The sequence below is a fragment of the Folsomia candida genome, unplaced genomic scaffold (genome assembly GCF_002217175.1).
Source record: "Folsomia candida strain VU population unplaced genomic scaffold, ASM221717v1 Fcan01_Sc004, whole genome shotgun sequence".
Classification (NCBI taxonomy): Eukaryota; Metazoa; Arthropoda; class Collembola; order Entomobryomorpha; family Isotomidae; genus Folsomia; species Folsomia candida.
Genome location: NW_019091196.1, coordinates 5238410 through 5355689, shown reverse-complemented (window position 1 = coordinate 5355689; position 117280 = coordinate 5238410). Strand labels below are relative to the sequence as shown.

The 117280-nt window shown below is 35.4% G+C and overlaps 7 protein-coding genes and 3 long non-coding RNA genes across 16 annotated transcripts; 2 read left to right on the top strand and 8 right to left on the bottom strand.

Moving 5' to 3' along the window:
- The first annotated feature begins 7187 nt into the window (after positions 1 to 7187).
- Positions 7188 to 13556, top strand: LOC110848745 (E3 ubiquitin-protein ligase TRIM33). Its single transcript, XM_022096040.2, has 13 exons — positions 7188 to 7487; positions 7709 to 7920; positions 8305 to 8564; positions 8857 to 8970; positions 9476 to 9700; positions 9772 to 9890; positions 9958 to 11527; positions 11827 to 11901; positions 11975 to 12165; positions 12271 to 12391; positions 12455 to 12683; positions 12744 to 12881; positions 12951 to 13556. Exons 1-13 carry the CDS (start codon positions 7334 to 7336, stop codon positions 13083 to 13085), a joined length of 3543 nt encoding a protein of 1180 aa, XP_021951732.1. The 5' UTR covers positions 7188 to 7333; the 3' UTR covers positions 13086 to 13556.
- An 11294-nt stretch (positions 13557 to 24850) lies between these two features.
- LOC118435265 lies at positions 24851 to 27933 on the bottom strand. Its single transcript, XM_035850992.1, has 5 exons — positions 27916 to 27933; positions 27830 to 27866; positions 27595 to 27713; positions 26731 to 26961; positions 24851 to 26457 (listed from the first exon to the last, which is right to left on the bottom strand). Exons 1-5 carry the CDS (start codon positions 27931 to 27933, stop codon positions 25990 to 25992), a joined length of 873 nt encoding a protein of 290 aa, XP_035706885.1. The 3' UTR covers positions 24851 to 25989.
- Positions 27934 to 33386: 5453 nt separating this feature from the next.
- On the bottom strand, positions 33387 to 35191 carry LOC118435165. The gene is made up of 5 exons (XR_004834548.1): positions 34616 to 35191; positions 34334 to 34535; positions 33834 to 34266; positions 33599 to 33758; positions 33387 to 33519 (listed from the first exon to the last, which is right to left on the bottom strand). It is a non-coding gene; the product is annotated as an uncharacterized LOC118435165 (long non-coding RNA).
- A 1332-nt stretch (positions 35192 to 36523) lies between these two features.
- Positions 36524 to 56266, bottom strand: LOC110849528 (nucleosome-remodeling factor subunit NURF301). Of its 5 annotated transcripts, none has more exons than XM_035850671.1 (28): positions 56110 to 56266; positions 55809 to 55889; positions 53627 to 54029; positions 53446 to 53558; positions 52725 to 53379; positions 52269 to 52407; positions 52068 to 52189; positions 51609 to 51826; positions 50236 to 50537; positions 49440 to 49859; positions 48622 to 49095; positions 46957 to 48336; positions 46337 to 46696; positions 45900 to 46062; positions 45783 to 45803; positions 44943 to 45404; positions 44369 to 44648; positions 43011 to 44197; positions 42324 to 42883; positions 41640 to 41894; positions 41326 to 41578; positions 40573 to 41073; positions 40062 to 40258; positions 39845 to 39994; positions 38715 to 38801; positions 38313 to 38644; positions 37952 to 38232; positions 36524 to 37590 (listed from the first exon to the last, which is right to left on the bottom strand). In XM_035850671.1, the coding sequence occupies exons 3-28, from the start codon at positions 54013 to 54015 to the stop codon at positions 37391 to 37393; spliced, it is 9501 nt and encodes a 3166-aa protein (XP_035706564.1). In that variant the 5' UTR covers positions 54016 to 54029; positions 55809 to 55889; positions 56110 to 56266; the 3' UTR covers positions 36524 to 37390. The 5 variants fall into 5 exon arrangements, with proteins under 5 accessions (XP_035706564.1, XP_035706565.1, XP_035706567.1 ...); XM_035850672.1 differs by having other exon boundaries at positions 38313 to 38641; XM_035850674.1 differs by having other exon boundaries at positions 38715 to 38798.
- Positions 56267 to 60018: 3752 nt separating this feature from the next.
- Positions 60019 to 62735, bottom strand: LOC110849253. The gene is made up of 3 exons (XM_035851628.1): positions 62409 to 62735; positions 61404 to 61577; positions 60019 to 60595 (listed from the first exon to the last, which is right to left on the bottom strand). Exons 1-3 carry the CDS (start codon positions 62718 to 62720, stop codon positions 60452 to 60454), a joined length of 630 nt encoding a protein of 209 aa, XP_035707521.1. The 5' UTR covers positions 62721 to 62735; the 3' UTR covers positions 60019 to 60451.
- A 4-nt stretch (positions 62736 to 62739) lies between these two features.
- On the top strand, positions 62740 to 66777 carry LOC110849405. Its single transcript, XR_002547811.2, has 3 exons — positions 62740 to 62838; positions 66179 to 66300; positions 66410 to 66777. It is a non-coding gene; the product is annotated as an uncharacterized LOC110849405 (long non-coding RNA).
- Positions 66778 to 68858: 2081 nt separating this feature from the next.
- Positions 68859 to 70207, bottom strand: LOC110849433. The gene is made up of 3 exons (XR_002547816.2): positions 70112 to 70207; positions 69725 to 69813; positions 68859 to 69218 (listed from the first exon to the last, which is right to left on the bottom strand). It is a non-coding gene; the product is annotated as an uncharacterized LOC110849433 (long non-coding RNA).
- Positions 70208 to 72840: 2633 nt separating this feature from the next.
- LOC110848605 (putative SEC14-like protein 6) lies at positions 72841 to 82463 on the bottom strand. Of its 3 annotated transcripts, XM_035851121.1 has the most exons (6): positions 82324 to 82463; positions 82193 to 82247; positions 77865 to 78376; positions 74398 to 74591; positions 74007 to 74165; positions 72841 to 73661 (listed from the first exon to the last, which is right to left on the bottom strand). In XM_035851121.1, exons 3-6 carry the CDS (start codon positions 78362 to 78364, stop codon positions 73225 to 73227), a joined length of 1290 nt encoding a protein of 429 aa, XP_035707014.1. In that variant the 5' UTR covers positions 78365 to 78376; positions 82193 to 82247; positions 82324 to 82463; the 3' UTR covers positions 72841 to 73224. The 3 variants fall into 3 exon arrangements, with proteins under 3 accessions (XP_035707014.1, XP_021951546.1, XP_021951545.1); XM_022095854.2 differs by having other exon boundaries at positions 82193 to 82463; XM_022095853.2 differs by lacking the exons at positions 82193 to 82247; positions 82324 to 82463 and adding an exon at positions 81860 to 82181.
- Positions 82464 to 90629: 8166 nt separating this feature from the next.
- Positions 90630 to 98524, bottom strand: LOC110848976 (SEC14-like protein 3). The gene is made up of 5 exons (XM_022096350.2): positions 98378 to 98524; positions 96137 to 96648; positions 95027 to 95220; positions 91587 to 91745; positions 90630 to 91298 (listed from the first exon to the last, which is right to left on the bottom strand). Exons 2-5 carry the CDS (start codon positions 96634 to 96636, stop codon positions 90868 to 90870), a joined length of 1284 nt encoding a protein of 427 aa, XP_021952042.2. The 5' UTR covers positions 96637 to 96648; positions 98378 to 98524; the 3' UTR covers positions 90630 to 90867.
- A 6370-nt stretch (positions 98525 to 104894) lies between these two features.
- LOC110848975 lies at positions 104895 to 105572 on the bottom strand. The gene has a single exon (XM_022096349.1). The coding sequence runs from the start codon at positions 105570 to 105572 to the stop codon at positions 104895 to 104897; it is 678 nt and encodes a 225-aa protein (XP_021952041.1).
- Positions 105573 to 117280: the final 11708 nt, after the last annotated feature.

Here is a 117280-nt window from a genome sequence, read left to right as displayed (position 1 = left end):
TCGCAACAAAACCCATCCATCGCTTTCTTTGACCTCGTCATAAAAAATTTGCGCTTTGGGAACAAAATATTGTTATGTGAAAAATTCACCAGTATACACGTGGACCAGACGTATTTATTTATGAAAAAGTAAGCAAATATGTATGTACAAGCAATCTAGCTGGTAATCAATTTGTAAGTACATATTTCCCACTCCGAAACAAGAACAGGCAAGAATTTGCAACCAGTAATTTAAACGTACGAAAAATTAATGACACTATTTTGCAAAATATACATCGTCCAAATTGTTATTTGCTTCCCATCATTTCGTTCTAAATTTCAATCTCAACCGAGACATAAAGCAAGGCTGTTGTTAATTCATACATACATATTCATCCATTTTACTAGGATGTTTGTAACCCCATAAATTGTGCACATTTCCTTCGTAATCTCGACAAAAGGTGAATAAGTTTGCAGAAATTATGCAGAGATTTGCACAGTTTACATGATCGGAGTGAACCGAATTAGAATTTTCTAAAACTCCCGAGTAATCCGGTAACATCTAAAATGTTTATTTTTGCTTAAAAATAAATTATTTATTCTGTAAAAGATGTCAAAATGTGTCAAATTTTAAATTTTCTGTAGTCTTTCCAAATTTTCTAAAATGTCCGAGCTTTTTTGTACTGAATTACCAATAGACTAATTTCTGCTTGTAAAAGTATAAAACTAATTAATTGCTCACAATGTTAGCCCTTTAAATATTTCCAAATTTTAAAACTTTAGAATTTTTTTATTTATTAAATTTCATAAACATCCATCCATTAAATTTCCGCATATAAAAAAATATTCAGAAACTTATTTATTCCTCCCAAATTACTCCCCTCCCCCAATTTCAGCCTTCGCCATTATGATTTCTGACGCCACGCTGGTCTATTTCGACAAGTATTTTCCCCTCTTGTTCCGCTTTGGGTTGACGCCCTTCCGTTGGGACGCGATCCGACGTACTTTTCGCTATTCGGTACGAAAAGGGGCCCGATTAAACGTGCCGGCCTGGTGGGTGGGGCAGGTCCTGCTAGGAGTTAAGGAGATATTCCTCTTTTATCAGTTATTCTGGGTTCTCATCCCCGCCAAAGAGTTGTCCCCCATGGTCATGCAGTGGGTCTTCATCGTCACTAATTGGGCCGCGTGGTGGGCAAACGTCCTCTTATGGAAGTATCGTCACCAATTTTGCCCCCTTTTTGAGGGCTGTGCTCAATTCAGTCGGAATTCTCAAGGTTAGTTCATATCCGAATTTAACAAGGTCACGGCGTAAATTTTGGTGAAAAGGTGGTTAATCCACGTAGAATTTCCCGATATTTTTATTTTTTCGTAAACCTGCTAACTTTACAAATCTCCGTTTCCGCGATAAGTTTTTTTTGCATATTGCATGGAGATCAAATTCGACAAAAAAAAACCTCCTAAAATATGAAAAAGATAAAGAACTCGAAAGCAACGATACCTAATGTTTCCATTTTGAATCTTAAAACAAGTTAAGGACCTGAACCTGTGTATAAGATTTTTTGATTAGAGACTAATTGTAAGTCAATGCAATTTTGATTGTTGTCTACCACGAAGATGTTCATCTACAAATTGAACGCTTTAAAATCCTAATTCCTATATTTTGACTTTGGCGTTGAGCTATAAAATTTATTTTTATTGAAACGATGATAATGCATAATGTAAAACCGGTAAATTTTGTAAACTTACAAACTTTTACAAAATTTACAAACAATTCGAAGGAGAAGTAGCTGTTACAAATTTTTGTAAACTTATGTACTCAGATTGAGCGAGTCTTTTTAGTTTGAAAAGTTGGTTGAAACTTGGTTGGTACAAACTTACGGATTTTACAAAGTTACCAATGATTACGTGAACTGGGTCATTATTTTCAGCCGAGTATCTCCCCCTTGTAAAATCCCCCTACCCCACCGATGACGACGGTCTCCTCGCCAACATCAAGATGGGACTCTTCATGATCGGTCTCTTCCCCTGTTGTGTCTTCTCCTTAAGCATGAATTACCCCCAAATGTCAATCTTCTTCTCGACTTGCTTAACTTCCCCCACGCCCACCAACGTCTTCCTCTTCTCCCTTCTGGAAGCCTACATCGGTGCCTACGCCTGGGCCGCGAACATTCTCGTCATCACTTTCGTCCCCAACTTGGCCCAACTTCTAGCTTTTTGGGTGGCGCAAATAGGTGTAAGTAACAATTTAAAAGAATTAAGGATAAGAAAAGTTTTTTGCAGGTATTTTGACCTGCAAGAAATGCATGCAAGGCGCAAAAAACTAGGGGTCGCAATGTTTCGGTTTGTTTCAAAATTTTCGGTTTTTTCTTGCAAACCGAAACAAAACATTCAAACCGGTTGTTTTTTGAATGGTTTGTTTTGTTTTGTTTATTCAAAATAAACAAACCGAAACAAAAAATGTGTTATCCTCGAAAATATTGGTTTTGCAAGTTATGTGCACAAAGTTACTTATTTTATTTTGGAATAAAAGTACATTTAAAAAACAGCATTCTTTAGCTAAACTATAATAACCTTAAAATGAGAGCATTATGCAAATTTAAAAATTTAAAAATTTAATGCAGATCTGTAATCATCGCCAACGTCGCCGCCGCGACACCCTGCTCGCCACGTATCGCCAACTTCAACTGCTCGAACTCAATTTCAACGAGGTCTTTTCGACCCAAACTTTTAACATATTTTTCCCCGCATTCTTCAACCAAACGGCCGTAAATTATGGGACGATTCGCCTCTACGAGTCGTTGTCCTTCACGGCGTGGGCGTTCTGTCCGTACCTCAGCTTTTCCGGGGCGGCTAACTTATTCATGGTGCAGAACGTGTTGGCCTCCCCGTACGAGGCGTCGGTCGCCACGTTGGCGAAAATTTGTTGGAAGGATGCCGACGACGTCGACGACCGTGTGGCGAAACGGGTGGCGAAATCGTGCCCCCCGATTAGATTGAGGTACGCGAGTTATAAGCTTTTCACGAAAGAGACGGCGCCAGAATATTTGGATTCAGTGATTGATAGTACGGTGACGTTGCTCTTGTGGAAATAGGCGATAAGGTGGTTATCATCACATCATGCGTTTGGTTGGAAAATATAATAAGTCTTATCAGCTGGAGGTATCGATTGATTTTTCATGGAAAATTATTAACTTTTCTGACATCACTGTGTTGTCGTATGCATATTTATCTAAGCATTTTGATAAGTGATGTGTCTTTATTAGTTGGCCATTTGCAGTGCAAATTAACAATCCTGCTTGCCGAAAGCTGGCTGATTATCCATAATAATTCCTACGTATCGAGTGGTTCTTATCGGTAAATATCTAATGATTTTCATCCAAGTTTGCCAGATAAGTTATCTCAAATGTTAAACTTGCTTATCATTAGAGCGTGATTAACAATTTGAAATAGTCAAGTTGTGACATCTTGTTAGTTTGAGCAGGAAAGCCGAGTTTAAATACCTTCAACGAATCAATGCAAAAAAACACTTCTGGCGTTTTACTCTGTCATAATTTTTTAAGTTTTCAGTTTTTCAATAAATTTTCTTGAAGTGTAAACCATAACTAAATTCCGAACATCAATCGTAACAAATTCATTATTGGATGAAACTACTTATATCATTTGTATAATATTTACAATACAAATACAAAATAAATCAAAATTTTTATGTGTTTTAACTAGCCCGGAAAAATAAGTTTACACACTTTTAGTATCTAATTAATTTGTAACATTTTCGCACTTACTTACATACAGAGTCTTGGGATTAACGAAAGTGGGATTAATGATTAGGATTACGGATTGATTTTAAAAAATTCGGGATTGAGGATTGAGATTAGGGATTAAATTAACTCGGGATTAAAATTAATTCGGGATTAAATCTCTCAAGTCATTCAATGGGATTAGGGATTAGGATTAATTTAGTCCGATTTTAATCCCGGAATGGGATTAAAGTCGTATTTATCGTCGATCACATTTATATCTAGTTAATGTTTCTGATGTCTTAATTAAATTGTTTTATAAGTCTTAACAGTGCGATTGAATTTGAATAACCTAATGACCATATAAATAATGACCTAAAGTGTGAGTTGTCGCTTAAGTGACTTAAGTCCAGTCTCCATTTGATTAACATTCAAGTGTGAATGAGTGGGCATTACCACTGGCCACTCTAGGTTATTATTATACGGCCACAAGAATATGAAGTGTACAGATGAGTGACATAAAATAAGTTTACTTAGTCATCAGTGAACTAAAATCAACTTTAACAGATGAAGTCTTATCAAATGTTTTTAAATACATGAACTATTTGTTGGCATGCATTTAAAGCCTCTCCAATTAAATGGGAAGTACCCTCCAAATATTTTAAAAGTACCCTTCATGGATACCTGCCTCTTAAAGTTATTTTTGAATTAGGATTTCGGTGGCAAACTACCTCTTAAAATAATGTACATATCTACAAGCCATAATTTTATCATTTTATGTAAAAAGCGTATTATTTATATACGATTAAAGTTAAGGCTTCCATAAAAGCATGCATTTTTGAAAGGCACATGGTACTCAAAACTGTTGTGAACTTAACAGGTCCTCCACGCTTACGCTTGGTACAGGTTTTGGGTGCAGGACAATATCGAAAAATTCTTTTATAATTGCCAGACGAATCTTTATACAGTACCAATTCTTAAAAAAAACTGGTACACGTACAATGGTACACCGATTTTTTCTCATCAGCGCAATAAAATCGAACTAACTATAGAGTCGCGATTTTCAAAAATTGTCTTAAAAAGGTGAAATTTGGCGCAGTGAAATTAGCGATTAATACCTAATCGCTTCCCACGAAAGAATATGAAGTTACAAGTGAGCAAAGTGCAACCAGTGACACTATAGGGTCACTATGTACCGTTTTTAAAAGTTATTATTTTTATCTTAAATTTAATATGGAGGGTAAAAACCACTCATGGATAGCACATACAGCCTTGTAATTTAGCCACAAACGTGCATTTTTTGATAGACTTCAATAGGTTTTTTTTTACATATGTCAGCGGTTTTTCCAAAAAGATATATTCTTTTAGAGAAATTAAGAAATTCGCAATACATAAATAATTCCATTCATTTATGAGATTTCCATGCGCACTTATATCATTGTTAACAACAAACACTTGGTTTAAATAAAAATCAGGAAGATTCCATTCATTAATGTAATATGAAACCAAAGCATGTGGAAAGCTTGTTATTTGTAAGTGTGAAATATTAAGCTATTTTTCACATTTTTGCAGTCAAACAGAATAATTTTTAAGCTATTCAAAACGAATTAAAAAAATGTTTTTCATAAATACATCTGTTGGGGATCTGAGTAAACATTTTACATGAAGAGTTAGGGTTTTTAAGAACATATTCAACCGGACTCTGGTAGTAAAACCCATCACTGATACGAAATTTACACAGATTTGTGATATGCAAAATGAGAGGCTACTTCCATTTAAGGGGAGGGAAAATTTAGAGCATTAAGAGGTTGCTTTCCATTTAGGTAACTTCTTAAATATTCGGAGGGTAATTCCCATTGTTTTGGAGAGACATTAAATTACTTCCCTATTTGTTTAATAATATCGAATTTTTGTTTGTGAAATACAACGATGGAATTTCGATAGTTATGGCCCATAACTTATGGGAAACATATTTTTAATTGAAACAAAAGGAGAACTGGCAAAGTCTCTGAGAATTTTCAGCAGGTGGAGCTGATTTAATCCCATTTTAATCCCAAACTTGGATTAAGATTAATCAATGCGCTCCGGGATTAGGATTAGGGATTAATTATTTTTTCAAAAAACTTTTTGGGATTGAGGATTAGGGATTAAAAGTCAAAACTTGCGGATTGAGGATTGGGATTAAGGATTAATTAATCCCCAATCCCAATCTCAATCCTCAATCCGTAATCCCGGATTAACCAGACTCTGCTTACATAACATTAGTAAACAATTTATGAATCACTAACTTGCAACAAAAATGGCTAAAATATGACAAATTTACATGAAAAAATGCAAAAATTTTGTATATTTACCTGGCTTTAAATGTGACTAATGAAATTCATTTTACCGACAATCCATAATTAACTAACTAATTCATTAATTACTACATAATCCATCACATCTTACTTTTCATGACTAAAGTAATAAATCCATATATTTCTAACTTATCAAGTCCAACCGTTATATTTAATTTGATGCATGTTTCGTATCGCCCATCCATCCATTTCCTTTATAAATTATGCACCCGACCCACCACTTTACAAAGTTTGCACATTTCCTTCTTCACCTCCAATCCAAATCCACGCAAATCCAAACAAATAACACGACACGAACATTATTAAACTGTAAAGGGAAACAATTTCACTACGACCGACAACACAAAATTATCCGCTTTCACTTATTGATGCCTATGTAAAGCATAAAATTTCATGCGCATTAAAAATTCACCTCTTCGATCAATACGTAATAATAATCAATCGTTTCTTCTCTCGTCATCGGGAGTATCGATCATGAATTTTAAACCTGTAGAATAATTTTACAAACTAAACTTGTCTGGAATGTTGTGAGTTTATTTGTTAAGAATTTGCAATTTTTTATGGCAATGTATTAACTTTCAAATTTACATCAATTTTGAAATTCAGTCCTCTTAATATTTCATTTCGCACGAAAAATGAAGTTTAATTATTTCCCTTTACAAACATGAATTAATACCCGGAGGGGAATTATGAAATTATACATGATCGATATTTTCATGAATATTAAATTTCTAACCATTCAAAATTAACATCAATTTCAAAATTCAGTTAATTTTCTTTATACTTCATTTCCCACGAAAAATGATAGTTTAACTATGTTCGGGGGATTAATAATACCCCGGGGGTAATAATGAAATTGAAATTATATAAGTTCGAAATATTCATGGCATAACTTTCCAATTTTCCATGAATTTCTTGCATGACTTCACACCAAAAATTACCCATTTTTACACCTCCAAGTTAATTATTACCCCCTTCCCAACATAAATTATTACCATTGGGGTAATTATGCAAATTAATGGAGTCTCCCTCCATTTTATTTTTCTTACATAAAATCGTCCACCATTTTTAATTTCTCGTCATTTCCATCAAGCCACGACTTGAGGAGCGGGAAACTCGAAAAGCGCAACTTTTCACGAGCAAGCAGCAGCAAAATCGACTTTTTCCTTTTCCGCCTTCCTCTCAAGCTCAATTAAAATTTAATTAATTTTTTAACCATACCCAGTTAAAAGTAATAATTAGTTGGTTCCACTACACCACAATGTGGCCTCCATGGGCGAAATGTCTCGTCTGTTGGGAAGAAGAGCATGAAAATCATGTTGAATATTACGGAAAACGGGAACTTATCGTGCTTCCGTGTTTCCACGTCGTTTGCTCGCTTGACTGTTTTGATTCCGTATTTAGCGAAAATGGAGGTGAGTTAAATGTTTGTTTATCATAATTAAATAGTTTAAATAATTAGGTAACAAAATGTTAATTGTAATTAAGTAAAGTTTGCAAAAATATGGGACAATTTGTTTTCAAATTTTGTAGTGGATAAACTGTACGTCACATTATGTGACTCACATAATAATAACTTATGAGTTAATTAATTAATTTAATTAAATATGACATTTTTTTAAATTTGTAATTTCAGAAACGCAGTCATGCCCCATTTGTTCTCGAGTCATTCCGATCAACAAGGAGACGAAGTCCATCCTGGTCAAACCTATCGACTTCATGGTGGGGGAGGAAGTAGCGCCAATTAGGCGACCAGGGGTCAGAATTTGTAATTTGTGCATTAGAGAAGGCGAAGCGGTCGCATCCTGTCCGGAGTGTGACAGATTATTGTGTGAAGACTGTTTCGAGGTGGGTAATTAGTTAATTAATTGAGTAATGATTACGTAATGCAATTAATAGACCTAGCTTGAAATAAGGCAATTTGCAAGGCACATTTTAGAAAATATTTAGCTTCAAAATAATGTAATTTTTGTTCGGAAGTTTACGTTCGTGATTTGATAAGTGTCAATTATGCTAATTACATATGTACACATATATGTTAACGTTAACCTTGACTTTTAACCATCTCTACTTAATTAATTGACAATTAGTTCATTAAATTATTTATAGTACGAGACTTTTGCCCCATTTTGGAAAACATTTCAAAATTACACCATTTTTGTTCTGATATCGATTTCTGTTTCAGAAATGTAAAAATTATGCTACATAACATTAATTAATTCTCTCTTACAGCATCACCCCTTTTCCGTCCAAACCAGCCACCACAACGCGAAGGAATTTCCTCCTGGAAAAAATTCGCCACGACGACGAACTCAAACAGAACACAAGTGCCCTTTGCATCCCTCAAATTGTTACGCCGCGTTCTGCGTGACCTGTGACATTCCCGTGTGCCACGAGTGCCGCGGTGAGCACCTTAGTTGCCACGTATGCTCATTAAAGGACGCTTTGGCAATCATGGCGAAAAATGTGGAGGGAATTGGCGAGGAAATTGAGTAAGAAATTGATTCACGAAAAGCTGCAAACTGTGCAATTTAACAAAGTTTACAAAAACTTGGGAATATTCTTGATTGAGATTGGCTCAAATTAATTCTTATAATTTCATTAATTTGTAAATTTAAGGATGATTATCATCTCTGTAAAGTTACAAAGTTTACAAATCATTTAAAAAATTCTTCACAAATGATACTCAAAAATTGCCCAGTTTACAAGCATGCGTAAATTCAACTTTTAAAAATTACTAAATTTAAATTATATTTTACTAACTCCTATTTTTTTACTATCCAGTAAAGAGCTCGTGAACCTGCAGCAACGTCAATCCGAAGCCCAAACTAAAATCACTCATTTGCTCAAAGCTGAAAGGGATCATTTAACGAAAGAAGTTCAATGCATGATGACCGTGTAAGTTTCAGTCCCTTCTAACTTGCGCCATAGTTAAACTATGTATATCGTTAGCGCAAATAAATTATTCGTGAAAATTAACGTTGACATAGGTGACTCATCGCCTGTGACGTCACAGATGTAAAAATCTGCACATTTTTACTCATTTCTCGGCTATTGTATTTTTAAATTCCATCGGGTCATTTTGTAGAGCAGGTCAGTACCAATTTATTAAAAATATGCACTCTAGATTTTGACAAGTTTTGAAGGAGAACCAAAAAGAGTGAAGGCCTTCAGAAAAATTGGTTCTCCTCCTTCAAAACTTGTCAAAATCTAGAGTGCATATTTTTAATAAATTGGTACTGACCTGCTCTACAAAATGACCCGATGGAATTTAAAAATACATTCCCATAGCCGAGAAATGAGTAAAAATGTGCAGATTTTTACATCTGTTACGTCACAGGCGATGAGTCACCTATGTCAACGTTAAACCATAATTTAAAATTTTTCAACTATACTTTTGCAGAATATTATCAAAATTGTTCGCGCGAGAGCACCAGCTTCGCTCAGACATTCGCGTCATTACTGAAGAGTCGTCGCGCGTCCTACGTCTCAAAGAGGTGGAGTGCAGTCGAAATAGTCAGAGCGGGTTTCAGTACGCTCGACTCATCAGGTCCCTGTTGGAGAGGGCGAGTGAGGCAGAAGTCGACGGTTCCCTTGGGGTGGATGAGGGCTGGTTGGTCGCCTACAGGTCGGTTATTTATTTCTTGATGAATTTTTCTAGATGTATAGTAACATTTCTTACCCTTTGGATTTTTGCAGATTCGCCAAAAAATGTCACTCTGACCAATTAAAAGTCTTATCGAAATTTAATCGTGCCTATTTCGAAATGGAGAATCATCTCAAAGTGGACAAAGCTGCATACATAACGATGGAAAATGGTAATCAATCAGAAAAGAAGTTCTTCAATTTTTTATTATCAACTTACTTAACTTTTTCTCCCCCCAGAAACAAAAAAACTCTGTAAAATAACTTACTCCCACGCCCCCAACGTGAAGCGACCCGGCGTTCCACCGTACGCTCACCTCCTCCAAAAAATGGGTGTAAGTGAACGGAAGAAAATAATACAGTGTATGGAAACCCAGTTCGAAATCTCGCCCACTCCTCCTGCTCCGCTTCCCCCAGTCCCGAAAATTAGAAGACTCGCTCCCGGAATGGCACGTCCCGCACCGCCACTACGCCACCAAGTTCCTAGCACGTCTGTCGCCGCCGCTGCTGCCTCATACCGTCCACAACAATATCGCCATACTAACGGGGTCATCTCAAACCAACCCCCACCACCCCTTCTTCAAGCGAGTACTGGGATGAAACTAAAACCAAAAGTGCGACCTCAAATGGCGACACGATTCACCTCCACGAGAACACCATCTCCACCCACGCTCCGACCACAAGGAATCATTCGAACCTATCCGGCTCGCCCAGGTCCTCCCGGACTTCGCCTTCTTGTCCCAAGACCACCAAGACCTCAGTTGAATCACACCCCCAGATTTCCCTCTCCACCACAACCACCACAAATACAGCGAATCCTTCCACTACCACAATACCCACAGAAAGGAGTAATTCCACCACTACCGCACACCCCACCAAAACAAAGGCCCGTCCTTCCCCCTCCCTTAAAGAAAGAGATGGTCACCCCTCCACGCCCCGTGAGCACGAGGAAACCGCGAAACTGCGCCGTCAAACGGACCGGGGGTGGATTATGTCCAAAACCAAATGTCGAACCGCTCGGAGCCTTTGAAGGCAGCCAGTTAGAAATCGAACAAGTCATCATGGACGATGAAGACGATGACGACCCACTTTCCGTCAATGATGAAATGATGCAGAGAAGCATGGAAATAGAGGATAACGATGAAGACGGGGAAGAAACGCATGATTTAGTCGTGGATACCATCGAGGGAAGGAGACAATTGAAAGAATTACTTGATTCCGCGAATGGGCGGGCTAATCACAAGGTTTCCGAAATGGGACCCTTCGATGAAGACGAAGTAGAACAAGATATCGAATTCGATACGGGCGGAGGGCAAGATCCCCTCGAAGGCGCGTCATCCTCCGTGGCACGCTCGCCAACCCCTCAACCACCACCACGAGTAGCACCGCTTGGTCGACAAGGGCCCATAATTCCGATCCCGTTCCCGCTAAAGAGAGAATTCCCATCGCCACCGCATATACGTCAGCAACAAGCCGCCGCCACGACGACACTGTCGCCACGGTCGGAGGCATCCTCCCCGCCACCACCACCACTCCCACCGACCGAGTTGGAGCACACTTTAGGCGAGTTGGCGAAAGAGTATCAGAACGAGGAGGGTGTCGACGAGGAAGAGAATGGCGACGAGATGGAGGTCGACGAGAGCGAATTGCCGTGGAGATCACCACCCGTCCCCGTTAACTCAACAACGACGACACCATCACCTCTAAAGAAGGCAAAACAAACCAGGAAGGAACAACTAGTCGTGAATGAGTTTCTCGCCGACGATGTAATTTCCTTTGAGAATGATCTCATTCAAGATAAGCTTGCTAGGTGAGTGCGTGGATTACTGTAAATTATATGGGAAATGGAATTTGTATTCTCGTTTTTTACTCCGAAAAATCCTGTTGTCCTGAAAATTGTTTTTTTTCTTTTTTCTGGAAAAAACTTTTCCCAATGTTTATGGAGCCATTTTTTAGATCAGTTTTGACGGAGGCTTTCTTTAGAAAAGAGGGAATCTAGTTTTTCACATATTTAGACCCGATGGGAATCTCACCAACACTTAATTTCAATTGTTTAAGTTTTCCCACTATTTTCTCCAAAAAAACTTTACAATTTCTCAACTCTTTCAGTCGCGCTGCTCAAAAGAAGAAACGGAACAGGAAAACACTTCCGGTTACGTCGCCCGCATCATCGTCAGACACAACGTAATTAATTACAATTATTTTATTAATTTGTGTAGGGGAAAATTAAAAAGTTTTCATTATACCCTTCTTCCAGACCTCGTCCACCCGGAAAGCGAGAAATAAAACGTAAAACGTTCGATCCTAACATGTTCACCACGCCGGAGGCGGTGAAACGTATCCGTAGCAAAGTTTCCAGCGGGGAAGAAAAGAAACAACAACTAAAACCGAGAAAAAAGCGAGAGCGAAAAAAGTCACCGATTAAAAAGCCACAGAAAACGTCTCTCGGTGAGTTTGTCTTACCTCGAATAACTTGCGCCTTATGGTTGAACTGTAACATTGGCACAAGTTAGCGAAAAAATCTCAACTAATCACTACTACTAACGTTTACAGATCCCCTCAAAACCACCGAGGATTCAGACCACGACGACTACTGCGGAATTTGTCGCGATGGTGGCGACAATTTACTGTGCTGTGACCTATGTCCCAAAATTTTTCATCCCATCTGTCACATGTAATAACTTATTTATTTCCATAATTTTAGTAAATTTATTTACTTATCATGTATTTGTTACAGTCCGTCTCTGTCTGGCATTCCTGATGGAGATTTTCACTGCAACTTTTGCAAAGGACGTGTAGAGGCCTGTGACCCCTCGAAACAACCGGAGAAACATATTCGCAACGCGGAAGCCGGTGGGATTCATGCTGACGAGAAAGAATTCTATAAAGCGTGCAAATTCCTCTCAGATATTTTCGTTTGGGAGAATGTCTTCGATTTTCGACTAATCGTCGATGGCGTTAAAGCGGTAAGAATTTATAGAGTCAAATTTTGCGCAATGTTTCTTTACAATGTTTTCCTATTTTAGGAACCGCAAGACGAACAATCGCCCTTGTTCCTTGTTCGAAAACGGCTGGCAAACAATGAGCCTGAAAAATTTGAAACTGCTGAAGAAATGTTGAAAGAGTTGGAGCGAATTTTCATATCTTACGAGGATGTTTTAATGGTGTGATTGATTATCGAATAATTTCCGTCTTAAACTTAATTAAATTTGTACATTTTTGTATTTCTCCAGGCTCGCCGGTCAAATTCGGAAACTTTTCTTCGCCTTAGGAACTTTGATGGAAAATTCAACGAACTTCTGGCCGAGTACTACCCAGATTTTCAGAGGAAATCGGTACCACCACCGCCACCATCAATCCCTCAATAATCACAAATATGCTTTCAAAATAATCAGTTTAAAAATCAGATACAAAAAAAGTTACATAATTTTCTACCTACAATATACATAAATTCTTTAAATATTTCGAGGTTTCACGACCCCATTGAACGTAATTTGCGTAACTGTCGTAAAAATATTTAGCCTCTTGTCACTTTCTTACTAGTAGAAATTAAAAATCTGTAAAGTTTCCTGCAAAATTTTAGCTTGTAAATTGGTAGGTTTTGTCGGATAATGTTATTTTTCCAAGGTTAATGCACAATTTGTAATTGGTCGAGTTCGTAAATTTTTTGTGACATTACGCTGCTTGCGACCAAATGGTCGTCGTTGAAATCATCACTTGTTTGACTTGATGATTAAAAATATTATTTTTAAATACACATTTTTGTACTAAAATAAACTTTTGGTTTTTGACGAGAATAAAATATTGAGCATGTTGCTGTCATTTTCGGTTGCACAAAATTTGGAAAAGGTATTAATTTTTTTAGTTTTTTAAAATTCTTTTAGACCAAAATATCATATTTTGAAAGTTAAAAAATCGTGATTTCTTCATTTCCTCGATTTAAGTATTTTTTGTCAATTAACTTAAATCATAATTGTTTCAAGTCACTCGCCATAATTATTTTTTATGCATTTTACATCCTGACATTGACGGACGCAATAATAATTCGAGTATTTTTATTACTGATTCGACCCTTATAAAAGAAAACTGTCCCAGAATTTCCAGTTTCATTAAGAAACTAACTCGTTACCATTTGCTCTTATTTTTTCAAAATTTCCTGGAAATCTCACTAAAATATGAAATCCATTCTCCCCATCGTACTTATCTTGTCGCTGGTATAATTCAAATTTTCATTCAAATTTCCTTACTTAAAATTTCAAATTTTTAATTTCATTTCGAAGTTTTTTCTTATCTAAATTTTTCAATCGTTCCAGACCGCTTTATTCCTCGTGCATGAAACCGACGCGCAATTCTGGATAAGACCTTATCCACCACCTTATCCGCGACCGTATCCATACCCAGGCGGACCCTGGTTCCCACCACCTGGCCCTTACCCACGCCCACCTCACTGCATGGGCGTCATGTGTGCCATGTGCGCTGGACCCACGTTTCCTGGCGAGTGTTGCCCTCGATGTGGCTTTTGGTGACTTTTCCTGCCCCCGAGATTAACGCCAACTTGGTAAACGTTGTAAAATTAATTTGTTCAAGTGAAACATAAATTTCTGTAAAAACTTTCAAATTCCTTGAAAATAAACTTTTCGTAATTTTTTATCAATTTCGTTTAAATTTTGTGCTTGTCTGTTTTTTGTGGCTCTCACTGTGTTGCCCTCATTTGGTGACCTTTAGTATTACCCCCAACTTAAGATTAGTAAACTTTGTAAAATTAACTGACTCAAGTGAAAATAAATTTCTGGCTGGAAAAAGAACTCATAATTTTCTGTTTTTTTTCTTAAATTTTATATTCTTGTGATTGCCTTGTCTGTTCTCTTTTTTTGTGGCTCTCATTTGTCCTGGGACCTTGGCTATAAAAATATTCTCAATGACAAGGACAATTAAAATAAGGACACGGACCAAATAAAAAATAAGGACTTATTTAACTCCTTATATTGATGCATTTATATATCCTTGCTGCTCAATTTCTTTTAATAACGTTGCATTTATGAAAATTTGCGCAAAATCCAATGGAATATTTATGTAGTTCGGGAATTTTACTAGTTTTTATATATCTCAAATTTTTCTCAATGCAGCAGAAAATTAGGCAATTTCAGAATCCATGCAAATTATTCCTTGCATCGGCAAAAATCATGCACATTGTACAAAAATTATACGATTCTTTGTCCTTCTCGACCAAATTATTGCATAATTGTTCCGAAATTTTTAAACTATTAAACACCACGCAGGTTATGTCACATAATCAATTTTATTAGTAATTTGAACCTTTATAAATTAAAAGGCCTCGTTAATCGTATCTTCACTAGAATCCCAACCGTCAACATTTTCCCTTGTTTCCTGGAAATTTAAAATTATGAGGGCCATCATCCTCATTCTTTCTCTGGTATGTGATTTACATCAAAATTCTGTAAAAAATTTTGCAATTTTAATTTTAATAACTCCTCAAAATTTCAGGCCACCCTATTTTTCACCGTACCCGAAACTGACGCCCACAGCGTTCGACCGCGCAAATGCGCACACGTCGCTTGTCCCATGTGTATCGGATACACGCCGCCGGGCGAATGCTGTCCGCGCTGCGGCTGCCACAACGTCGCTTGTCCGATGTGCGTGGGGTGGACGCCTCCCGGACGATGCTGCCCAATCTGCGGACATCCGCATCCTGAACCACCATTTTATATGGACTGATTTCAGGACCACACTGATTTTTGACCCCTTATGAAACTCAACTAACCAAAAAAAAGTACCAAATAAGTATAATTAATAAAATAAGTATCCATTTTAGTCCACCAATTTTGGCACAACTTTTGTAATCTTGAAAAAAATGGAAATTTAGGAGTAGGGGTTCCAGTCCCGGGATTTTTCGGGATTTTATTCCCGGGAATTCCCGGGAAACGGGATCCCGAAATCCCGGGATTTGAAGAATTGAAATCCCGGGATTTCGGGATTTTTCAATTTGTCATTCAGGATTGAAAATTCCTTATATTTGACTTTTAGTGGCGGTTTTACATAATTTTCGGTTATATTATTGGTAAGAAAAAGTTTCGATGAGCATAACCTGTCAAAATTCAATCTCAACTCCAAGATTAAAGCTTTAAACAAAATGGGAAGCCACATTTCTTTACATGTCGCAGCATATGTATATCTAAATCTTATAGTTCGCAAGTAAAATTTGCAATACAAAATGAAACCTAAAATTTTTTAATTTCGATGTCAGATTTAAATTTGAAGGAAGAAATAAACCTTACCCTCGGTATAATTATCGAATCTGAAATCAGTTATGCTCAAAAAAGCTAACATGTTAGAAATATATAATTTCGAATTTTACTCGATCAATCTAAGGCTGAATGAACGAGGTAGTTCATATATTTGAACATGAAATTTTTGAATTGTCCAATTGTAGTTTTTTTATAATAGTACCCAAATAATAAACGTAAATTTATGCATTTCAGGTCAGGTTAAAATGCTAGCAAATCGTTGATTAATTATTATGGAAGTTTTCTGGAGTGAAATTTTCAAAATTTTTCTTATCACCTCTCTAAAGAGGGGAGCATCACCACCTGCCCTTCACAGATCTCGATGCCCTTTGGATATGTGGTAGGGTCCCATGAGTGTACTAAAACCCTGAAGTGGTTTGACTCCATGGCCACATTTGCGCCCACCACACCCACTCAAAGGTGTAAAAAACACGAAAAAAGCCCTGTTTTCACGTACTTCAACTGTCACCAAAAATACAATTTTGCTCGGATTTTCATAAAATGTACATTTTTGTGATCCCAGATACTTGTATGATCATATCCAGTAGATATTTTTTCGAATAATTCATCAGCTCGAAAATTTCAAAAAAGTTGAGATTGCTACTGGATATGATCAAACAAGTATCTGGGATCACAAAAATGTAAATTTTATCAAAATCTGAACAAAATTGGATTTTTGGTGAATTTTTGAAGTTGGTAACTTTTGTGGTTTTTATCCTTTTGAGTGGGTGTGGCGGGCGCACATGTGGCCATGGAGTCAAACCACTTCAGGGTTTTAGTACACTCATGGGACACTACCACATATCCAAAGCACATCAAGATCTGAGGGGGGCAGGTGGTGAAGCTCCCCTCCTAAGACAAAGGGCGGAAAATTAGACTATCACATTGCACCGAAATTTTACATTTACAAGCTGACACACCACCATATAATTGCTAATTTGCACTACCTTGATTTTGAGAAGGCCGTATGTAATAATAATACTTATTGATGCACGGTTCTCGAAAAACCATAAGTATGTATGTGCATAAGTAAATATTATAAATATGCTTGTATTCTGTACTTTTTAAAGTTATGTACCTTTTTGTATAGCTAAATTTAACTAATTTCAAGCTATGAGGTAATTTTTGAATTTCGGGAAAAAATCCCGGGATTTAGTACGGCATAAACCGGGATTCCCCATTCCCGGGATTTAAAAAATTGTCCGGGATTGCAATCCCTATTTAGGAGCACAAATTTTGAAGATCTTAATTTTTTGCTTGTTTAGAAAGTTATTTTCATATATGTAAATGCATCCAATTGTTTTTTGATCCATTATGAAAGTCAACTAAGCAAGAAGATAAGTATGCATGTACACATTTTAATTCACCAATTCTGGAAAAACTTTTGTAGTCTTTTTTAAAAAAAAATTGCAAATTTACGCGTTTTATGAGTCAAAAATTTTGAAAATTTTGATTTTTTTCTCGGTTTAAAAAATTGTTTTACATAAATGCATTCAAATTATTCATCGGGAAGTGGGAATAATTTCAGTATAATGCACAAAGTTTAATTACGAGAATTGGCGTGAATTGATTCCTAGTCGACTAATTGAGAGAAAAAAGAAGTGAAACAACCTTAGTATAAATTTTTTCAATCTACGCAATCAAAATTTATTGAAATGGCATCGAAATCTAGCATTTTAGATATTAAGTAGGTTCAGCTAATTTATGCGAAAACTTTGTCGGCGAGCTTGACGATTATTAATTTCTGGAAAAATTCAAGATTCCTGGAAAGTGTTTTTTTCATAATTCTCAATTTCTCTTAAATTTTGTCCTTGATTTCTTCTGTATTTTTTTGTTGCTCTCATTTGATAACATTCCCATTTTAACTTGGTAAACTTCGTGATGCAAGAAAGGGTAAGAAAAGCTTGCGTTATAAATTCCTGAAAAATAAATTCTTCATAATTCTCAATTTAAACAAATTGTGTTCTTGTGCTTGTCATTTCGTCTGTTTTTTGTACGTTTCGTTTGTCCTGGGACATTCTCATTAACAAGAACAATAAGTAAGGACACAGACCAAATAAAAAAAACAAGGACTTATTACTTGTCGTAACGTATTTCAAATCCTTGTTACTCCAAAATTGTGACACATTTTATGCCCATTTTTCATACATTTATCTTCACATGCTGCACAAATTCTTTTAAGGACAATGAATCATGGAGTGCATTTATTTATGAAAATGTGCACAAAATACAATGGAATCTTATTTAATTCGGGAGTGTTACCAGTAAATTCATGTACATTGTGCAAAATTTATACGGTTCTTTGTCCCCGAGTTATTACTTGTCCCGTAATTTTTAAACACGACGATGGTTATGTCACACACTCAAGTTTAATAATAATTGGGACCTTTATAAATCAAAAGGTTTCGTTAATCGTATCTTCACTAGAATCGTAACCATCAACTTTTTTGTTTGTTTCCTGGAAATTTAAAAATTATGAAGGCCATCATCCTCATTATTTCCCTGGTATGAAATAACTCTACTTAACTTGTTGTGACTCGATTATTCGCATTGTAAAAATCAACACATTTTTAGTCATTTCTCTGCCCTGGGGATTTATTTTAAAATTCTGCACGACCAATTTGAAGTCAATAAGTTTATTAATAGAATGACGGTTAGTTTTTACGCCGGTTTTGATGAGGTCCAATTTTTCTTTAGACTTCATAAACTTGAGGTCTCCTCCTTCAAAAAAGTGTAAAAATCTAGGGTGTACACTTTATAAAAAGATGCACTGACTTATTCTACAAATTTGTCGTCCAGAATTTTTATATAAATCCCCAGATATGATTTAAAATATGCTGATTTTGACCATTTTGGCTAAGAGTCATCGAGTCCTACGTTAACAACTTTATCAAAATCGTGGCAAAAACTTGTGCCGATTTCTAAAAACCCTTCAAAATTTCAGGCCACCGTATTTTTCACCGTACCCGAAGCTGACGCCCATCGCGTGATACGCAGGCGTCAATTGTCCCCACTGCATCGGACCAATCTTCCCGGGCGAATGCTGTCCTCGATGCGGCTGTCAGAACGCCATTTGTCCCATGTGCGTCGGGTGGACGCCGCCGGGACGATGCTGCCCAATCTGCGGATCGAAGGCACCTACTTGGGATTGATGGATTGCAGGACACACTGATTTTTGGCCCATATGAAATTCAACTAGAGAGATAACAAAAAAAATTTATAGTCTTATCCAAAAAAAATTTGGAAATTTTCGAGTTGATGAATTGTTATGTATATATGATTATACATAAATAAGTGGTACACAGTGAGAGGAGACAGAGGAGAGTATTTATTAGTGGAGAGTTAAAGATGGAGTGATGTACAGATTCAGAACTAATTACATATACATATCTACGTAGGCATACATATACCTAACAGAATTAAAAATTTTTAAAATCTTTATTTTTCTGGGTTTAAAAAATTGTTTTTACATATGTAAATGCATTCAGATGATGTTTAATTCCTTATGAAACTCAACCAGCCAAGAAAATAAGGATAAATGTATGTACCTATACATTTTTAGTTCACTAATTCCAAAAAAAAAACTTTTGTAGTCTTGTTTCAAAAAATTTTGAAATTTATGAATTTATGAATTAAAAATTTTTAAATTCTTTTTTTTTAATTTATTTTTGTGTGCATAAATGCATCCAAATTATTCGTCGGGAAGTGGGAATAATTAGATAATTTCAACAATTGGCGTGAATTGATTTTTAGCCGGGTATTTGTCGTACGGAAAACCGTGGGCACCTTACAAGCTTTCACAACCTATAAAATCAAAATTTATCAAAATGACATGGAAATTTAGCATTTTATGTATTCCATGCAAAGACTTTGCCCATCTGTCAGCATGGTAAACCAATTTTACAAAACTTGCAAACTCGTATAAAGCAAGAATTCACCTGAATCTGGTGAACTGGGTAATTTTATTAACAAAAATTCACGAAATGGAAAATTATTAGAGATTATTGTAAAAGTTTGTAAACTTTGAAATTTCAAAAAGTTTAATTACAATTGGGGTGGATTGCTTTATTTTATTTTTATTTTTTAAGTACTGGTAAACTAATTTGTATTATTTTTTGAATATGTTTGAAACAATTCTAGTTATTTTTTTAACAAATCTTGACTTTACGTTTTTATGTAGATTTAGTTTTTTCCATTTTGCTAAATAATGTTATTTTTTGAAATTTATCTTGTTGCTTGTGTATAAATTTTCAACTTTTTGAGTTTCCTGACATCGTCATCTTATAAGTATTAAGTGAATCCGATAATAATTTAAAATCATAATCGGCATCTGATAAAGAAATTTTCTGCGCAAAAACCGTTTTGAAATTTTGTTACAAAAATCTACCTGCTTTTAACTGAAACAAATTAAACCCTTTGGATCAAAAACAAATCTGAAATAATCTGAATTATAATTTGAGGTTGAAAAATTCCGGAGAACATTAAAGTCGGCGTGAATAACGAACAAATTAAATTACAAGATTTTTAAAAACAATAAGCATTTTATTTATTTAAAAAATGTAAATGTATTTGCAAAAATTAAAATTCAAAAACAGCATCATTTTCACGAATATCAAAAATGGGATGTTTTCAAAAATCACATTTTTTAGATTTTTAATAATTTCAAATCTTTCAATGTATTTTGCTAATAAATAACAAATTTACTCTTCGTCAATTTTTAAAATTTTGAACCTAATAAATAACTCGAATAATGAACTTTTACACCAACAAAGGTTAATCTGGATTCCAAATTTACCACAGTAGCGGAAATGAATTTCAAAAAGTGTAACGTAAATCGACAAATATTTGAAATTTATATTTCCATTAATTTCGTATATATTTTTTCGTACCAATTTTTCCAGATGGACATGCGGCGTCAATTGCTTTTAGTCGTCATTCAAGGAGAGAAAATACAGACACCTTAACATAAATTTTTACTGCCTACACGATAAAAATTATTAAAATGACATCTAAATCTAGCATTTTATTTATTTTAAGAATTTCATGTAAACAAGGGATTGTTGTAATTTTTTTGATAGAGAAGTGGTTAAGATTCCTTCTCTATCTTTACATTTTGACTAGACAAATATCCAAGTAAAACAAATTCATGCATGTAATTGTAATTAAACTTTGTGAACTTATAAAGTTTAACACAATTTCGTCGGGCTCTAGTGAACTATGTAATTTTGTAAAATTCTTTCATGAAGTAGAAAATTTTGAGAAATTATTTTTAAAACTTTATAGTTTCACAAAGTCTACTTACAATTGGCGTGAATTGCTTATAGACGGGACTTGGAAAGAAATTAAGTGTACCTTAAAATAAATTTTCACCACCTGTACGATCAAAATTTATCAAAATGGCATCGAACGTAGCATTTTTTTCAAAAATTACTTCAGAATTTTAAGAAAATAAATGTATGACAAGTTATTGTTATTTAAAAAAATTTTGAACTTTGTAACTTCACAAAGTTTAATTATAATTGAATGCGGAAATTGCTTTTACTCGACTTTTTTCAATTCCAAACGTATATGCGTTTAAAGACCTAAAAACCTCAATACAAATGTTCCTGCTATCTACACGATCAAAAATTTATCAAAATGATATCAAATTTTAGCCTTCTATTTATTTAATGAATTTCAAGTAAATACATTTATGAGTTATTAACGAGTTATCAAATTTTTTAAACTTCGTAATTTCACAAAGTTCAAATACAATTGAATACGTGAATTTTTCTAGTCGAATATTTGTCATACGCCTATCAAAAACCTAAATAAAATTTTTTGCTATATACGTAGTCAAAATTTATCAAAATAACATCGAAATTTAGCATTTTGTTTATTTAAGGTTCCCATGGATGACGTGTTGGCGCGTAATCTCACTCTGCCCCTACCCAATGTATTCAAATGTTCAAATGCAATTTCTAAAATCGAATTAACTCCATGAGTTTTGAGATAAATGCAACTTTTGATATTTTAATCTAAAGCTAATTTTTGGTACTACAAACAAGTCGATTTGAAAAAAATTGGAAACTTCATTTTCGAGAAAATTTATTGTGAAAAATTGGCAAACGAACGAAGAGTGAGATTACGCGGCAACGCGTCATCCATGGGAACCTTAAAGAATTTCAAGTAAACAAATGTGTGACAAGTGTTTTGCAAAATCAAAACATTAAAAAAACTCGCAATTCATGATTTGATTGATTGATAAAAAATTTCGCTAAAATCGTAGCATAAATTGGAAAAAATGTAGCAAAAATCGACGAATATGTAAGTATTTAGAATTTATTTTTCATTAATTTCTTTGTTTCATGATTTATTGCATTGTAAAAAATAGCAAAAGTATAATAAATTGACAGATACATATTTTGAATTAATTAATTCACATATATATTTAATTAATTAATTTCTATATTAAATTCTTACCCTCTTAATTTCCACCGTCAAATAAAAATAAATTTTGCACAATTCCTCGCACTTCGACCCAATTTTGGAGTTGATATTTACACATTCAAAATTTGACGTTGTATTTCGTATATAAATAAATACAAAATATTATGCTAAATTTTGTACTTTGTTTAAATACGAAATTTATTAGTGTTGCATCAATTTATGGTTTACTTCATAAATTCAAACCCAGACAAAGTTGTCGCGGAGCGGATAGCAATAAATGAATAAATTAAGAATTGGTTTATTAAACGATTTATTTTATGAATGAATGTAATTTCTGATTGTGGTGTGCCGATAGTGTTTGGTGTGTTTTGTGAATGTATGTGGTTTCTGATGGTGGGGTGCTAGTAGTGCTTAATATGGAATTGAGAATTATTTGATGTATCCGCGGAATTGGCAATCAGCGGATAGCAATTGGTGTGTAATTAGGAATTTTTAAGTCGGTAAATAACTTGTATAGATGTATAGATGTATAAATGTATAGATGCAGTTTATGGTTATGTATGAACATGTGTGAAAAAGGTATGTTTACTCGATGCTTCTGAGTAGCGGACGCCACCTCTCCGGCCTATGCGGAACGAGTGTAGTCGAGGAGAGGGGTATAAAAGGAGCTGAGCAGTCGCCGCGCGATCATCTACACGTAGTACTTCGTCGAGTAAGCATCTCTTGTAGCTCCTAGTTTGTACCCGCGGATATAGTTTCAACGGACAACTAGTAATTTAGCAGTACTTTAGCAATATTTGTATATTTGTTTTGTATTACTTTACTATTTTTCAACGGATTAAATATTTACTAAAAGTTTCCATTTGTCCACTGATTATCCATTTAACGGGATTGTTTCAACGGATTGACATAATCGGAGGATAGCTCAACGGATTGTCATCGCGTTAGTTTTAACGGTTTCATTGGATAGGGATTTGGAGCTTGAAGGTATCAAATTATTAGTCGGGGAATTAGTGGAAAGGCATCTCAAATTACAAAATCCGAAAAGCAGAAAAGTGCGGACGTAAAGTTTAGACAAGTCAGCTATCACGAAAGAAAGGTTAGCTGCGTCCGCCACACAAAGTCGTGAAATTCATGTGACTTTGAGAACAAGTAGATATTTCAAGTTTAAAAGTGCCTTGAAAAACCTACAAATTTCGCATTTTTTTCTGAAATTTTATAAAGTTTGCAAGGATAATTCGCGTTAATTGGTGTAAATAAATTTTCAGCGGTTTCTCCTTACTATTCATGACAATTACACGTTATTATTTATCACAGAAGAAATTAGCTTCTTTACATCTAAATATAAATTAACATCACACATAACAAAATTTATCCATATGGCATTAAAATTTAACATTTTATACATTTCAAAAATTTCATGCTAAAATAAAATATTAGACAAAATTATAACTCGAAATTTCATAACGTCATGTTTCCAAAAATTAGTCTCATTAATCTTAATAATCACGACTTGAATGCATTTTGTTTAAATAAGGAAGCTGCAGCTAATAATTTGTGTAATTAATTTGCACAAATCTGTTTAGAAATTAATTCCTCAAAAAATGTTATTTCAATTTTGGGTTTGCGATTTTGAAATAATTTCAAATTCAGAACCACACAAAACCATGAGATTCATGCGATTTCAATAACAAGTATTTCAAACGTGGCTTGAAAAACCTAGTTAATGGTTTTTTATTCTCACTCAAAAAATCTTGACCACCCCGACCACGCCACGTTTTGGCTGCCGTTGACCACACGACATTGCTTCTTCGAACATGCCGACAAACGAACAAAACCCCGTCGGACGTTCTTTTTCGGATGTGTCTCAATGTGTGCAGAGATGGAAAAATGCCCAAAATTCCGGACAGTTGGGGTTGGGACAAGCAGTGGTTATCTTCTTGATTATCATCCACTTTGAGCGAAATGTTTAAAACTTTTATCTGCCGAAATTCCAACCGTTCCCCGGAAGAATTCGCCCTATGAAAAATATCTCCCCAAATAACATCCTCCCAACCTTCGGGTTTCTCTTTACTTTATTTTATTTTATACTAAATTACATAAGCAACATGTTCACGTATGCATATTATTGGGGAAAGGAGTCGACTATTTGGTAAGACTTGTATATTATGTATAAAGTATAATTGCAAGCATTCATAATTTTTTAGTGACAAGAACAATTAGCAAATGATTTTAATATGCTTCGCTACATCATATTTGAAATTTGATAGTTATTGTGTATTTGTATCTATTTATATGATAGTGAATGAAATGGGGCGCTGATGCTGGAAATATTAAAATTCTATATCATTCACTGGAGAAGAAATTTATTAAATACTTTTTATCGCACTTCTTAAGTCTCATCTAAGCTTTCCTTTTTTGGGTTTCTTTTATTTAATAGTTTTATTCGCAATTGAAAGTAATTTATTAAGTAGTGTAAGCTGCATATTGCGATCGTTTTGTTCGTACGTCCGTCTCTGGGCAGGATATCTCCAGAACGAATCTCGGTCGAGTTCGATAATAGGGTTAATGGGACCGCTCCCCACAGCGCTAGAGGCTGTGGTCCAAAATTAAGCTTAACCTTAATTTTCATATTGGGTGTCATTTTAAAGGACATTTCACCCCGAATTCAACACCGGCAATATTTTTGGCCTTATGACCGTGAGGACGAGGTCAAACATCAAAACTACATATGTTGGGAAAGGCAATTATATAATTATAGTTCCGACATATGTGACCGTTGACCTCCTCTACACGATTCCTGGGGTGTTGCATGTCAAACTGGTCTTGTATTCATGTTCAAAATCCGTTACGAATAATTAACAATTATCGAACCGACGGACAGAAGCACATAACGATCTTATAAATGGGTACCCTTTTATTATTCGTAATTATCACATTGCTGAGTGGTGGGCCTTAGCAACTAAACTTGGTGGTGGTGGGAGAGGCAATATTTTGACCACCATCAAAATTTTCTCAGTTTTAAACTGATTTTCGGGATTTTAATTTTGTATTTTTATAAAAAATATGTATCAACTTTCTGCTCATTTACATTTAGCATGAAGGCCTTCATTTTTTTCTAATCTCAATAAAACACATTTTCGATGGTGTTTTTCCTGCATATCTCAGGAACAGGGCACTATTCCAGCCTCCTGGTCGACAGTTCAATTCTAATTTGCCATAATTGACTCTGGACACTAATTTCATTAAAATCGGATGGAAATTGACCTAGATCTGAAAAAATTAAGCTTTTCAGAACCGTAGTGATTGCTTACTTAGATGATTTTTTTGCTGCAGTAACTATAGCCTCATCTAAGAAAAAGATTGAATATTTTCTCATTGAAGAAAAAAATCAAAACTCTAACCTCCATAAAATCTCCATTTTTTAAAAAACGTACGGACATGAACACATTTCAAAATCACCATTTGAAGAAGGGAAAGTTGAGACACAAAAATTTGTGTCTCAAAAAACACGCATACAATGGAACGTTATTTATTTTCAGTACCAGACAAAACCATGAGATTCATGCGACTTCAATAATAAGTACCTCAAACGTGGCTCAAAAAACCTCGTTAATGGTTTTTTATTCTCATTCACAAATTCTTGACCACCCCGACCACGCCACGTTTTGGCTGCCGTTGACCACACGACATTACTTCGAACATGCCTACAAACGAACAAAACCCCGTCGGACGTTCTCTTTCGGATGTGTCGTAGCGTGTGCAGAGATGGAAAAACGGCCAAAATTCTGGACAGTTCGGGTTGGGACAAGCAGTGGTTATCTTCTTGCTTATCATCCACTTTGAGCGAAATATTTAAAACTTTTATCTGCCGAAATTCCAACCGTTCCCCGGAAGAATTCGCCCTCGGAAAAATATACCCCCAAATTTCGGGTTTCTCAAAGGAAGTAAATACTCCGAGGGTGGAGAGCGAAGGAAAAGTTCGGTGGAAAGCTTGAGGTCCACCCTGAACAAAAAAAAACAAATATAATTTATGTCATGTTAAAATTGTGAAGTTTAACGAGGAAATTCACGCGGTAATTGGTAAAATGCGCAAGTTTTGTCAAATAATTTTACAAACTAAGGAGAAGATCTGAATAAGTTTATAAAAAATTTGCAACCTAATTTACCTTCGAAATAGTACTAAAACCTTGTAAAAGTTTGCAAAATTTACGGATTTTCCAATATTGCTAATCACTGCACTGCGCGTGAATTATCTCACAAGTAAAAAAAAACTAACTAGAAAGATGACGCCAAATTTGGAGAATTCCTTCCAAATTTCCACATCCAATTTTGTCAGGAGGGGAAAGCGCAGGGAGTTGAATGCGTCCCAATTTTCTAAAAAACCGTAGTCCAAAGTGCTGAGCGTGGGCGCATGCCGCCTCAAAATTAGGCGTAATTTGTCCCCATTTATATAGGCGTTTAAGTCGAGATGAGCCAGTGACCTTGGGAGGGAAGCCAGATTGCGTATCTGAAACAATGTTTCGGAAACGATAAGTAACCACTTGAAATAATGGTTAATGGTAAGAAAGTGTTTTTGCAGGTATTTTGAGCCAAAATTTTTAACCTTCAAGAAAAGAAATACAATGCGCAAGAAACTACCCTACGCTCCCCGCCATACTTCATTCGGCGCGTCGCCAGATGGCGCATATTTCAGATTCTTGCACCTTAATTTCTTGCATTTCTTTCTTTGTAGTGCAAGAAATGTAGCAAACCCGAACACTGGGTCACTAACGGCACGAACATAGCTACTCGGAGCTATTGATTGGAAAATGGTTAAGCGTGATGGAATTTCTGCCCGCCCAAAACACGTGCCCACTTGATTAACATTGCGAGCGGGCTGAAACTTAAATCAAATCCATCACGCTTAAATATTTTCCAATCAATATTTTGCCTAGCAAAAAAATTCAAGGGGCGAGAAACTACTTCCCTCCGCTATAAATAGTTCATACGGCGGATGGCTAGATGGCGCATATTTCTTGCACCTATCCTTTCTTGCATTTCTTACTTTGCACCTTACTTTATTTTCAAAATTCTTTATTCTTTCAAAATTCACTTTGCACTGCAAGAAATGTGGCAAACCCACAAGAAACGAAACACTGACCTCAGGATACGTTACCCCGTCGTCGCGTGGTCCCCATCCTACCCTTATTCCATTCAATTTAGGGAATGGGTTGGGTTCATAATTTTTGAAATTCCAGTCATCCACATGTTTTTTACGACCTCATCTTGAGGCCGCAGATCTTGATATGCACATCCTTCGAAATCCAAGAGTTGTATGTTAGAAGTGGAACAGGTTTTCATAAAATGGGTGACCGCATCCATTGATAAGCCATGACCACCAGCAGTGATATGATCATCATCCTCATCTGGCTCCTAATAAAGTGGATTGCAGAAAATATTTTTGTTAAGGGTGCACTCATACCTGTTCACTTTCATTCATTTGAGTGATTATGAATGAAAATGAATTTCCTGTGATTTGAATGAAAATGACTGAAGGATTCCGTCATTTCAGATGAATGACTGTGAATGAAAGGATTCCTCACTCATTTCATTTTTTTCACCCTATGTTTAATACATGGGACGAAGTAAGAAATGAATTTGAACGAATATGACTGAATGTGAATGACAATCTTCATTCAGAAATCGGGATGATTGACTTTTGAATGAATACTAAATTTTTGAACAGGTATGAGCGAACTGCATGTCGTGGGTTTTGAATTTAAATTTGTGTGTCTCAACTTTCCTTTTTGTAATGTGTTCAAATGGCGATTTTAAAACCTGTTTATTTTCATACAATTTTCTAAAAATGAAGATTTTATTTCATAAAACTATATGTATTTTTTCTGATCATTTTTTATCTATTTCATTTCTATTTTTTTATGAAGAAAAAAAATCACAATTCCACCCTCCTACCTTCCCAAATCTAAAAATTATCGATTTTTAGATGCAATCAAATCTGCACTTAAAGAACTCAAACACGCAAACAAATAAATTCAAAACCCGTATGTAATGGAACGTTAAACTAATTTTACCAATTAATTAATCTAAATCATCCGTGCAAATGGTCTGTGCTAACTTTTTACATTTTGGACGTTCAATACATCCAAATAGTAACTGGGGCATATGCTACACTTTCTTGGTTATTGAATCTTTCGATAATCCTATGTGCAATCTCCCGTTAATTTCAACATTTTTACAGCATGGTTTACAAAATTTCTGAATTTCTCATTAGAAAACATAGGATAAGCTTAATTTCTCATGTAAAAAGTTTTTCCAAAATTTCGTGGTAAGGGAGCGTCCATAAATCACGTGATCGATTAGAGGGGGGGAGGGGGTCTGAAATTTGTCACCAATTATCACGGGGGGGGGGGGGTAGATGGGATGGTCAGATGTCACGTGACATGAGTAAAGTTTTTTTCAACTTTTGTATATGCCAAGAAATGCGATGAGAGTTATATATAGACTAGTTATTTGCACTAAATAAATATATATATATATCTATAAATAGTTATTTACACTTATATTAACTTACCTTATATTTATGTGTGTAATGTAGCTCTACTTTGATTAATGATTTAAAAAAGATTGTTATTCAGGACAGAGCATCATCTCCTGTCACGTGACCGGTGGGGGGAGGGGGTAGCGAAATTATCACCACCGGTCACCAAGGGGGGGGGAGGGGGTCAAAATTGTCCAAAAATCGATCACGTGATTTATGGACGCTCCCTAATGGTAATGATAATTTCCTGGTACACCAAAATGATCAAAATTAATGGGAGTTTACATATCTGTGCGCTGGTTTGCAAAAAAAAGTGTTTAATAAACTTGCAACATTTTGTCGCATTTTCCAATGTTGGACGCTTTTGAACAACCTTTTGACACTTGTGGCATGTCAAATTGACCGTCAGATTGACACGCGACAAATAGCCCCAGTCGTATTGACCCCATCATATTACAAGTATTATGAAAATTGTGTGACAGAGTCTGTTTGCGTCGGGGTCAAGTTCATGTTTCACCATTTTGGACGCTTTTGAACGGTATCCAGTCCAAAAATAGTTTTTGGCGTGTAAACCGGAACACTGCCACCCGATAAATAATTCTTATTTCTTATTACTACTCACCGCAAATATACGTAGTCCAAGTGTGACCAGGGATGGTGGAAGGAAACCCGTCGGCATTGAGTTATCGGGGGGTGTGGTTATCAATGGAAAACCGAGAAGCCCCTCATCCCCAACGTCGATAATGTCCAGGTAGAACTTTTCTAGGCGTGGGAAAGCGGTTAAGAACTGGACCACGCATTTCGCATCTGTCTCATTCAGTAAGGTCAATTCAAGTCGTAATTCTTTCACGCAACGTCCAATTCGGGTCAATAATTCAAAAACTCGAGAGTCCGAGGATGTGTCTGGCGAGGTTCGCGATTAGAATTTAAAACATCGTTTAAAGTTGCCCAAATTTTTTGGAAGTTTTCATCCTCAAATTCATACGCTTCAAATTCGGAAATCAAGGAATAGTAGACCCACGCAGGGGACTGGAAGGAGAGGAAAAGAATGGGGTGGAAGTCGTCCCTTTGGTTGAGCAAGCGGTGCAAATCTTCCCATTTTTCTGTCTCGAACGGAGGCTCTAAACGGATGATGATGTCGAAATTTCGAAATTTTTTGATAGCTTCGATCTCCCAACTTTTGCACACAAGTCGGACAGCTTTTAAGGAGGTGAGGTCCAAATATTGGAAAATTCCGGACAGAATCTGCAGAAATTAAAATGCTTTTCTCAAATGATGGACAAATTGAAAAGGATTTAACAAATCAAAAATCGTATAAAAATCGCCAAAATCAGCACATTTTTAATAATTTCTTGGCCCTAGAAATGTATTTTAAAATTCTGGACTACAAATTTCTCGATCAAGTCGGTGCCAATTAAAAAATATACACTGCAGATTTTAACACTTTTTGAAGGAGGAGATCTCAAGTTTGCAGAAAAAGTGTACCTCATTTTTATGCTTAATGATCAAGTCCTATTTAATAAATTACATATGTAAATGTGTTCACTAACCAAATGATTTTCTAAAGCCGTAGCGCAGGAGGAGGAGGGAGAGATATTTTCTAACGAATTAATGGTAGCCATTTCAAGGTTATTTAATAAATTATTATTTAGACCACACTTTGAATTAAATGAGAGCAAAAATTTAGCAAAAATTAACGCTCGTCACATTTTATTTACAGAAGAGAAGCCAAAGAGAAAGCAGATGAGTACATAAATTCGATCGATAAATTCATGCGTGCGTCGTTGCGTGGATGAAAACTTGGTCTTATGAACAGAGAACAACTAGTACTTTTTAAGTTGTAGTTTGAATTTGTTTGTACTTTGTATTTTGCAAGTATTTAGAATTTTTTGTACAATAATAAATAATTTTAGGAATTTCAAATTTTGCGAGATATTCACGTTGTTAGAAAGAAATTTTAATCTAGAGATATTTGGTTGGCGATCTAATCTTATAGAATGTCGTAAATTTAAGCATAGGGCGGATATGTATTAATGTATTTAATCTCATTGTTCGAAAAATACGTAAAAATTTCGGATATTTTTTCAAAAATATTTGAAAAAGTAGGTGCAAAAAAATCGATCCATAAATTCATGCGTGCGTCGTTACGTGCATGAAAAGTGGAGGACATAACTATTTAAATATTTATTTTCACCTTTTCAATTTTATGGCAATGTACGATCAAATTTTTGAGAAAAAATTGTGTATTAGTAAAACAAATTTTATGACAACGAATGATAAAATTTTTGAGAAATTCGTATCGTTAATAAAAAAATTAACATTTTTGCATTAATAAAACAAATCACAGATTATTTATTATTCTTCCGGTGTAATTCGTCGGAATTAAATGTATGGAAATTTAATGTATGGAAATGTTTGGCAAGCCATCGCCTATATTTTGTAACATTTTTTCAAAGAAATTTAGTGAAATTTAGAAATTTAGAAATTTAGTTTATTTAATCTTTTTAAAAATAATAAAATAAGAGAATTTTGAAATTTTTAGGTACATGAATTTTTCTTATATCTGTATTAGAGACTTGAAAACTTCTAGATTTATGTTATGATTTAATGCCAGTTGAGAAATTTGAAATATTTCATATTGGTTAAAGCAAATTCTACAAATAGATGAACTCCTTGCCTACGCAAAGTAATTCAGAAATACTTTATGAAAGCGATTGTCCAGTAATATTTCCATTTTCAAACGTTAGAAATGTGATGATAAGTTTCATTTGTCAATTAAAAAATGAATTTTTGTTTGTAAATAGATGCAATTTTGTGGATAAAAAAATTCAAATTTATGTTATGAATTGACGGCAAATGGGATTTTTTAAATAGTTGATGTGAAAAATATAATAATTTAGGTTTTGAGGTAGAGTTAGCGTGGATACGTATATTGGTATTTTTAAATTTTCCATTTTATGACGACCGATAGTCAAAATTTTGTGAGTGTGTTCCATAATAATTCAAAATTTCGAAATATTTTTTTTGCATATTGTTGCATATTTCTAGGTTTTCAGAAATATAAATATTATTTAAAAATTACTTGAGTCTTATTTATATATTTTTTAATAGGTATGTAAATATTTTAATATTTTTACTAATTGAGGCGAAAATCATGTCAAATTTTGATATATTCGGTAAAATGATTGCCATTCATTTCATTTAATAAAAAATTTATTCTTTTTGCTCAACATTTGTCCTCGAATTTATATTTGTCCGCATTTTAGCGAGGACAATTAAGCCAAATTCAAGGCAAGGAGTCACAAGAGTGCATTCCCGATCTACAATTTTCGTTAAATCCACGCAAAAATAACTGAGTTGCAGAATTGCAACTGATGGCCGTTTTTCGAACGTGGTTTTCAACAACTAACACATCAAGAAAACCACAGTGGTTTTCACGTTATTTTAACGTGGAAAGTAACAATAAAATAACCGTGGCATTTGCAACAAATCCACAGTAATGTTTACGTCAAAACCACCGTGGCATTCACGGTAATTTATGCAAAATATTAACGGTAGGTTTTTCGCAGTTCATTGGCAATAAAATCGCAATTTATAAACAATTTATATTGTATTATTTATATTAACAATTTATTAAAGGAACAACAATTAATTTGTCATCCAATGACATCAACCAACATTTTGCTTCAACTTGGCTCACATTTACTCTAAAACTCTTTGATATTTTTGAAACCTGATGTATGCCTAAAATAGAACTAGAGCTAGGATATTTTTACAAGTCTTCAAGTTTTTTGAATGTCTTACATACTATGACGTCACTATCTTTAATGTATTCTGATACAACAACAATAAACCCAGATTTTAACTTATAACAATTGTCATTACGGGTTAATTTAAACGAGGTAGAAGTTGTAGACACAGGTTGAGACAAAAGAACATTTTCTTTCTCAATTATCCTATTCACACATTGCTCTATATCTGGGTTAAAATAGCTAACCATCATCAAATGCTTTTTTCGTAAAATAATTTGCCGTCGGCCTGAGAAGAGTTCTGTGATCGGAAGGTAGAAAACTAAATATTTTATATTCCTTCAGAAGTTTGAGTAAATCTTGCACTGCTAACCCAGTTATATTATGTGAAATTGCCCAATTTCTTAAATTTTCTCTTATCTTATCAATACTTTCTCCTTCCTGACTGCAGTCCGAGGTTACACGACTAATTAAACTTATATCACTATCGCTAACATCAATTGATTCAGTCCCTGAGCTATAATTATTATTATTAATCGGCCGAGAATTTTTGACAAAACACTGTACTATTACTATGTTGTGTAGACGACGTTAGTTCTTCATGTAATTCTGCAATATTTTCACGTACTTTTTTTGAAACTATTCTTCTTATATTTCTAGCTGAAAATCCGGGTTGACACGCCAGGACGATATTATACTTTTATAAAACGGAAGAAATCTTTTGCTGCTTTTTCAATTATGTTGTCCGTTGCAGCAGGATAATTTTTTCTCACACTTTCTATTTAATCAAAGAGTACATAATTACTTGTTGTAACTATTGTGTTACAAGAAAATCAAATAAATATGAAATAACGAACCAATTACAGCCGAGAAAATTCCCAAAGGTTTTAAAGCAATTTTTCCTCCCTTTCCAGTGTAATTTATTTGTCGAGCAAGTTCAGGGCTGACTAATTTTTTAAACGCCTTTTTCGTATTTTTCTCAACAGTATCGCCTCCTTTTATTCTTAGGTATTCAATCTGGAAGATCAGAATTATTCAGAATTGGTACAAAATTATGAAATTGAATAATTAATCAAAAAGTCCAAATCTGACCAATAAATCTCGATTTGTGTCGGCAAGTTTCAGCCAATTTTCAGTCTGTTCAAGGTGTTCTCTCGTCTCCAGATGATGATGTGGAATAGATGAAAAATCAGCTTCAACTTCTCCGTCGTTCGATATTCGGATATTATGTAGGGTTGCTCTTATCTCTAGAATTTCTGCGTTTTGGCGCTCAAGAATTTTGATAATTCTTGTATTATAACCTGCAACAAAAATTACATTATTTTAGTATTAAATGATATAACATGATAAAAACTGTAAAAACTAAGCAAAGATTTGCCTTCAATTAATTTCTTTAAATCATTTATATCTGCTGAAGTGGCCAAAAGCACGCCAATGTCTTCTCCTTCCAAGTTGACTACTTCTGGTAGATTTATTGAAGGAATGTTGTCGTTAATTTGAGTTGATAGTTGTACTTCAGTGCTTCCTAAGAGGATTCAAGTGAATGAAAACTTATTTTTGTTAAGCATTTATTAATAAACAAATTATTTTACCTTCATCGTTCATGGGAGGAGGTAAAACTAGAATGGAATTCTCTTCCTCATCCTCGCTGCTGCTTGATGACACGTTCGGGTGCGACAATTCTCGATTATGTTTCTGCTTTCGGCCTTCCAAATGATTCTCTGACGCACTCTTAAGATTGGAAGTGTCCTCCGCTATCTTAACCTTCTCACAAGCTACATACTTTCCAAGTATCTGCAATCGAGATTATTTTTATTTAAATTACATAATCAATTACATTACTTTAATAATTGAACTAAATCGATGATATTCACCATATTTTCCAAGGATTTTCTGATACGTCTGTCTTCTCCAGGATGGGAGGGGATGTACATTTCCCTTTTTACTGAAACTTTTCAGTTTAGAAGCTGGTGGCCACAACACGAACTTTTCCTCCTCTTCCAGCCAAATCGTGGGAGCTATTTCTACAAATTTTTCGCCGTTACAGTCAATCTGTATAATACAAAATTTATTGACTGGGAGGGATGACATTTTGGAAATAAAATTAATTGAACTGACTTTGTGAGAGAGAAAGATGGAGTGGAGGCAAAACTTTGGATTCCGCGCATTCTCTTTGTTAGCATTCCAGGTTAAATCTGCGTTGTTTTTTCGTGCCATGTTTTGGTGAATACCACGGTTGTTATTTGGTTGAAATCCACGCAACTTTTCTCGTTGAAATTTTCATGAAAAGTTGCGTGAATTTTACTGTTATTTTTATGTAGCAGAATGCTTTGAAGAGTTAACAGTAATTTTTCATACTGTGGAATCACGTTAAAATAACAAATATTTTGCCACCGTTATTTGTTTCAAGTTGCTACCATTTTGCTACCACTTTGCAACAAAAATTGTAGATCGGGTTGTACTTTAATTGCTGTGTTCTTTTTGACGTAAAATTTACACAAACGTCAAAAAGTTACCAGCTTCACTAAGCATTGCGAGTAGTTTAACAGCGTCCAAATCTGTCCTTAATATTTCCTAAAAAATCTAAAAATTCGAACATCATGAAACCTCACATTCTCGCATCGATAATCCTCTCTCTGGTAATTTATTGTAATTCAATATTGTAATTTGCCCAAAAATTGAAAAAAATTTCAAGCAATTTTGATTAACAAAAGTTTGATTTCTTATCTGATTTCTTCATAATTTACTATTTTAATTTCTTCCTTTAAAAATTCCAGGCTCTAAAATTCCAAACAATTTTGTTTTTTACCCCTCAAAATCTAAAACTTCAATTTTTCATCACTCAAAATTTCAATTTCCTTCCCCTAAAAATTACAGGTTTCAAAATTCCTACCAATTCTTACCCCTCAAAATTTAAAACTTTAATATCTTCCCCGTTAAAATGTTGATTTCTTTCCCTTAAAATTTTGATTTTTTCCCCTAAAAATTCCAGGCTGCCACATTATTTTTCACCGCACCGCAAGAAGCTGACGCCCAGTACATTCCACCCGAATGTAACAACGTCAAGTGTCCCCGTTGCCTCGTACCAAGTTTGCCAGGCGAATGTTGCCCCCGATGTGGCTGCGAAGGTGCCATTTGTCCCATGTGTATCGGACCCATACCCCCGGGACGATGTTGCCCTCTCTGCAGCGTGGGGCCGGCCAAATAAGAACCACGGATATGTATTTAAGAAAAATTGCGGAAATATGGATTTAAAATTTACGAAAAATATGAATAAGATAATTATGAAATGTATATGTACAAAAAGAAAAATGAATAATTTTCCCAAAATTTTCAGCCAAATCATTCACAAAAAGCCAAGATTAGCAAAGGGCGGATATGTATATGTTTACGAAAAATTACGGAAATATGAATTTAATATTTACGAAAAAAACGCCCAAATATTTACGAAATATGTACAAAAAACACAAAAATATACAAATAAAATTTATATTTTTGAATTGAATGCCTTAGATTTTTTGTAGTCCAATTTCTTGGATTAAAAATTTCGTCTCGTCATTGCGATATTTGAAAAATATATGATAGTTCATTACTTTTGAAAAAATGTTGACAAATTTCCGTATTTTTCAAGTAAATAATAGCAGAAATATTTATATTCCGGAAAACCTAGAAATGTGTAAAAATATTTTGAAATTATTGTGATCTATGCGAATTAGGCAACACACTCAAAAAGTTTGACCATCGGTCGTCATCAAATGAAAAATAAATACAAATTCGTCCTCTGACCTTTAAATACTTACTGATTTCTCGTTTTATTATTTCGTCCATAGTAAATTCTTCTGTTATAGTTTCTCTTTGTAAAAACTCTTCACTTACATATAGCTAATTAGCATAATTAGTTATGAATATAATTAGCTTAAACACTCAATTTGCTTGCATCCTTAAACTCGACAAGTCACCGAAAAGTAAAAGTTAACAAATTATCAAGTCATAACACATAATATATCAAAAAATCAATACTATTTGGCCAAAGAAAATTTAAAGATGCGTTTTTACCGTCTAACTTGCGCCATAGTTAAGCTAATAACATTGGCGCAAGTTAGTTGGGACAAAACGCACCCTTAACAAGAAAAAAAGATGTCACATTTTCAATTTTTATACAATAATTATTTATTTATTTATTAGATTATTATTAACTTTAGAATATTTATTAATTTGCTTATCAATTTATGGATCAGGGTGTCTTATTTCTTATCCAATTTTCATACTTATCTTGACTAATTTAAACCTCTTGATTAACTTAACAAGGTATAAATCTAAATATTTTTAGTGGTGATCATCATCAGACCGGAAAATCAAACTCATTCATAGCACAAAAATCACCATGTCTGCCTATTTTATAGTTTGTACCACATTTCTTTCTCACCAGTTTAATTATACACACATTTTATTTATAATCCATTATATATTTTAACCATTTTTAAAATTTTACACATGAAAATTCATTTCACTTCAGAGAGAACAAAATTGGAAATATTTGGGTATAAATGAAATAAGAAATCTCTGTAAAACAGGGAGCAACACGAAATAATGGTAAAAAAGATATCCATGTGTCGCTGTAAATATGAAGTAAATTAAGATAACACTAGCTATTGCTTATCCAACACGCTTCTCAAATTTCCCATCTTCTGAGAACAAAATTTCTCCAGGACATGTCCAGCTTTGTAGATTTGAGATTCGGGTGGATTGAAGAAACGATAATTGTCGACTATTTTTGCCAAATCGGCGACAAAGTCGAGAAGTTTGGTGTACATTTTTTCCTCAACGCGTAACGCGATTGTTTTGAGATCTGGGAATTTAAGGAATAAAACAAAATTATTATTAGAAAGACATAAAGTTGCAAACTGTGTAAATTTTAGAAAATTTAGAAACGTTTCTAATGAAAATTCTGTATTTATAACAAAGACAATTCACGCGAATATTTGTAAACTGCAGTTTTTTAAGAGGCAAAATATTTTGTAACTTTTACAAAATTTCGCGATCGGTGGAAACTTGCAATAAACTTTACATCGATTTCTCTTCAATCTTTTTGTGTGGAAACCAGTACAATTTTACTGAGTTTACAAACATTGCAGTGAATTTCGTCCTTAATTTTTGCAAAATTTGCAAACTTTACACCGTTATCTTGAACATTTAAATAATTTACTTACCCATCGGTTCTTTGATAACTTTATAATAATTTGGAACGTCCGCCGCGTTGACTGGATTCATGAAAGGATATGACGATTTATGGCTTTGGATTTGTCTCAGAGTTTTAGAAATCTCGACGTAATGCTCGTTCGAGAGGGATTTGGCATTGATGGCATTAATCTTCATGCCGGGTTGGCACGTGGGACAGTAATAGGCGGGAATAGAGTCCCCCTCAGTGGGCAAGATCCCTACACAACGGCCGTGAAACCATTCATCACACTTTTCACAGGCGATGCAGAACCTAAAATCAAACATTTTTTAAAATGTGTATTTTAAAAATATTTTTTCAAAATTTTGAAATTTTCCTCCCAAAAAACTTACTGTGTCTCCACATAAGGTTGTCGACAGAGGCACATGCTCTTATTATCCGACCCACTTGAAGACGATGGTTTACACGCCACGCAGATAAATTCGGGCACGTTTTTCCCCTCCTCCTCCGGAATTCCGATGCAGTCCCCGTGATACCAAGAGGAACAGATGTCGCAACAAATGTAAAATCGGGTCTTATCGTAGGGCGTTTTGCAAATGCAGTGCACCTTGTTCCCACCACTTTTGGGACGCTGTTTAACGACAGAATTCTTTCCAGGAGATGAATTTCGCTTCTTACGTTTTGCACCACCTCCGTGAGATTTGGAACCGCTTGCTTTACGCTTCTTCGTAAAAGGGAGATATATTTTTAGAAATTTCTCTTAAATTTGAGTAAAATGCACGATTTTTAGTTACCTTTCCTTGTCCTGGTCTAGCATTCTGTTCTGGATTCGTATCTACATCGTCGGATAAAAGCCCCTTATCGTCCTGCGAGATCTCCTTCTGTCCCAAAGTGACATATTAGTTAGTCATTCTTTCCACAGGTAAATTTATACAATGACAATGTTTCAAACCGTGTAAATTTTGCAAGCTCACATCAATCTTATTTCGATTCGTATCGCATTTAGCAAAAATTAAAAAATACCAAAATTTTCTAACAAAAATCATACGGTTTTCCATCAAAAAGTTTTTAAAAATCTCTCAAATTTCGTAAAACTTCGTTATTTCGCATCGCTAGTTTGTAAAATCAAAAACCTACAGTGCAGACTCCATATAGCCCGAGTCAGGGACATAGTCCCTGACTCAATAAGTCAGAGTCCGCTTCTAAATTTTTGTCCGAATTGACCGACATAAAGCTGTATATAATCCAGAAGTGGTTTTTAGCCTCCATACCAAATTTCAGATGAAAATAACAACTTTTAAAAACGGTATGGGTCCCCCAGGGTCATTTTGGTTGCACTTTGCAAACTTTTAACTTCATATTATTTCATGAGAAGCCATTAAGTATCACCGTATTGAATTTCATCTTTTTAAACCACTTTCTAAAAATCGGTATGGGTCACCCCATAGAGTCACTCCAGATAAAAATTTTTCCAATCTGAAGTCATATTCTTGCATTAGGTGCCATTAGCAACCACTGTACCAAATTTGAACTTTCTACGACAATTTTGAAATTTTGATGCATAATACCCCACCCACTCCGATGACCCCCACCGGTCAACCACTGGACCGATTTCGCCCATCTTCGAACTCGTTTCCTAACTTTGTCCAATATGCATATGGTGAAAAATTCAAGTCAATCGGTTCAACCGTTTTGGCTCTATCGTGCCGGACAGACAGACGGACGGACATGACGGTTCCATAAGCCCTGACTCGGGCTAAAAATACAATTTGCTAGGCGAATTTACAAACAAAAATCATGTTATTGGTTTTGTATCAACAATCTGATAAATTATGTTGATCAGCTCAGTTTCCGAAGGTTGTCGTGCCGCAAAACTTACACAGTTTACAAACCCCGATCTCTATCTCTTCCACTAATTCCTTACCCGAACATCCATTGCTAAATCACGCTCTAAAAGAACTCTCTTCTTGGATATGTCCTTCTTCAACAGGTCGGTCTGCTTGTGCATGAGATTGATTTGTTTGGGTGACGCCATCGGTGACATGTTAATCCGCTTCTTTGGTGGGGACATGATCTACACAAGGAGACAATTAAGTAATTACAATCAACAACTAATTAACTTAGTAATTAAATTAACGCACCATCGTCGACTCGGAATTTTGCATGATCGATTTCGTCTTCACGGGACTCTTTCTTCGACTAGATCCACTCTTCGGTTTATTATTTGGCGAGGTCGGGGTGTTCGTTGTGGAGGCGATTTCATGTTCTTGTACGTGTGGTGGAGACGAGAAAAACGTCATGGACGAGGCTGAACTACTTTCCAGTTGTTTATGTCCGGCTAACAAAAAAATATAAAATAATTAGCATCATCTATTTACGCACAAATAACCCAATTAAAACTTCAATTACAATTAAAATCAGCACTATGATTAAGCAAGAATCATGATATTTTTCATATTCGAGACAAGATTGTGACATCATTTTAATTTCCCACCCCAAAATTTGGCAAACTTGCCCTCTCCCAGTTTGCAAAATTTGTTCATCTTTCATGCAAATTTACGATAGATTTTGCACCCCAATCTTCCCTTGTAAACTTGTAAATTTACAAAGATTACAAATACCCCGATCAATAAATTTTCTAAAAACACTCACCCTGCCCACTTCCCATCAAATCCTGCGACAAGACAAATCTTGGAACTTCTGCGTCATTATTTTCACTAACTTCGATCTCATTAACGACCCCGTCATCGATCACGACGTCACCCTCGATCGGTTGCGGGATACCTTGCTCTTCTTCTGTTGGAATATGAGCAACTTCCGGAGGCGGAACTGGTTTCTTTGGAGAAGCTTTCCTCCTCGGAGGTGATGCTGCTGGTTTTACCGGTGATGACGAAATGACGTGATCATGATGATTCTCTGTCTCCACTTTGTGCAAGATATTTTTCAACATGTCCTCCTTCGACGGGGTGGGGAGAGAAGTTGGTGGTGAGGAGGAACTCGCCACCATCACGGATTGTGTCTTCTTCATTGGAGAAGACTTTGCTGGCAAGATGACGGGCGCATCAGCGTTCGAAGCCACCGCGGCGATTGCTGCCTCAATGTTGGCAGAATTTGGGGGTGATTTTATCAGCGCGGATGGACTTGAAGGTAAACCTGGGGTAAAACAAATCAAACTTTGTGAAAATTATTTACAAAATAAGTAAACTTTCAAAAACTCCACATACAAAATACCACAAAAACTGAATTTCTGAACCCAAAATTATTATAAAAATCAAATTATTTCCAAATTCCATCCAACCAATGAAAACTAGGTCTTTTTTTAACTCAAAATTGTTTTGAAAAGACAAGGTTTCGTAAAATATTACTTTTTTAAATACAAAATTTAAAGTTTTTCAAAAATTTCACCTTTCATCGGCGACGCCGAAGTAACCGGGCTCTTAACTGGCGACGTTTTTACAGGAGACGCACCCCTCACGGGGGACGAGGCTCCAGCCCCCTTCACCAAACCCGAGGCCGCCTTAGCAGGCAAAGATGGCGGAACCTTCACAATTTTCTGAGGCGTCCCAGCAATATTTGGAGGATGTGGTTGGAGAATGATTTTCAACTCGGTGGCAGGATCCGTCATACCCAAAAACTTTTCTCTCAGGGCGGGATGCTCCTACAAAAATAAGGTGGATTAATTCCTAAATAATTAATTAATCCGTTTTTTTCTTTCGCACCTGCATCTGCTTCACAATCTGTGCATTTAAACTCGCCAATTGCGACTGAGTCAGATCGCCGGGTTTAAAACCACTCACGATAACGCGAGGTCCTTCTTCTGTCTCGATAAATTGTGCCGCTATTTTAGGTTGCTGCGACGCAGCTGGTGTTTGCGGTGTCGATGGTGGTGTTTGCATTGTTGACGAAGGTGTAGTTGGCGTTGTTTTCACCGCGGTCGGAGGCGAATTTGTGGACAAAACGGGACTTGTCACCATCTAGGCGAATACAAAACAAGCATTTTTAAATTCGTTTTTATTTCGGGAAACAAATTAAATTTGGACTTTATTTACAAAATTAAGGGGTAAAAAATTGGAAAAATTTAATAAAACAAATGTAAGAAATTGGGGAAATTTAACAAATTTTTTAAGAAAGTAAATAAAGTTTTGTACATAATAATCTAATCTTTTAGGAACTTGAACCATTATTTTAAATTTTAGGAGAAAAATCTTTAGGGGAAAAATTGGGAAAAATTGATTAAACAGTAACAAAATTCAGTCGAAATTTAAATTAACAAAATTATAAAAGAGTCAAGTTAAGTCAAAATTAACATTTTTAAAATGTCAAAATAAGTCAATAACAAAATAGCACAAACATCTACACCCAAAATTTCAAAATTCCGATCCCCCAAACCAACAAAATCCCACCTGTTGGGGCGCCGCTAATCTTTGCTGCTGTTGCACAATCGCTGGCGCAATGTATCTCGTACTCGGCGTGACTAATGGCGTCGTTACGCTGGAAATCGTCTTCACCGCGGCCGCATTTCCTTGTGGGAACAGAGTCGGCACGATTTTTGGGTTCTTCGACGGCGACACGATAGAAATCGGTAGTCCCGGCGTTTTCGTCACTGTAGTCGATCCAGCAACACCGAGACCAACGCTCGACGTGGATCCCAACATTGGTGACTGCTGATTTTGTTGTTGTTGCTGCTGCTGCAATTGCAATTGTTGGATCGTCGCGGACGAAATGTTTACCGTTCCGGTGTTGGGATCCACCCGGATCAAATTTTTATTCGCTGCGAGCAACTGCTGGATTTGTGCCGCCGTCGGGATCGGTTGTCCAGGAACGGTTTGAATCGTGAGAGGAGTTCCAGATTTTATCGGGGATTTCATAACCTTCTTTACAATTACGTTTTGTCCTCCGAGGGTGGCAATTTGATGGCCAGACGCCAGATTTTGGACGCCTTGAAGGACAAGTTGACCTTGACCTGAGGAGAAGAAGGCAACATTTTAAATTTTGCCACAATTGTTACAAGTCACCTATCACTTTTACAATTATTCAAAGAACTTTTAGTTAATTTTCAAGTAACCCAACCCCCCTCGATAATTACTCACCCGATGCCGCAATCTGTTGCAAACTCTGCCCCGCGATCGTCCCTGCTGCACCACCCCCACTGATAATCTGTATCTGTTGTTGACCCCCTTGACCCTGAACAATCTGCTGTTGCTGCTGCTGCCCTCCTCCCACAATGACCTGCTGTTGTTGTTGCTGCTGCTGTGGCTGCTGAGGTTTCAACCCTTGCTGTCCCGGCTGCGTGGGCACAACCTGCGTCGTCATCACGGTCCCACTCGGCTTCTTCATCTGCATCTGAAGAATCTGTTGTAACTGCTGCGTCGTCAAATTGGCCCCACCCGTCACGACGATGGTCTTATTACCATCCTGAATCACAATCTTCCCTCCAGCCTGATACGTCATGAGAGCCGTCGTCCCTTGCGGCGTGGTGATCTGTTGACTCGGCGGCAGTGGAGAGTTCGACGATGAACTGACCAGCATCTGTGAGGGTGACGCTGACGTTGGCGTGGTTGCTGTCGCCGGCGCCTGTGCAACACTGATCGGACTGCTCTTTATCGCCACAACGTTCCCTCCTCCCACCACATTTGGACTGGAAGAAGAAACCACGACGGCTGGCCCGGGTTGGATTACGATTTGCTGATTGATCACTTGACCTCCACGGGTCAGTACGATTTGACCTTGCGCATTCAACGTCCCTGTGACTTGCTGACTTGCAGAAGAAACTGGTGCCGGCGTGGGGGCAATGGCCGTGGGGAATTTTGGATTTACTTTACGAACGTTCCCTTTACCAGCGGCGGAGTAGGTTTGGACCAGTTGTCCGGACGCGGTCAGTGCGAGCGGAGATTGGGTTGATGTCGCTGATGGATTTTGCTGTTGTGAGATAAACTTGACCGCGGAAGGGGATGAAGAGAGAACGGTTCGCATCGTGGGGGAGGAAATGTTGATGAGTGGAGTGGTTTGGGAGGAGGAGACGGTGCTTTGTTGAATAGCGAGCTGGTTTCCGGCAGCGGCCACTTGTTGGAGTTGTGTGCCGACTCCTTGAGATTGAATGAGGATGGTTTGTCCTTGAGGTTGGGGGGAGATGACGTGTTGTTGTGGGGTTTGTTGGCCGGCTTGTTGGACTGTTTTGTTGACTGGTGTGGAGGTCAGACCGATTTTACCGTCGGCTGTTTGATACACGGCTTGGCCGGGGAGGAGACCACGAACTTGCAATTTTCCATCGGAAGTTCTGGAATATTTGGGAGAATAATTAATTAGCAAAGCTCTTCAGGAACAATTTTTTTATTAATTAGTTTAGTACACGATTGTGTGCAAAATTTGTAACAATTTTAAACGAAATTTCCAAACTCTGTTCAAAATTTTTTGAAAGTTCAACAAATAATTTAACCATAACCCTCACCTAAACACGGTAATTTTCTGCGGCGTGGGGACCGTCGTTGTTGGAGATTGGGCCGCCTGCTGAACAACCTTCGGAATGGCCACCGTACTCCCGACAACGCCTGCAATCTTGCTTCGGTTAAGGATTGCGACTGCAGCGGCGGTCGATCCTGCGCCCGGCGTGGTAGCCACGTCTCCTGCTCCAGGTCCAGAAACATTTAATACCTTCGGAGCCACTATCGTCACCTTCTTCGCGGAGGAGGGGGCTGCACCCCCGTAAGAACGCGGATTTGCGGGCAGACCTGAAACAAAATAATGAATAAATTTTAAGTGTTCAAAAACTTGTAGCAAGAAATTAAACATTTTCAAACTAGATTCAAAATTTTACAAAAAAACAACAATTTCAAGAAATTATCAGTCCCAGCATATGTAAAACCAATCTACAATTTAAAAATTTAAATTCTGCCCTAAAAAATCAGATTACAAAATTCTCTCTTTAAAAACCGTCAAATTCCTCGATTTTTTTAACTTTAAATGAAATTTCCTGTCTTCACAAACAATAAATTCATTTCAATTTTTAAACTAATTTTCCCCACCTGCCGCCGCCTGTTGTTGCTGTAATTGCTGCGATGCTGTCGGTGTGGGCTGTTTATTTACCGCAGTATTATTATTCTTGGGATGGTTGTCCCGCTTCGAAAGGTGGACGGCTCGTTGCATCTTTTCCTCAGTTTCTAATTTCTCCCGCATCAGTTCAGCCGTCTTAGCGGGTGAGATGGTCTTGTCGCCTTTCGTACCGTCGGAGGACGGTGAAGGGTCAAACTTTTCGGGCTGTTTGATACTCACGCCACTCTTGGAGCGGGTCGAGCCCAAGGGAGTGCCTGGCTTGGAGGAAGAGGAAGCTGGATCCGATTTTCTATCGAGCTTATCATGGTACACTTTTATCTCCCAGAGTTCCAACTGGTCCTCATCCACCCAGGATTCCGTCACGACGGGGTCTGATCCTTGCAGAGATTCGGCCAGTTTACGCTTCCGAAGTCCTGATCGGGACGGGGTTATTTCTGGAAAGGAAAAAAATAGACAAAATTTGTAATCACTTCATAAAATATATGTAGGCTTTTAAAAAGAAAATGCTCCTTATTTAAAGTACAAAATGTAAATAATTCATTCCAAACTTTGTAACTGTGTAAATTTTTGTTTACGGTAATGTTACTCTGACTTCAAACAAACTTTCAAAAGTTTATACCACAACAAAATTTCAAGCTGATTTAGTTTAACGTAATAAAACATGGAAAACTAATGCATGTCAAATTTTAAAACCTTCCAAAAAAAAGTTCTCAAAATCTAAATTTCAACCAGTAAACAATTTAAGTTACACAGTTTACAAACTTGGCTTTAAAATATGCGAATTTCACAACACCAATCTTCACGTCGCTAACCTGACGAATCTCTGCTTTTGGCTGCACAAGAATTCAAGTAAAACACACACACAGTTACATACAATATAATTTCTTGGTCGTCTTGAAGTTAAATAAAAATATTTGTTAATTTCTCACCTCGAATCGTTTTCGGGGCATCGATTGGCTCCACAGTTTTCTTTCTGAGGTACTGAACCCGCTCTGAGAAGCGCCCCTTGACCCGGTGAGACAAGATTTCCGACGTGATGATTTCCATATCGGTTGTGGTTTGGTTCTTCCCATCGTAATTCGGAGCTTTCATCTACAATAATAAATTTGTAAAAATAATTAGTTACATCAGATATTTATTTTTGTAAACTTTATAATGCACAAATCTGGTACACAAAATATGATATACCGATTTATCGAAGTGCATTTAACTTCTAAAACTTTGTAATTTTTAACCTGAATTTCTATCTTAAAATTGAGTAAAGTGAATTTACGGAATTACCAAGTTTATAAAAAAATCTCTCAAAAACCACCCATTAAAATTATCACGTTTACAAAAAAATCCACCATCTCACACTCATTCTCACCTGAATGTCATCCCATTTCACGGACGCCCACAAAATCCTCAACTGCAACGCAGCCGCCGCCAACGTATTTGAATGAACGGCTTTAAACTGCCAGCCCGTTTTGAACAGGGGACGACCACATGGATACGGCCACGCCCAGGAACCCGTCTTTGGCGCGGGGGCGAATCCACTCGGTGTAAAGGTCCGGCCTGCAGTGCGGCTCAATTTTCTCAACTCGTGCCACGGCAGGACAAAGATGGAGGGGTCGAGTGGCGTCGAGACGGAACAGAATTTCGATGTGGTGGGATATGTTATTTGATTTCGTCGCCTATTCAACTCATTCGGCAACTTTTTCAGTAAAATTTTGCAACTCGAGTCGGTCTGCGAGATTTAAAAAAGTCAAAATTTATACAATTTAATTTGTTAAAAATAGTAAAAAATATTAAAAATTACATAATTGTCATAAAACAATTTGCAAAATTCATTTAAATGATTTAAAAATTGTGAAAACTCAATTAAAAGTTTTTACTATTCAAAATTTGACACCGCATTTTTAGCTTGTTTAAAAAACAACACGAAAATCAACTCAAAATTTTCAAAAAATCAAACCACCAGTTTTTCCAAAAAATCTTCTTCCTCACCTGCGTAAACATTTTCTTCCCTTTGACCTCCTCCACTAACGCGACTAACTTTGCCTTCTCATTAATTCTCGCCCTCTCCTCTTTCCTTCGGTTGGAGTCTTGCACGAAAAACTTGAGTCGACACATCGGCGAGTAACACTTGAACTCGTAGTCTCGAACCTTGTTCTCCGTCTGCGTTGCGAATGCCGCCGCCGCCGTTTGACACATGTGCGAGTAACACTTGAACCGATAAATCCCTGCCAAAGGGAAAGAATCGTCCAGAATTTCGTCCCCTTTTTCATCCACCGTTGGTTCTTCGACTTTATTCGGCTCGTCTACAATTTGTCCCCCGGCGTCCACAATTTGCTGAACTTTTTCCAACTTTTCCTTCCCATACGTTTCCAGGAGGTAATCCTCTTCCAATTTTTGCAGAGATATTCGTCTCGCCAAGAGAGAGTCGAGGATGGCAGATTTATGGGCCAATTTCGGATACAGGATTCTATTCGCGACCACCATCCCGAGAGAAACGTTGATCAAATCGGTACGGAATTTACGGTTGGAGGCTGCAAGAGCGTCGGAGGAGGCTGACGTGGAAGGAGATGACGGTGTCGTGGAGGTCAATCGTGGCGCTGGTGGGACTTCGTCCTCTTTCTCCTCTTTGATTTCTACCTTCTCCACGGCGGAGAGTGGCTCCATTTCTGACGACAGGTTAGTTTCCGCCGGAGCAGCTGTAGGAGCATCAACAGGTTCATCTTTTGGGATCAAGGTGCCACATTCGTCCTGATCGTGTGGTTTATCTTCAATTTTTGGATCAATTTCCATCCCTGTTTCGGTCGCAGGAGGAGTCACGTCGTCAGATTGTGGAGGAGGTGGTGGTGACGCTACTACGACTTCGTCACATTTCTTCTCCTCGGGTGTCGACTCGGATTCTTTGTCAGGTTGTGGATCCTTGATTTCTTGACTTTCTGTAGTCGCCTCCTCCTTTTCTTCTTCTTTCACTTCCGGTTTGACTTCCTCCTCTTCCTTCACGGGGGATTCGTCCACCTCCATCTTTTCAACTTTTTCCTCTTTACTCTCCTCACCACCGGCCGTAATTGCGAGCGGTGGTGGGGGTGGTGCTTCTGTCTGTGCTGGTGGAGGAACCACTTTCGAAGGCGTTGTGGCCGGTGTTGATTTCTGGGAAAGGGTTCGTTTCGCCATCAGTTTATCAAACGTGGTGGGATCGATCAGGATCGTTTTCACTTTTCCAGAGTCGTTCTTCACTTGTATCACGTGTTTATAAGGGCCAGATAAGAGACCGAGTTTTCTACAATCTTGCGGCTTACAACGCCTCCCGGTCGACATCCAAATCCATCCCCAGCGACCGTGGATTCGATATTCTTCTCCTTTCTGTTTATAAACCTGGAAATGAAAAGGAAAAGTTTTAGAAATATTTTCAAAAGTAAATTTCAGCTTTCAGATTTTTAAGAAAAATATCAGATTCGATTGCGATAGATACTCTCACACCAAAATGTCAAGATCAAAAGGGTTAGCATCACTTATCAGTTGATAAACAACAGGGTTTCGAAAAATGTGCCGTTTTATTCCCAAAATTACGAAACGAAAAAATCTTTAACGCTCCCCAAATTTTTATCCCGCAGCCCAAATTTCGAAACCCCTAAAATCTGCCCGTCTCCTTTCACCCACCTGATGCTTCGCCGGTATAGAATACTTGACCCACTGCGGCAACAATCTTAATCGATCTTCCTCATCGTCTCGGTCCTTTTTGTCGCGCTTTTCCGCCTTTTTCCTCTCCTCACGCTCTAGCGCGGAGGTGCGGATTAACTTGTGATGAGCGAGCGACTCGGTCCACACCGGGTTGTAGATGCACGATCGCAAACACGCGGCCAGCGTGATGGTCGCCTTTGCAAAGTCTTTCGCCCCAGTGCATCCAGCCACCGCGGAAACCCAAGATTTCCTCATGATACCCCAATTCGTGTGCATGAGCGTTATTGGGACGGCGCTTTCGAGATGGACGAGCGTCGCGCGGAGGGTGGACACCATATTCGTACGCAGCCCGACGGAGGAGGAAAATGAGTTCCATTTCACTTCAGAGGCAGCCGTGAGGGAAAATTTGTGAGACATGTGACGCTTCTTGATGCTCTCTTCGCCGTGTTGAAACTGGAATGAGAAAGAAAACAAATTATATTAAATTAAAACGGTTCAAGTTTCTGGAAAAACGGGATAAGTTAAAGTTTCCATTAAAAACGGACACACTTTCATGAAAAATTATACAAATAATAGAAAAAATTCCCCTCAAACAGTAAAAATACACTTAAATTTCCACTAAAAAATAACACATTTTAGTGAAAGTGTGACAAATACAAAAATCAACACTACAAAAATTAGTAAAATTCCCCTAAAACTGCAAAATAAATTTCCACAAGCTTACAAATCATCTAAAAAGAGCTAATCAAAATTTGAAATTGAACCAATCTCAAATTGTCACCCATTTTCAAACTCACCTTGCTCAAAGCGAGGTTATCCGTGTTATAAATATTCACATAATTTCGATAGTTTCCCTCCTGTCCTAATTTATAGAGGCCGGTCGCCTTGAGTCGTGTCATCCTTTCTTCCGTGTCCCAATCGAGGAGAAGAGCTTTAGATTTTCGTCGACTCACGGGAGCGGCGACTTCTTCTTTTTTAACTTCAACGGATTTTGTGGTCGTATCCGTCATTTTGGGGATGAAGAGATCGTCAGGACCATTTTCAGTAGTGTCCATTTTCTCATCTGTTTGTACTTCCGGTTCCAACTTTGGTATAGTAACGTCTTCAGAAGAATCTATTAGCTGCGTTTCAGCATTGGCGATTTGGGACGCTGATAACAGGTCAGGTTTCGTCATGGTGTCGTCCAGGTCATTTTTATCCTCGTTGCAGTGATTCATCTAAAGAGGGAAAATTCAGAAATTTAATATACACACATTATTTTAAACGCAAGGAACCTTTTACTGTACAGAATTTTGAAGTTGAGGCAATTCAAACTTGTGAAAAAATTTGATTAATGTCGAAATTCAAGAAATTTGGTATCAGTTCAATTCTTGGAATGTTTTCAAAATGTGACAAACATAAATATGTGAAAGGAGTAGTCAGAAATTTCATGTTTTCTTTCTAGTTTTAAATCTTTCTACATAAATTTCGCATTTCTTTTACATATTTTTTTGCAAAATCTAGCCCATCCAAGTTACTCACAAAATATTAAATTTAGTCCTCAGAAACTTAAAATTTGTGCAATTCTCCTACAAAATTTCTCATTTTTATTACCTTTCCCGTCTCCCCACTCGAGTCATCGCCCGACCCTGACGACCCCCCTTTCGGCGTCCCATCCTCATTCCATTCGGCAGGATTATAGTCAACAAACTTGTTTTGATTCCTTCTCAGTAATCGTTCCTCCCGAATTCTCTTCTTTTCCAGCTCTTCCTTTTGCTTGACTTCTTCCTCCTCGGCGGCAGCGGCCTCTTCTTCCTGTTTCGCGGCTTCCAACGCCCGTTCCGCCTCTTTTGCCTGGTTCTCTAGTTCACGAATATGTGCCAATTCGCGATCTTCGTGAATCTTTTTCAAAAAAGCTGGAAAAATACGACCTTCTATTATTCATCTGAGAAATAATACTCATAATTAAAAAAAAATATTATTTTTGCAAACAGATAGTTTTTAATTTCCGTAAATAATCTCTATAAAGCTGGAGTTTTTTGGGGGCTAGTATATTACGATAAAGTATTTATTATCAATAGCAAATATTTGACCTAAACTTTTCTCAAACTTATAAACATGTGCAGATAGTGAAGAAGTCGAGCGTTCTCTGGGCCAGTGTAGTGTTTTATTGTGAAATAAACCTACAGTGCAGACTCCATATAGCCCGAGTCACCCACTCCGATGACCACATCGGTCAACCACTTGACCGATTTCGCCCATCTTCGAACTCGTTTCCTAACTTTGTCCAATATGCATATGGTAAAAATTTCAAGTCAATCGGTTCAGCCTTTTTGGCTCTATCGTGCCGGACAGACAGACAGACAGACGGACGGACATGATGGTTCCATAAGCCCTGACTCGGGCTAAAAATTGCTTTGGTAAATAAGCAATGATAAGTAAAATAATTTGTATATGTCAAATTATCAGTATCTACTCTGCATTAATTTGGGCGCTAGCGTACGTGTCAGCATTGCATATCTTGGGCCGCATTGGAAATGATTGTCCAAGAAAAATGGTACAAGGATCGCGAAATTCGAAGTGTTATATTGGGGGCTTAGCAACTATCTTATGCCTTTTAATGTGGCAGGCAACTGGTTAAATCAGCACTATAATTATGCAAGAATCATTACATTTTCATATTCGAGACAAGATTAAAACATCATTTTTATCGGTCAATTTTAAACTCATGGCTAGATCTTATTTCGCATAGGAAGACAAATTTATGAAAAAAACGTTAACGACATTACTATACCAAAGTTCTGAACTCTCACAAACACAGCAAAAAATTGGGGATAACTCTCAAAATTTTTGAAAACTTGCCAAATGCTGTAAAACTCTGCCTTGTAAAGTATACGCTTTTTCGTCTTATTTCCAAATTAATCAAAATTCATGCCAAATAAAACCTCGCCATGAGTCAGGATTGATTTGCGTAATCCGTTTCTCACCATTCTCCGCTTCAATGTACGTCTTTCGGTGAAGGAGAGAGTTGGATTGTTCCGTAATTTGCTCCGTGACTTCCATCTGACGAACAATTTCGTCCTTGCAGTTTCGAATATTTTCAACAAGCTCGGCCTCGTAGCCCTCCTCGTCCAAGCGGTACAAGAGCTCTTCTACTTGCAGCGGGGTCGAATAGTACCAGACAGACGAGCCGTCCTCACTTTCACTAAAAAAATTAAAACCAAAAAAAGTTAGTAATTGAGATAAACACGAAATATCAAAATTTTTAATGGCAAAAAAACCGGCTAAAATCAAACAAGAACTAGTCACACAACTTTTGTAAACTGTGTAAATATTGTAACATTACCATTATTATTACAATATTACAATATTGTAACATTACCAAGTTTTCAGAGTCTAAAAAATTTACAGTTTACAAACGCTGGTCTGAAACTTAAGTAACTTACGCTAAAATACGTCGAACCAAAAACCAATATTTCCTTCCGTGACGATCATTTCCTAATTTCTCGTGGCGAATGAGCAGCCCAGCTTTCTCTAGCTCTGAAGCGCAGTCAGATATACCGGACATCTAAAGAAACAATTAAAACACAATTAATTTATTCGTCCCCACCGCCTAAAAGTAATTAAATAATTAATTAAACGCGTACATTATTCTTTTTACAGACAGGACATTGCCAGTCATCTGGAATGGAGTCGTCCCCTTTGTACGGGGGAGTCATACAGTATAAGTGGTACACCGCCGGGCACGTTTCACACATGACGACCTCGCCCATCTTATTGCACGATCTAAGGCAAGGAAAAGTATGAAAGTTAGCAAATATTTAGGAAAATGTACATCAATTTTTGGGTATTTTTGCAAATTGTAAATTCAATTCACAATTTTTTAAAATATAATTTTGTCTTCTAAACTCCTTGAAATAATGAAAAATATTATGGTATTTTTTAAAAAATAGTAAAAATATGGTCATGTTTTTGAAATAATGTCTGAAATATTTACAAAATACTGAGATTTATGTAAATCTAGCAACATTTAAAAAATATTTTGAAATTAAAGAGAAAATCAGACAAAAACTAATCACTTAAAATCTTGCAAATTTTCTCACCTGCAATAATCATCATGCCTAATATTCTCACTAACTAGAACATCCCTGACTAAACTGGTCGCTAGGAATTGATCCACCATCCAACTCAAAATCTTAATCCGAATCTCCGCCCCGCCGAAGGGATACTCTCCCCCCGATCCGGACCCCATCTCGGCCAAGACTTCTCCCCAATTAGGATCTGATTCGATATAAGCGCGCAAACATTCCGGCCACGTCAAGTTATCGATAAAATAGAGGACCGCTTGGATCGAATCCTTCACCTCGGCGGGACCAAACATCGTCGCATTTGCCTCCTCTTCACGTAATATCGTTTTTAACAGTTGGATATGAATTTCCGTGAGGAGCGGGGACGTCTCCTCGTTGCCCAGGGCGGCGCAAAAGTCTTCAAATCGGAACGGAGAGAGGCGCACGAGTTGGTGGAAGCGACGAAGGGGTTCATATATCGCGACGGCCTTCATAACCAAATCCCTGGCGAGGAGCAAGTCATCGGACGACTTGGGCAGGTCAAGTTCCTCAATTACGGCGTCCGCCTCCATCCACAAGGGGACAGGGGGCGAGGGGACGCGGGAAGGTGGGGTCGTCGCTACTGCCGTGTCAGAGGAGGACGTCCCTTTAGAAAATTTTATCGAGTAGTCGGAATCCGAGTCGGCTTCGTCTAATTAAAAAAATCATAATTAAGATCAAACTTCATTTTGACCCGTCACATCCTAAATTAACTAACCATTGCCCAGTTCTGACGTGGACTCTGACCCCGAACCAGCCTCGTCCAATTCGGAATCATTCTGATCAGAGAAATCGGATCCGTAATGGTAATCTTGTGAATTATACGCCCCCCTGAGATCAAAGTCACCAATTAAATTTATTTAACTAACTCCTCAATTAATTAATTAGCTATTCCTCACCTCTTCTTCTTATTACTCGACGCACCACCACCCCCGCCGCCACTACTTCCACCCGTACTCCGGCGCGACTCTACCCTCGTCGCGACACACTCGGGGCGTGAACTTTTCCCACTTTTACTTCCCCCATTTCCTGACAGGGGTGTCGACCCATTGTCATGATTACTATGTCTTCCGCCAGCACTGCTGCGACCGCGACCTCGTCCCCGCCCACTTCGACTGGTCGGTGTGCTCCCCGCTTCAGACGACCGTCCGGCGAGATAGGTCGGTTTCTTGTATGGATTTGAGTTATTATTATTTTGATTGGATGTCGAACTCGTCGATGGTGTCGTGGTCGTTGTGGGGGTTGAATTATATAACGAATTCCGCGTCGACCTTCGCGGACGATCCATTTTTTTTAGTTTGCCTGGAAGATGTAATTGCAAATTTTGTATATACACGTAACAACCATTTGCCAACTTTGGGTCAGACTTTTTCCGTCCGGGGCCCATTTTAATTGATTAATTATTAGCACAAACAATTAACTATTTATAATTTAACTTTAGTTGATAAGTTATTAATTATTTATTTATTTTGTGCTGCTGCCTGGGCAAGCAGACAGACGGGCGAGTGCGAGGGAAATAAAGTGAAAGGGAAGCACATGGAGACTTTGTGTTTGTTTGTTTGTCTGTTTCCCGGACGAAAACAAATGAAATGAGAAACTTTGTCGGTCTGCTTCATAGATATAGAGTAGAGTAGATTCGGCTACTTTTGAAAAAAGCGTCTCGGCATGGAGGAGAATTTGGGGATAATTTGGGGATAACGCATGGTTGCACGGCAGCGCATGGAATGCTTAGCACGCTTGCACATCATTAAAAAATTATTATTTGACACCTGTTATTTTTATTTTGGCGTTTAAATCATACGAAATTGAATAATTTAAACGCCTAAATAAAAATAAGTGGTGTCAAATAATAAAATACGGAGTTTAACAAGCTTGGTTTGTGGACACAGGCAGGGTTTAGTCCCACCTCAAAAACATTGCCGAGTTTTTAACATTGACTATATGGAAGAAGCCTGATCTATTCTACTCTATATCTATGGTCTGCTTGTCAACAATGTTTTTGTCATGTAATTAAGATTAATTAATAATTAACTTTAATTAAGATATATATGATGATGTTTTGTCTTATTTAAATTCTAGAGGTGGATATAATCTCAATAAAAAAATATATATTTTCAATACACAATTTTATTTGTTATTTCACAAGTTAATCAATCAGATTGAAAAGCATGTTTAATTCTGGAAATAAATAACTTCTTCAGAAACTTTGAATGCTAAAATTCTGGATCAAACAAAATGCCACGAATGATGTCAGAAAAGTTTCCTCTTTCATCATTCTTATTATTCGAGCAAAGGTTCGGAAAATTACGACCTGCCTCTTTATTATAATTAACCTATCAAAATCCCCAATTAAGTTAATTAACCCTTTAATCGTGGTATGATTACAGAAATAATTCACATTTTTGCCGTTTTAACTAAATTTTGCTCATCTTTATCCTCCCTTTATTTCATGAAACATATAAAATCTCCCTCAAAAACTACAACTTTCAAACCTTTCCGACTTATCAGGATAGGTTATCACATCACAATCTTACCCGTCTTTCATCCCCTCCCTCCATGGAATAAAACATATACAATCCCCCTCAAAAAATACGACCATGTCGACTCATCAATCCTAACTCCCCCCTTTCACCCACGCACATTTCTTATCATGTCCCCTGAAAATTTGACCCCACGACATGCCTCCTCCTTCCATAATTAACAAATTATTCCCTCACCACCCCCACTTGACCTTCACTTCATCATCTCCTCGTGTCGCCACCTCCATCACTCTTGACCTCTCAAATGCACCCCACCTCACCTCATCCCCAATTAATCCCCCCTTCATTATAATCACCATTAATCATTCTCTCAAATCCAAATCCAATCCATCTTCCTTGCTCCTCTCTTCTCAAAAATGCTTCCTTCTCCCCTCAAACTTCATGAATCTACATGAACCTCATGGGGGGGATATCATCCCCCCACCACCACCAATATTTATTATTATCCCACTTCTTCCCATTCAAATCCAACCCCGCCAAGCCAACCAAATACCCGAATCTCGTATTAAAAACAACAACAAATAGAACAATTAACTCTCACCTTTTCTAAATTAGAGTCACCTTTTACTTTTTCATCCCCTTTTTCCTCATCACGCATCCCTTGACCGTGACTGACCTTGACCTAGAAACAAAACCATAACAAAGACACATTTCTTATTACCCAGACAATTCATTCATTCACAACACAACCTGTCTGCTCTTCTTGGGGAGTTAATTCATTCTTTTTTAAGAGGGAAAAACGCTCCTGGTTTTTCTACCCAGGAAGAAAAAAAGAAAAAAGGAAACCGAAATTTCCCCCGAGAAAATTGAGACATTGGCAAAATTCTGGAAAATGCTCTTACCCGACTTTTTCCGGGGGGAGGAGGACACTTGAGTTTAATGATGATTTTTAAGGGTTGTATCCTCAGTGTATAATTTAACTCGATATATTTGCAAATATTTTACCGATTCAATGCAAAAGACTGAAAGAAGGAGGAGAGAAACGTAGAGAGATGGTGATGATTTCAGTTCGTCTGCTCGTGGTGGTGGTGGTCGGAAGGACGCGGAGCAAGAGTGACGATTGGAGGGTTTGGGGGGCCCGCGGTGTGAGTGTGAGTCATGTGACGGGTGGTAAGGGCTGTTCAGAAAATAAAGGGCAAATTTATTATTTTTTGGGGTTTTTGTGAAATAAAAAAAAATTGGGATAAAATTTTTAAATTGGAGAAAAATTTTGGGGAAATTAGGAATATTCAAAGGGAATTTTGTGTTATTGTTTTACATGATAAGTTTTGAATATGAATGAATTGTAACATTTTGTTTTTAATTTATTAGTCCTTCAAAAATTTATTTTATTTTTCGGGTTTTAAGAACACTTATTTTTTTAATTTGTATAATTTTTTTAATTATGGAAATATTGAATAAAAATTGGTACAAAATTCTAAAATTATGGAACAAATTTGTATAAATTGGTCAAGTTCTGATTTAATTTTCTGTCATCATTTGAATATGAATTTGATACATTTTACAATTTTTTAAAATTAATCCTTCAATTAAATTCTACCCGCGTTTTAATCACTTTCACTTTTCAGTTTTTCATAAAATGCATCCTTTCTAATAAATTTTATGAAACGAAGGCAAAATTTTTATGAACCTTCCACCCTCAAAGAACAACTTGTTTCACGTAACTCGATTCTTCGTTTTTAAATTAAGATTAAAATCAGTGCTTCGAATTGACCTCAAATTTCGAAATTTTTCGCATTTAACATCATCCCAAATTATGACATAAATTTAATCCAGACCTAAAATTATTTAGGGTGTCGTAAAAATTTCGCCTTTCTCACCCAGAATACGGCCCTTGTTGAGAAGGTGGTGCTTTGTGAACGAGTCTTTCCTCGCCACTCGACGGCGGAACGGTGAACTCGGAGAGAAATGAGATTTCTCCCCGTGGTTTGTACAAAGTTGGGCAGATGGCGAGACATGGGAACAAAAACTGGTGCGTTTTCATGAAAAATGGTTATTTCTCTTTGTTCTTCATTAAATTTGAATAGTTGCCTACTGCTTAGAAAAGCAGTGTCAAAATTTCATTTTTTTGCATAAAATTGGCAATATGGTAATTAAAATTATCTCCAGTAAGAGATTTAATGAAGAAGCGGAAGTCAAGTTTATTTATTATTTTCAACGATGCATGACCTTACGCCGTGACCTTTTGACCCACCAAGAAATGGATCAAAGATGTTTCCACCACAATTTTTAAAAGTCTAGAAATCGGATTAACAAAATCGGACGAATGGTAAGATACGGGGACAAAAATTGGGTGTGTTTTCATGAAAAATGATGATGATTTCTCCTATTTGTTCCTCATTACCGTTTAAATTTGAATAGTAGAAATTAGCAAAATTTCATATATTTTGCATAAAATTGGCAATATAATAATAAAAATTATCTCCAGCTAGATAATTATATAAGGAAGAAGTGGAAATCATAAATAATTATTATTTGATAAGATGCACAACCTTACATCGCATGACCTTTTGACCCACCAATGATCTCACTATTTCTTTAAAGAGTGGATATCGACTCAAAAGTTGTTTCCTCCATAATTTTTAAAGTTTCAACTAATTTCCTAATTATAACTAATAATAAGTTTAATGTTTCCCCCATAAAAGTCTACAAATAAGATCAGATATGGCGAGACACGGGAACCAAAAAATGGTTGCATTTTCATGAAAAACGACGATTTACCCTTGTTCTTCATTGGTATGAATAGAAAAATCTGGGCAAAATTTCACATAAAATTGTCAATTCTTTCGTACCTATTATGGTCGGCTGACCTTACGTCGTGGCCTTTTGACCTAGCAATTAGCTCCCTTTAAAAATATTAATAATATTATAGTATTCTGTCATTTCTGTCTGATATCATTCTGCAATTTGTCGGCGACACTGGCTAAATCATCTTGCATACTAGTACTTGCTTTTATTTGGCTATATGTGTATTTGTCACTTCCGAGTGTCAATATGAAAGCGATTCACCTATTTCATACAAGCTATTATTATTTGCAAAGTCCAAATTTATCAAAATGACATTGAAATTTTGCATCTTATTTTTTTAAATTTTTTTATAAGCACTGATAAACTCATTCTCAATTTATTATTTTTTGCATAATGCTTCAAATCGTTGAAGTTATTTTTTAGCTTGGGTTTACGTTTTTAGGTAGATTTCGTTTTTCCATTTTGCTAATTTAGGCAATTGTTTTTATTTATCCTAAATTTTTTGGTTTAATTTATAACCAATAACATTTTGGTTACTAAAAACGTCACGTTTGTATTAAGTAAATTAGATAATAATCTAAAATCATAATCGGCACATAAAACAATGTGATAGAAATTTTCTGTGCAAATTCGTTCAGAAATTTTATTATTATAAAACTCTACAACTTTTTAATTTTAAAAATTCCATGCTAGACAAAACTAATCTAAATTATAATTTGGGGTGATTAAAATTCAAGAAAAAATTAAATCCGCCGTGAATTGGAGACAAATTAAATTAAACGATTTATCTTGTATTTATTTAATAATTTCAGCTCATAAATATGTAAATTTATGACAAGTGCTTTGCAAAATTAAAATTCAAAGCCTCGAAATTCATAATTTTCATGAATAATATTAGTAAGGACATGTTATTAAACACAATTTTTCATATAATTTTAATGATTTCAAATCTTTCTATGCATTTTGGTGAGAAATAATAAATATGAAATTCAGTTCATCAATTACTACGAATATATATATATTTTTAAATTTCTGAATCTATTTAATAAACAATTCCAGGTAGTTGACATAATGATCTCTAACATGAATAAAAGTTAATTTGCATTCCAAATTTTCTTAAGTAGCATTAATTAAAAATACCCTAACCCTAACGGAACCTTTAGACAATTTTTTACCATTAACACGATTAAAATTATCAAAATGGCATCGAAGTTTAACATTAGGGAATTTCAAATAAAATTAAATATATGACAAGTGTTTTGTAAATTAAAAATTTGAAAACTCGAAATACATAATTTTGATGAATAATACCAAGAATGGGATGTTCTCAAACACCACATTTTAATAATATTAATGATTTCAAATCTTTCCATGTATTTTGTTGACCAAAAATACATATGAAATTCAGTTCGTCATCAATTTCTAAATATATATATTTTTAAATTTCTGAATCTATTTAACCCTTTAAACTGTGACGACGACAATAGTCGTTTCATGAGAAATGGTTTAATTCGGGAGTACGACAAAAGTCGTCCTGAAAAATCGTGGTCATGGCGCGGAAGGAAGACAATTGTCGTTTCTAGGAGGTCATTGATTTTCACCATTTTCTCTCCGCGACCTAAAATTTGTTGCAATTTGGAGGGATTTCTCCTATGCCAACACAATGCTAAATTTGAAGATTTTCTTCCCAAAAATTTGGATATTTCCCTATACAACTCAATGTTAAATTTTTGAATTTTCAGTTTTTCGAGTTTTATTAAAAACTCCTGAATTTCTCCTCCCGCGCCATGACCACAACATACTTATAGATTTAATGCATTTTTTGTCGTTAATCATACACGTTAAAGGGTTAATAAATAATTACACAATGATCTCTTACATGAATAAAGTTAATTTGCATTCCAAATTTTCCTGAGCAGCATAAATGTAAAAAAAAACTGTAAGGGATCTTTACAAAAATTGTGACCATTAACACGATTAAAATTATCAAAATGCCATCGAAGTTGACATAGCATTGTATTTATTTAAATAATTTCAAGCAAAAATATGTATATGTGTTGCAAATTAAAATTCGAAAACTCGAAATACATAATTTTCATGAATAATACTAAAAATGGGATGTTCTCAATTACCACATTTTAATAATTTTAATGATATCAAACCTTTCCATATTTTGCTGACAAATACTTAATAAATATGAAAAATTTTCTTAATTTTTCTGAATCTTTTTAATAAATAATTACAGGTAGATGACACAATGATCTCTTGCATGAATAAAAGTTAATTTGCATTCCAAATTTTCTTGAACACAATTATGAATTTATATATTTAATTAGACAAACATGAACGCAATTACATATACATAATTAATTAGTCTACATGGTTTTTTGCAAGTACTTATCGAGCTCACTTATCAAGCAGATGAATTGACCCGTTTTACACAAAAGTTGAGGAGACATTTTGGGCAAGGGTGGAAAAATTTGTGTCAGGCCTGGACGTAGAATTTGACAAGGATTGATGATGGTCACCAGTTGCATAAAAGAAATTATGAGCCATTGGGAGAATCACGAGGGCGATAACCTGCAAGAAAATAATTAAACATAAAAATATAATAATATAAAAATATAATTTAAAATAATATTATTTTCAAATAATATTATTTTTAATTTATATTCGAATATTATATTCAGAGGGCGGCTATGTATCAATTTTTCCCCCACTTTTTCATTTCAAGACGAAAGATGGTCAGTGGCCGCGGAAGGGTGGGGACATGTACGGAAATTTTGGAGAATGCAATGCACGTGTGGTCAATTTGAACAATCAGGTAGATTTTGATTTTCCTAAATTTTCTTAAATTTCATTGAAAATTTTGTATTTTTATCTTTCAGACTATTTTATCATACCCAACATTATTCGTTTTTAAATGCTGGATTTTTTTTCGAAAAAGTTTCTTCAGCTGAAAATATATTTCCGAAAATTTTTACGGTCGTGAGCGAGATGATGATACCTAATATTCTTCTTCCGCGGACAATGGTGATGGTCAAACTTTCTGAATGAATATGAGTATGTTTCCTAAATTAAATAGATCACTAAAGTTGAAAGTTTCCAAATATTGTTAAATATTTCTAGGTTTTCAGACATGCAAATATTCCCGCTATTATGTGAAAAATTCGTAAATCTTTTGGATATTTTATTCAAAAATTTTTCCTTCGAAATGTGTGTAAAAGTTCGTAAAAGTTTGTATAAGCTTACATTCCTTACGAAGTTTACAAACTTTGACATGAGTTCCTTCATTGACACTTTCTTTTCATGCGGCAATATGCATACATATGGACGTATATGTATTTATTTACATAATCACATCAAATTTTCATCAAATTTTACTTACAGTGATTATCGTCGTGTTGACAATGGGGAAGCCCCATATAGCGAATTGTGTAATGTCAACGCTGGACAATTCTTCTTTGAAAGTGGTAAATCCACAGTTGGCAGGAAAAGTAGTCAATCCATGGACCCTTTTCTCCCACTCCCACTCCATCACGAACTTTTTAAGCAACATCCACTTGAAATCATAAAACGAACAATATTTTTCAACAAAAACTCAAGCAAGATTTGCCATCAATTAACCAGCGTTAGCTCTCCGATTTCGACAAAATTAGCCCCAATTGATCACAATTTAATTAATGTGAAATTCGCAAATTAGACGTTATCTCCCAATGGGCACTTTTGGCAGAGATATTTGCATCCGAAGAGGAGAAAACGCGCAGTTAATACTTAATTGGCAACTTTAATTAGGGCCCGTTTGCTCCATTTTGGATGCAAATATGCCTCGTGTGACCATTAGAAGGTCGTCTGCAAGTTTCTCAATTTTTATTTAAATTTCTGATAGATTAATTAATACTAATTTTATCAAAATGGGAGCGCGCACGCTGGGAGATTTCCATTAATATTAGAGTTTATTTCTCTCGATTATCACACGAGGTGTGATAATCGAGAAGTTTAAAATAAGTGGGAATATACATAACCAAAGGTCCTAAGTCAATTCACATAACGTACCTTTGCATAACGGCCATATTTCCTAATTTTTAATGTATAAAACTCATTCTACATAACACTCCCAAAGACATAAATAAGTTTCGCAAAATTGCTTCATAATTAAAATTGAAAGAAAGTTGCACTTGGAGAAACTTCCTGAATGGCAGGCATAATAAATAGCTAATTCAAAATCTGAAGCGAAAAGTATACTGAATTTTATAATTTATGCAGACTTTCGACAATTGTGTAATTATGCAAAGTAGGATTTTACATAATTTATAACTATGTAAAATGCCATTATGTCAAATGGTAGTTATGCAGCAGAAATTATGTAAAGTGACCGAAGGCCTTTCCAAACCTCTTTATTAACCAGCGCGAACAGCGTCAAAGTCAGGAAGAAGACCACCGCAAAAAAACCAGCGTCCAAATAATCCGAAATTTGTAGCTTATCACCATAATGAAAAAATGATGCATAAAATTGTAGAAAATCTAGCAGTCCTTCTGCCAGCTGTAGTGTAATCGTAACAGAAAATTTTTCCGACAATAAATTGCAAAATCTTTGCACCAGGTGGATGCTGATTAGTATATCCAATCTGTCTTGATGGCTGGATTGATAACGCAGTCTGGTTCGAGTTATCACTGACAACTTTTTTATGGTACAATAACTCATGATTGATAGTTCAAGCGGAATTAAGTGCAATTGAATTAGCTTGAATGTCAAGAGGTATAGATACATGGCACTGACGAGGACTCGTAAAACGGTGACCCAAGTAGATTCCGGATCATAGGTACACATATAAGTTTTGGTTAGCTTGCAAATCATTTCAGAGAAAACACTTAGATTAAATTTCAAATTATTTGTCTCGTGCACCTCATTAAAGAGGGTAAGATCGTTTGTAAAATGAAAAATAGCTGCGTAGATGATGTACACAATGTTTAGAGATGAGATTGAAATCAGCCCCTGTAATGTGACCAAGTACACTGCAAATGACCCCATCGTCCATTCCGCTCAAAAATAGCTTAAAATACGCACTGTGAAATTTGCCCATAAGTACAGGGTGGTTTAAATGTCAAGCTGAAATGAAAAATTTTTCAATGGGATAACTTTTAAATCTCTATTAGTTACAGGATTTTTTATTGAGATTTTCTTTATTAATTACATATAAATAAATGACGAAATCCTTAAAATAGAGACAAAATTTAGGTAACTATCTGGAATTAAAATTTATGAATTTTTCCCATTGAAAAATTTTGCTTTGAAGCTTTGAAGAAATGAGGACCCTGTATTTACTACATTCGGTACGGAGTAAGGGAGTATTTATGTCAGAAATCTGACATATTGACGCAGCTATTGATTTCTCGGTTTTATCTAATTTGGCTACCGATTGATATTAAAATTATACCGGTCCTAAAAATTTGCTTCACTCTTAGAAAATTGGTATTGAATCATTACCTGAGTACATATGTGACTCTACCGGCATCGGTAATAAATAATGGTAATTATCGTAATGTTATGTTAATGAAAAATTTACCACTCAGGAACAATTTACTATCAATCCGGTAGGAAATTATTACCAAATCAATACCAGCACGGAGTATGTATCTTTGTATGTGACTCAACGAGATTTTTAACAGTGTACCGTGTATACACGGTATTAAGTATTTCAATACCACTTACAATTAGATAGATTCATATAGGTATGAGTACCGCTTGGTGTTACTTTAATACTGCAAGGTTATAAGGCCCCATTCAATTTAGCTTGACAAGGACAACAGCAGTACCCGAGAAATTTCAATGCAGTCGAAACTTAAAATTTAATCTACTAAAAATGGATGTCTCTCAGCGTTTGCTATCCGATTTTGATCAATTAATCGATTGGGTTAGGTCACAAATTTAATTAAGTTGAAATTTGCAAAAGTAAGGATTTCCTAATGCTCACGCAACCGTAGTGGCTCCTTGGTCAAATGTAAAACAAAATAAATCGCATGTGAATCAGCAACAGCGCCCAAATCGTCGTAAGATTTTTTTGGCAACCACCAGCCGCTGGGCTCGCTCACCAGGAAGCAGCTCCAGCAAAGTACAATTTTCCGAGATTACATTATCCGAATGAACCGAGTTATCCTATTATTTAAGATTAGTTTATTTTATTTTGGCGTTTAAATTATTCAATTACTCAAATTCTGACAAATTGAATAACTTGAACGCCAAAATAAAATAAACTAATCTACTCTAATAAAGTGTTAGTATGATCCCTGGGTCCCTGGGTCCGTCTTCGCAATGCAAATTGCCCCATACAGTAGACAAAGAAGGAAGCGGAGCAACCACTGCATGCATGCACTGCACTGCATGAATAAATGAATACATGAACATGTACACCCCACATACATACATCACTCATCAATAGTGGTTATCATGATAAGTGATCGTGATAAACACTATTAATTAATTATTTTAGTTTGAGAAACTCTACCCACAGCGAGTGGCATGTCAATTCGAATGTATTTTTGACGCTGAATCCAACGCCGTCAATGGTTTTGACCTGCGAGGCCCTCGTGACCTCGCCGTGACCGTGGTGTCCAAATCTGGCTTATTCGTGATGTCGCATATCAATTCGAATGTATTTTTGACGCTGAATCCGAATCCGTCAATAGCTTGGCGTTAATTGTAGAAGTTAACGGGGTTTATGGAACTTAACGGGAGCGTGAAGCGTGGGAATTTAAATAGTTAGCTATGCAGTTACTCCCACGCGACGGGAATTTAAGTAATTAGCTATTCAACTACTCCCACAGGGGGGAATCAAATTTTACTGTGACCAGGTTAATTAAAATGCAGTATGACTTGGGCAAACCCTCAGTCTGATGTATGTATGTAGTATGACAAAGTCTCCACTGGGAATTATTTAAAATATAGTATGACGGATTTTTCGCTTTGGGCACACCCCCCACTGGAACTCTAGAACCCGGCCTTGGCCGGGCTATACGCTAGTCTTAAATAATAGGATAATTCGGCTCATTCGGCTAATGTAATCGCGGAAAATTGTACTTTGCTGGAGCTGCTTCCTGGTGAGCGAGCCCAGCGGCTGGTGGTTGTCAAAAAAATCTTTCGACGATTTGGGTGCTGTTGCTCACATCACGTGAGTAACGTGATGATACCCAGTTTCTCATGTAAACTCCACCTTCCAGTTTATATAGTATCTTCTTCCAAGGCTCACGTTTGACAGAGATACATATCTGTGTCCGAGGAGCAAGAAACGCACAGCAACTTTCGACAAGATAAAAGTTGTGAATTTAGGGCACGATTTCTCCCCATCGGGTACGTACAAACATCTCCGCAAAACGTGCACATTGCTAGGTCGTGTATTTTGCAAATTCCATCCTAATTAAATTTGTGATTGATTGAAATTACGCTGGGAGAACTCCATTGTATTAATACGTATTGAAACCTAAGTAAATATTTACATACCGCTGACCAAGTATTGGGTCCAAATTCCCCAAAGTATTCCCAGAACATGGTCCACACCTTGACTCGGGCTCTCGAGAGCCCGAGGAGAGCTCTCCTTGCTTTGAATAAGTTCCATAAGGAGACGTAGGGACGTAGCAATGTAACGTTCCTATGACGCGACGGACAAGTGGAAGTGTCAATCTCACTTTTTCAACTCCAATGACTTTCGTCACCAGAACGATTGTGAGCAGAATTGCCAAAAATACCTGCCCAGTTGCAACACAGGCCTATGCAGATTATAAATTAGTACAAATAATTACCATTATTACAGACTTCCTAAAGGGCTCAAGTTTGTTAAATCAATCCATTCTTTAAGGATGCAGGTTTCCCACACTGTTAAAAATGTCATCAACTTTAATTTGTGTTAATATTCGGGTCACGCTGGCTGGGGTAAAATTTATACGAGTCAGAATTAAAAGCTCTACCCATTACCAGGTAACACGCAAGACAGTGCCAGAAATGGTAAGAGCTGCAAAGTTACCCTGGCTGGCATTGTGAGCAACCCTTATAAAGTTGCCATTAGATTTTAACTCGGTGCGAGATTACAAATGGGCGGGTTTTGGTCGAGGCTGCCACCGCGCTCCATTCATTCTTGTACTCCTATATATATGCATATCTCGTTCCAGCTCGGCGATCTTTGTGAATTTCCAAGATTTAAAAAATTTCTAACGTAAATTTCGAAAAAATGTCATACGTTGAGGTCTTCTTCAATAGTGCGGTTTGGATGATTATATCACCAAGTTTGAAGGTAAGTGAATTTACTTAATAAATGTAGAAGCAATATAGGAATTAAGTATTCCATAAATTTAATTCATGTTAATATCTTTCCACCGTATAAAATTTGTTATTTTTATTAGTTTCCAGATAATCACATTAACGAAGAAGCAGTTTTGGAACTTTCCAACAAAGACATCGTCAACTCGTTCCAGGTATAGGACACAGGTCAAAACTCCTCAAAGCAATTCATCAACTAAAAACTGGAGCCGTCTACGTATGTTTTAAATGTCGAGAGAGTTTTGGTAACTTAGATTTATCTGGGTCACCAGCCGTACAAGCTCTCATTGGGCAATTAATGCATAGATAAATTTGTGATAAATTATTTAGTGCCAACCAACTCTGCGAACACAGCTTATACTCTGAATTATTTAGTCAATTACTTAAGTATTTGTTATTCAATTAATCTATTTGTTAATTAATAAATGGGATAAATATCTTAAAATGCGAATCGATAAATCGGGTTAAGCTTTCATTTACTGCATTTTAATATTTACTACTACCGCAATTAAATTGACCCCTTCCAGGGGAAATTAAACTAACTGAAACTCAGTAAACGTAACCCTGCTCAGCATTGTTACCGCCGAAATGCGTTTACCCAGGTGTGCGTAAACTGCTTGTGGCTCCGAGTAAACTGCGTTACCCTTCTGCCTTCGCGTGCTCTGCAACCCTGTCTGGCGTAAGAGCACTTTTAATCCCACACGGGATGAGATTTTACTCGCACTGGCGTTAAAACTTTTAACAGTGCAGCGAATGAATCCCCAGGGGAGATTTGGTCGCATTATTAATTTTCAAAAATGAAACTTGTCTTCAAAAACTCGCTATTCTGCACAACATTACTACTGTTCAGCCAATATTAATAGTCTGAAAAAATCTGAAAGGTCTACTGGCAGATATATTTCATAATATTTTTAAAAAACCAAATAATCTCTCAGAATATTTTTCAAGGAATTGCGACTATTCAGGTTGAAAGATTCGTTATCAATGTCAAGCAACATGGTTGTTAACTCTTGACAACTCGGGAAAATTCCCTGTGAAATTTTTGCGAGGCAATTCACCAGTCCTTCGTAACTTTCCAAAATCCGTAAACTTTTACAAATATTTCTCAGAAAAATTTGCTTCCAAATTTATATAAGCTTACTCACAACACAATGCACATGACAGACATGTTTCTCACAAATCTTCTTGAATCGTAAGAATTCCCAAAATATGACCACAAAAATGACTTTATTTTTGTAATTTGTGAGACTATTTTGATAAAAAAACAAGTTCTGAGATGATTTAATTAGTTAACAATGAATTAAATCGCGCAAGACGAAAGTGAATCTAAATTGTTGTAAATTTCTCACAATGATTCATTTAAAAAAATGAACTTTTGTTATTTTTTGGCAATTTGTTACGCAAAACCTTAGAATTTTTGCCAAAAGTCATAAAATTAACGAAAAAAGGCCAAAATATGACTGAGAATATGAATTTGTCCCGAAACCCGAAAATATGACCTATCTGAGAAAATATGTTTTGAGCATGAACATTCTCAGAAAGTTTGGGCACTCACTGCAGGTCAATAAATAGATGAAGTCATTTTTACTTCATATCCGACGTATGAGTTGCCTCAATTTAAGAAATCTAAAGGCTTACCTTATACAAAGAAGACGTCTTTCTCCACTCTACAAAGAGCCTTCCTCTCTCCAGCCGAAATCGGACGCGGTCACTTTCTAATAATCCATAAAATCTTATATTATGCCTGACACTGCCTAAGACACATTTTAATTTGAACATCCACGAGTGCCCAACGCCTACTCGGGGTTGCCGAACTGCTTGGAAATTTTCCATTGTTAATCGGTTTAAAAATGTGAGGATTTTGACGATCGAAATTATGCTTTTGTAGATTATGGATACTTAGCAATGCAAAAGTGGAAAGTCAGAATTCTTGATAAGCATCAAGTACTCATCCTCAGATACAATTAGTCGTGAACCTCCATTAATCAATTGATTCACGTTTACTGCTCATTCATCCAGTTACATCCGAGAATAATATTAAAATTTACTAATTCTAATCAACTTGTTCTCACTTTGTGGCATATGCATGGGAAGCTGATGAGTGCAGCAGAGTGTACCTTGGTTAATTAAAAAGGATGTTTCAATTACAACCACGGAAGTAGTTTGGCCAGTGACATGTGTAGGTAAATAAATGGAAATATACGGGGAAAAGTAAGTGAAAGTGGGACACGTATGAGAAGCAAATAATAAAAAATCGCATTAAATAACCGCTTTGTACATATGTACATGTATAGTTGTACGGTTTAATTGCGTACTAAAATTACATTATTAACGAGGGTCAGCTGCTTCCTGTGATCACTTTGTCCATCCGTCTGTAAGCAGGACATCGCCTCAATGTATGTAATCAAATGCTGACGCATAAATGAGTGAGCGTAGGTAAGTAAATATGTATGGGAACGAAGAAATCATTCTTTACATGGAAATTGTAGTTTAAAAAATGTTGAATTCATTTATATTCAATATTTCCAATGCTGTCTGTTAAGACCAGAGATTTTTAACAAATTCGGGTGGTTTTATATTTTGGAAATTTAGATGGACAGAGGGAAAACCTTGCCATAAAAAGGAAGGAAAACCTCCGCCAGTCAAATGTAGACCCCATTTGGCATCTATGTAGTTGAGTTTAATTAATTGATATTGTGCTAGCTGTGTCAAGTCAGGGTTGTGGGAGTGGTGGTACAGAATCGTTATTTAATTGGCGAAAGAATCAGCATTTGCCACTACCGTTAGTGCAGGGGCTTCGACGATTACGAGAATTTCCTCCTGACCGGCGGAAGCGTGGGATGGCTTCCGCATCCGCCATCATTTCACTCTCTGCTGCCGACCCCACAGCGCCTAGAGAAAGAATAAATAAGGATTTAATTTTCGGATGCAAATTATCATGTTTTTTGCAACACTTGCAAAAAATAAATGCAAGAAAGAAGTGGTTCTTTGCAGCTAATATTTTGACCTGTAGGAAATGCAAGGCGAAACAATCTACGCCCCACAGCTATACGGCTAAATGGCGCATATTTTTTGCAGATTCTGGCACCTTGAATTTCTTACTTTGCAGTGCAAACCCGCAAAAAACGAGACGCCGGTTGAACAATTATTTATCTATCATGATGTATTTAATATTTAAGAAAACCGATAAGAAATGTACGAAATATATTAAAACTCATAAAAAACGTTGAACAGATTTTCGCGTATGTTAATAGCGGGAATAATATTTAATAAATACGACCGACGCGACGGGAATAATAACGACGGATGAGTTATTAATAATGGTATTAAATAGTTATAGTTATTTAATAGTTATCTAATTGAAAATCAATACATATCCGCCCTCTGATAAAACTTACTCAGAACATCTACCGGAACGGCGCTTAAGTCTCCAATCAACATCACCAGCATCACTGCCACAAAGATTCCAGCAACCTTATTCATTTCTCTGGGGAAAGAAGAAATATTTGTCTTAAGGTCGCATTGCAGGTGGATTATTTGAATTTAAAATTTTGTGCCTCACCTGTCCCTTCTCCATATATATATATTCAATTGGGGATCTTGAAACCTTTTCATCTCTTTTTGTGGAGATGAAAAGGTCTCAAGATCTCCATTTGAATAAATGGAGAAGGGAAAGTTGAGACAGAAACTTATAAATAAACCCTTAATTATTTATTAATTAGTCTATAATTTTAAATGGACCCTTAAAGATTACAACAGTATTCCGACTTTCCAGAAATACTTACCAGGAATTTTGTTGAAATTAACGAGGATTACGAAAGTTGGGAAAGATTTGTTTGCTGCTTTGACTTGCAAAAAGTATTGACCTATTAGTGTGGATCTTTAGATTTTATACTTTTGAGAACAAGGTTTTCGGGCTGTTCGACGTAATAGAAAACAATGCGATACATATGTAAAAAACCCTGGAAAAAATTAAGGGTTAATTAAATTCGGAACTTTTGCATTGTTTCAAACTTGAATTTATACGTCAGGCAGCGTAAGAAGCAAATGCTTTGTTTGCGAAGAAGCATAAAAAATAATAATAAGGGTACGTGCATAAAATACGTCACGGGGCGGAGGGGCCAACTTGCGCTACGTGTTAAAATGGGGATGTAATCCAATTACGAGGGTGGAGGGAGGGGTAAAAAATCACTGATTTTTCGTTACGTATTTTATGAACGTTCCCTAATTTACGTATTTCATATCAAAATAATATTAACGTTATGTAACTTTTGAAAAGAACAGTTTATGCATAAGCAAAAATTAAAATTCACAAGGTTAAGATATGCTTGTGTTGACCAGGGTGAGGGCTTATGGAACTGTCAAACTGGTCTGTCTGTCCGTCCGTCCGTCAGAAACACGATAGAGCAAAAAACGGAAGAATTTCATATGCAAAGCTAGGAAACGAGTTTGAAGATGGGTTGACCGGTGGGGGTGGTCACGTAACATATTGGGTGAGGTAACACTCTAAAAAATCTGGTGACAAGACCATTTCCGACTGTATTTGAGTCGGCCGCTGTGGTAATAATTTGCTACCGAGTGCTGGTAAGTTCGTTACCGCGCTGGCATTTGGTAATAAGTGGAACCGAGTAAAAAAATACCAAAGCGGTAATCTCTGTAACAAATTTATTACCATTTAAAATGGTGAAACCAATGGGTTTGTTCATCTACAACTCATTAAAACTAGGGCTATCTAATTAATTTGTCCATCTAATTAATTATCTATTTAAATAGTATGTTTAAACTAATTATTAATTAACGTTAAATAGTACTACCGAAGCTAATTTTAATTACTAATTAATTAGAAAATCACTAAAAATTACCAATTAATTAGTCAATGTTCAAATTTATTAGCTAATTAATTGGCTTAATTAGCAACCCGAGTTTAATTACTACTTATATACCAATTAATTAGACAAAATATTTTCCTTCTAATTATCAATTACTATAATTAATTAGAAACGCGTCAAATTAAAAAGCTCTGATTAAAACCCAAAAAACCAACGTAATACAACCAGGCCGGAATTAGTGGTCTCAACGGTGCGGTTCGGTTCGGTTCTTGGAAGAACCGGTTTAGAACCGAGAACCAGAATTGAAGAACCGAAACAGAACCGAACTTTTTTTAGTTGGAACCGAACCGCAACCGGACCAAACCGGGACCGAACCGGCGGTTCGGGTCAAACCGGTAGTGTTATTAATATGCAATAAACAACAAACAATGCTAATTGACGTGTTTCTGATGAAATTTCACATATAAGCCAATAACTTATCTGTATTTAAACAAGCAAATTCGAATACATGTCAACAGCAAAACCACTTATGTATGTATTATTGAAGTTAGAAAACAATTCCAAGTTTGGGGTGCAACCAAGTCAAAATTTCATTTTGGAAACATTTGGGGTGTGACCAAGTAAAAATTTCATTTAGGAAACTTTGGGGTGTGACCAAGTAAAGATTTCATTTTAGAAACTTTTGGGGGTAAAAATTTCGTTTATGAAACTTTGGGGGTGAAAATTTCATTTTGGAAACATTGGGGGTGTAACCAAGTCAAAATTTCATTTAGGAAACTTTGGGGTGTGACCAAGTAAAGATTTCATTTTAGAAACTTTTGGGGGTAAAAATTTCGTTTATGAAACTTTGGGGGTGAAAATTTCATTTTGGAAACTTTGGAGGTGTCATCAAGTCAAAATTTGGTTTTGGAAACATTGGGGGTGTGACCAAATGAAAGTTTCATTTTGGGAACTTTGGGCGTGTCATCAAGTCAAAATTTGGTTTTGGAAACATTGGGGGTGTGACCAAGTCAAAGTTTCATTTCGGGAACTTTGGGGGTGTGGCCATGTCAAAGTTTCATTTTGGGAACTTTGGAGGTGCGGCCACGTCAAAATTTCATTTTGGAAACTATGTGTATTTCGGGAAATTCGTAAAACTTTTTCGAAAATATGATTAACTTCGCTAATGTATTTATGTATGAAGTTCGGTTCAACCCGAACCGGCCGGTTCGGTTCGGTTCTCAAAGACTTGGAACCGGAACCGAACCGGTAATAAAAGTTTCGGTTCGGTTCGGTTCTCCGTACCGAGCCATCGGTTCCGGTTCGGTTCTATGAGAACCGAGAACCGTTGAGACCACTAGCCGGAATACACCGATTATCACAAATATTCCCTGACTCGGGCTAAATGTACGCTTCACAATCAAGGTTTTACCCCGTGTATGTAAATTTCCAGCGTAATTATTACCGCATAATTGTTCGTTGTCCTTTATACGTATGACTCCTGGTTCCATTTTATGTATTACATGTTCCATCGTACTTAAATATTTGCACTCATCCATTGTGTTAATAAATTCGCAATAAATTCGCATTTTGAAGTCGTGAAGGTTATTTGGAATTAATTAACCGAGATGTAACAAGTTTCCAACGGGTGAAAAAGTTTTGTAAAATTATGAATGAAAGAATTGAAAAAATTGAAATAACGTGAGTAATTTAATAGATTTTATTTCGTTACGTTTTGAAAAATTATGAAAAAATGAAAGAATGACGAGTAATTTTATGGATTTTACTGCATTACAAAAACGCTCGTGGTTTACAATATTTCACGACAATCTACCAAACTCTACGCATAATAAAAGTAACTCTTTGTAATAAAACTTTGTGCAAAGTTTGTAAAATTTTATAATAATAATCTCTCATACTTTTTTATTTCGAAAAAAAATTGCAAAGCTACACAGTACCTCAGGTTCAAAAGAATTCTTCAATACAATTTTTATAAAATTACGAAACAAAACTTTTTACATAACGTAAAATGAAGTTAACATGTTTATGGATTGTATGTACAGAATTTTACCGCGTTACAAAAACCTGCGTTATAATGGGTCACCACAATCTTCAAATTTTTCTGGTTCCGGATCTACGGCGATAACTTGATAAAGCAGAGTCTTGCATTTCATCAGGCTGAACGAGTTATCAAAAATGAAGGAATACGTCCCCGTGACTTCGCAGCAGTGGGACCCTTCCTGCACCGCCTTGTGCGCATCGACCCGAGAATGCGGAACGATAATAATGGCAACAAGATCGTCCTTACTGTTACTTCCGGTGGCACAATTATTATTGATTTTGTTACTCGTCGTGGCAGAATAATTATTATTGGCAACAAGGTTCACTTGGAATGCAATGTCGTGATTGTTTGTTTTGAATTTCCACTCTAAAACTGTACTTTTCTCGGTGACTTCAACCGTCTTAATGAACTTGTCCCTCGCGTTGACAGTGGTCGTGTGGAAGTCGGCGTCCCCGTCGGTGATACCTATGTCAAAATGACAGCGAAAAATTATGTAAAAAAAAATACTGCAAGAATTTTTTTTGCAGGTATAATTTTTGCAAGAGTGAAAACAAGAAATTATATTTTTGCAGGTATAATTTTTTGCAAGAGTGAAAGCAAGAGCTATTTAAAGGAGAATAGTAGAAAAGGTGACGCCTATTTCTTCTCAATGTGCATTTTTTGCACCTTGAATTTTGTGCACCTTTCATTTCTTGCCCCTTGCATTTTATGCAATTTCTTTACAGGACAAGAAATATAGAAAACGAGCAAAAAATCAGACATTGCATTTAAATAATGTTCTTCTAATTTAACTAGAATATTAGTAATTACCTCGCATTAGTGGTCGCATATCTTTAGGTCCTTGTAGCCACATTTCGTGTCCGGAACAATACTCGTCCACACCTTCGAGAGTCCCGCCCCAGTGAACGGGAATATTTTCTACGGGAAATTTTTGTCGGACGACAGCCTTCCACTTTTCAGGGTCCGGTCCTGCAAAAAAATAGTATTTGCTGTAAAAAAAATATTAGCAAGAAATTACATGTTTGAGCATACTTTCTTGCAAAAAAATGCAAAAAATTCAAGAAATTACACTCTCATATAACGGGTCACCCTCGAGGTGGCGCCTATTTTTTTTGCACTGTGCATTTTTTTACAGTGCAGCGCAAGAAATGACAAATTAATGTGGAAATAATTAAAAATTTATGAAGTAAATATATCTTACCAAAAATCTCGACTTTCTCTAAAGTACTTTTTGGGATGACTACTTTTAACATGGAGAACAGGGTGACGAATATTTTTGGAGCGTTGACTATCATCACGTATCGAAGCACTTCTGGATAATGATTCCCCATTTGGTGCTGCATTTTTATTATAAATTCACGACACAGTCTGGATGACATTTGGCGATATGAAAACCTGTCGAAAATAAAAATAATAATTCATTAAGTTAAAACTCTAAATTAATCACGACATACAGTGTTTCGGGTACAAGTAAAGTAACCACTTGTAAGAAATAACGGAAAGAAAGTGGCTTTTGCAGAGACCTGCAAGAAATGCAAGGCGCAAGAAATTACGCTCCGCCGCTATATTTGTAATTCATACGGCGCATATTTTTTGCAGTTTCTGACACTTAGCATTTCTTGCACTCTGTTGCACTTTTACGCACCATATTTTTTGCACCTTGCATTTCTTGCACTCTGGTGTACCATAAATTTTGTGCACTTTTCATTTCTTGTACCTTCTTTCTTTGCAGTGCAAAAAAAAGTACATAGCAAACCCGAATGAACCGAAATAATGCATTTTTTCACAAATCTCAATATTCAACTAACTAGTGTTTCTCAACGGGTACGAAATCCTTCATCCGAACCCGAACCCGAACCCGATATCTTCTACCCGAATCCGATAAGTACCCGAACCCGATAATCCGATTTGTTTGGGGAACGATCCGAATCCGAACCCGAACCCGATACGCTTCATCCGAACCCGAACCCGATACCCGATAAGTACCCGATAAGTATAAAATAATTGAGCGTGTGAATCGAATAACGACTTGTCAACAAACTCATTTTTTTTCTTCTGGTATTACCATGGATATTTTAAAAAATATTCAGAGGTCAATTATTTATAAAAATGATTTTTATAAAGTGTTCACTCTTAGATTTTAGCCCGAGTCAGAGGGTCACATCCGTATGTCTGGTTTGTGATAACTCTCTTTAAGCTAATCCGATCGTCTTGAAATTTTGCACACAAGTAGTATGGGTAAAAGGAGGAGTTATGTTCGAAGATAGGCGAAATCGGTTGACCGGTGGGGGTCATCTGGGTGGGTGGGGTACTATGCACCAAAATATCAAAATTGCAGTAGAAAGCTGAAATTTGGTACAGATGGTTCCTAATGGAAGAATATGAATTCAAAATAGAAAAATTATGATCTGAAGGGACCCGAGGGGGTGACCCACACCGACTTTAAAAATCGTAAAATTTAAATTTGGCGTTGAGGTTGCTAATGGGTTGTAATGGAAGAGGATACATTGGAATTAAAAAAAATTCATCTTCAAATTCTTGAAGGACTCTGTCGGGTGACCCTCGCCGATTTTCAGAAATTAACATGGAAAGCTGGAATTTGGACCAGAGATCCTTATTGCTGATAACTGTAATATAGAGTCAAATATGAACTAAAATTAACCAGAGGGCACTAGGGGGTACCAAATACCGATTTCTAAAAGTTGATATAATCATCGTAAATTTAGTATGGAGTCGAAAATACTTATGATTAGCATATGGGATGGTTGAATTTCGAAATTTTTATAGGGGCGACCTCTACTGGTCGTGGGAAGTAGTCAAGGGTAAGGGATAGTAAATATTTGTAGAATTTGAAGCCAAGTATATGTTTTTAAAGAAATTTTTAAAACCTACAGTGCAGACTTGATATAGCCCAAGTTGTGGTTAGCATGAAATTTTATCATAAATGCATGTAAAACAATTTTAAAATTTAAATTCATACTATTCGAATAGTAACAATTAGGAGCCTGTGTAGCAAATTTCAATTTAAAAAATCTGTATGGGTCTCTCGTCACCAATACGGCCCCTCCAGATGAAAATTGTTCCTATTTGAATTCATAATATGAATTTCATATTGTCCCATTAGGAGCCATTATAAACTTCTCTACTAAATTTCAGCTCGATTTGATTTTGAAAAATTAGTTTGGGTCACCTCATAGGGTCTGTCCAGTTGAAAATGTGTTTAATTTCAATTTATACTCTTCCATTAGCAAACCCCACACCAATTTTCAGTTCGATTGGATGTTTTAAAAATCGGTATGGGTAACGCCCAAGAGTCCCTCCAGATGAAAATAATTTTTGAAATTTTACTTTATATTCTTTCATTAGAAACCATTATCAACCTCTGTACCAAATTTCAGCTTTCTGCGACAATTTTGACATTTTGGTGCATACACCCCACCTACTCCGATGACCCCCACCGGTCAACCACTTGACCGATTTCGCCCATCTTCGAACTCGTTTGTCCAATATGCATTGGTAAAAATTTCAAGTCAATAGGTTCAGCCGTTTTGGCTCTATCGTGCCGGACAGACAGATGGACGGACGGACATGACGGTTCCATAAGCCCTGACTCAGGCTAAAAATTTAAGACCTGGGTACCGTTTTAGGCCTTTTAAGATGGCCTTATAGATCTGTCAAGATGTCTGTCTGTCCGTCCGTCTGTCCGTCCGTCTGTAGGCACGATAACTCTCTTTAAACAAAAGCTATCGACTTGAAATTTTGCATACTTCATCTTCGGGTAAAAAGTAAGGATGAGTTCGGAGATGGGCATGATCGGTCAAGTGGTTGGCCGGTGGGGGTCTTTTCCACCCAAATGTGTTGCCATTGACTACCAAGATGTCATTAATGCCATCTTAAAAGGCTCCACAAAGTTACTTGAAGTAGGTTTTTGTATCATATCCAAGGTGATATTATTACCAATGTTCAGAATAAAATGTTGGAGTTTGTTGACAAGTCGTTATTCGATTCACACCCTCAATTGCATACACTTATTTGTATATTAATTAATTTGTTTCCAAATTATTGTTGAAACAGTTAATAACTAATGACAACTTTGAGCTTCAATTTTATAATTTCGATTTGTTTGTCAAAAATGAAACCAGCTTTAAATTGTATAACTTTTTATTTCTTCCACTAATATCGATCACTCATGAGTACTATTGTTCATACTATTGTCATAATATTTGTGGAACTGTCATATAATATGTAACTCAAGATAGAAAGGCAGAAAGAATAAGATTAGGTCCTCAATCTCGCCCATGTTAAAATTTCAATCGAGTAATATGTACATGGAATGGTGAGGGAGGACCTAGAAATGGTTAAAATTTGGTTATTTATCTTATGAACGTTCTATTAATTGAAGGACATATTGATTTTAAACAACTGCCAATGTTTAAAAAAATTATTGTGGGACTTAAATCTTATATTTCAATTTTGAATCGGGTTTTCGGATGATCCGAAGGTAAATCCGAATCCGAACCCGATAAGAATCGGATACTGAAAGCGTGATCCGTATCCGAACCCGATAACGTTCGGATACAGAAAGCCCTATCCGAATCCGAACCCGAACCCGATAAAAACCCGAAACCCGATAACGACCCGAACCCGTTGAGAAACTCTACAACTAACCCTTCCGAATCCGCAATTTCAATCATTTGTGTAACCCTCCTTCCACGTCTTGCCCCCTCGTCTCGCATCAATTTTAACAGCATTTCCATATTCCTCGTGTCGCAGCGTTCCATTACTTCCGAGCCATACTTTTCCAACCCGTATCGCAGGTCGTGTCGTCCAAACGGAATGACAAAAACGGCATAACCCTCCCCCGAAATTCCGCAGTAAGCGATGGGTGCCCTCTCCCGTAAATCTTCTGGGACGTCGTCGCCCCCTTCCAAAATGGTGTCGATGTCATTCTCCTGGCGCCACTGGAGAGAAGATCGTAACATTTCTTCCGCCTTGGTCACGTCCAAATTTCTCGCTCTCAGCCATCGAATCAGGAATGAGTCGTCCTTTTGGTCTTCGGTTAATAAAATGTCGCCAACTTTTTCTCGAAATTCGGAAAGTTTCTGAATTTCCAGGTCCGAGTAGGCGTCTGATGGAGGGAGCGTGGAAGTTCTTCTGGAGGTGGTCATGGTGTGTTTTAGCTGAAAGTATATCAAGCGGATTATTTATGACGGATTATGACGGAAGGATTGTGAAATTATTATGACGCAAGTCATCCAGTCATTGACAATTTTGTAAAAAATGCGTAAATTCCGTTATTTTGGAAAATTTTACTAATATTTTGAAGGAAAATTAGCTCACAATTTTTCGGATTATGACGGAAGGATTATGACGTGACTGCAAATGCAAATAATTACCGGGACATATTTATTAATGAGGTAATTCACGCAGGCCTTAGTAACGTTTTAAACGTTTTAACATTTTAAAAATTATTTTAAAATTGCAATAGTTCAATCGTATTCGTACGTCACTTTGCAAAAATGAAGTTGAGAATAGTGTCTATCTCTGCTCAATGATTAAGATGAGCATCATCCCAAACAGAATTTTATCACAAAAAATGACCACAATGCAAACGCTTGCCACTTCTCCTCCCCCTCCAGAACCAATCAACCAAGAGGTCGAAGAAACTGATCACTGCCCAATCTCTACATGCCCTGGAGCAAGTTATGTTGAGGGAGATGACTGGATACTCTGCGACCAATGCACAAAATGGTATCATTTGAAATGTGTCGCACTTTCCGACGTTCCAGAGGAAGATTGGCTTTGTCCAAGTTGTGTCACCTTTCTCACGCCTACACAATCATCCACTTTACTTTCTCCTGGTCATCATAATCTTACTCTTTCATCTGGTGGAAATAAGAAAGCAGCAGCAAAGCGGTGGATACAGGAGTCTCTCGTTGCTGTCGACCCAACGGCTCATACGGAAATCTACATTAAAAAGACAGACATTTTTTCCCGTTATTCCACATTTCTCTGTCAGTCTACAGATCCTGGAGTCACCAAAGCCACGCTCGGAATATATCCAAATGGCATTCCCAAACACCAAAAGTCGGCGCCTGGGCTCAAGAGGGAATTCCCACAATGTATATGAAGGTATCAAATGGGCAGACACGCCTCCACCAGATCCCCATCAAGAAGGTCAAAAGGATTTGGGTGAAATTCTTTCCGGTTTGAAGATGTCAACACCCACCCTGCGCAGAGTACCACGAGGTGCCAGGATGGCCGTCGCTCATTGCCTCACCAAAATTCTCAAAGATGTTGTCGAGTCAGGTGATGAACAAAGTTGGAGAAAGCTGCTACTATTCACATATGCCGCACTTCCCATCCCACAGAGAGCTGACAGGGTCAAGAACTTGACCACTTGGGTGAAGACTCGTACTGCTGCATGGGACGCTTTCAACGAAATACGCAGGGACAATCTTCTACACACCGTCCGAGACCACTTTCCTTCAATCTATGCCTTTGTCTCGCAATGTTACACCAACCCTTCGTCACTTTTCTACGGGACAGTACCCCTCCCTTCGCTACTAGGCTGCCATCAGGGCGACCCTTTGGGCCCGGCCCTCTTCTCCTTGGTGATCCACCCCATCGTTGAATCATTGGACACGGAACTGAACATGTGGTACCTAGATGATGGCACTGTAGCTGATATCCCAGAGAAAGTGTTAGCAGCTCTAGAGACAATTTCCAAAATGGGTGAACAAGTTGGTCTCCACCTCAATCGTGATAAGTGCGAAGTGGGTATTCTGGGAGCAGATCGAGACACCGCCATCGACATTCTCCGTCAATTTCAACTCCAGGCTCCTGGGATACAAGTAATGTCCCCCGAAAATGCGATGCTTCTGGGTGCCCCTCTCACGATCGTCTTGGCCACAAAAACGGAGCAGTTGGCTACTTTCTCCCGCCGACTCAGTAACCTTTCCAGCCATTCAGCCTTTTTCCTCCTCCGAGCATCAATCTCTATTCCACGCCTTATATATTTTCTCCGTTGTGCCCCAACGTGGAGAAAGTTGGACGCTCTTACCCACTACGATGCTGCTCTCAAGGACGGGCTGGAGGCGATCCTGAATTGTTCTCTTTCGGATGCTGCCTGGATACAGTCATCCTTACCTGTGAAGGAAGGCGGATTGGGGGTTAGACATGCTTTGGATGTGGCGATACCGTGTTTTCTTGGGTCCGTCCACAGCGCTTTGCCCCATGTAGAACGTCTCCTTCCAGTTTATCTACATAACACTGACATCGCCATGCAAGAGGGAGAGCAGAAATGGTCCGCCTTTGGACCCACGGAACTACCCCCCGAAACTGTCAGAGGAGTCCAGGGCGCATGGGAGCGTCCAATTCTGGACGTCACTGTGTCCCAACTTTTGCTTGACGCTTCAACTCCAGAAGACACTGCCCGCTATAGAGCACTACGCGACAAATTTGCCGGGGCCTGGCTCAACTCTGTTCCGTCCCCCCAACTTGGTACCCTTTTTTCAAATGAGGCTTTTCGCGTCGCAATCTCCCTTCGTTTGGGTTGCGACATCTGTCAACCCCACACCTGCCCTTGTGGAATTCAGGTCAACTCGCGAGGCTATCATGGTCTCTCCTGCAGGCGAAGTGCTGGGCGGTGGTCACGCCATGCTGCCGCTAATGATCGCGAGAGCTTTGCGTTCCGCCGAAGTCCCCTGCATTTTAGAGCCGGCCGGATGCTCCCACCAAGACGGAAAGCATCCCGACGGTTTGACCCTCGTCCCCTGGGCAAGAGGAAAATCTCTGGTTTGGGATTTTACCTGTGTGGATACCTACGCCCCTAGTCATCTCCCCAACACAATCCGGCACCAAGGCGCTGCTGCTACCAAAGCAGAAGACAAAAAGAGACGATATTACGCTTTTCTCGAGGACCGCTTCATTTTTATGCCCGTTGCAATTGAGACGACAGGTATATGGGGGCAAGAGGGATTATCTTTTATTAAAGACATTGGTCAACGGATCGCTGCCACGACTGGAGAACCACGCTCCACAATCTTTCTCCTCCAGCGATTAAGCATTGCAGTTCAACGTGGGAATATAGCTTCAATCCTGGGAACCCTCCCACCAGGAAAAAAATCCAACGAAATCTATTATATTTAAAACTTTTTCATTTTTAATGACATTGTTAACAAATTTGCATGTCTTGATAAATGTAACCAGTAACGTTACAAATTCCGTAAACTTATAATTTTTTGAAATATGTGCAACTTGACGCCATTAAAAATATATTTAATATATAACTTTTGACGTGGGAATCTGTAGATAAGGTAACTCTTTGTTTTGAAGGAAAATTAGTCTCCAAATTTTTATAAGCTTATTCAGATGAAAGGCATCTCTTTAGTACTCTTTATTTTGTAAAGGCTTGTAAAAGTATTTTACAAAATGAACGGATTTTACAAAGTTACTAAGGACTGCGTGAATTATTTGTAAAAGATGTAAAATTATTTTACAAAAGGACTCATTTTACAAGTTTCCAAGGGCTGTGTGAATTGTCTAAATATCCGTATTTTATGCATTTGCTGAGATAATAATTTGAAATTTTACAGCAGTGCAGCCAGAAAATTTGTGATTTGTTCTATTTAAAAAAAACTGACGTGAAATGTTTTTTTTACCTCCGGTTCCAAAATCAGGTAACACAATTTTTTTCTGTGGTTTTATTTCTTGACGTGTATAATACAACTCTTCCTTATAGAAATGATTCTCTACGATTTTTCGTTACCGGAGCACAGATTTTTAAAAATAAAAAACACTATTTTACAAAGTTCACTGTTATCGGGGAAAATTTTATATAATTCGCCACGTGTTTCAGGTTACGTAACACGGAAAATGTAAATATGTGTGTATATGCAATGAATGAACTGAATCACAGCAGTAGAATGGACATGTGTTCCCATAAAATCAATATCACACTAAACACTACTACATTTTAGTATATATGGACTTACCACAACTGGACTGAATCAAAGTTCAAATTCCAAAGTTTTACTTCCCACAGGTTACCTATTTATTTACTGATTTACTTGAATGCTTCTTGTTGGCCTTGAACAAAGCGGAATGCAACTGACGATGTATGTACCTTGGAAGAAGATACTATATAAACTGGAAGGTGGAGTTTACGTGACAGACTGGGTATCATTACGTCAGGGTTCGGAAAAACCCAGGGTTTTAATCAAAAAGTAACGACCCAGGGGTTTTAATGGGTTTTAATGGGTTTTTTGGGTTTTAATGGGTTTTATGGGTTTTATTGGGTTTTATTAGGTTTTACATAAGTAATACATTGAACAACAATTTTCACTACTATTGCAATCCAATTTCAATTAATATGCAAACCCTGCTTGACCATGTTAGAATTTGTATCCGTTTCGAAATAGTCCTGTTTAACTGATCATAATTTAATACTTTATGAGAATATATATTACCTTTTTCTCGAATACTTCCTCTCATCATAATGAAATCCAAGTTGTTTAAAAGTTTTTAAAATTTAATATTTCAATGGGATCTTAACGTGTATTATCAATTCTGGAAAAAATCGAGTACTTATGAACAATGAAAGTACGTATGTATTATGATCGAGAATATAATAAGTGCTTTTTACAGACACACTTCTTTTGCTCATAATAAAGTACTTCGCTGTCAATAAGTACTCGATTTTTCCAGAGGTGATAATTAAGATCGCCTTGAAACATTTTAAAAAACTTTATAAATTAAAAAATACTACAGTATTTTGTTTAATTTATTCGCTGAGATGAGAGGAAGTATTCGGGGAAAAAGTATTAATTATGACAGCAAAATGTAAATTAAATGTAATTAAATTATGTATGTTAAAAATAAGCAGGTCATTTTTAGTAATGCATAAAATATGCCTTATGCATCATAATCATGGTTGTACTGGTATTTGGAATGGTATTTGTTATGATTAGTAAGATCCGGAGGATGTTTAAGTATATGAATTCATCATGTATATATAGAGGTTATGTGCAACATAATAAAGTAATTCTCAATTCACAATTCTGAATTCAACAATGTATGCTCAGTTAAACATACCTCGTTCCGAAATTATTATTTTTAAATATTTTTGTCACTTGAAACCTGTAATGGCACTCGCTGATTTATTCCTGGTTTTTAAAACTTACAGGATTAATCAAATAAACTGCTTAGCTGCCATGAAACAACTTCGTCTAACGTACGACAGCTGTTTTCAGCTTTTAGAATATAGTTTTAAGCTGAAACACAGTTAAAACCCATTAAAACCAGAATAAAACCCATTAAAACCCAAATAAAACCCATTTAACATGGTAAAACCCAATGGGTTTTATTCGTTAACAACCCATTAAAACCCATTAAAACCCAAAAAACCCAACCCAATAAAACCCTGGGTCGGAATACCCTGCATTACGTTACTCACGTGATGTGAACAACAGCGCCCAAATCGTTGAAAGATTTTTTTCTCAACCACCAGCCGCTGGGCTCCGCGATTACATTACCCGAATGAGTCAAATTATCCTATTATTTAACATTAGTTTATTTTATTTTGGCATTTAAGTTATTCAATTTGTCAGAATTTGAGTAATGTAATCATTGGGGTAATGTAATCGCGGAAAACTGAACTTTGCTGGAGCTGCTGCCTGGTGAGCGAGCCCAGCGGCTGGTGGTTGAGAAAAAAATCTTTCAACGATTTGGGCCCTGTTGCTGATTCACATGCGATTTATTTTGTTTTATATTTTAGCAAGGAACCACTATGGTTGGTATGTACATCATGGATGTATATTGATGAACTTTGGTAATATTGTAGATATTCAGCAAGTTCCATGAAAATACTTATGAATTGTCAGGACTTAAAGACAAAACTTTTCAAAATATAAGTGAAAATGAAAAGGCTCAGAACTATAATTCCGACGGTTTTACGACAAGTTTATACCAACCAAACACGATCACTCCGAACAGCAGAAGTTTGTCCTTCAAATGGTTCAAAAATGCGGCCAACAAATGCCGAGCAAACCCGAAAACGGGATCTGCAAGTGTACACTTTTTTCAGCCTTTTGCATGATTTCCGGATCCTGATATCCTGATAGCCAATGAATTATGCATGCAAACAAAACAAAATGCGAAATTGTAACATCCTATGGAAGAATTATTTATAATCGTTTTGATAATTTGTGCTTGGTTACATGAAATTCTTTACACACAGAAAATGTTAAATGTCAAATGTTGACACATTTTGATAAATTTTTGGTGTGGAGGTAATATAATAAAATCAGATACGCTATACGCTAACGGGAAAACCATTTTTTTAAGGTTTACTATTGCTTTCAGACTCTTCATCCACCCAAAAGAGCTTTGGATCAAGCAAGTCCGACGTGGAAAAAAGGCGTCCAGGCACGACGTCCAAAAATTATGTTAGCCGAGTCAGCCGAAGAAGTCATTCAATTATCCAAATTCTTGACACGAATTGAATAATTTGAACGTCAAAATAAAATAAACTGGTGTTAAATAATAGGAAAATTCGGCTTCTCGGCTAACATAATTTTTGGACGTCGTGCCTGGACGCCTTTTTTCGACGTCGTGCCTGGACGCCTTTTTTCGACGTCGGACTTGCTTGATCCAAAGCTCTTTTGGGTGGATGAAGAGTCTGAAAGCAATAGTACGTTTAAGGGAATTTATTAGTTTTATTCCCTCCGTTTTCCAATAAAAAGAAAATACAGAAATCGAACCCACGGTTGTCGATGCGTTTTAATTTTCATCTAGGGAAAATTGTTGAAAATTGGTTTACACGAATTATTATTCCAAACTTTGGTGAAATGGGATTTTATAAAATTTTACAAATTTTTGTTAATATAAAGCATATTTAGAGCAAAAATTTGTCATTCTAAAAATTTATGTCGATTTGAGCATGGAAAAGCTTTATTTATGATTAAGTTTACATTAATTAAAAGTTGCATATTTTTCTACCGAATCGTACTGAACTGCCTAAAACTTTACCTGTGATGTTTGTATGAAACAAGTAATATGAAATTATTGAAAAATAACTTTAAACAATTATTGAGTTGTGTTACAGTTTGTTAAATTGCATTTTCCGATTCATCGTTCTCGTTCACGATCAATTTTGTATTTATTATTCATCAACAAAATAAATGGAAAAATTTGGAATCATTCAAAATATATAAAAAACATATAAGTGGTGTTTGGAAACGTCCCATTTTGATATTCTTCATGGAAATTATGAATTGAGGGTTTTTGAATTTGAATTTTATCAAGTGGTCGTCATTTACAGAATTTCAAAAAAATGATATACTTCAATGCCATTTTGATAAATTTTGATTGTATTGATGGTCAAAACGTGTGTTAAGATTGCTCCTCTATGCACAGCTCTATTCTTCTCTATTTGTATTCGGACGTGACAAATTGTAAAACCAATTCATTTTTTTCATTCTGGTTACTCTGGAAAATTTGAAATGCAGATTAACGTTTATTTGGTAAATAAATCATTGTGCGATCTGCTTGTAAATAATTATGAAATTGAAATTTTAAAAAATGTACACAGAAATTGACGAACTGAATTTGATAATTATTTCTGGTTGACAAAATACATGGAAACATTTGAAATCATTAAAATTAAATAAAAAATTGGTGTTTGAGAACATCTCATTTTTGGTATTGTTCATGAAAATTAAGAGTTTTGAGTATTTAATTTTAAATTTGCATAAATAAATTTTAAAAAACAAACTTAGGTGAAGGACGCGCTTAAAATATTAAAACAAGAAGCATTACAAAATGTCATAATATCGTTTAATATTTATTAACTTTTACTTCACAGTGGGCCCAACTTTTTCATAATAATTAACAATAAATGTAACTAAACTAACGACTTGATTAACAAATAAGTGCACCGTTACAGGGAGAGTTACTAAAATATGCCAGAACATGAACAAATTTCCTCTATAACAGGTGTCGCGATTTATTGAAAGATAACCAATCACATCTTGCAAGCTTAATATACAAATACTACGTATTTCGAATAATTGTTCCAAATGCCTGAAAGTATAGCTTTTCTCCTGTATTAGTTGGGCCCACGGTGAAGTAAAGGTTAATAAATATTAAACGATATTATGACATTTTGTAATGCTTCTTGTTTTAATATTTTAAGCGCGTCCTTCACCTAAGTTTGTTTTTTAAAATTTATTTATTTAATTATTTTTAGTGATTTGTGAACTTAAATGCATAAAATAATATGCAATTATCAAATCTTAAAAGTTGATAATTCTCCTGTGGGTGGATGCGTGGTATACTAAAGTAATACCCCAGTGGGTGTGGACGTTTGGTATACTTATTTAATCCCCCAGTGGACGCTTGGTATACCAAATTAGTCCCGCAGTGGGTGTGTATGCGGCCCTACTAAATTAGTCTCCCAGGGTATGCATGCGTTAATATTTGTATTTCATGCAATTTGATCGCTGCTAATTGTTTCAGCCAAATATGCTAAACACACCTTACATTTTTCGCACACGTTAGCAACCAGTAACCTAACACGTAAATATACATACGTAAATAGGTTGCTTAATGGAAATATTTCAAAAAGCTCTAATTCCGTGAGTTTTCATCCGATTAAGTCCAACAAAGGCTTAAAATTTGCGTATTATCCAGGAGAATAATAAAAATGGCAAGCCCCCGGTCGGAAACACTTCCTTGATGCCAAGAAATGGATTTGAAACTTTAGGCATCGGACTTTCTACCTTAAGGAATTAAAATTTCGGAAAAAATAAAAAAAACGTATCTGTAAAACAGAATTCTCTGGTTTTTTTGTTTCAACATGTTTTCCATGCAACGAACGGTTTGGGCTACATCTCAGTGCGACCTTTTCAAAGTTGCAGCTGAATGCATACTTAGGCTTCGCCGTAACCATGGTGATCTTTTAACATGATCTCCTTTTGGTTACTTTTCCTTCACCTAAGAAAAACACATTTATGCTTGAAATTCCTTGAACTTCGATGTCATTTTTTTAAAGTTTTAATCGTCTATATAGTGACAATTTGGGTTAAGATGTCCTTATTTGCCTTTTCTCTGCGTTATCTATATTGAAAATATTAAATAATCAACCTAAAGAATATGGAGAAGGTATAGAATGTATATAAAATGGAATTAGTATAATTTTGAATTTATAGAATGTTTGGCAAATTGTTGCTAAATATTGTTTTATTTTAGAGGGCGGATATGTACTAAAAAGTGTTGAAAATTTACGAAAAATATTAAAATAGATTGAGAGATTTTTTTAAAATCCAGAAATTGTTGAAGCTCTGAATTTCGTGTTTGTTATTCGTCAACAGAGTACAAGGAAGGATTTGAAATCATTAAAAGTATAGAAATATGGTGTTTGAAATCATGCTAAATAGCATGATTTCTTGAAGAATATTCTTCTCGAAAATGGTAAACTCTTAGTTTTTTAATTTTAATTTTGCAAAACACTTTTATCCCATTTATTTATTTGACATTCTTAATTGTATAAACTGCTAAATTTCGACGCCAGTTTGACAAATTTTCGTGTAAATAAGGCAAGAAATGTTTATTAGATGTTGTCTCCTTATTTTCAGATGTGACAATTTGTTACAAAATTTTCAAAATTATCGCACAAGTAATTTTCTATTTCATGAAATAATTTTATAAAATTACAGTTTTCTTCCATTATATAAGTTTACAACGGGTGGAAGGAAACGTTTTGTAAAGTTATATACATAGAATACACTTTTGCGAAATAACTTTAACAATTTTATAGAGTTTGCTGCATTACAAAAAACACCCGTTATACAATATTTCACAACAATCTTCAAACTTTATTTCCTGTGGCACAATTAATATTGATTTTATTGTTATTTAAAGAATTTTAAAAGTTCGACGTCATTTTTATAAGTTTGCATCGTGTGAATATGAAAATTGATTTACAGGTTCCAAGTTCTGCGGCACTAATATAAATGTAGACATTTATTTATTTATTGACACTATTTAGGAGCTATCAATTAGTTCATTGAGTAATTATTTGTAATATATGTGATGAATACTAAACACATTGGATGAATAGGGGGAAGAGCAAATACATGTAATGAATAGGGCAAATAGCAAATGTATTGAATGAATACCAAATGCTCATTTGGCCACTGCTCAAATGGCCAATGCTTCAATGGCCACTGCTCATTTGGCCACTGCTCAAATGGCCAACACTTATTAATACATGGAAACTCACAATATAAGAGTGATCACGTACACATTTATGTAATGATCTATATCTAGCAATAGTTACTTGTTAAGATCTAGTATTTAAACATTGGTATTGTATTAAACGGGGGGAGTCTTCGGTTGATCTTCAACTGAGGCGGAACTCTTCGGGAGGACTCCAGCTTTGATCAATAAATAATTTCTTGTTCCTGTTAAACTACAATTTGGCCACACCGCCCATTATTCCACATACGGGAAACATTACGGCACACCCACATCTCTTAGAACGGCTCAATTACTCTAGGCTAACCATTTAACAGAAGGACGGCCCTTGGAATCCCAGCAGGATTGGTTTGTATAGAGAATAAGGCATTTAAGGCATTTATTATTAAGTCAAATAGCGTTAAGAGTATAAAGTAGATTAAGGTTAGGCTGGGACCCTTGCACTAAAGACAGCAGTGATTTCCCCCAATTGTAATCATAGTTTTTGAAAAGTTTGTAAAATTTTACGATAATCTCTCTTTTTTTATTTCGTAAAATAATTTTACAAAGTTAGTTACAAAGTTCATCAGACGCAAAAGAATTCTTCATTTATATGAGTTAACAGCTTTTACGATTATTTACGATTTTAAAATTACGAAACAAACTTCTTGCATAACATAACGTAAAGTAAAGTTTAAAATAATATTCAAGTTTATGGATTTTACAGAATTTGTACTGTTATTTCAAACTTTAAACTTTAAACTGTTATTTCAAACAATTTCAAAACTTCGATGCCATATTTTTAAGTTTGCATCGTGTGAATAGTGAAAGTTTATTTACAGGTTCCAAGTTCTGCGTCCAAAAAACAGCAGTGATTTCTCGCAATTGTAATCAAACTTGTTGAAAAGTTTGTAAAATTTTACGATAATCTCTCATCATTTTTTTATTTTGTAAAATAATTTTACAAAGTTACACAGTTCATCAGCAGACGTCGGATATGAATGAATGATAAAACCTCAAAATATGAATGAAAAATGACCGTAAAAATCCCCAAAATATGACCATAAAATGACTTTATTTTTTAAAATTTTGGCTTAATTTTTAGCCCGAAGCAGGGCTTATGTAATCGTCATGTCCGTCCGTCTGTCCGTCCGTCTGTCCGTCCGTCTGTCCGTCCGTCTGTCTTTCGATAACTCTCGAACGAGTTGACGGATTTGGACCAAATTTGGTACAGACATGTATCTGGGCAATGCAACGACCGAGTTCGAAGATGGGTTCGATCAGAAAAGTTTTGGACCGGTGGGGGTGATCGGAGTGGGTGGGGTATTACGCACCAAAATTTCAAAATTGTCGTAGAAAGCTGAAATTTGGCACAGAGGTTGCTAATGGCTCCTAATAGATAGAAATGAGTTCAAGATGGAAAAATTTTCATTTTGAGGGACCCTAGGGGGTGACCCATACTGATTTTTCAAAATTGTCATATCGAGCTGAAATTTGGTGGAGAGGTTGCTTATGGGTCCTAATGGAAGAATATGACATGAAATCGGTATAATTTTTATCTAGACCGACCCTATGGGGTGACCCATATCGATTTTTAGAAATTAACGTAGAAAGCTGAAATTTGGACCAGAGATCCTTACTGCTTTCTCATGAAATAATATGAAGTTAAATATACTGAGAAACATGGGTTTACTAATCCTGGTTCGGGCTAAGCAAAGTTGTACTGGTAGGTTTTTGATATATTTTCTTGTAATGCTCAATTTTTATCAAGTAAACAAGTTCTGAGGTGATTTAATGCATTCCCAATGAATTCAATCACCTTGGGCGAAAGTGAACATAAATTTCTGAAAGTTTCTCACAATGAATCATTGTGAGAAAACTGTATTTTTTGTCATTTTCTGTCGATTTGATTGCCAAATCTTAGAATTTGGCCAAAAATGATAAAATGAACGAAAAAAGCCCGAAATATGATCGGGAATATGAATATGTCCCAAAACCCGAAAATATGACCAATATGAGAAAATATGCTTTGACCTACGCGACCTACTAGTGACCATAAACATTCTCAGAAAGTTTGGCGACTGTAGGTCAATACATGGAAAAAGTCATTTTTCATTCATATCCGACGTATGTTCATCAGATTCAACAGAATTCTTTATTTAGAGTTTACATACAACTTTTATAAAATTACGGAACAAACTTTTTACATAACATAGCGTAACGTAAAGGTTAAAATAATATTAAAGTTTATGGATTTTACAGAATTTGTACTACTGTACAAAAATCTGCGTCGTAATATTTCACGATAATCTTCCTTTAAACGAGTTTACAGTTTTTATAAAATTACGAAACAAACTTTTTACATAACGTAAAATAAAGTTAACATGTTTATGGATTTTATGTGTAGAATTTTACCGCGTTACAAAAATCTGCGTTATAATGTTTCACCAGAATCTTCAAACTTATCGGGTTCCGGGTCTACGGCTATAACTTGATAAAGCAACGTCTTGTTTTTCATCAGGCTGAAAGAGTTGTCAAAAATGAAGGCGTACGTCCCCGTGACTTCGCAGCAGTGGGACCCTTCCTGCACCGCCTTGTGCGCGTCGACCCGAGAATACGGGACGATAATGGCGACACGATCATCCTTACGCTTACTTCCGGTAGAAAAGTTATTAATGATTTTGTTACTCGTCGTCGCAGAATTATTATTTGGAACAAGGTTCACTTGGAATGCAATGTTGTAATTATTCGTTTTGAATTTCCACTCTAAAATTGTACTTTTCTCGGTAACTTGAACCGTCTTAATAAACTTGTCCCTCGCGTTAATTGTGGTTTTATGAAAGTCGGCGTCTGCTTCAGTGAGACCTGAGGAAAAATATGAGACTTAGATTTAGATATTACGCAGACCATGGCAAGTTTGCAAAATCTGTGCGTTTTGTAAAATAGGTAGTTTTACAAACTCTTACAAAATAAAGGGACGTCCTTGATCTTAGAAAATTTACAACAATTTGGGAGGTAATTTTCCTCAGAAATAGTTGTAAAATTTGGTAAAAGTTTATCCAATTTATGGATTTTATCAAGCTTGAATTAACTCATTCTTTTGATGCTTTAGTGTATAATTTAATTTCAAAATTAATAATAATACTTAATTACCACGCATTAGGGGTCGCATATCTTTAGGTCCCTGTATCCACATCTCGTGTCCGGAACAATACTCATCCACACCTTCCAGCGTTCCACCCCAATGAGTTGGAATATTTTCGACGGGAAACTTTTGCCTCACGACAGCCTTCCATTTTTCAGGGTCAGGCCCTGAAATTAATTACAATTACAAGAGTAAAACTATATTTATAAAGAGGTACTAATTTATTTTAGTCTGCTATTTCTCGCCTCAAACAACGTTTAGAAGAACCTTAACACTAATTCCCACAATCTACAAGATCAAATTTATAAAAATGGCATCGAACGTTAGAATTTTATTTATTTGAAATCCTCAAAGTTAGATATCGCAGTTTATGAGGAAAATAACCCCCAAAAGTTTGAAGATTGGCGAAATGTATAACCTGAGGGCGGATATATATTCATTTAATGACGACCGAAGGTCAAATTTTGTTGATTGGTATGTTCCCAAATCAGAAAAAGTTCAAAGTATTTTTACATAGTGTTACACATTTCCAAGTTTTCAACATACCTAGTCGTATACACTCAAGTGTCAATGATGCAATACGCTGTAAATATTGTAATTTTCCTTTTATCAATTTGTGGTTTCCTTCATTGGAAAGCCAATGAAATTCTAATCCAGTAACAATGCTCAATCATCAAAAATTAATATCTTATGTGAAAATGGCCAACTGAAAAAGAGACAAACAGGCCCTGCCAAAAGTACGCACTAGTTTTCATGAAAAAAATGCTCGGAAAAATTAGTAATCATTTTTTCTAAACCTTCATGATTTCAGGGAATTTAGACCATGCGATTATCTTTAATCTAAGCCCATTAGTCATTACCGATAGGGGTGTGGTCTGTTTGTTGTGACCATATCCATGCGGTGTGTGAAAGTCACAAAAATGAGAAAAAAACCGCTTTTTGACAACTTTTGCTTCATATTTTGGAACAACTGCCACTTAAAAGGTCCAACCATTATTTTTGAGTAGTACATGTATCCTGGATTCTACATCATGCAAGAGGCCAACTTCCGCGTCATGGTTGGCTTTGGTTGATGATTTCTGTAGAAAAGGGGAAAAATTTCCCTTTCTGGACTAACTTGCTGCATGCAAATCCAGGGATGACATTTTTGAAGATTTTATTTTTTGATAAGCAACTCACATATATGGAGCGCATGAATAACTTCATTGGGGGTTATAATATACGTTAATAGTAAGAAAGATCTCAAGTGGAAAACTGTCTTCGGAAGAAAGCAAATTTTGCGTACCGCACAAGAAAAATTTTGGGGTTTTTAATCTTTCTCAATTTTGAGAAGTAGTAAGCGTATGATGGTTACCGTATTTCAAAACCCTAACCACAAGGTTATTTATGCGCCGCATAATGATTTTTTATTTTGACCCTCTGGTCTCTGGGGTCACTTTTAACAAATATATCGTGCATTTGCCAGGTTCTGGCTTTGAAAGCTTTGGGGGCAATTTAAGATTTTTTTAGGGGGGTGTGGTTTACGGTTTGTTGTAGCCCAAGGTTCTACTCACATTTTAAGTATACACTTGATTACGTCAGACTTGAGTTTGAGGTATTTTATAGATTTTTCAGTTGAAGAATTTTTGCTCATTCTCGAAGTGAGCAAAAAATCGCTGACATCCTCATTTCAAAGTTTTCTATTTAAGTCATTTTTTCGAATAATTTGAAATGGAAAAGTGATTCGGAATCGAAATCGCATGGGCTTTCCAATGTACGTATCCGTTTTTAATTCTGACGGGTACTTTTCCTGAAATCAGCTGTTGACACTTGAGTGTATACGACTAGGTATAAATATTTCCGCTATTAATATGTAAATCTTTTAGACATTTTTTTCAAAAATGCGTATATATTTTGTAAATATTTCAACGCTGAGACGAAATTTATTTGCTGAAGGAAATTGAACCACAGAAAGTTAGAAGCAGAATGTATTTTTTAATGCGCAAAAATTTTTGCGAAAATATTTTTTTTTGCACATACATAGATATGCATATTTCGCTATTATTTTTATATTTTTTCGTACTTATTACATCCAAGCTGATCCTATCTATTTGTTAAGCAACTAACAGTCTGGCTCAAGTGCCGGGGGATTGGAACTTAGTACCTGGGAAACGTCACCCAAAAGTTCCAATTCCCTGGACTTTTTAGTTATGCAAGTTACAGGGAAACGGAACCCACTTGTCGCAGGATTTAGCGGGCTTCGATTCCCCGGTACCCTCTTACGCAAAAGTTACGATTCCCCGGAACCCAACATTTTTCTTTCATTTTTCATAAATTGAATAAATTTCCGCACAAAATTTGAATTATCTCAAATTAACCTCCCACAAACGAAGAACATTTGATAAAAAAATTAGAATTTTTTATAGTGGCAGAGGTTCCTAAAATCGCAAATTTCTGACAAATTTGAGGAGCGGCAAGCTCAAAAAGGTACGGGGAATCGTCACCCAACAATTGTTTTTAGGAAAAAATATAGTTATTTTTAGGGGAAAATAATTGTAACATAGTAATAATGTACTAATTGTAATAATAATTGCAAAATAATTGTATTTTTCCCTAAAAATTATTGTTGGGTGACGATTCCCCGTACCCTTTTGAGCTTGCCGCTCCTCAAATTTGTCAGAAATTTGCGATTTTAGGAACCTCTGCCACTATAAAAAATTCTAATTTTTTTATCAAATGTTCTTCGTTTGTGGGAGGTTAATTTGAGATAATTCAAATTTTGTGCGGAAATTTATTCAATTTATTAAAAATGAAAGAAAAATGTTGGGTTCCGGGGAATCGTAACTTTTGCGTAAGAGGGTACCGGGGAATCGAAGCCCGCTAAATCCTGCGATAAGTGGGTTCCGTTTCCCTGTAACTTGCATAACTAAAATGTCCAGGGAATGGGAACTTTTGGGTGACGTTTCCCAGGTACTAAGTTCCAATCCCCCGGCACTTGAACTAGACTGACTAAGGTTTACACGATCATAATTGATTAAAATGACATCGAAGTTTAGCATTTCATTTAGAATTTCAAAGAAATAAATGTATAACAAGTATTTTGCAAAATTCAAATACAAAAACGTGCAATGCAGAAATTTCATCTAGCGTACCAAAAATGGCACGTTTTCAAATACCATATTTTTTTATAAGTAAATTTAATAATTTCAAATCTTTCCATGTTGTTTCACAGTCCTGCAAATCAAGTTCTTCATAATTATCTACATTTTTTACTCTCCTGATCTAATCCCCGGCAGATGGTTGAATGATCTCTTACACCAAATAAAAATTTGCGAAAATGTGTTTTTTCGCTAATATTTCGTAAATATTTTGACATTTTTTCCTAAGTATTACATATACATATTCCAACAATTTTTCGTACAAATGCATTTCCTCCTTCTGAAGTAAAACAAAATTAGCAACAACTTACCAAAAATTTCGATCTTCTCCAGCGTATTTTTTGGGATGACTACTTTTAACATGGAGAACAGCGTGACAAATATTTTTGCAGCGTTGACTATCATCACGTATCGAATCAATTCTGGATAATGATTCCCCATCTGTTGCTGCATTTTTATGACGTATTCACGACACAGTTTGGACGACATTTGCCAGTAGGAATACCTGTGGAAATAATAATGAGACAATTCATGCAGTCATTGGCAACGTTATAAATAAAATCCGTCTCACGTAAAATAATGTTACAAGCTTTCACAAAATAAAATTCATCTATAAATCTCAACATGTAAATCATAATATTGAAAATATTTTTAACGGCAACAAGGTTTGTACAAATTTCAAAAAATAGAAATCAAACTGAAAAATGACGTTACATTTTCTGCCTTACAAATTTGCTACCTATTTCATCCTCATAAAGTATTTAACATCATCTCGCAAAATTTTCAGGCAAAATAGGGTACAAAATTTGCAATTATAATATTTTCACAAGACCGATAAAATAATAAAAAGTTGCACTAATTGTCATTTTCTATTATGGAAATTGTTACAAACTTGGCACAAATTTATCAAAGATTTCGTTCTGATCGATTATCCTCGAATTTTTTATATCACCTTATCAAAAAATGTGCAAAAATTTATACAAAATTTGCATCTTTAGCTAATCATGTGTACGTATTAATTATATGAAAATGCTGTCGCTCGTATAACAAAATTAACGTAGGACTTGCTGACTCGTCGCCAAAATTGTCAAAATTAACACATTTTTAACTATTTGTCTGCTCTGGGAATTTATTTTAAAATTCTGGACGACAAATTTGTATTCAGTGAGTTGATTAATGTTGAGCTTTTTGAGCAAGTTTCGATAAGGTCAATTTTATGAGGCTTCTTAAACTTGAGATCACCTCCTTCAGAAATTGACAAAATCTGGAGTATATATTTTTGAAAAATTTGCAACGACCCGCTTCACAAATTCGCCGCCCTGAATTTTAAAATAATTCCCTGGGCGGAGAACGGAATAAATACTTGCTGATTTTTTTGCGATTTTGGCGACGACTTATCAAATCTGCGTTAATTAGCTTACCCTTCACAATCCGCAATTTCAATCATTTGCGTAACCTTCCTTCCATGTTTTATGCCTTCGTCGCGCAATAATTTCGCAAATTCTTCCATATTATAAGTTTGGTAGCGTTCCATGACTTCAATCCCATACTTTTCCAGCCCATATCTCGTATCATGGCGTCCAAACGGAACCACAAAAACGGCACAACCTTCGTTTGAAAGTCCGCAATATGCAATGGGCGCCCTCTCCCGTAAGTCTTCGGGCATTTGATATCTTTCCAAAATGGTGTCGATGTCATTCTCCTGACGCCACTGGAGAGAAAATCGCAACATTTCTTCCGCCTTGGCCACGTCCAAATTTCTCGCTCTCAGCCATCGAATCAGGAATGAGTCTTCTTTTTGGTCTTCGGTTAATAAAATGTGGTCAACTTTTTTTCGAAATTCGGAAAGTTTCTGAATTTCCAGGGACGTATAGGTGTCTGATGGAGGGAGCGTGGAGGAGGTTCTTCTGGTGGGGTCCATGATTTATTTTAGCTGAAAGTATATCAGACTGGTTAGGATTATGAAATGATTGCAAATTCAAATGATTATCTGGACATATTTGCTAATGCGGCAAATCATGCAGGCCTTTGTAACTTTGTAGAATCCGTAAATTCCATAAACTTGCAAACTTTTATGAAATTTTAGAAATACCTATTCCGAAAGAAAATTAGCTTCCAAATTCTTATAAACTTGCTCAGATCGAGGTCGTCTCTTTATTTTGTAAAAGTTTGTAAAATTATTTTATAAAATGTACGGATTTTTTTTAAAAGAAATTCAAATTCAAATTTTCAAGTTCTACTTTAAAATAAAAAAATTGTGGTTCTCGATTTTTAATGTTCTTCGTGAAAATTATGTATTACATAATTAATTAAATTATGTATTATTTCGAATTTTAATTTTGTAAAATATGTCATTTAACGAACTTCTTAAGTTTTAGTGCTGGACATTTTAAAAATAAACAACACGCTGAATTTCGATGCCATTTTATAGATTTTGAAGATTCTGACATTAATAACTTGTGCGAAGGTTCGTCCCACTTCCGCTTCCAAATAGCTAACTAAAAAAACAATGCACGACAATTTTAAACTTTGTGAAGTTACAAAGTTTAAAAAATAATCTCTCATAATTTTTATTATTTCGTTACAAAATTTTTACAAAATTACATAGTTCACAAGATTGAAGAAAATTCTACACGAATTTAGAATGCGTGGAAAAGTTTTGTAAAATTATGAAACAAATTAATCTGAATTTCAAATTTAGTTATTTATTCGGCAACAAAATGTATGGAAGGGTTTGAAATTATCAAAATCTAGTGTTTGCAAACATGCCATTCTCCATAAAAATTGTAAATTCAGAGTTTTAAAATTTGAATTTTGCAAAACACTTTCCATGTATTTATTTGAAGTACTCTAAATAAAGAGTGTTAAATTTTGATGCTATTTTGGAAAATTAATGGTCGTTTATATATTGCAAATTTCACGATAATGTAGTATAGCATGGAAATATGCATGTAATGAGATACATTTATATTACTATGTTACTATATGTATGTACATATGTCACGATTTTACCGTTAAAAAGGAACTCAATTTGTCACTATGTCACTTTATAAATATCTTGTATGTACCTCTATGGGCAATAATGCCTGAAAGGGGTTTGATGAATAAATCAATCAATCAATCAATCAATATATTGCAAATTTGTGTTCAGGTGACAAAAATTTCTCTCTCTAATTAGCCGAGTAAAACCAACTTAGGGAAATTTTGGCAATTAAGTTTTGTGAAAGTATAACGTTTTAAAAATCTCTAATAATTGTCTATTTCGTAAAAGAATTTTACAAAATTCCACAGTTCACCTGGTTAGAGTGAATTCTTCCTTCATACAAGGTTGCATTACAATGGGTAGATTTCTTTAAATTATGCAATACAATTTTGCGAAAAAAATAAGGTTAATACTTTTTCGGATTTTACAAAAAACACTGGTATAAATGTTTTCAGAGGACGGTTATGTATATGTATTTACGAAAAATCCCTCAAATTTACGAAAAAACTTCAAATTTACGAAATATGTATCTCATGTACATATTTATGTACATGTACATAAAAAAAACATTCTCGGAAAACTTGACATTTACTACCTCAAAATCAATATCAAACTCAACGATTTACAATTATTACACATTTTCGTACATCAATAATATGAAACAAGAGGTAATACTCACCAAAAACGATGCTAATTGTAAGTAAATCACTCTAAAAAGTCCAAAATTCAAATTCCAACTGCTCGAAGTTTCCTCAATTATACGTACTTATTTATTTGCATGACTCCTATTGTTGACCTCTAACTATGCAAAATGCAACTGACTATTCACCAAGTCTGACACGAATGTATGTACGTTTCATAAAAACATTACTCCACGTGCGCAATTATTGATGTACATGGATGCATAAGCTGTACCATGTCCACATTACAGCGATTCACACACTAGCGAACTGGTTCGATCGAAAATAATGCAGTAAAAAAAATTCACACGTTGATGAGTTTCGCATGTCTTATTTACAGGGCAATTCTATGCATCAACAAAAAAATAAAACAGCTCAATCCCCAAGGTCAGTAATCATGCGCATGGGGATCAAATCAATGGATTTTGTTTATACAAATTCTATGCAAAAAATGAATAAGTTATAAAAATACGCAGCAACTGCAATTTTGGACCGGACGCTATAAACGATAATGATTCTTCATTATTTCTCTGAGGTACATACACTCTTAGAAAACTGATATACTGTATCAGTTTTCTAAGAGTAGTGATTTATTAATATATTAATAAATCATTACCGACAGGAGTAATCATGTATATGACTCTACCGGCACGTAATAACGGGCAATACGGTTTAATAATGTTGTGGTTGGTGGTGAAAACTTTACCCCTCGGAAACAAACTTCGGTAGATTATTACCAAATCAGTAACAGTATGAAGTATGAAATGCATATCTAGCGTTACCAGATTTGCAACAGTGTATGAATTGTCTAAATAAATATTAACATCAACACAACACAAAGTGTTTAATTTATTGCACTTTCATCACATTTCATGCAGTTAATATTATACACATTGGGCTGAATTTAAAATTTACTGTTTTTTTAACCTCGCAACCACACAAAGCTATAGAAGTAAATAAATAAAGACGTAACATCTAAAATCGCTTCATATTTAAGAAACAAAATGGATGTAGATATTGGCTACTTTCCTGGTCCGAAAATTGGATCAATTGTTTGTAACGCCAAACAGAAATTGCAAAAGCCAAGAGCAGGAGTTTACAGTATACAATGCAATTCGTGTCCTGCTGTTTATATCGGTGAAACAGAACGAGATTGCATGGTCAGAATTGCCGAACATCAGAATGACATCAGAAGAGAAAGTACAACCTCGCCTGTAGCAGCTCATATGATAGAAAACGACCACCAACTGGACCCAAATTCCTTTAAACTCGTTGTCCCAGAAAACAGAAAATTCTTCAGAAAGTTTAAAGAAGCCCTGCACATTAAAAAGTTAACGAGCAAAATTAACATATCCAGCGGAGTCAACATCAACCCAATCTGGTCCTCACACTACTGAATTTTTTATAATTTAACTGTGACTAAGTAACATTTACTAACAATTAATTCCCATTTTTCACTTGTCAAAGGAATGTATGGTTTAGATTTGTATCCGATATCTTTGTATTCTTGCCTGATGAAAATGACAGTAGTTCATTGAAAGCTAGCAATTTTCAACAATAAAATCAAGAAATAATCCCCGAAAACCGCAGAAATGAGTGATCATAAATAAATAAATAAATAAGTAAACAAATAAATTTTTTTAACAAGCGTCTTTACGTTTACAAAATTTTCTACTTTGACTGAACTTTCAAACTGGTATTGCAATACGATCTAATATTTTTTAATTGCGTCTAAATTATTCGCCATAATTATTAATCGACATTAAAACTTGACAAAATATTTTACTAGTATGACAAAATTTGACAAAATTTAAAAATAGCATAATTATCGTCTGTTTAACCAGTTTTAACTAGTTTGACTAGTTTTGACTAGTTTTAACTTTGATTAATAATAATTACGAATAATTTACATAGATGTAAACGTAAAAATTATGCTGTCTCTGCTCATCCTTTAGATTAAATTTTACTTTTAAACGACAGATACATTACGATATTTTCCCAAAAATTTGTAGAAAAGTAGAAAATTGCGTAAACTTAAAAGTGTTTCCGGAGCAAATCCAATCCGTCCTTATGCTCGCCGCCTTTGAAAAATTGTACAAAATTTAATGAATTCGATAATCTATTCCTAATCAGTTTTTTTTATCTATCTTCCTTCGAATTTCTTTCCAAAATTCATTTTGAAAAATGGGACAATTTCTGCTAAAAATTTAGATAAAATTTGGCTGTCAATTAGAAAACTCAGCAGTCACCAAATAAAGAATTGTCCACCTCCAAACATACAAATGCAACGGGATATTTGATCTATATTCCGTAAGAAATCAAGATTGACTTAGAAATTTTTGAGAAAATTTTGAAGTCAAAATCTAGTCTTCACTATTTCGCCTTAAATAGAATAGATTTTTTTTTCAACAAACATTTTCTCAATAATCAGTAAAAAAGGTAAAAAAATTGTCACATCTATCGGAACTTGATACACAACCATATTTGGAGAAATTTTGAGTTTAGGTATCACGACAATTTTATTAAATTATAAAAATATGAGTTAACCAAGTTTAAATCTCCACTTGAATCTTAATAGATAACCAAAAGTTAACAGAATTTTTGTAAAGCTTGTTATTACAAAACGTATAGAATTTAGTTAGATGGGCAATTTCAAAATTTTGTAAAACAATTTACTACTTTTATATTTTGTCAGGTTTATTTACAAGTATTTTTAAGTATATTTATTCAAGTATATTTTGTTAAGTTTTAATGTCGATTAATAAAAGTAAGGAATAATAAGACGTAAATTTAAACATTAGATGAAGCTTTCCTGGAATCAGCAATTGTGTTTTTAAATAAATTACCTTTAAATTAATTCAGATATTTTCCCAAAATTCGAAAATCGTAATTTTATAAATACTATAGATATAAATAAATGTCTATTAATTACATATTAAATGATTCCTTATAAATATTTGCTTATGTACATATAACAAGTCGAGCCTTTTGGGTCGAGCCTTTGAATGTAGAAACAATTATGCAAATTAATAAATAAACATATACACTAAGATCTTACACCTTTTGAAGCATGTGAAAATGAAATAGTTTGCAGAAATTCGAAACGTTTTTACCCATTTCCTGGACTAAAAAATTATCTTTCCATACATTATACAATGAAATTTTCATGTTGATCGTTGTTTTGGCGTTGAATTTGATCATGAAAACATTATGAGACATTCAATTCTTTGTCGTGATATATTAATTCGTTGCAGAAGAATTAATTCTTGAAATGCAACGCTTCACGGGATTTTTGCTTGCACTTTGGTAAAAGCTCGGAGGTTAACGTGTATAGTTAAATAATAATCACACAAGAAAAATCGTGCCACAAATTTATTACAAAGTTGCATAGAGGAATTGTTACTAATTTACAAAAGTTTTGTTACAAATATGCACGTTACTAGTACATATTTATTAATTTAAAAAACACTAATCTTTCTTGACCGAAAAAATTTCGCTTTTAGCATCACAAATGAAATTTAACAGTTCGAAAACATTTTATTACTATTAAATTTTGTCAAGTTTTAGCGTCGATTATTAACTATAAAAAATAATTTAGAGGTCAAATTAAAAATTAGATGGCTTACAGGATGGAATTTCGTCTTTAAATAAATTGTCTTGTAAGTACAATTGAGACGTTATATCACGCTGCAGTTTCGAAATTCAATATTTTCAAAAGTCTTTAAGCACATCCAAAATATAAGACTTTGGCACTAAAAAAAATTCAAAAATAAAAACATATATCGCGCTTTAAAAAAAATTAAAACGAACACGCTAAAAACCTTAATCTTATTAAGACTTCAATTAGTGAAAGTTGAATTACCATAGTCTTAATTCGTACCCCATAAATTCACACGGTTACAAACATCCACGTGATCATCTTTTGATGCCGAACAATTTTCACTGAAAGGGAAAACTGCATTGTTAAGTGAAATTTTACGGCTATTAAATTTTGTCAAGTTTGAACGTTGATTAATGACAATAACGAATAATTAGACAAAACGTCTAAAAAAAGATCGTACGTCGAGATCTCACCTATGTAAGTCTGTTGGAGAAGAGTTTCGCAAACAAATTGTCGTTAAAAAATATTACATTTTCCAAACTTCGTTCTAAAATTTCGTTAACTAAAGAACTTCTCTGAAAAATGCTTTTAAAAAGTTTTGCTTCCTTATCTTTGCAAAATTATACACAAAACTCAAGTTGCCAATCTACATATATTCAAAAACTATTCGAAGATTTCTTCTCTATCATACATTTTGAAAATAATTTCAACTCAAAATCTACCCCCCAATATTTCACCCAAAATATAGTAGATATTTGCCTTTTATCAACTAACATTTTCACAATAATTAGTCCAAAAAGCTGCAAAAATTACACTCTCAATAATTTTGTTGTACGATTGTTACCGGCGGAGGTACTATATGCAATTCTACCGCGTGGTAATACATACAATAGTAATAAGGTGTCTTCTGGGTGTATGAAATTGCTTACGGTGTGGGTAATATTTTTGTTACCAGAGCGTTGACATTGGGAACTGAGATGAATTTAGTCTCTGGATATCCTTCGATGATAAATTATTACCGAATCGGTGGAATTGGATGGCACATCCTCCGGTAACAGTTGCATTATGCAATTATTACCTGTGTACCCCATCCATCCGATTTAACCCGTCTTGGCGTCTTCCACAACCACATTTAGAAATTTTGGGTTAAGGTACCCACTAAATTTTTTTGAAATTTGAAAACAAATTGATGAGGTAACTTGAAATATATACATTAGAATATCATCTTATTGAACCTTGATAGCAAAAAGTTATTAGCGGAACGGAATTTTTGTAAAATTTGTTTTTACAGAATTTATGGAATTTAGATGGACGATTTCAAAATTTTGTAAAGAATTTTTCTTGTATTCAATTTTGTCAAGTTTTAACGTCGATTAATAACAATAGCGAATAATTTACACGTAAATTCCTAAAGTAGATAGAGAGCCCTTTGTTCCACAATTTTCGTTTTTAACTAAATTGCTTTTACCCAAATTACGACATTTTCTCAAAATTCGAAAATTTAATGATAGGTCAGAATAAACACGTCTGTTCACTTCAATAACTAAACGAGAACCTTAACTGTGGTAATAATTGTTCGCAAAGTTAAAATTTGCAGCTAAATATTTCATGGACAATAAAGCAATTCACGTAGTTCTTTTTACCCTTGTAAGATCCGGAAATTAACAAAATTTTACAACTATTTCAAAGGAAAATTAGCTTACAAATTTTTGTAACTTACGCCGATCAAGGGCGTCTTTTTAATTTGGTAAAAGTTTGCAAACTCATTATGGATTTTACTAAATTGCCATTGACTGCGTGAATTACGATCAATTAACTTAAACACAATACCCCCTTAAAAAGCCCATCATTCTGATTATTAAATTCATGTCTAAATTATTCGTTCTTGTTACTAATCCATTTTTACAAAATTTAAAACTAAATCATTTTACTAGTTTTACATTTTGTCACGTTTTAACGTCGATTAAAACCGTGGCGAATAATTTAGATGTAAATTGCATAATTTAATTGATAATGAAATATCATTTGCCACAAGAATTTGAAAGGAATCGAAAGCTATGCATGTTTTATAAAACCACATTTGGAGAAATTTTGAGTTAATGAACCCTCCGCAATTTTATGAAATTAGAAAAACAAATTTACGAGCTAACTTATCTAATCTAAATTTGTCTAGCCAAAATTTATTGACTTAACGGGATTCTTGTAAAAATTGCTATATTTCAACACGCATGGAATTTAATTGGGTGAGATTTCAAAATTTTGTAAAATATTGTACTACTATTAAATTTTATCAAGTTTTACGTCGATGAACAATAATAACAATTAATTAAACAGGAATTACACAATTAGATTGAAAACATTTTTTATTGGAATAGATAAATTAGTTTATAACATAGTTTTTCTTATATGATTATTATTTGCATGTTAACTTTGGTAATTTTGTGACGTGTACAAGGTTACAAAGATCCCCGGGAAAGGGTTCATTTGAAGAATTTTTTTGCGACAAACCGGCAAATTAACAAATGATCGCAATGAGTTAAATTTCTCATAGTTTTGCGTGGTAAAATTCGACGCCAAAGTAGCAATTTGCAGAAAAAGAGCTATGAACAATTTTTGAATAAATCATCTTCCGTTGTGGGGCCTCTCTTGCCGCTTATAAGAGTTAATTAAGCAAGAACAAATTTCCCGAATAAATTTACAAATGACTACGTAATTCAAAGAGACAATTCACGTCAACCTTCGCAAGTCCGTAACCACATTAACCAACGAAACTTACGAACTTTTGACGAAACTTGGGAACATCTCAAATAGGCAATAAATAAACAATAAATTCTCAAAAAACGAATCAATACATAAAATCTCGGAAAATCAGTCAAATAAAAAATTCTTAAAAAAACAATCGAGCTGTAAAAATTTTACTGGAAGCGTACACGATAGGAAATTTGGCGCAGGTAATCTATATGTGAAAAATCACCAACACCATACTGCTCAACAACCGTTTTAAGTTTTTTTGAGGCGATTGCGATTTTTTTTCGTGGGGTGGGGACATTTCCTGCTATGCGCTGATTCATGCTTAATTCGGTCAAAACCTGTTGTTCCTTTAGTCCGTCAATGAGTTTGTAAATGGTTGGGTGGGAAGCGCCGAGAAGAGTAGAAAATCCTGAATTAAATCCCTCACAGGAATTGTTCGTTTTGGGCAAATCTTCCAACACGCTATGGCAACAATTCCAGAGAGGGATGGCAAACAAGGGAGCCAAGCGAGCTATCCCACGAGGATTCCGGGGTCCCAACCAAGTCTTTTCGAAATACGCAAGAAATTCCTGAAGCAAAACTTCGTTGTGGATGAAGAATTCCTCACTCATCAACATTTCGAAAGTTGATATTACGTCTTCCGGAGGCACAAATGCCAAAGCAACAAGGTTCCAGAGATGGAGGGAGAAATCGGAGTCGGTGGAAAAGACATTCAAAATTTCTGGCGATTTCTGTAGATGACGATAAAAGCACTGTGAGAAATGAAAGTAACACCCCTTTTGTTCGGCCTCTGGGAAGACTTCGCCAAAGGCATTGAGTTCCGCCCGCTCGTAGTCTGTCATGATGGTCGTTGGTGCCAATCCAGCCTTAGAATCCAACAGAGCGGTGAGAACGCGGGTGTACGTTTCGGTTTTTCTATTTGGAAGGAGGCAGTACACAAGAGGACATGTTATCCCTCCCCTTATACCGTGCAGAACAAACAGTTGGTCAAACAAGGCAGGGGCTGCTTTGAAGGTACCGTCTGCGAGCCAAACGGTACAAGAAGCAAGGAAGTCCAGGTTTTTCTTAGGTGAGGCATAGTAACCATGACCACATGAAAAAGTGCATGGTTACGGCGAAGCCTTAGTATGCAAACAGACCCCCCCTCCAAATATTCTGCCAAAGATTGTGGCAAAACGACTAATCGTATCAAAATGGTGTAAAAGGCAATCGTGCAGACCTTGCTGGGTAGATGATGCCCGTCAGGTCTAGAGACACGACAATCTTATTTTAACCCATTTAAAATCGAATTTAAACTTTCAAACGACTGGCAAATTCACTTTTACCGTGCAAAGGTCATGACTCGTCCATGTTTTAATGTGCGGAAATTTATAACGCGTCATTTAAAACAAATCCGAACGAAATCGGATAAGAAATGAAAGACTTTTCTTGGTGGCACCTGCAACCAGTTACACACGTTAATTATAATGGTTCTTCATTACTTATAATAAATCTACGTTTCTATTAGCAACATGCACAATGGAAACATGCAAGATCTGTATGTATGCACTTTTAGAAATCCAGTATAAAAATAGTACCATGCGGTATTCAGAAATGACTACGAAAGTGGTATTGATAAGTAATACTGTGCGGCAATAGCTTTACTATATCGGTAGTAAAGTCTTACCCGCATAATTTTAATACTAATTGTAAGCAGTAGAAATAGAATTCTATTAGAGATTTCTAACAGAGTGTATATGCATGCATTTTGAGTTGGTACATTTCTTGACTATGAGTTCACGGGCGACGGGGGAATTTAATTGGGTATGCCACGCATCCACGCCCACTGGGGATTTATTTAGTATTCCACGCATACTAAATAATCTTATGGACTTATGGGGATTTAATTTGGTATCTATTATTGGTGACAACTTAAAGAGACTTAAAAACAAAAAATAAACTAATTCTTTAAAAAAAACTTAGGTGAGGCTTGCTTAAAAGGAGAAAACAAGCGGTTATCATCGTGTATTAGAATAATGTGCTAAATCAATTTTCATCTCATGATTTATACTTTTCGGTAAACAGAACAGCAAAGTATATGCGTTTGGGACCATTTGCCTCGCCTTGGGCCGTTTTGTGAATTAAAATAATTTTAAAATTTATTAGTGTTCAGAGAATTTGTTACACACATGCGGCAAATACGTCGAATACATAATTTGTTGGTTAATTTTGTTATCCATAATCGATTTCTGATCATATTTATCAAGCGTGGGTTAATTTCCAATATTACATACAATAGTAGAACATGAATTTTTATAATCTTTACCTATTCTAGAAATATATTCAAAGACTGCAAAATCACAAATTAACAAAGCTTAAATATAGCACAATTTGAATATTTATGTAAGATGACATATTTGTATTGAATTAATCACGGCCCACGGCGAGGCAAATGGTCCCAAACGCATATACTTTGCTGTTCTGTTTACCGAAAAGTATAAATCATGAGATGAAAATTGATTTAGCACATTATTCTAATACACGATGATAACCGCTTGTTTTCTCCTTTTAAGCAAGCCTCACCTAAGTTTTTTTTAAAGAATTAGTTTATCCTGAGTCGCAAATATCAGAATCCTGGAAGCTTCAGATCCAGAGTCGAACAACAGGAAATCTGCCCCTCGTTTAGATTTTTGAAACGAGGCAGGAAGAACAATATCCTCACGCCGGTGAGGTTGGCTCAGTGACCCTGAGCCTGCTGCACGTATGTCCCTGATTGTTCTTTTCAAATTTTGTTTGAGAGGTAGGACACCCTGAGCTGCTGCCGATACTTGCTCTACGTTTCGAGAAATGATGGTGGCTGGTTGATCATTACTAGATCTTGCATCATGACGGATCTTCGTTCGAATTTGACGGAGCTCGACATTGACGGAACTTGTGGGGTGATTGTGGGTTCCTAATTCGGAAATGAGGGTCACATTTTCCAGAGAAGTCGAAGTGTGCATCCTCGCGGGACATTTCTCGTGTCGATGGCGCTCACATACCCAGATCCTCTTCTCCACTCCAAATTTGTTAAAAATAAAGGAGTACCCATTCAACGACGCAACAGGTTTTCCCCGATTCGATTCCGAAATTATTATGTTGGCCATTGCTGGTTAATAAAAATAGCTCAAATTGTTATAATAAAAAGAAGCAAAAAATTTCAGTCATTTTAAGCAAGAAAAAATTTGGCCAAAAAAAAGGGGGAGGCCAAAAGGCCTCCCCCACCCCCCAATACCCCCCCCGATACCCCCCCCCGTCCCCAATACCCCCCCTCTACTTAAACCCCCTGCCCTGGGGCTCGGGGCAAGAATGCAAACTTACAAAAATATCTTACCAGATTCTCTCACTTCAAATTGGTCCACTAACTTTTCAAAAACGCAAATTAATATTTTATTTTTCTATAAAATCTCAGGTATCCTCTCCTCTCGGGTTGCTTCCTTCGACTGAGAGAAATATATGTAGTTGACGGCAACAAGTTATTCATTTGTAAATATGTACATATTCATTTGGTTTATTGTTTTTTCTTAGATGAGGCTATAGTTACTGCAGGAAAAAAATCATCTAACGGTGCGTTTATGCTTCACGTTATCGTTATGTCCTCCTCTAAATCCGATTTTTTGATTGGCTTAGCGAAATTGTCACTACGACAATTAAAAATTTTAACCAATCAAAAAATCGGATTTGGAGGAGGACGTGACAGTGACGCGAAGCATAAACACCACTTAAGTAAGCAATCACTACGGTTTTGAAAAGCTTAATTTTTTCAGATCTTGGTCAATTTCCATCCGATTTGAATGAAATTAGTGTCCAGAGTTAATTATGGGAAATTAGAATTGAACTGCCGAACGGGAGGCTAAAATGTTGACCTGTTTCTGAGATATGCAACAAAAACACCATCAAAAATGTGTTTTTGGGAGATTAGAAAAAAATGAAGGCATATATGATAAATGTAAATGGGAAAAAAGTTGATAAATATTTTTTAGAAAAATATAAAATTAAAATACCCAAAATCGGTTTAAAACTGAGAAAGTTTTGATGGTGGTCAAAATATTACCTCTCCCACCACCACCAAGTTTAGTTGCTAAGGCCCACCAGAGTGATAATTACTAAATTACTAACAATGCGAATAAAAACTAATAAATAAAAGAGACCCAAAAAAGGAAAGCTTTAGATGAGACTAAGAAGTGCGATAAAAAGTATTTAATAAATTTCTTCTCCAGTGAAGGATACAGAATTTTAATATTTCCAGCATCAGCGCCCCATTTCATTCCCTATCATATAAATATACAATAACTATCAAATTTCAAATATGATGTAGCGAAAAATATTAAAATCATTTGTTACTTGTTCTTGTCACTAAAAGATTATGAATGCTTGCAATTATACTTAAAGTTGATACATGATACATAGGTAACATACATGAACATGTTGCTTATGTACTTTAGTCAGTTTAAAATAAAATGGGGCGCTAATGCTGGAAATATTAAAATTCTATATCCTTCACTGGAGAAGAAATTTATTAAATACTTTTTATCGCACTTCTTAGTCTCATCTAAGCTTTCCTTTTTTGGGTCTCTTTTATATTATGAACCTTTTCTTGAAAAGAGATAACACAGGGTCTTTCTTACAATGCGACGGTGTGAGGTGGTTATCGCCGATATCCACCGGACTAATTTTAAATTATTCAGGTTCAAAAATAAGTGGACCCGTATTTTTTCGTTTTCCTGAATGGGCATGTTTACGCCCTTGGCGGAATTTTCAAAAAAAATTTCGGCCAAAATTCGGATTTTTAAAAACGCTGTAACTTTTCGAATTTTAATCCGATTTCAAAAAATAAACCCATTTTTTGTTCAGAATTATATTCCTGAAAATATAAAAATTCATTTTACATTAGTTAACCCTTTAACGTGTATGATTAACGACAAGAAAATGCATTAAATCGGGGACACTATAAGTATGTTGTGGTCATGGCGCGGGAGCAGAAATTCAGGAGTTTTTAATAAAACTCGAAAAACTGAAAAATGAAAAATTTAACATTGAGTTGTATAGGGAAATATCCAAATTTTTGGGAAGAAAATTTTCAAATTTAGCATTGAGTTGGCATAGGAGAAATGCCTCAAAATTGCAACAAATTTTAGGTCGCGGAGAGAAAATGGTGAAAATCAATGACCTCCTAGAAACGACAATTGTCGTCCTTCCGCGCCATGACCACGATTTTTCAGGACGACTTTTGTCGTACTCCCGAATTAAACCATTTCTTATAAAACGACTATTGTCGTCGTTACAGTTTAAAGGGTTAAACTTGTAAATTTTGTTGAATTTAAAGGAACGAAGAATTCAATTTGCGAAATTTTTCCGATTTTCGCAATTTTCAAAAAATTGGAAAATGCTTGCATCACTTTTTACGTATTCGTGATCGGGCTGAAATTACGCGGACATGTACATACATAATTTTGAATATTCCATAAAGTTCATTTCATCATTCGAAAGGCTGGTGGCTATGTTAAAAGCATTGAGAGAATCGCAGGTTTTGGTGCAGCTCTTGCCTAATATTTCGCAAATACGCGATTTTGCACCGCATGTTCTATGACAAAGTTTTAGTTTCACTAAATTATCTGTCGATTAAGGCTATTCCGAAGGAAATCGAGATGCGACAGTAGAAGTGGTTCCCTTGTCAGAGAAAAGTAATCGACTACAAATATTTTTAAATTTTTGGTGCTTGAGTCAGCTGCAATAATTTGCCACAATAATTTAAAAGAAATCGAAAGCTATCCATGTTTTACAAAACTACATTTGGAGAAATTTTGAGTTCATGAACCCACCACAATTTTATGAAATTGAAAAACAAATTTCATACAAGTTAAATAAATCAAAATTTTTCTAACCAAAATTTATTGACGTAGCGGGAATCTTGCAAAAATTAGTATTCCAACACACATGGAATTTAGAATTTAATTCAAATTTCAAAATTTTGTACAACATTTTACTATTATTAAATTTTATCAAGGTTTACGTCGATTAACAATAATAACGATTAATTTAACAGTAAGTACACAATTAGATTGAACACATTATTTATTGGAATAGATAAATTAGTTTGCAAGATGATTTTATATGATTACTTTTTGCACGTAAACTTTAGTAATTTTGTGACTTTTACAAAGTTACAAACAGCCCAAATTTATGTCAACCTCTATATGCCTTACAAAAAATTATAAATGAATTATTGATCCAACTAAACAGCTTGTAATTTACTACCAGTATTTAAAAAAATCCCACAATTCAATTTTTACCGTTAAACGTAAATCTCGTCATACTTTTACTCCATACAGAAATTATGGATAAATTTAAGAAATATATAATATAAAAAGATGGGTCACTTTTGTGTTTTGTGTGAGGATTTACGAAGTTTTCAGAGTAATCAAAATTTAGAAATATGTTTAAAATCTTGTTACTTTTTTCAACCAAAAAATTCCCGATGTTTAGAATTTTTGAAAATTATTCGAAATTTTAAGTGGGAAGATTTTTGCGTCTGTATCAATTCATTACTTAATTTTATTAATTTGACATCCTGATTCATTCATCGCCTTTCTAACCTAAAGTTATTGACGTAACGGAATTCCTGTAAAAGTTTTTGTATTAGAAAATGTATGCAAATTAGATGGGCGAATTCAAAATTTTGTGAAGAATTTGACTATGATGTAAATTTTGTCTAGTCGTAACGTCGGTTAGAGCCAATAAAGTAAAATTAACACGTAAATTCCAAATGTAGATGAGCAACTTGTCGAGGACAAATTTTTTCTCAACATTCGTTCAAAGTAGAAAACTTCGTAAGCGTATATATAAACTTTTTTGAATATAAATATGTCTTTTTTGAGGGTAAAAATTCGAAAAGAAGTATGTGCAAAAAAGTTGGTAACATCCCGAAGGTAATTTTTGCTTACGAAGTTACAAAAACTTGCGAAGATAAAAGCCATATTTTTGATTCGTAAGCTGATCTTTACGAACTTACGAAGGTTGACGTGAAATGCGACAGTATTCTTCTCCCGGATATTTGTAGCATTGTAATCTGTGCAAAAATTGTAACACTTACGTGGCGACTTTTACAAATTTTTGTATACTTCTAATCCTGATCAAAATTATGGGGAAATTTGAATAATGAATAGCATTAGAGATGCGTCAATCATTTCACAGGCTCACCACAGATTACAAATTTATATTAACCTTTATAAGCTATTTATAAAATTATTACAAACTTTACGAATGAATTATCGATCCAACTAGACGGCTTCCAATTTACTTCTATCATTTAAAAAGTCAATAATTTCAATTTTTACCGTTAAACGTAAATTTGGTCATAGTTTTACTCCATACAGAAATTATGGAAAAATTTAAGTAATTAATAATACTAAAAGATAGGACACTCAGAGAAAACAAAATTTAGAAATGTGTATAAAGAGTCTTTCCCATTTTCTAAACTAAAAAATTCCCGATGTTTTAATCGGTTGCAAAAATTTGAGTGAATTAGTTTAAAGAACTAATTTTTACTTTCATGTGGTACATACATTTTCCAAATATAAACCGAGAAAAGTCTATGCAAATTTGGGACTAACTTGTAGGGGGATTTTCTTTATATGATTATTGATCTACACGCTAACCTTTGAGCTTTTGTGAAATTTACCACGCTACAAAGATCGCGTGAATCGTTTCACAGAAAAATTATTTTCTTACAACAAATAAATAAGTTATTACAAAGAATTAAATGTCTCATAATTTTGCGGGATGAAATTTCTGGAAATTTTGGAAGTTTCAATACTGTTCAAAAATATTATTCCGAATCTGCGGTGTGTTATAACGTCCGATAACTTTCAAATTTAACTGGGAGATTATTTTGTAGTGGCATGAATTTAATTATCGTGGGTGAAAATGTTTAGAATATCTGTAAATTAGTATCATTTTCAAGACTTGTAAGATTTTGGCGCCTGTATCAATTTATTACATAATTTGATTATCATTAGTATTATTAGATCTTTGGCCTCCAGACGTTGCATTCATTGATTGCCTTCCTAACCAAAAGTTTTTGACGTAACGTGAAATTTTTTTGCTTGCAAAATGTATGGAAATTAGATCGACGACTAAAAATGTTCGTACGTTTCGTCAAAAGTTCGTAAGTTTACGAAGGCTGACGAGAAATGCCTCAATGTTTGCTAGATTTACAAGATGCGTCCTTGTATAAAAGCACAAATCAAGGGACAAAATTTGTAACGTAATATTTTTAGTTAAAATTCAGCCTTCGAAAAATTCGAAAACTTTGCTTCGTCTAGTGTGGTCGTTCCAGAATTTTCAAAATATGTGAAAATCCAATTGGATTACCAGATTAAAAAATACGTTCCCTAGAAAATTCGAATTCGCGTTAAACTAAGAACGAACCAAAAATAAACCAAAAAGTCAAAAGTATCTTCATTGCATAGAACCTTGAATGGTTTTGACGTCATAAATAAAAATTCCGTGCAGAAAATAACTCTAGTTATTTAAAAGGTTTCGTAAGAATCGAACTATAAACTAAAATTAATTGATGTTAAAATTACTCAATCGATTAATTTAATTAACTTACTTCATTGCTTAATAAACCAAAAATATTTAGAACTCCGTTAAGAAATGATCAATTTATGTGAAAATATTATAAAAATGTAGTTTGTTTGTTTGTTATCCATTATTCATATGTCAATAAATATCAAAAAGTTAGTTATATTAAAAAAGTTTTACTATATGTGATTTTACTATATTTTAAAAATCAGTCCTTAAGTTCTTTAAAATAACAAATAGTAAAACTATATTTTTATAAAACTGTCCCCATCATTCTGATTATTAAATTCATGCCTAAATTATTCGTTCTTGTTACAAAATTTAAAACTAAATAATTTTACTAGTTTTAAATTTTGTCACGTTTTAACGTCGATTAAAAGAGCGGCAAATAATTTAGATGGAAATTGTATAATTAGATCTTTCGCTTGGGGAACTGGAGGTTCGTAGTAAAATAAATTTAGGAATTTTTCTCAAATTCGCTCAACGTAAAAAGTTTCGTAAGCTTAAAAACGCTTGCGGAATAAATTCCACCTGTAATTTTATTTTTGCGAAACTTTACGAAATTCAAGTTGCCAATTTATTTCAATTCAGAGGTCGACGATGACGAATTTTGCGGAGCAATTTTCTGTGACTTTAGCTTGGCGTCCCAATATGGAAAGAATACCAAATCCACAGATTGGACCATTTGGCTTAAATGGACCAAATCGACCAAATCAGATTTATCGTCGACGACGGAATCGCGTAGAATGCTACGATCGCCGGCGTCCACCTCCGGTTTCTACAATATTGCCTAGTTTATAAACATTGAAATAAACTTGTTAAGAACAATTCACTCTAAATTAGAGTCTCTAATTTTTGTAACCCCACAAAGCTACAAAAGTTTGAAAATAACTAATTTTTCAGAAATAAATTTCGAATAATGTATGCAAAATCAAAAGCTTGCTCTCATGTATATCAGAAATATGGAAATCTAAACCTTAAATAACTATTGTTTACTAAAAATTTGTACATTTTTGTTCTGGAGTAGAAGTTGAGCCTTACATTCTCCGACACTTAATTCTTTACAGTATATAATTTATTTATGAAGTTACACAGACTTAGTTGTTACATCCAGTAAAATGTGCCATTTTTGTCTGCAAAAAAAGGAACGCGAGATAATCAGATCTTTATTATAATGAGCTTACTCATGACAACATCTTATTTCGCATCGTAACTCATTTAGTAAACTTGCGAAGTTAAAGAAATGTGTGTCGTGAGGGGATTCGCAAAATATGACTTCGCCAATCTTGCAAATCTACTAAAAAACCTATCTTGATGTTGCTTCAATCTCTCTAATTTCTTTTGCTCATGATGGTGAGAAATTCTTACATAGAATGAGTTTGCGAAATAAGCTTGCGAAACAAGAAAATATCCATTTGCCTGGTAAATTTGCGAAAAAAATCCTATGGTTTGCCAGCAAAAGGTTTGAAAAATCTCTCAAATTTCATAAAACTTAGCAGGTTATGTTGCAATGCTTAATTCGCGAGATATGCGAAGGTTGACATGAGTAAGCAATAAAGGGGAAGTTCGGAGGTGTCCTTTTATGGATTTAGATCATCAATTTCAAAATCTTATAAAACATTTTTTATTACTAGTAAATTCAACTAGACAACAGAATTGATTTAATTCATTGTTCTTAATTCAATGTACAGATCCTGATTTCCTTAGGTGTTGTTCCATAGCTGAAAGAATAATGTAGTTTTGTTTTTGCAAAATATTATGAACGTATTTGTATTCACGTCAACCTGAGAAATTTGCGAGACTTGGCAAATTTCGGGATTTTCTTCGCAAGTTTACCCTACAAAATTGGACATGTTCGCAAACCCATCGTGATCATAATGAGCAAGAGAAATTACAGAATTCAATTATCAAAATAGGTCTTCTTATATTTGCGAAGTTATAGTTTGAGAATCCCCTTACGACACTAATTTTTAGATCTTCACAAGTTTGCTAAATGAGTTGCGATGCAAAATCAGACTTTGTCGTGAGTAATATCAACTCAGTTTTTCTTTTCCATCCCGCGCTGGTATCCTTCCCATGCTATTAGTATGGTAGGGATATGAAGCGGGAATCAAATTTTTGGTAAAGTAATTCTGAGTCAGTAGTACGCCCAATCAAATGTTTTGTCAAGTTTTAACGCCGATTAATAGTAATAGTAAATAATATAGAGTAAATTCCAAATTTAGATACTCGTTCGAAATATTTTAATTTAATTTTTAATCAAATTATGTTCAAACAAATTTTGATATTTTCTCAAAGTTCGGCCAAAGTTGAAATTTTTGTAAACACGCATTTGAAGATGACTCTCTCTTTTGAGTGTGTACATAAAAAAAACATACAAAATAAATAGTAACCTTTGAAAGATTGACATTAAATGAAGATGAATTACCATTGAATTAACATAATTTGGATAATTGTGTCCCTTAATTTTACAGGGTTACAAATATCCACGTTATTATTATTTTCTACCCTCAAAAATGAATCTGAACAAGTTTACAAAAATTTGTGAGCTAATTTTCCTTCGAAATATTTGACAAATTTTGCAAAAGTTTGCAGAATTTTCGGATTTTACAATGTTACCAAGTACTGGGTGAATTGCCTTAATATTGGAGTACATAGATTTTACAGATGAAGTTGAATTTTTTTTTTAATTTCACAGACATAATTTCATATATGGAATTATGTAAATTACAATTTACAATACTCTGCAGAGTATTGTCTCGCAGACATAATTTCGTGCAATTTTGCAAAGATAAGAAAGCATAATTACAGATACCATTTCTTCGGAATCTGCGTTTTTAAATTTACGCAATTTTCTACTTCGAGGGAATTTGGGAAAAATATCCACAAATTTATTTGAAGAAAATTGACACTGAATGACAATGAATAAGGGACAACTAAACTAAACTAAAAACGCAACTTTCATCCAACTACGATGAACGTCGCATCTAATTTTTAAGTTTAGTCCGCAATTATTCATTACCTTTATTAATCGACGTTAAAACTAGACAAAAAGTAGTACTTGTAAGAACTTTGCAAACTGACTTATAGTTTGAAAATCTATTTTACAAAATTCACGAATTTTACAAAGTTACAAAGGACTTCGTGAATAGCATCTATATATATTTCTAACAACAGCGTCTAGGCGAATTTCAGGTTAATAAAATGGAAAAAGGTAAAATTTCTTGTGTTTTGTTAAATTAAAACTTACATGGCAATTTTTTGAAATAGCACATGCAGCAATCATGGTGAGATGAGATGGCAAGCTAACATTTAAACTTGTGTGATACATGCTAGAAATCTATTTTTATCATTTTGAGGGTTTTCTCACGTCCTTCTTAACTGTGAATTCGTAAATTTTCGTCATTTACGGTTGACGTGAAAGCCCCTTCGGATAAATATTTCGTAAACACTGTTTTTAATTTTTCCTTACCTAATATCATCGGTGACTATATCGTTCGAAATATCATGTTTTTTTATATTTGTAACGAATTTCTTTTACGCATGAAAAGATGTCTCAACCTTGTGTATATTTACGAAGCATGGCATTTTCGTAGATTTCACATAAATAAATTTACGCATTTTACTACAGTTATGATTCATAACTGTCGTAAAATGATTTATCGTCGCCTTCATAATTTATGAGGGCGACGTGAAAACCGTCTATAAAAATTATATTTTTATAGTAAGTCGTTACCCTGCTACTAATTATGTACATATTCGGTTAAATTGTTTCAGTTACAGGCTTGACCATCTGTACATACATAAAACTTGTCATCAACATTTTGTACAATCTCTCACTAATTAGCCATAAATAAATCCTTAGATGCATGCATAATCAATATCCTGGGAATCTAAACTAAAAATATAAACATATACAAACTCCTCATTTCTTTCCTGGCGGCGT

Coding starts and splice junctions, on each gene's coding strand:
- LOC110849253 (XM_035851628.1), bottom strand. CDS start 62,720: ATGAGTTATTGTACCATAAAAAAGTTGTCAGTGATAACTCGAACCAGA. Junction 61,578..62,408: donor TCGCGCTGGTTAATAAAGAG/GTTTGGAAAGGC, acceptor TATGATTTCAAG/TGGATGTTGCTTAAAAAGTT. Junction 60,596..61,403: donor TCAACACGACGATAATCACT/GTAAGTAAAATT, acceptor ATTTTCTTGCAG/GTTATCGCCCTCGTGATTCT.
- LOC110848975 (XM_022096349.1), bottom strand. CDS start 105,572: ATGACAGACTACGAGCGGGCGGAACTCAATGCCTTTGGCGAAGTCTTC.
- LOC110848976 (XM_022096350.2), bottom strand. CDS start 96,636: ATGGACCCCACCAGAAGAACCTCCTCCACGCTCCCTCCATCAGACACC. Junction 95,221..96,136: donor GAAATTGCGGATTGTGAAGG/GTAAGCTAATTA, acceptor TTATTTCCACAG/GTATTCCTACTGGCAAATGT. Junction 91,746..95,026: donor GGAGAAGATCGAAATTTTTG/GTAAGTTGTTGC, acceptor AATTAATTTCAG/GGCCTGACCCTGAAAAATGG.
- LOC118435265 (XM_035850992.1), bottom strand. Junction 27,714..27,829: donor TGATCATATCACTGCTGGTG/GTCATGGCTTAT, acceptor CCTCAAGATGAG/GTCGTAAAAAACATGTGGAT. Junction 26,962..27,594: donor ACGGGGTAACGTATCCTGAG/GTCAGTGTTTCG, acceptor ACATTGTTTCAG/ATACGCAATCTGGCTTCCCT.
- LOC110848605 (XM_022095854.2), bottom strand. CDS start 78,364: ATGACCACCTCCAGAAGAACTTCCACGCTCCCTCCATCAGACGCCTAC. Junction 74,592..77,864: donor GAAATTGCGGATTCGGAAGG/GTTAGTTGTAGA, acceptor TATTTTCGACAG/GTTTTCATATCGCCAAATGT. Junction 74,166..74,397: donor AGAGAAAGTCGAGATTTTTG/GTAAGATATATT, acceptor ATTTTTTTGCAG/GACCGGACCCTGAAAAGTGG.
- LOC110849528 (XM_035850671.1), bottom strand. CDS start 54,015: ATGGATCGTCCGCGAAGGTCGACGCGGAATTCGTTATATAATTCAACC. Junction 44,649..44,942: donor GCAACAACAGGCGGCGGCAG/GTGGGGAAAATT, acceptor ATTTTGTTTCAG/GTCTGCCCGCAAATCCGCGT. Junction 39,995..40,061: donor AAAATTCCGAGTCGACGATG/GTGCGTTAATTT, acceptor CTCCTTGTGTAG/ATCATGTCCCCACCAAAGAA.
- LOC110848745 (XM_022096040.2), top strand. CDS start 7,334: ATGTGGCCTCCATGGGCGAAATGTCTCGTCTGTTGGGAAGAAGAGCAT. Junction 11,528..11,826: donor ATTCAAGATAAGCTTGCTAG/GTGAGTGCGTGG, acceptor CAACTCTTTCAG/TCGCGCTGCTCAAAAGAAGA. Junction 11,902..11,974: donor GCATCATCGTCAGACACAAC/GTAATTAATTAC, acceptor CCCTTCTTCCAG/ACCTCGTCCACCCGGAAAGC.